The 142056-nt window shown below is 44.9% G+C and overlaps 7 protein-coding genes and 1 long non-coding RNA gene across 11 annotated transcripts in view; 5 read left to right on the top strand and 3 right to left on the bottom strand.

The window, feature by feature from the left end:
• Positions 1–20869, top strand: part of mgat5 (alpha-1,6-mannosylglycoprotein 6-beta-N-acetylglucosaminyltransferase) — a 45171-nt gene extending 24302 nt beyond the window's left edge. For all 3 annotated transcript variants that reach the window (XM_028400103.1, XM_028400101.1, XM_028400102.1), the window contains 10 exons: positions 106–275; positions 549–683; positions 3056–3189; positions 6854–6987; positions 14244–14393; positions 16645–16791; positions 16875–16991; positions 17707–17781; positions 17873–18030; positions 18193–20869. In XM_028400103.1, coding sequence (XP_028255904.1) covers positions 106–275; positions 549–683; positions 3056–3189; positions 6854–6987; positions 14244–14393; positions 16645–16791; positions 16875–16991; positions 17707–17781; positions 17873–18030; positions 18193–18391 — 1419 coding nt within the window. In that variant the 3' untranslated portion in view covers positions 18392–20869. The remainder of the gene's footprint in view (positions 1–105; positions 276–548; positions 684–3055; positions 3190–6853; positions 6988–14243; positions 14394–16644; positions 16792–16874; positions 16992–17706; positions 17782–17872; positions 18031–18192) is intronic.
• Positions 20870–21888: 1019 nt separating this feature from the next.
• Positions 21889–30595, bottom strand: LOC114431736 (transmembrane protein 163-like). Its single transcript, XM_028399343.1, has 8 exons — positions 30306–30595; positions 29630–29749; positions 27319–27362; positions 27147–27238; positions 25625–25721; positions 23618–23729; positions 23198–23339; positions 21889–23124 (listed from the first exon to the last, which is right to left on the bottom strand). The coding sequence occupies exons 1-8, from the start codon at positions 30523–30525 to the stop codon at positions 23064–23066; spliced, it is 888 nt and encodes a 295-aa protein (XP_028255144.1). The 5' UTR covers positions 30526–30595; the 3' UTR covers positions 21889–23063.
• Positions 30596–31582: 987 nt separating this feature from the next.
• Positions 31583–37420, top strand: ccnt2b (cyclin T2b). Its single transcript, XM_028399662.1, has 9 exons — positions 31583–31802; positions 32361–32442; positions 32522–32650; positions 33200–33260; positions 33414–33476; positions 33597–33642; positions 35137–35300; positions 35383–35453; positions 35531–37420. Exons 1-9 carry the CDS (start codon positions 31645–31647, stop codon positions 36572–36574), a joined length of 1818 nt encoding a protein of 605 aa, XP_028255463.1. The 5' UTR covers positions 31583–31644; the 3' UTR covers positions 36575–37420.
• An 8552-nt stretch (positions 37421–45972) lies between these two features.
• zranb3 (zinc finger, RAN-binding domain containing 3) lies at positions 45973–86718 on the bottom strand. Of its 2 annotated transcripts, none has more exons than XM_028430406.1 (22): positions 86623–86718; positions 84948–85124; positions 81474–81492; positions 81027–81205; positions 78720–78951; positions 76485–76570; positions 75214–75385; positions 72759–72893; positions 70078–70197; positions 68849–68968; positions 68219–68398; positions 67894–68061; positions 67246–67687; positions 63055–63312; positions 59003–59154; positions 55374–55478; positions 53833–53975; positions 50402–50536; positions 48605–48730; positions 48205–48397; positions 46867–46998; positions 45973–46272 (listed from the first exon to the last, which is right to left on the bottom strand). In XM_028430406.1, the coding sequence occupies exons 2-22, from the start codon at positions 85091–85093 to the stop codon at positions 46174–46176; spliced, it is 3342 nt and encodes a 1113-aa protein (XP_028286207.1). In that variant the 5' UTR covers positions 85094–85124; positions 86623–86718; the 3' UTR covers positions 45973–46173. The 2 variants fall into 2 exon arrangements, with proteins under 2 accessions (XP_028286207.1, XP_028286198.1); XM_028430397.1 differs by lacking the exon at positions 86623–86718 and adding an exon at positions 86277–86385.
• LOC114451618 (R3H domain-containing protein 1-like) lies at positions 86415–118801 on the top strand. Its single transcript, XM_028430385.1, is given in 28 exon segments — positions 86415–86742; positions 93863–94022; positions 96159–96357; positions 99052–99069; positions 99555–99641; positions 102361–102481; positions 103544–103622; positions 104014–104073; positions 104363–104503; positions 104690–104798; positions 104944–105039; positions 105297–105322; positions 105443–105496; positions 106212–106444; positions 108358–108600; positions 108997–109151; positions 109488–109616; positions 110235–110588; positions 110708–110849; positions 112855–113012; positions 113119–113252; positions 114543–114646; positions 116159–116340; positions 116681–116837; positions 117018–117115; positions 117202–117286; positions 117877–117993; positions 117996–118801. Coding segments are annotated over 26 exon segments (3387 nt in total). The 5' UTR covers positions 86415–86742; positions 93863–94022; positions 96159–96198; the 3' UTR covers positions 118142–118801.
• Positions 106439–111217, bottom strand: LOC114451643 (uncharacterized). Its single transcript, XR_003672210.1, has 3 exons — positions 110987–111217; positions 108335–108623; positions 106439–107430 (listed from the first exon to the last, which is right to left on the bottom strand). It is a non-coding gene; the product is annotated as an uncharacterized LOC114451643 (long non-coding RNA).
• Positions 118802–119036: 235 nt separating the features above from the next.
• LOC114431816 (uncharacterized) lies at positions 119037–121613 on the top strand. The gene is made up of 3 exons (XM_028399461.1): positions 119037–119317; positions 120224–120318; positions 120391–121613. The coding sequence occupies exons 1-3, from the start codon at positions 119116–119118 to the stop codon at positions 121423–121425; spliced, it is 1332 nt and encodes a 443-aa protein (XP_028255262.1). The 5' UTR covers positions 119037–119115; the 3' UTR covers positions 121426–121613.
• Positions 121614–131075: 9462 nt separating this feature from the next.
• On the top strand, positions 131076–139756 carry rnd3a (Rho family GTPase 3a). Its single transcript, XM_028396050.1, has 5 exons — positions 131076–131378; positions 131508–131595; positions 136485–136594; positions 137601–137735; positions 137968–139756. The coding sequence occupies exons 1-5, from the start codon at positions 131229–131231 to the stop codon at positions 138214–138216; spliced, it is 732 nt and encodes a 243-aa protein (XP_028251851.1). The 5' UTR covers positions 131076–131228; the 3' UTR covers positions 138217–139756.
• The last annotated feature ends 2300 nt before the right edge of the window (positions 139757–142056 follow it).

The following is a 142056-nucleotide window of genomic DNA, read 5'->3' as shown; positions in this document are numbered from 1 at the left end:
AGGTGCACTCTTCACCTAAGAGAAAAAGTAGAACTGCTTTAAGGAAGTCCCAGTTTTTTTACAACTAAACTCTTTATCTGTCTGTATAAATATTCCTTCCATCAGATCCTGGTTCACTTGGGCCTGCTGACCAAGGAGTCTGGCTTCAAGATAGCAGAGAACGCCTTCAGCGGCGGCCCGCTAGGCGAGTTGGTCCAGTGGAGTGATCTCATTACTACGCTGTACCTGCTGGGCCATGACGTCCGCATCTCTGCATCCCTGGCTGAGCTCAAAGAGTCAGTAGCAAAGAGGCTGAGTATTGGCACAAGTGCATTCTGAATCAAGGTTTAACCTAGTGGTAAATGTTTAAAAAATGTGCACCTAAACGCTATAAATTGCAAAGGAACAGTCAGTTGTTATGCTCAGACTAAACCCATTTATCTGTCCTTGTGGTCGGCTTATGCTGTTCTCAGGGTCTGTTTTGAATAAAAACACAAATTCCTGCAAAAAAAAAAAAAAGATAGCGACAGACATTTTGACTGGTTTTAAATCCAGACTTTTCTCCACAGGATCATGCGCAAGGTCATGGGGAACAAATCCAGCTGCCCCACCCAGGGTGATAAGGTGGTGGAGCTCATATACATCGACATTGTGGGCCTCACCCAGTTTAAGAAGACGCTGGGACCTTCCTGGGTCCACTACCAGTGAGTGCATTTATGTTTTGCATGCATTTGAATATTCCATCAGCTCACAGTCACTGTTAAGCCTTTGTGCTAGGTACACACCAAGTTTTGTGTACTCGTGTTCATCTTGCTGACAGTTGTAGAGGCTGCTTTTCCAACTGGTGGCTACTGGTATTTAGTAACCTGCTGAGCATGCACCATGTCTTTGAAACCTCTGCCCACGCATCTTTGATCACTTCCTGCTTTAAGCAAAGTTTGAAGTCTGTTTGCAAGTTATTGATTGAACAAGGCGCCTCATATGGTCATGTTATCTGCTAGAGAAGCCAGCAGTGTGTTTCACATGGGCACAGGGGCATTGAGGTTTGTTGGGCACTTGTTGGAACAATGAGTCTATTTTCTACTCATACATTACCACCATTTCCCAAAAGGCCCCAGGAGCGACTGCTGTTCACGATGTTGTCACCGACTGAGTCCATTTTGTGTCCGAGTGCTCCGCTGAGGACTGTAGATTAGGCCTCCTGGTTTGTTTTGAAAAAGCTCCCATCAACTGCGACTGACAGGAAAAGAGAAGGAACAATAAGTCTGGAAGCACTAATGGCCCCGCGGTTCCTCCTGCTTGTCACCAGGTTTTGTTTGTCTGCGGCATAACACTTTAAACCACATCCGCTGTCTTTGTATCCCAAGGAACTTGAATCAGCCTCAGGTTAATGTGATGTACAGATGCTGTTTTCAGCATTATTTCTCTCACCATTATATTGAACTCTTATGTTGAAGCACTTAAAGTCCTTGTACACTTTATAAAAGATGACCCGTAGTGCTAGTTGGAGACATTTTTCAAGTCCTTCAGTAAGAGTAACCCAATCATTTTCCCTGTGTACCTTCTGCCACTGTCTTTTACTTTATCCTGTCTTCTATTGAATGTGATTTTTTTACTGTGTGGCCCTTACGAAACCACTTCAGTCTTCCCCTGACATACACAAAGACACACTCTGGACTAACATGCCAGATTTGTGGTGACAATAAAGCAGAAATGAAAATTTGTTGAAAGTTTAATTTCGTCATTTTGCCTCTTCATTTTCCTGTCCTCTGTTTTTCATTTGTCACTTCCTAATTTGCCCCGATTGTTGCTCCGACACAAATGCAAATACCACAGTATCTCAATTACAGAGGTATGTGTGTGGCACTGCTCGTTTCTCCGGTTCTATGATGACGAATACTTCGGCTGGCAGAACAGCGTGTGTTAGTGTGTTTGCATGTACTTTACAGAGTTAAATGCGGAAGCTGGTGTTCATGCTTACACTTTTTCTGGTAGTTCCAGCTGTTGTGTTTAGCTTCAGGTAAACCAGACATGTAACAGGAATATTCATATAAGATCATTCCTGTGTGATATCACTGCTTCCTGTGGTGGCCACATTACTTATTCATATTTTTAAATAGGAGATCATCGCAGCTATTGTTATATATTATACAACTGGGACCACTCTGGGAGAATTACTGATATTGTACTATTTATAAAAAAAAAAAAAAAACACTCCCCACTCAGCCCAGCTTCATCCAAATAACGCAGCAAGTGTCACCAAGTGCGTACTTCTTGAGTTCGTGCCACATTACGACGCCCACAACTCACAGGCTTTAGTGCAGCCATATTTACATCATATTATGGTTTCCCCATCTGTTTAGGATGCATCTACCAGGGACAGATGAGGCTTGTTTTTCTCTAGAGCGACATGTGGGCAAGTGCTGTTGTTGCCGTTTTTGTTGTTGTGTTGCTGCTTTCAGTTGAAAGTTTCCTCATGGTGAGTGTGTTTCCGAGCTCCTCTCGCTCTCCCAGGGCCTTTCACAGTTCACACAGCCAGCTGCGCAGCGTTTGGGAAGGCGGGGAGACGATCACTGAAAGAGAAGGTGCAGATGTCGGAGTGTGTACGCCTGGCTCCCAGGCCTGCTTACACCTGGCTGCTTCTCATCACAGTGATAATTTACCCCAAATAAAAACAGCACAGAAGAGCCAATAAAGCTGGCAGCAGAGCCTTTGCCTTCTTAACAAAAAGTTAGGCTAGCAGAGGAGGAGGCAGAGTCAAACTTGTGTCTAGAAAACAGGGCTGAGTAACAATATGGGTTAGCAAATGCGGAGTGTTGTGTTAAAGGTCAGCAGTTTATGATTCCCTCCCCTGGTTGTGGTCTAATTAAATCGGTGTTGTGTTGTGACCTTTGAGACAGCCATGATGTTGTCTCACACCTCCAAAGGGTAGACCCTTCTTATCTCTGAGGATTTATTCCTGAGGTTTTAAGGAAAATGTCTTTTGTTTGGTGTATTTCCTGCAAGCAAAGCAAATGACTCTATTATTATCTTTATTTATCATTATTTATTTACCTTACTTTGTCTTTCGGTGCAGGTGCATGTTGCGGGTGCTGGACTCCTTTGGGACAGAACCAGAGTTCAACCACGCCCACTACGCCCAGTCCAAAGGTCACAAGACACCATGGGGGAAGTGGAACCTCAACCCACAGCAATTCAACACCATGTTCCGTAAGTCACCATCACGATGCAAGCTGACATGCCATCACTTGCCATTTTATGCAATTATGGCCTAAAAAATGTTTGTTTTAGCTTATCTAAAACAAACATCATGCCTGATTTACCAAACACTGATGAAGCACTGCTTCAGCTTTACCACTCTAGGCTCCCTGCTCTATTTAAATAAATTTGCCAAACTGCTATTTGCAAAGTAAATGTTCAGCACCTTTGGCTGCTTGTGGTTCCGGTTAAACTATAAATGCGATGTTTTTGTTGGAAAGAGGCCTAAAAGATACTCTGGAAAATCCACCGTGGTGGTTGCTAATGGAATATCATCAGGCATATCATCGAGCAGATTAGTAAGTAAGAGGTCAAGCAGATCTCCATTTCTCTGTGATTACGCATGTGGGACGTAGAGGTTTTATGGCTGCATCGTTCCTACAGGTAGTGAATGAGCGATGGCAGCCCAGCAGACGAGCGCTCTCTGGGAAGGAGAAGGAGAGCCAACCCTCCGGGGTACTGACCTTTTCCCCATAGCTAAGAGAAAGTGAAATGTTAGCCCTACAATCCCCGTCCGCGAGGTGAAGCCCGGGGCTATCCAGAATGCCACCGTACGTGAATAGCCCCTTTGTCCGCTGAATAGGGGATGTCTTTCTCATAACACACTGTGGCTTTTGCACTAAATCCAGTTAGTAGTCGCTGGGTTAGATGATATCGCGGTTGAAACAAGTGCACGGCGAGTGTTAAAACCACAGAACGGCATCACTTCCAGGCACAAGAGACAAGAATGACATGGGGTTATTTTTCCACTCTGCATTGTGCTGCGCAACACCTTACCTACACACTGCAGAATAGTATGTGAACCCTGCTACACTAATGGGGTATTAGGTGAACGCCTCAGAGAACGCTGAACTATATCATGTTTCTTCTTTGCATATTGCAGTGTGTGTGATGTCCACATGTTCTCTTGGTATATTAGTCCACCTCCCCTATCAAATTTAGATGTAACAACAGACAGGTAATGTATTCTAGGTTTAGATTGGTCCATTTGTTACGATTAGGCCGTGCCCCATAAATCATTGGTTGGGGGAATTGGGAGTGTGTGTGTGGCCTCTGGTCAATAAGACAAGTCTGAGCCAAATTGACCTCATTAATCTATTTCACAGTCGGGATAGCAGGGAGTGTTTTCTAGTGTACACTTTGAACCGGGATGGGCTGCGTGTTTCAGTTAAGTTGGCACTGCGTCCTGGCATGAGTCATTCGTAATCAGCAGAGGTGTACACGTTCTTGTGTGCATGTTCAAGTTCTTTCAGCTGTGATTGTATTTATGAAGGGCTTCGTTGAGTCCTTCATATTCACGTTCATATAACATTGGCTGGTGTTTCACTTCTTTCAGTGAGATGCGTAGTGAATATGGAGGAAGGGCCAGATCAACAGCCAACTGCATGTTCTGCAGTTAGATCAATAGCCTGAGGGAGATTCCAGAGTGTGTGCCATGACTTAAATTTAGCTCAATTGCATTTCGAAAAAAAGCTCGATTTAATTAATAATTTAACACTAAGAGAGAAGAGACCAGGAGCAGGAAGTTTGGCGGTGTGGTCCGGCACTTTTTCCCCCTTAGTGTATCTCTCCTTCTGAATGCTCAGGACCATCACAGAAACAATGATTAATGCTGGTCAGAGGTCGAACGTAGCAGCAGATTGTATTTATCTTTGAACATTGGCCAGCTATGTAATTGACCCTGAGATGTGCCGGGCTGATGGTGCCTTTAAAGATGTGATTGATATCGCTGGCACACCCACTCAATGGAGTGTCCCTTTTTATCTTAGTGGGATCAATAGACCGGTATTATGACTTTTTCTAGTAGTTTCTAAGAAAAAAAATGAATCAAATGAGCAGGTTTTGCTCAGATTTCAGGTGTTGTAAGTTGTAAAATAAATAGTAGATAGTCATCTTTAAAGAAACAAGACTATTTATACACCGTTTTGATGAGAGAAGACACTGTCACTCTTTAAGAGTCTTACCGACACGTCTTCACCTTTGGGTTGTACAAATATTGACTTATCAACCGAACAGTGAGAGTCCAGGCTTCCTTACAAAGTAAATTTGTCCGCACACTGTTCAGTTCACTATTCAAGTTTGTCAGGAGCGACAAAGCTGCTGCTTCTCCGGCAACGCTGTCCTCCCAGACTGTTTGTTAGCTAACAGCGAATGACGCTGTGGCAAGCCGAGTGACATTTTGAGTGGCGGCTCTAGTGGGAGAAGAGGCATCTGTTGCCAAAAGCATCAAGAGGGCTGAACACTAATTAACAACCTGTCATGTTTACATAGTTAGTTTGGTACATGAGTGTTGGGGCTGGCTGTTTTTAGTGCCCTGGACCCCCCCTCTACCTCTTAGTTTCTTACAGTCACAGACACTTTATCCATCAGAGCTATATTGTTCTTGTTAGTGTTATCAGCTAGCAGGTATGTTATGGGAACAGTTGCCCACACACAGACGCCTCACACTGTTCTGCTGTTATCTTCATAACAGCTACTCCCACATTCCTGTCCTCTAACTAACAGTACTCAGGGGGTAAATATTCCTCTGTGTGAGTGTGTTTTCAGAGGTAGTGCAATGACAATGTGTCTGTTGTGACATGAATTATGTTATAAAAGCATGCATATTTTTGTTATTGTTCAGTTATTGCTGAGGCTTGTTTGCACTGCACAACACATTTCCTGACCTGTGTTTCTTCTTTATATTTGCCTGAAGGTATTACACCAAAGCCAATATGTGAGCTGTCTGCAGAGATGCAAGCGAACACTGGCTTTTTGTTTAAAACAAATGCCACATTCAGGCCAACACCCTGACAAAAACAGTTCTACCTCATTTATGAAACTGCTAAATTTTGACACCCTGTCATCTCTCTGTGATTCATCCCTTCACATTACATAACATGTTGTCGGTCCACTTGTCTGTGTGCTGGTAGGTGGCTTCATTTGCAGCTGGTGATCTCACTCAGCCCTTCCCTTATTTACTGGAGTGAATTCCATCTCCCCTGACTGACTGACCTCAATTTGCCTCTGTAGTAATAAGGTTGTGGTAAAAACCGAGGTTCATGACCACAGCAGCTCCCCGGGGCTCCAGTACAAACCACAGCTCTGTTTCATTCTCTTCCAGAAGTGCTGGCAAACTGCGCTTTCCTCTCATCTCCTCCCTTTATTCTAAATCCTATCATTTCATTTTTGACAGAATTCTTTCTGTCCTCGTACTTGTCTTCACATTTGTTTTACAAGGCAGATGGCAGTGAGGTAAAGCGCTGCCAGCTCCGGGTTCCACACTTGACCTGCTCGTCTCCCGGTTCCCATAGTAACGAGACATCTCTGGACAGCAAGGAACAGAGGGAGCAAAAAAAAAAAAAAAAAAAAAAAAAAAACCTTATTGTGCAACTGTTTTTGTCTCTCTCTGGAGACAGATTATGATCTGTGCAGAAAAAGGGATTTTAAGGGGAATTTTATTAACTCGGAAAAGCAGACGTGTGTGAGATTTATTTCAGGCATTTTAGTGTTGGCCTCAGTGATGCATAAATGGAGGTCAAACATGGCTATCAATGCTTGAAGCCATTTATCATTGTACTGCAAAAGAAGTGATCGCCGACCTGTAAAAGCTGTTTTTCTTTTCTTTCTGTTGCAGCTCACACCCCAGACAACAGTTTCTTGGGCTTTGTGGTGGAGCAGCACCTCAACGCCAGCGACATCAAGCACATTGATGACATCAAGAGGCAGAACCAGTCACTGGTCTACGGCAAGGTTGACAACTTCTGGAAGGTAAGGCGACCCTAAACGTCCTCGCGCTCACTTACAATTCCCAGTAGATCATTGCAGTAAAACCCAGAAACTCTTTCTGATCGGGGCCGGTTCTAGGCAGGTGCAAGAGCGGGCAGCGCCCCCTGAAATAAATGTCTTTTAGAAGTTGAGAAAGCACATGTTCATATACACATCACAAAATTAATATATTACGAGCTGACAAAATCCGACAAGAAGGGGCGCTTTTGATTAGCTTTCCCTCGCGTCTGCCTGACCGCTCATACATACACACACCCTGAGCCCTCGGTAAACATCCAATCACTGTCCGTATGCAAATGAGCCAAGACGTATCCAAACAGCGTAGTGTCAGATTTCAGTGTGGTTCCGGAGTGGGAAGACTCTGAAGAAGCTTCAGTGTTACAACAAGCACAGAGATGTGTCCACGTCCGCTGAATGTGACAGACTGAAGACAAATGGCCGCTGTCTGACAGACCCCTACGTAAAGCCCCACCCCAGACTGCAGTTCTACACTGTTCATATCATCACAGCAGTTTTTACTTACTTTCCACTCCAGCTTTCAGCAGGACACAGACACTGCAATGTCTCCATTTTCAGAGCTTTTAGAAAGTGTAGTGCTGCTACTACCTGTACTAACAGTAGTAGCAATGATACTGTTGCTAGTAGGCCGACATCAGAGACAGCTACTATTACTACTACTAGTCTTACTTTAGATGAAACTTGTTTGAGGATTAGACCATCCAGTTAAATGTTATGTTGTTGATTGAAATAAATCTGGATTAAGGATATTTTATTTTATTCTGTTTTATTTATTTGTTTTTTATTTTTCAGTTTCCCCCCTTACCACCTTATAGTAGTCAGTGGTGCCCCAGTACATGTGTACACATGATGCCCCTATTTCTGACTGCCCCCTCATACGTGCCTGACAGAATTAACTAGACATGCCAAATATAACCTGTTGTCAGACCTCTTAGAGCCCTGCAGGGAAACTCTTTGAACAACCTTGGTTGAAACTTTGACAGAAAACTTCATAACAGTCTGGTTTAAAAGCTCAAATTCAGCTTATCACCCTCTCTGTGGAGTTTTTAATATATTCAAATGCATGCTCATGCTGCTGCACAGAGACCATGGGATTACTGTATCCTAGACAAAAAAAAAAGACTTGGAGAGATTTGCACATTGTTTGGCTTGCCTTGGATGGCTGGATTACTGCCCGCGCCTTGATGAGTTTTCAGTCACCACGTATGTCGCTGAGTGGGTCGCTCTAGATCCATCTGACTCTTCAGATTCAGACTCTGACGGAATAATACTACGAGAGAGAGAGAGAGAAAGAATTGTATTCATGTAACAGCCTGTGGCACTGCTTCATTGACACATCACAAGGCTGAACTAAAGTCTGCAAATGTCAAGCTATCTGTGACTTTTACCTACAATGGAGCTTTTCATCCAGACATTTGAAGCATTCAGAGACAATAAAGACAGGCAATGTTAAATGAAAAGTGAAAGCAGTGACAAAAACACACAGTACAAACCTGTTCCTCAACACATTCTGAAATTTAGGTTACGTTATAATGCGCTAATCCCAAGGTGTTATGGTTCTTAATCCAGAGGGGTGCCGCTGTGGTTTGTGGCTTCTCTTACAGAGTCAGGGTACACACAGTTATGTGCCATTCAGTCTTCTAGCTTTTAAAGGGCAGACGGTGGTGGTGGGGAGGGACACCAGCTCACAGCAAGGGGGCATTAGCTGCTAATCAGACTCCCGAGCGTGTTCATTACTTCCTGCTTTTAATTAAAGGGCCGTTTTGGGGCTGACTGATAGCGAGCTGACGAGCTTACTCACTTTCCTTTCCTTCGCTATTTAAATTGCGGCCTTTCTCTCTCCTGCACTAGAGAGGTTTGTTGGTCAAAATTATACTGTACATCCACTACTACTACAAGAGTAAAGCAGAACCAAGAGAGTTCACAATGAAATGAATGGGCTAGTTAAATCCACAGGTGTCCTCTAAAATCATCCACTTTAAGCCACTGTTACTGTGCAGACCTCTTTGTTCATTCGGGGATATTTTACGTGAGCATTTAAATGATTTCTTTCCAAACACAAAAACCCACACTAGTGCAAGGTCTGAGGCTGTCCCTAAAAGCCCATTTTAAAAAGCACTAAGCTTCTTATACAACATCCTAAGAGCAATGGCTATAATTGCACTCATAGAGCTTTCTGTGTTAGATAAGTCTTATCACATGAGCTATAAAAGATAAATATTGTTCAGGCGTTCTGGACATTGAAGCAGGAAATGTGCAGACTAAATGGGGATGCATTACACCTCAACCAGCGGTGTTTCATACACAGTCTGTAGCCAGTAACCGTGTCCTGCCTGTGTGGCGAGGTTAATGACAGGCTGCATCTGAAATACAGCCTGTTCTGATCTCTATGACAGCTGCATTTGTCACATTTATCCCACCTGAACAATCGCCCAAAAACACACACACACATGAATATTTTCAGTAACTTTGTTTTACTGGTCTGCCTGTTCTGCTGGCACACAGTCATTCTCTTATCACAAGAAGTCACCGTTTTGACATCCAGGAAGTTAAGTATTAGGTTCAGAGCATTGAGGATTATTCCTTTAGCCAGTGAACTTTAAACCTTGAGCGGAATCCAAGAGCAGTCTTTTGTTAATTATAGTCTGATATAAAAAAAATAGGTTTTTGTGTTGCTTTTATAAAGTCACTGATAGCAGCACAGGATTTAATGAACCCAAAATCAGACATACAGGCCAGAGTCTGACACGCATTGGGACACTGGTGTCTGCATGATGAAAAATTCATGTCTGACTGAAATGTTGCAATTATCTTTTTCTATAAAATTTTAATTATTTAAAATAAAAAAGGCCACAGATTTTATTACTTGGACTCCTGATTTAGCCCTTTGTATCCTCCAGTTGCAGCACAAAGAGTAGGACTATTAGTGAGGAATTTATTTTGTAGTCTGTATGAGAGAGAGAGAGAGAGAGAGAGGGGAGAGGAAAAGAAATCCAGGGGGATTGAAGTATCACTATGTTAAGCACTTATTTTGTTGTTTAAGAGGCTGTGTTGATGGTCGAGACCTGAAATAAAACCGCCAGACCACCTCTGAGAGAGCCGTTTCCATGGCAACCCAGCCAGAGGAGTAGAAATGCAGAGCAGAGTCTTTTTTGTCTTTCCCCTTATCTGTTTTCCATTCACACACACACACACACACACACACACACACACATGCACAATACAGCCATGCTGATGTGTCTTTGTCTTTGTCAGCATCTTTTTTTTTTTTTTTTTGTTTACCCCATCAGTGGCTTGGTTGCGTATGACGGCATTTTGATGAGGCAGAAAGGGGAACACAGGGCAAGGTGAGAATGAGTAGGATGCACAGACAGGCAGAGCTGCAGGCCCTTGGCAGCATATCAGAGGACATGGTGAAGAAAGACAAATCACACCGAGCTGACAGAGCACACACACACACACAAGGAGCTGGCATATGCAGAGCAGTAAGGGCAGCAGTCCTATACTCTCAGCTTTGTAGGCTCATAAACAGATAGCGGTGTGTTTCATCTCTTTTTTATGAATGTGATGTTTGAAGAAAGAGCGGTTGAGAGTGAGTAGTGTTATTAAATGTTTGATTGTTATTCAGATGGTGCAGTTTGTTAGCTCAGATCTGCATATTCTGTTGTCCATTTTTACTATATTGAAAGAAATGGAAGGTGGGAAAGCCAGAAAATGATTCAGAAAGGTTTAGCTTCATTGAATCAAAGTGGAAATTCACTTCAAGGGAAAATATTCAGCTAGTCGGGTCATCTGTCACTGTGAGTCTCCATTTTATTGAGCAAAAGGAGGAAAAGATATTGAGCACTAGCCTCACAGAAGCAGTAATTGATTTATTTAAGTTATTTATGAGAAGAATAAAAAGGATACAAGGTACAGCTACGGCATCACACAGCATTAGCATGTGACAATTAGACTTGAAAAACACGGACTCTTCCCAGTGGCACCTGGTCTGTGCTTGGCTGTAATATATGAAAATGATGCAAAGATGCCCCCTGGTGCCATTTGTTTCTAGTGTACAAGCTCCAACAAAGCATGAGACAGTTACAGGTGTTTCCATCATGCAGCACCAGCACGTGTGTGTGTGTTTTAACTCTTCCATTGGATGATTAATGCAGCCCACATAGTGTACGCGCAGCAGGGACCAACTTGTGAGCACCTCCTCTGCTGTCTCGCAATCAAAAACATGCTCTGGCCAGCCACCAATAGATTACAGACTGTTTTGTGTAATGGGGCATGGCAGGACACCGAAGTGAAGTAATGTTTCCTGACTGCATGTGTAAGTGCCTGCTTGGTTTTACAGTGCATATGTTAAGCTAATTCTTTATGTCCGCTACGCATTTATCTCTTAGCCTGGCTAAAGTGCCTTTGTGACTGGTGACTGGTGCAACATTATGACATCACCTTATGTGATGTGTGTCTAATGGACCGTGTGTGTGTGATGTGGGGAAAAATGATGTTTCAAGTGCATTTTTTGTTCCGACCGACGAGCTTCCACTTTTTCGGCCCCGGAGTCTGTCAGTTCAGATCTGAGGACGATCTGAGGTGCGTTTGATGTCGGAGGCAGAGTTTGAGGGTTGTGTAAGCCCAACCAAGCGCTCCTGTCTGCATCCTGATGAGGCAAGAGATCCGAGAACACTCAAAAACTTGCTCTTAAGATTTTTTTTTCTATTCCTGACCTGGGAATAAAATCAAGAAAGGCACCATGCAGTCGTGTTCAAAACACAATGAAATTCAGGGGCTTAATGATAAATGTGTTCCTTGCTGATTTCCTAACATCGTGATAGCTTTGTCCGTGCCTGGTGGGATGCCTTCATGCCACAGTTGTCGGCTCATGTTCAAACGACACGTCCGCGGTGCTTCCTTGTCCTCTTCTTTTGAATATAACTTGCATGCAGCATAGCAGAGTACAGTGACCGTGTCAGTCTCTCTTTGCTTTCTTCCCCCTGGACGCTCATCCTTCTCTGCAGCCGCTCCTGTTTCCTCTCTGAGCCAAGGTTTACAAATTCCCTCTGATTTACAAGGTCATAAAACTCACCGCCGCCTTCTCTACTGCTTCAATCAACCTCGCCAGCTAAAGCAGTTATTTTATAACTCCCAAGCATGTGCTCCTGTACAAGGCTCCTGCTATCGATCTGCCTCCTGCTTCCACACTGCATATTGCATGCATACCTCCGTGTACAGTAAAACTGGGTACCTCTCCAGAGCGTCTTTCTGCTGACAGCGGAGACAGAATAATGAATAGAAGCTGACTTAATATCACTATAATGGATCTAAACATGGCATACTACCCCTCCATGTGTGTTTCTGTGTGTGAGAGAGAATTCAGCCACGCTCCACAGAGCATCTGGCAAGTGACCGTGAAGCTCTGTGTGGACTGCCCTGAAGGGTAAGAGCCATCTACTGTATGTTCTTCTTCCAAACACTGGAGTGGCCCACAATAAAAGCACATTACACACATCCTGCTGCCTTTAGAGGCACTCTGATGTCTTCCTTTCTGCCCTGTGCAGACAGTCACCACCCCATCAGGACAATCCGAAACCTAGAGGTGTGTTTGTAAATCCACCCCCATCACATACAGACACACTCACACACACATACAAATCCTCACTCAGCTCTCCTGAGTAAAAAGATTACAGGATAGTGATTTTACCTTCTAATTAGGGCTTCATCTCTCTCTGTCTCTCTCTCTCTCTCTCTCTCTCTCCTCACACACACTCCCACCAGCCTGCTTTAGTTACAGCAGGCTGGCTGGAGGCATCTGATAGCCATGCCTCCAGGGATCCTGACGAGCGGCTACCTGAAATTTAAGCCCCAAAGGAAGCACTGAGGTAGACACACATACACACTTAAACAGGCAGGGAAATGTCCTGGAGGCAGAGCACTCTCCAAAGGCAGGCTCATGTGCAGGAGGTGTGTGTGTAAAACACTAATGAGGCCTTAAGTGTAAAAACTACTGCAATCAATTGATTTCAAGTCTCTGTGTGTGTGTGTGTGTGTGTCTGTGTGGTGAATGCACCTCAGAGGCTTCCTGCCATGATGAGAAAATGGTCAGCGTTCATCTATACTGCTTCTCCGAAGGGCTCAGCCTGAAGAGCACTCAGCTGCACTGTATGTAGCTCCCATATGGCGCTGTGTTCAGAAGGCACGGAACAAGTGGAAAAGCATTTTTATCAGTTCCGCTGGAGCCTCAGGAGAATATTTTTTTGTACAAATGTGCCACTTATGTCCTTGTTTTTTTAAAAATCAAACACCTGCTGTAATGGTCTCAGTGAGGAGACTATCAAAGGCTCTTTATCATGGAGCAGTGTTTCTATCCAGAATGATTAATATGACTCAAATCTTAGGGGAAATCTGTGAGAAGCATAGCAGAAACTACAAAGTCATCTCATAGGCAGACTCGCTGTTTTTAATGTTCAGCATTTAGAGCATATTTTGATTCGTTTATAATCCTGCTTCACTGCATTCTGGACTGTTGGCTCACAAACAGAAAAGAATCAAAACAGACTTTCCAGCAGTCTCTGAATGCATCATGTATGACAGGGTCTTGTAAAAAAAAATGAAAAATGATGCAATCCCCAGTGCAACTAGGACGGCATCATTGGCTCACATGTGACCAGCAATCACATGACAAAAATCCAGTGGATGTAATATATTGCTAAACAGCAAAAATGCTAACAGTTAAATATCTATGAAGCCATAAAAAACTAACTCTGACCCTTTAAATATGTTTTACTGTCCTTCTTTCTTTGTCTCTCTTTTGACCTTAAAATCAGATTGACCTTGTTGGACTCAGGTTTTTGTTGGCACTCTTTATATTGTTTGTGATCACGGACATCACTGTAATAACAATAGGTATCATGTGCATTAATGCTCTTTGTATAGTGCTATTTTTAGCTCTCCCTGTCGTTGTGGCCAGATGGCCGGTCAGGTAGCTCGAACAGAAGTTCACCAGGCCATGTAACAGAGTGATGATACTGATGATCCGCTCTCTCAACCAAATGTACTTTATTCCAGGATATTTTTTTTTCTGGATTATACCAGTTTAGCCTAAATGTTTTTCACTAAATTAATTTCAAACTTTTTGCAGGAGCAGGTGGTGTATTTATAAAAGCTGACCTTTAGAGGTGGAGGATTTTAGGGGGGAAAACTGAATGCACCTGTTTTTTCTTTCCCGTCAGGACAAGAAGAAGTACCTCGATATCATCCACAGCTACATGGAGGTTCACGGCACAGTGCACGGTACCAGTACCGTGCACCTACCGAGCTACGTGAAGAACCACGGCATTCTGAGCGGCCGGGACCTGCAGTTTCTCTTGCGGGAAACAAAGGTGAGAGCTGCCTGTAAATGGTGTCACGTGGCAGAAGAAGCCTTCAGGGGAATAAAGAAGAATGTGAGGCTGCAGTTCTTATTAGATGGCGATGAAAGCCACAAACAACTCCCACACTTTTAAAAAGACGGATAAAATTGTGGCTCGGCTGACCTGCAGAATATTGAGGCCGTGCTGAACCTTTTTTTTTTCTCCCTTTTTTATGTGCTGAGGTAATGAAATCTCCGACAGTCTTAGTCAGTGTGAGGCACAGAAACATTTAAAGCACATTTCAGCCTACGGACGTCAAAGTCAGGGTGAATATTTGATTCTGAAGTGATATATTTGGGTTACTTTATGTGCACAGAGGGCCTCCGCTCTCAGAGGAAGCACGTCTACATTCACGTCATGACTTGTTTCTTCCTCTCATTGCTCAAGTCACTCTCATTCACCAAGAAAAAGACACACAGCCACAGAGACACAGCAGGGACTACGTTATTCTGTACTGTGTGGAGCAGAGGCAGTGACGTATGAGCGTGTCACAGACACACTTCGTTTTGAGGGCGACATGTCGCAGGAAACAAGATATACTAACCTAATGTAGTTACAGATAATACTTGACATTTGATTTTTTAACATCTGAAACTAGATATGTTCCTGTCAGAACAAGAGAGATGGAGGAGACACCAGACAAGCAGGAGCAGAGAGAAAAAAGACACTCAGAGGAAACGGATTCAGAGCCTTCTGCTGAAAGACTCCGTCATGTTTGAGGCTGAGACAGAATAGGTGCATATGAACCTCTGTATCCTCTCATTACATGCATTTCTGAGCAGAGGCTCAGAGGGGAATGACCAATTAAACCCCACAGATCCTGCTGCATTGTTGTTGCATAGGAGTTTACAGTGGGAGCAATCGTAGCCCTCGTGCTGCTTAAACAACACATTTACTGTTACCTGCTGGAGCTAATTGGCCTCATGGGGTTTATCTATGGAACACAGTGCAGTTTAATAATCCTCTGTGAAGACAAGCTGCTGTTGACGTTCAATTTACCTTTTAAACTGAGATTTCCTGAAATAAGTTGTGACATGTCGGAGGAATATTATCAATGATCAAATTGCTAACATGTAGCAGAGCTTTACTGCATCGTGCAGCAGACTGACAGTGTCACAGTTTCCATTTATCTCTGACTGCCTGTGTAATGACCTCCTGCTGACAACAACTGGCTCTGGATGTTGTGTTGGAGCATCAGACAATTATTTGCATCATCCAGGCTGTCTGTTAAGCTTACGTATACGTGTGAGTCAAAGACAGAAGATTCTCCTCCTGATGTCATTAAGCCCAGTATTTGCAGGCAGCTCTGTCTGTGCCCGCCCCTCAGCGCTCCTTATAAATAGTAGTTGACTGTTTCTCAGCTTTCAGGATTCTTTTCCTCCACACACACAATAAAAGAATGAGTGTAGTCTGCTGCCACCTGTTGGCAAAAGTCTCTTATTGACACATTTCACCTATAGGTCAGACTGTTCACGTGCACATGCAGACATGCTTCACGGTACAGTGCTGCATTGTGTGTTGCTGGCCAGCACAAACGCACACAGACTAGCCATTGTAGCCATGCCTGCTGTGAACTAGCTGCTTACCCTAGACTCCCTCCTCCACCTCCACCTCCACCTCCTTCCCTGCCCCTCCCCTCTCTCATGCTTATGTGGACAAGCCGCTTCTGGTTGTGGCATGTGGCAAATATTTGCTCTTCCCATCATAGATGTAGAGAAGCTGTTATTAGAGACCCCCACTCCTAACTGTCAGTATGCACAGTGTTTATTTTAATAGGTGAGCTGGCTGGCTGTGTAACAAATCTCCAAAGAGATCAAACTTGTCCCGACTTCAGTTGCATATAAAATAAAGGTTCAGTGGTGTTTATGGCTTCATTGCAACTAGTGAAATATAGCTTCTACTGGCCTGTGGGAGGGTAAACATAACAGCAACAGTTTCTTATCGTTCTGTTTTTCCTCCCGTGTTTCATAAACTAAATGTGCTGCCTCAACCCTATTTTCTGCTGATAACGTGGGAGATTTGTTTCAACAAAGGCCTAACTGCTGCTATCAGCAAACAGAAACTCCTCAACTGAGCCAGTGGACTTTTTCCTGCCCCCCCACCCCCACACTGGTGTCTGGTTATTTCAGTCGCTGCAGACTCAGATGTCACCTCCTCCTTTGATCACCTTCTGTTATATTGAAGGAAACAACAGGCAGTAAATGTTTTCTCTACTCTGCAGCTGTTTGTGGGTCTGTCTTTCCCCTACGAGGGTCCTGCCCCATTGGAGGCCATCGCCAACGGCTGCGCCTTCCTCAACCCTAAATTCAACCCTCCAAAAAGCAGCAAGAACACCGACTTCTTCAAGGGCAAACCCACTCTGCGAGAGGTGAGACGAGGAAGAGACAGTCTCATGATGTGACTCTGAAAATGTGTTTTACTCACCTCTGCCCTCCTGTTTCTTCTCTGCAGCTGACCTCCCAGCATCCATACGCAGAGGTGTACATCGGTCAGCCACACGTGTGGACGGTGGATATCGAAAACTCAGCCGAGGTGGAGAGGGCCATCCGCTCCATCCTCAGCCAGAAGGTAACACACCTCATCAGCTGCTGCATGAGGTTTTCTATGAATAAATGTATTTATATGTACAACAGAATACTGTTAAAGGAAGGAATCAATGTCTGATGATTTTAGAGGTTTAGTCAAATAAATTACTGAAAACTCTTTTTATAAGCTTGAAAATCCCATAAGTGGAGATTGAATATCAGGTCTGGATCCTAACATAAAACGCTTGAAGGCAAAGCCTGCCAGAGGCAGAGGATGAATGAAAGCTCAGGCTAAAGACTCAGAGATCCGATTCCGTCTTCTGGTCCAGGCCCATGCATATTTAAAGCCCGGGCTCAGGACCTCGTGTATTGTTGTGCTCTGCCGAGTGGGTCGGAACAATGGCTTTGTTCACTGGACAAGCCTGCGGAGCCTCATATGCTTTGTGATCCGTGGCGAGCTACAGCCTACCAGGCTCCAGCTTGGCTCGCACTCCGCTCCCCTCTCCTCCTCCTCATCTTCAGCCTTTCCACACAAAAGACTCTTGACTACAACAACAAAGGCTGCAGTTGTTGTTCCTCCCTGTTTGAAGTTTTCTTCTGACATTCAGGGGGGTCCACCGAGACTCTAAACACAGCAAAGAGCAGACAGCAGGCCCTCATGTAGAGACGCACAGAGCTGTACCTCTGTTTTCACACACACACACACACACACACAGTGACTTCCCCACCTGACACTTGTCTGTGTTTTGTGTGGTCAGATTGAGCCCTACCTGCCCTACGAGTTCACTTGTGAGGGGATGCTGCAGAGAGTCAACGCCTTCATTGAGAACCAGGTAGACATATTCACTTTCACTTTCATGTTATATCATGTCATGTTAGCCTTGCACCTTTTTCCTGACTTGTGACACCATGCTGTGTCATTAGGACTTCTGTCACGGGCAGGTCATGTGGCCTCCTCTCAGCGCGCTGCAGGTCAAACTGGCCGAGCCCGGCCGGTCCTGCAAGCAGGTGTGTCAGGAGGAGCAGCTTATCTGCGAGCCCTCCTTCTTCCAGCACCTCAACAAGGACAAGGACCTGGCCAGGTGAGACACACACACTTAAGACACTTGTACTTTGTCAAGTGGCCGTCAGGTGGCAGCAAAACACAGGTTTGAAGTCATGTATGCAGTTTGTGATTCAGGTGTCATTCTGCCTTGTATTTGTTGACTGGGAACTTGCTGAAGATGTGTGTGTGTTTGTTTCAGGTTCAGTGTGGACTGTCAGACAGTGGAGTCGAGCGCTGACACTGTGGTCCCAGCTTACAGCGACAGCCGCCACCACTGCATCTTCCAGTCCGACCTGCTGCTGTTCAGCTGCGCAGGCGCCCACCCGTCACTGCGGCGTGTTTGCCCCTGCCGCGACTACATGAAGGGCCAGGTGGCGCTGTGCAAAGACTGCCTATAGCACACACACACAGGCTGATAAAGAGCAGGGAAAGGGGGGGCGGACAGAGGACTCGATAAAGTGTGTGTATGTGTGTGTGGATCTGGTGCAGCTTGAGTGTGTTTGACGGACACACTTCTGGGCCATTCAGCCATCAAACACACACACACACACACAAGTCTTCGTTGGACTTGGGTTCTTCATATTTATTGTGATCGCTCAGCGGCTGGAGATAAGCTGAGCATCCATCTACCCTCAGATCCACCAGAGGGGGCGCCGTGAGTGAAATTACTTGAATTTACAAAGGGAGTCAGACTTTGAAAGGACAGCAGATGAGCCTGCACATATCAGTGACTGCCTGCCTGTTTGTGTCCAGGTTGTCATGGAGACTAAGACACCTCCTCCTGACAGCTGCCCCCCTCCATCCACCCATCCATCCATCTCCCCTGCTCACATTTAAAAATCTGACTCTTATACTTTAGGTAGGTTTGCACTGGACTAGCATGCCTGAAGGCCCCCCCCCACACACACACACACACACACACAGGAGGGTGTTCGGGCCAACATATGGCGGCTAAAGAAGAATCCAGTTTTACACTGTAACCAACTCGCTCTTCTGCTCTGGACTAAAGAAACGGGAGCGGTTTCGTAGATATCTAGATTTTCATTCTGGGAGTTTTATCATTTCTGGACACAAATCTCAGACTTCCAAGCAGTCTTCATTCCCCCTCAGTCCACATCTGGATCGGCACCCTCGGTCATGATTTTCTTGAGTTGCACAATCAGATACTTTCCCTTAAAGAGGGTTCTGCAAAAGGCCAGTAGAAAATTGTAATACCGGTTTTCAGCACACACACACACACACGCACAGAAGAGGAGGAGTCATTCTCCGTGGTTCCTGCGCGCCGCTGCGTCATTAGGATGTCGTGATGTTGTAGATGATAGGCCGTCGTCAGTAACAGTGGTAACACCAAGATGCTATTCAAGACTCCTCCACAGCCTGCAGAAAAATCTTCACCCAGATGTTCGTCTGTGTCTTTATGTAAAAAAACAAAAATACACACTCGTCTCCCATCGGGCCACGCGACAGCTGTCAGTCATTTTCAAAAACATGCCAACAACAAACAAGAAGAAGAAGAAGCGTTCCTGCAGAGCAGAAACCTCTCATCTATTTGTTTCCTTTGGATAATTGTTAGGATCTTAATTTGCCTGCAGATTTGCAAAAAATCATAAAAAAATCAGATGATAAAACAATTTGTAGTTCTTGTGGTGAATAAAAAAAATGCACTAAGTTAATCTATTTGCAAAGGTTTAACAAGATATTAGTAACACTGTATATTGTTCATATGGGTTTGAAAGTTTTTCTTTTGTATTTATTTTGTATACAGATCTTTATCGCTGTGTTTTGCTGGAATCTTTGTTTTTTTATTTATAGGAGGGGTGTCATTTCTCTTTTCTTTTTTTTGTTATATTTTTATTTATGGAGGGTAATTTAAGAGAAACTGAGTACTTATCGTGGAGTTTGTAACTGAGACGAGGAGGCTTTGTCTGCTGCTGTTCAGCTACCAGCAGGACTGATGTGTTCCTTGAAGGAGGGGGGTGTTTTCTTTCTTCCTCTCATTGTCTCTTTAACTGTCAGCAGCAGACAAACAGCTGCATTTTATTGTAAAAGGCACCTCATACACTTTCTATTTCCACTCTTCTGTTTGCACATGTGTAAGTTCAGACTGAACGGCACCGCTGCTGCGCCGGCTCAGACTGTTCTTACATTTTATTTTTTATTTATTTTTTTTTAAACAGGTCAGTGATCTGCCGCCAAGTTTCAAAGAACATAATGTGCCTTTTCACGGTTTTAAGTTTCCTGCGATCTGTTTCACATACAGCCAGCTGTGATGTGTCAGGATTGACAAACACACTGGTGACAGCCTCAAAGCTCAACAGTCCTTTTAAACTTTATTCTTTTATAAATTTAATAAATCAACCCAGACTGTAATACTTGTAAAATTCAAAAGTGTAAAATTACACTGATTGGTTCTTTGTTGTTAATAAAAAATTTGCCATCCATTAGAAAGCAGTGGACTTGCATGCTAAACAGTAATTAGATTACCCTAATGAATAATCAGATTACTGCAGCTCATGTGAATAATGTTTTTTTTTTTATTGCCTTAAAGTGATTTCTCAGAGACATACAGGCTGTGTTGGCCTTCCCCTGTCGCATCAGGAGCCTTATTTACTTTGTAATTCATATGTTTGGTTTCCAGACAGCACCAAGCCGAGCAAGTTCAAATCACCATATCTGTCTTTGTTGGCATCGAATGTCTCCATTTACAGTCACACAAACATGTGTTGATGTTATTTTAACATCCAGTGTCTGAAACACCAGAGCGGGGGTGACAAGTGAATAACGCAGTGACAACGTTTTGTTTTTGTTTTCACAGTCTTTGACGAGTAAGAGGGATACAACTTTATTTTTAAATAAACCTTTTTTCTGTGACAAAAGGCGCAGTCCCTGGTTTCACATTTCTTTGTACATCACAGCAATACAGACTGAGTATTTACACGGCACAGCTGAGCTGGCTGTGCGCCACCTTCAGAGCAGGTTTGTGCACATTTACGCATTTGGCACAGCGGAGTCAAACATGCTGACATTCATGTACAGTTTAGGTGCAGTCCTGTCTAATCATCACTGAAGCGTAGAATATATGTCACAGTACCACCTGCTGTTACATCCTGATCGGTTATTTCTCTATGTCTCGATAATTTAATGAGATGGTTGTGCCACATGCGTAATTACGCAAACCTCGCTGCTTAAGTGGCCATTGTAGTTAAACAATGCAGGAAAAGCAGGGGGCGCTGCAGCACCCATACTTCCTGTTTCCATGGCTCAACATGTGACATAAAGATAATAATATAAATGTACCCTATTTGTATTCAAATAACATGTCATAAAACCAAAACAACACAGTCACATGTGCCACACTGACATATCAGTGTGTACATTCACAGTTATATTCACTGCAGCAAGCACAGGCTGTAATGTAGCTGGTAATTACATTCACGATCCTCAGCTGCAGATGAGCAGAATTAAGGCTTTGGAGGGGCGGAAACAAGCTGCGTAACGGTAGGTGATATTTTTCTCTACATTATTTTAGTTTAATGATGAACTTTCATGAATTGGATTTTTTTTATATTTAATCTGAACGTGATAATCAGATTGGGTTGCATTTTATCTTTATTATTGCACGTGGAGATGCTTAATTGAGCATAAAAATGGAGCCGCCAAAGCAAACAGCAGCTAAATCATTAAGACCAATATTTACTTATACTGTATAATCTCTACCATCACTGTAGTGTTTTTTTAGCCTGTGCTAATTAGATTAGCCAATTAATCCACTTTAACAGCGCCAAACCCAAAGCCAAAAAGGTTTTAAATAGTTCTGTGCTTTTAAACGTTTTTTTTATTGGAGTAATTTCTTAAATAATTCCATTATTTGTTAAAAAAAAACGGGATGGCAGTGTATTTCTTATTTTCCTTCCGTTTTCGGTACGTATGACGTCAACACGTCTGCGCAGATGTCCCCGACTGACCAGGAAGTGGGCCTTATGTCGATAAAAAGGACTATTTTGACGGCAAAATGACAACAAAAAAATGTAGAACGCTTTTCAAAATGTAATAGCGCCGAAACTATTAAAATATGCACTTATCACGATGTTTTTATGTGCTATTTTATGTACTGTACAAATAACAGCTAACGTTAGCGGTTATGCTAACAGAGCGTCTGCGCAGAGGATTAAAAAATGATGCAATTATGTTGCACTTTAAAACACCTTCAATTAATCGTTTGGGTATTTGTATAACCTGCTAACTTTATCCTGTTAAATTCCATGTTGACTTCTGTGTTGGTCGTCTCCTGGTCTCATGTTGTAAGTCCCTCTTTCTGTCAGCAGAGGGCGTCATTTGTCAGAGTGTGAATGGTTTTCTCTGGTGGCAGAGGGACCAGCAGTGAGGCAGATTTGCAGTGAAAATGAGGTGGCATCCGGCCATGAGAGTGTGTTGTGAGAGTGATTTTTTTTTTTTTATCCTCCAGAACTGCGAGCCGCTGCTGGCATTGCACATCTGAAGCCTGCTCAAGGTTTCTGCCCCCTAAAATATTGTAAACAGCACATCGAGTCACTGTGCTTCTTAGTGTGTGTGCTTATGTGTTTGCTTCTGATGCCAAATGGGCTTATATTGATATATCCTCTTTCTAGTCATAAAACACAGTTAATACTCCACTGCTACATCAGCTACATCAATCAGTTTGACCTGCAGCGCAGCCGAGCAAAGGCCTCTGGGAAACATAAAGCCTTGTGTTGTGACAGGACAATGAGCTGCAACTGAGGTATTGTACATCAACTTGCTGAGCAAAAATCCGTTCTATCCATGTGTCTCAGGTCCAAGTCCACAGTTCCCCGTGTCCCTGTAATCCTTTCCTTTAAATGTGGAGACAGGTGAAGATAATAATATGTACACTAAACACACTGTGCCACGAGTTTTATCCACGGACTGTGTCCTCATCCACCTCAGGTCCTCAGAAATATACAGACTCCTCCCCTGGCAGCTCAAGGACGGAGTGTGGAGAGACAGCTGGGAGTGACTCTCCAGTCCCTGTCCTGTCAGTCTGTCCCTCCTCCTTTTCCTCTCCATGGTCCGTCACTCAAAACGCTCGTAGTTCCTGGTCTGTCGGACTCGGGGGACCATGTCCAGCAGCAGCCTGCAGGCCAAGAATGACAATCAGTGACATCAAATCAAGCCGCTGTGGTGGAAACATTGTGTAAATGACTCACTTGACTCCATAGGCGAAGATGATGAGGCCGATGAGGACGCCTATTGTTCCATCTAGGTACCACACTTTGGGTTCATGCTTGAACACTTCAGCACTGATGAGGATGGAGAACCCCATGATGCCTCCGACCAGGGAGTTAAACCCTGAACACACACACAAAGGCAAACACACCCAGCTCAGAGCTGTGATGGAGGCTCCTGCTCGGCGGTCACGTGATGTCCATCGCTGTGGTCTGAGAGGCTAAGTGATCTACGGATGCTTGAAATGCCTCTGATGTGTGAGAGGTCAACCGTTTGCACTGCAGCACGTGTTCCTCAGAGTGATACCGACATTTGAAAACGTGTCACACTGGAATGTCACACTCTGATTCCATTACTGGGAAAGTTAATTAAAAGGAAGGAAACGAGCTACAACAACCTACCATCGGTGACGAGAGCTCGGCTTGTGAGCACTTTGCCGAGCATGAACTTCATCACGGCCAGGATGATGCACACCACGCCGCTGACGGTGGACACGCTGAACAGGAAGCCGTCCTGACAGAGACAGCACGGAGACATTTTATGGTTTTCATTACTCTCCCTGCACAAAGAGTGTGTCAGCTAAATACCTGAAATGTAAATGCACAAAGGACGGATGGAGGAGCAGAGCAGAGACAGGGAGCTGCAGAGTGCTTCTGCGGCAACATTAATATTGCACTATGGCCTTGGAGCCATGAAAAGCTACTTTGGCAAACTCACAGACATCAAAGAGGAGCGCAAAACCTGAGTCTCAGTGCTGTGAATCCACAGAAAAATCTGTCCTATCATTCTTCATTGTTACACCTAAAATGAACCTCGCAGACATCCATGCTGCACCGTGACTGTTATATCACCGGGAATCCCCCAGTGACACTCTGATCAGGATTCAGAGTGGGCTGCCTGACATTTGACCGGCAGCAGAGGGAGGGAAACACACTCAGAGAGAGACAAACGGTCCCTGCACAGAATATAAATGTAGCACTTGACATTTATATTTGACAGCCAGAGATCCCTGTGCACAATCAGCCACCCAGCACCTCCAAAAACGCATTTCTGTTGATTTGTCAAGAAGCTTGATAACTTCACTGCTCCTGTTTTAAAGCGTTTGCTTCGGCCTTTATGTGAGTTTTATGTCTCTGTCCTCAGGGGCCACTGCTGCCCTGAGAGTTGAAAGGGTTTCAGGTGAAGAGGACAGTTTGGTTTCCCTGGCACTAACTGACATTAATTGGGCAAAGAGGAGCAGTGGAACAGTCAGGTGTCAAACCAAACATCCTCCTCCTCCTCTGTCGAACCACTGCATACCTAAGCAGCTCAACATTTCATAGAGAGGAGGAGGGCGGCGAGAGTAAACCTGATTTTCAACAAGGGCTTACACAAGATGTATTTATATATAACTGCTGCACCAGAAGCCGGCTGTCTGCTGTGACAGAGGAAAACACAGTCTGTCTGATGATCGGATGATTTTCTGACTCTCCTTTTACTCATCCTCAGGATCCTTAGCAGCGTTTCTACGGTGATGACTATCACCTGGCAACCGGGTGATAAAGCTATTTGAAGAAGTGCAAAACCTCTCCTTCACACACACATTCTCACACACACGCACACTGTTAATGAATAAAGTGTCCCTTAATTGGATGTTGAGATGTTTTTGTGAAAACAAATTAAAGCTGCAGAACAAATGTTCTCTAAATTTCTCCTGAGGTTTCATCAAAGCAAAACATCTCACATGCAGGCACATTTTATGAAGACAGGAGATTATCTGATGACGCCGATGATGAGGAAATTACCGTACACATAGTGCTGCAATAGTGCAGCCAGGCAGCTTCCAGTATTAGTACTATGTTTCTGCTTCTGCTTTAAGATGGATGTTTCCATAACATCCTCTGGCAAAAACCACTTAAAGGCTCACGTTGAATCTCACCAGATGCTCTGCCAGAATCAGCCGCAGCTTCATGAAAATCACATAAATAACTGACATTTGTCCATCAGGCTTTTTTCTTTTTTTTTTTTTTTTTAGATCCCAGATGAAATCCTCCAGCAGGAATTACAGCGGCGTCCTGCTCCTGGCCAGACAAAGTGGTCCTCACTATCTCTCAAAGCTTTAAAAATCAGATTATACACCAAACTATGGCTGGAGTGAAGCACAGCGTGAAGTGACCCTGTGTGACCGTCTGACGGCCACACAGCTGTCACAGGGACGTCGCATTTTTCAGCTGTTTTTTCCCCCTCAGAGTTAAATGGATCTGAGCCATATGGTGGATGTTTTAATCCAGAACCCTCATGTTTAACCTCTGCACCACCCTGCCATACACATGTCAACTCTAATCTACTCGTATCGAGTGATTTGATGGGTAATAAATGTGTATCATCTCAGATATTAGCAGTGTGTGTATATGTGTGTGTGTCCTTACCACTTCAGGTAGCAGCTTGGTGGCCAGGTCGTGGATGGCTTTACCCACAATGCACATAGAGGACAGGATGAAGATCACACCGAGGATGACACAGGCTCTGCAGAGGAGCAACACATCAATGCAATGAGCCTGCAAAGCTGCAGCTGTATTTTAGTCATACACGTCATTGTTAGCATGTTAGCATGCACTGAAGGAAACTACATTTCCCAAAATGATCCAGACTGACAGGAAAAAACTCCCACCGAGCAGCAGATGCTCTTTTTAAACACCGCCTGCCAATTAAAAACCTCCAGAGGGACACACAGACCAGTGGAAGCATATGTCCTGGTCATGCCTGGTTACCACTGTGCGTGTGCTCCTGGGTTTTGACCGGATGAGGTAACCACGGCAACCCACAGCATCTCTCTCTGGGAAGTCCTTGGCAGAACGCACACACACACACACACACACATTAACAAGCCCCCTGCTGTTTCCTGCACAGTGTGCATGTAAAAACACACACCACCTTTGTGCTGCTGTTTTCTACACAACAAAACAACACAAAACACAGCCTCTGCATCACCGCGCTCCAACAATAATGATGTGAACGAAGGTGTTTCTGCCCCACAAAAACAAGCCCCCCACCCCCACCCCCCAGTTCATCTCATTTTGACACCTCCAGCTTGCACGTTACCCTGGCAACCAGTCAGCACTCGGGCATCACTATTCAACCACGTCTCTGCTGTCGGCAGACAGAGCGGAGCAATGAAGAAGAACAACAAACAAACACAGACACAACAGCAGCAGAGTAACATTCACTCATATCCATGAGGAGCATTTATGCATGATTACACATCTGTGTGTGTTTGTGAAGCGCCGGACTCTCAGTGAAGCCAATTACCGGCTGAACCCCTTCCTGAACTTTGTCCAATTATCTGCTGAGCTGGAGTAATGAGTGGAGCGAGCTTGTCTAACACTTCTTATTGTAGTCGGATGCTTGTATTTGTGTGTGTTTGTGTGTGTTTGTGTGTGTGGTACAATAGCTGAATGAATATCTGTGTCTGTCTCCAGAGGACATGAGCTCATCTGCCGTCTCTGCTGCAATTAGCTGTCGTTCCTCTGAGACCAGGACAGGTCTCCGCTGTGGAGTGAGTGTGTTGGGGCTGACGGATGAGTCCACCGGCTGCTCCGACAGAGGACACGCTCAGACTTCTCTGACTCACTAACAGGTCTTTTTTGTGCTGATCAGCTGATTATTGATGTATATCTTTCAAATGCCTCCCTGACCATTCAGCAGCCTCTGAAAAGCTCACACACACACACACACATTGCACTGTTCTCAGCCTGGTGGAGATAAGAATGAGGCACTCGTCTGTGATCGGTCCCAGAGGGCCGAGGCTGACAGAGCTGAAGAGGCCTGCTGTCTGAGACTCCTCTACAGGACAAAACACACCTCACACACACACACACACTCTGCTCTGTGGGGGTATTCTGCTCATTTGGGAGCTTCACAGTGATGCTCAGTGTTTGTGAATGTACTCACATGTATTCTCGGTGTGCTGAGTGGACGGCGGCGGCGTTACTGTACCGCCACAAAACGATGACAGAGGACAGCACGTCCAGCGTGGCGTCAAACTGCAACATGAAAACACGTGAATGGTCTGTGTGTCTGCTGTAATGCACAGTGAATGAAGAGGAAGGTGAGGGTCACTTACAGCAAATCCAAACGCTGAAGCACTGTGGCGCATGATGGAAACAGCTGCAAAGAAACACATTCTGCGGTAATTCAGTTATCTGCAGATGTGTTCAAAACAAACCTGCAGTGGAGGAGAGGACAGGCAGAGGGGAGGAATCCCCTCCTCCTCCTCCTCCTCCTACATTTATTTTTAGCCAGACTCACAGAGGGCCGTTAAAGCTGCCTCAGCTCTGCACGCTGAAAAACGCTTGTTTACTTTCTGCTGCAACTAAATCATCTCTTTCACCTCTCCTGTGCCTCTGGCCTACTGTTTCCCCTCTCCTCTTATTGTTTCAGCATCATCATCCCCAGAGGCAGAGAGTTACACCTCCTGAATACAGATGATACCTGCAGCTGATGTGTGAGATGTGCACACCGCCTCATTAGCACCAAAAGTGCAGAAACAGGAGTCAAAAAGGTCAAATCCTGAGCGCTGTCTTCTCTCCAGGCTTCAGATGTGTCTCATGTGTTCAATATTAGAGCCAGACTGAAGAGATCGTTCACACGAAAGTAAGAATTCTGGGTGTTCGGGGTGGAGGTATCCTTCTAGTCTCTCTCTGCCTCTCACTGACAAACGATCCAGCAAACAGAACCTGACAGCTGCTGAAATAAAAGCAAATAAAGCAGGAGGGACTGTGTGCTAACACCAGAGTGTCATCTGCCAGCACTGACAGGAGGCAAACAAAGCATTGCATGCAAACGTGTGACATGGAGTCATCCAGAGCTCAGATCATCTCGATCCAAAATATTCTGCCTTCAGACGTTTTTCTTCCTCACAGATCGGACCACCTCCTCCTCCTCCTCCTCCTCCTCCTCCTCCTGTGAGCGCCTTCATTAGCAGCAGAATGAAGAACTGGTGTATAAATGAATCTGCGGGTGTCAAGCCGAGCCCGGCCTCGGTTAATTGGTTCCTAGGAAAGCTGGGTGGCGCATGTGCACAGTTGGGGTCTGTCTCCTCTTCCTCATATATTTACAAGGAGATAAAGCACCCTCTGAGGTCTGCAGGTTTACTGATACTGAGGCTACATTCTGGCTGATGGATGCTGTGAATTCACCCTCATTTTTTTACGTTGTTTCCTTCTTGACTCCTTCTTGCTCTGTCTAGTCGGCCCGAGGATGATCCTTAGCTTCCACACTTCAGGTGTTAACTGTCCCATATAGGTGCCATACTCCCCCACTGTGAAACCTATAGCTGCACCTGTCTGCCCAACGTAAAACTCACACACACTTGTGCATACATTACTGCCATGTTTGAGAACAGCTAATATTTTACAGGCTGCCGCCTTGACAGGGGAATGCAGCAGGTGCCAGCTGGCCTGGATTCTTGTTTGCAGGAAGTTTCTTTATGAAAAACACACACAGGTAGGTAACAAAGCAGCATTCTTAAAATGTTCCTATTTACACTGAGCCTCCCTCCTGCTGTGACAGGTGTACAGAAGACATGTGCATGGGATTATTTGCTAATACGTGTCTGTTTGTTCTACAGAAACAGGTTGTGCTGCAATTAGACTGAACTCATATCATGTAATCTAAGATTTAAATGGAGGCTGCTTTCTCTGATTTCCAGTGAATACACCTCTGTCATAGAGGAGTGTATCAGACACACACAAAACAAAGAAGAAGGCAGTGAACGCCTGCCAGTGTCCCTTCATCAGAACAGGAAGTGGGTTAAATGTCGAATACAAACAGGCTCACATCACTGATTCTGACCCACAACCAAGATGATCCAGTCAAAAAAAAAACAGTTGTGCTGTTCCTGAGGGAGTCAGGCCACTGCTGCTCATTTCATCATGTTTCAAGTGCGAGCATGTGGAGGACTGCAGTAATGTGGTGGACGCTACAGGAAGCGTTCATATCTCTGCTGCACGCCTGCAAGAAAACCTGAGCTGCCACTGCACTGATCTGCATACACTGCAGAGGAGGAAGTCAGCTGATCATCTCTCAATCAAGGAATGTGATCAAACTTAGATACGAAGTTTACAAAACGTTTAACACAGAGAGAGGTCTGAGACACAAGGTTGAATGACTCACTCAATTCAGCAAGACGTCAAAAGAAAAGAAGAGTGAGAGTGAAGGTCCACTTCTCTTGAAAATGTTTCCTGTTGCTTTTCTAATTAAGAGACGTGGAGGCAGTGGGGGTGAAGGGATGTTGGCATGAAGTGTATCCATGGGTTTCAGAGAATTCGTTTAATCAAGCCGCTGGATGTCATAGTCATTAAAACCGTCCTTCTGTCCAAACATTAAACAACCACATGTCACATGCTTGTGATTAAAGGAAAGGTGTCACTCACTGAAAGCGGTGATGGCCAGGACGATGGTGACCACAATGGACACCAAGGACACCCACAGGGCCTTCTTGCGGTAACTCTGTGCTTCATGAGGCTTCAGGCGCATGCTGCTCTCCAGAAGGCCTGCAGACAGAATCACAGGGCACAGTGGCCCATTTGCTTCAAAGGTGACCCAGAGGGCGCAGGTGGGGACGCAGGATGTGCGCTTTTACGCATGTGGCACAACAGCGATAAACTCATTACTCATCCTATAATGGAGACAGGATGTAGCTGTGTGGGCTTGTTCTTCATTTTCATACAGATGAGCTGTCAGAAATGAAGAAGACACGCATGGAAACGTGTTTAACGCTGCTGTGCCAAATGCGTAAATGCGCGCATCTCCTCTGCTCCTATGGATCCCGCTTCAGGCTGTTTTTGTTTTAATTAAAAAGTACATTTATAATATGTCCAAGCCTGCATGTGGCAACAAAGACAAGTTTTACCAAGCAAACATGTTTGCTTTCTATGGAACAAAATATACTAAAATATTGACATTTGACAGTTAAATATAGTCTAAATGTCTGAATCACACGCAGCATTTTGAGTATGATATTATACTGATTTTCAGTCAGCACCTCTTGCACCACACTCAGTGTGCGTCCTGGCATCTTAAACTTTGAACATATTCCTCCCCACTCACCTCTGTCCTCTATGCTGTCTGTTATCTTCATCTCTTGGTCCATCCGGAAGCCCTCTCCCTGACTTTCTGTGTTGTTGCTGTCTTGTTGTTGCTGCTGCTGCTGCTGCTGCTGCTCTGGGGAGTCCGCCTGCTGTTCGCACTGCCCGTTTACCACGGTGGAATCCACAGCTACAACCGGGCCCGGGACGGCGGTAGAGTCTGGGGGTGTGGAGTCTGTCATCTTCTCGGCTCCGCTTTCAGTAGGCACTCCAAAAAATGTCACACCTGAGTGAGAGGTGCGGGCTTTCAAACAGGCGGAGACCCGGAGACAGAGAGGAAAGGGAGGGAGGGAGACTTATTGCAGCGCCGCAAGTCCAGTTGCGCCAAATTACAAAGTGTGAGGTGAAATATTACCGGAAATGATAACAAATGGACTTCAATACTTCGTCTATATGTCACCTGAAAGAAGGGAAATGTATTCAGATGGACACAACTGGATGTTTTTGGTTGTTTACATTGTTTAATATTTTTGGTAAGTACATTCAGGTGGAAAACACCAGCTTAGCACAAACATAGACATCAGGTGGTCTTTTATTTTGAAAGTCTTCACCGGAAGTGGTGAAGACTCACCGTCTACATGATCAAAAACCTGACAGAAGATGTTGCGCACAGTCTGGAGAGAACACACACACACACACACACAAACACACAATATTCACATCGTGTTTCCATTCGCGACGTCGTGAAACAGCCACACCAGTACTCTAATTACTAATCCCTGTGTACTTCACGAGACCTGAGCTCGCGCTGGAGGAGAAAGAATCTGCGGCTGCTGTGCGCGCGCTCTGCGCTCCGCTATGGAAACATCTGGTCCCATGTGGGTTGAAGGAGCCTGCAGACAGGACTGGACCAGTTTCTCAGCTGTACACTGCTTCAAAGAGATAATCAAACTCCACAGATAAATAATGTAATTTTATTCACTGCTGACAACATGTCTGATGATCATTAAGTGAGTTCCTGTGGTGAAATACATCAGACTGTCTGAAGTGGAAATATCAGGATATTAGAATATGATATCAAGTTTTATTACACTAAAATCTGAAGATAAAGCTAAAAAAAACGTTTCACAATAAAAACTAAATACGTGCACTGAATAAAAAGTACATTCGTGACATCTAGTGGCTGCTAACCGGAGCTTGTATTTACATCATGATGGCGTGCTGTTTACACCACCATCCGCTAGGAAGCGCTGTGTCTATCCTAAATGACCGGTTTTAGCTTTTCGTTTCGTCCTTCCGGTGCCCCCGTCGCCCCGCTCCCTCCCGATGCTAGCACCGTCGGGCTTGGCTGTGGGAGCGTAATGGCGGTGCACCGGGGACCCTCTACGAAATGGCTCTTCACCCGGGAGCAGCTCGAAAACACGCCGTCTCGCCGCTGCGGAATAGAGGCCGACAGGGAGCTCTCTTACAGGCAGCAAGCCGCCAACTTAATCCAAGATATGGGCCAGAGACTCAACGTGTATCCTTTCTGAAAGGCATAGGCTAGCCGGCCGACAGACGGGTTAGCTGCGAGTTAGCATTAGCTTACATGGGGTAGGGACGAGGAGGCTTGTTATAAATCACATTTTAACTATTTAAAACAAGTTTTAAATGTTTCATTTTTACGCAGACACTTTTCTTTATCAGGGCGGACATTCTAACTGTGCTAACCAGGCCTTTATATCATGCTGGAGTCACAGAGGCCTGCTTGCTAGCTTAGCTATTGTTTTGTCTTTTATTCTATTGTTAGCTTCGTGTCTGGTGGTTACATGCAGAAATCAGCAGTAACATTGGCTCCACGCGTGTTTTAATCTAATACTGTATTAAAAAATTAACACGTAGCTCACCGGACAAGCTAAAAGCTAACCTGATGATTCCGGCGTTGGCTTTAACGCGGTTTTAGTGGCTCACGTTGTGCTAGCTCTCAGCGTTAGCGTCAGCGTTAGTGAAAATGAGCAAAGGGTTTCAATTTGTTGCACTAACTGTCTGTATTAATTACTACATATTATCCGTGTACTGTCCTTAACTGGGTTTCCAGGTCTCAACTAATTATTAACACAGCCATAGTTTATATGCACAGGTTTTATATGATCCACTCCTTCACCAAATTCCATAGAAATGTAAGTATCCCAGCAGTGGTGGCTAATACTATAATTCCAGGTGGTACAGGCTGTAAACACTGTTTGTTGTCTTCTGTAGATCATTTCCCAGACTACGTTATTCCTGGCAGCTAAAGTCGAGGAGCAGCCCAGGAAGCTGGAGCATGTCATTAAAATAGCCCATGTCTGCATTAATCCACAGGAGCCGGCTCAAGACACTAAAAGCAACGTAAGTAACTATGGCTGTCCTCAGGCATACACCTGACCTCTCTTCGAGATCTGTGTTGCAGAGGTGATGTTAATATTTTTGTTGTCTTCTTTTCTTACTGCACTATATTGAGATACAGGGAAAATCAACATCAGGTGTAGCCTTACAGTGGAGTTCACTTCACATGAAATACCATCATCTGTCCTCCAATCCAGCTGTCTGCCAGGGGGACAGCTGGACAAACAGTCCTCACCGAGCTTGCAGCCTGGTTAAATCTTCTTAGGGTTAGAAGAAGAAAACGAGGATTGTTTTTTGAGTACTGATTCGCTGGTCTATTGATTTTATATGCCCTGCTGCAGAGGGAGGAAAGTGAAAACCAGAAAGCTCAGTGACACTGAGCGAGCCTGATCGATTATTCTAGACGCCATTTTACAAAGTCCTCTATTCCTCTAGCAGGAGATTCATGTTATTTTTTTTTTAAACCTTTAAGTACAGTTTTGTCCATTAAAAAATGCTTTTATTTTGTAGGAATGTTTATTACATTGAAATGATTTGCTTGATCTCTTTCAGGCATTCCAGCAGCAGGCACAAGAGCTTGTAGCTCTGGAAACAGTAGTGCTGCAAACGCTGGGTGAGTCCTACATATTCATCCTTACTGTCACCCATTGCAGCAGCATTATGACCACAAGAGGAACATGTGCAAATAACATGAGTACATGAGTTGTTTGTTGACACTGTGCTCACACATGTGGCTGATTAGCTTCATTCCGCTTCTTGACTGCAGGTTTTGAAATAACAGTTGATCATCCACACACAGATGTTGTGAGATGTTCCCAGCTAGTGCGAGGTATTTTCTCTTTTCTCGTCTTTTTTTTTTAAGTTTGGAATTGTGTTGTGATTAAAGGACACTTTCCATCCTCACATGTTAATGCTGAGCTCTAAAACAACATTTCTTCTTCTCTTACAGCAAGCAAGGATTTGGCACAGACTTCCTATTTCATGGCTACCAACAGGTTATTATCCTGTTCCCATTATTGCACTGTAATGGCACCCTATAGCTTCCTGTCCTGCAGGGTCCCCCTTCCTGTGTCCAACGCCCTGTTTGCGCCTGGATCCCGGGAACCCCCAACGTGGGGATGTACCGGCCGGGCTGCTGTGTGCGGTGTATTGTACAAGGGCTCTGTGTTGGCACATAGGGGTTGAATGCACAATGTGGAGTGTAGTGGTGCTGTTTACCTCTCCAGGTTGTTTGGTACGGAGTGCACATGTCTAAAAAACAAATCTCAAATGGTAGCCTGAATATAGATTGCCACTAAAGAGTCTTAAACTTATAGAGGTTCTTGGTAAGTAAAGCTCACAATTCTTTACATTTTTTTTTTGCATTTTTTCACCCAGAGGAGCTAACAGTGAAACACCAAACTATACTGCAAACTGAGTTTTACAGATGTAGCAGAAAAGGCTCACAAAAGGCTTTACATTCACTGAGCCGACAGTTTTATGATTCATGATGTTCATGTTTTTTTTGACTAGGAGTTCAGACAGTTTTCATAGGTTTTTTTTTTCTAGGAACACTCCAGCAATGTTCTAACATTGAGAAGGTCTTTCTTAACTGTGGTATGAAGTGCTGCACCTCTAAGGGAACAGCACAAACAAGGCTGGAAGTAGAGAGAGCTCAAATGTGTCTGCAGTGCAGAATAACACATTTGTAAAGATTTAGATCAGAAAAAAGAATAGAAGTTGAATTTTCTTTGACTGAAACAGTGCATACAGGTATTAAGAATTCTTGGGGATGACAAGGAGCTCTACAAGCGATTTTGTCACATGGTGGTTCATTGGCTTCTTGCTTAGGAGTGCAGAAATTGTTTCTTTTTTAGATCTTGTTGGTGTAAATGCTTTATTTTGAGCAATTATTATAATTGAGACATGTAAAGTGAAGTGCTGAGGCTTTACTTTCAGTGTGATTTTATTAAAAATTTCTTCATTTTATTTGAGTCTTTTTGTTGTTTGAATACTCGAGAGCCAGTTTGCAGTTCAGTTTGTGGTTCAGGGGACATTAATGGTAGAAAACATGAACTCTAATCGTCTGTCTTGGCTACCAGCTGTCAGTGTTTCTCACTCTCAATGCTCCTCAATGATTTTTACTCACATGTGGTGTTTAATTATTATTTAATCGGAGTCTGATTTTTCTTCCTAAGAGACTGAGAAACACTGCTTTGTGTTTTATAATTTTTCCCTTTTCACATAGAAATCAAAAACAATGGGCTCATACTGGTTCAGTATATTTTATACTGCCATATGAAACTGTATGTGTGTCTCACTCAGACATTTAGGAACATGTCGTAACAAACATAGGTTTACTTACTTGTTCCATAGCTGTAAGGTAAGGCTGTGTGTATGTGATGTGGGCGTACCTAATGGGTCTGTGTTGCTTTAAACTGTATGTTACTGTGAAAGCCCTTCAGCTGACGGTCGGATCTGTCTCTTGTGTTTCTTGTCTCCTCCTGCAGTTTGCACCTCACCACATTCTGCCTGCAGTACCGGCCCACGGTCGTCGCTTGTGTCTGCATCCACCTGGCCTGTAAGTGGTCCAACTGGGAGATTCCTGTGTCCACAGACAGCAAGCACTGGTGGGAGTATGTGGACCGCACCGTAACGTTACAGCTGCTGGACGGTAAGAGTGTAAACAGACTTCCATCAGAGTCATGTGGAGTTGGCTGGAATCAGGGATAACTGGTGGTCTTTACTGCTTTCAGAGCTCACACATGAGTTCCTACAGATCCTGGAGAAGACGCCCAGCAGGCTGAAGAGGATACGAAACTGGAGGGTATGTCGTAAAAAGCATGAAGCACAGGACGTGTAACTGAGTGTCCGTATTTAATGTTTAACTCTGTTTGTTTTTAGGCCATCCAAGCAGCAAAGAAGCCAAAGACGGAAGGTCAATCCATGGACAGTGCCTTCCAGGGAACGTCTTTAGATGGCCTTCCTGGTGTCACCAACTCCTTCTTCCCTTCCACCCCATTAGACTCTGCAGACATGTCCACCGAGAACGCCATCGCCGCTTCCTACGCCTCCTACCAGCCCCTGAGTGACCAGTCTAAGCCCCTAGGCTTTGACCAGTTCCCCCAGCCTTCCAATTCGGACTTCACTCCGATCAAACACAAACACAAATCTGCAGGCGGGTCCAGCAGTGAGCAGCAGCAGCAGCTCGGTGTCAACGCTGCTGCTTTTGCACGGCCTCAGAAAATCTTGACTCTGGAAAAGTACAGAGAGAAACACGCTGTAGAGCTGGCCTTGCAGAACGGCGTGAAGGAGGAGAGCGCTGATATGTACGCGCCTCCTCCTGCTCTTACCTCCCACCACCACAAGAAACGCTCTCAGCTGCAGCAGGCCGGCCAGACGGGCGACGGCAGGAGAGAGAAGTCCAGTTCTAAAAAGCCTCGGCTCCCTGCTTCCTATACTGAGAACGGCTCTGCCACAAGCGAGGAGCTCAAGATGCGAATCAAAGTTTCCTCTGAGCGTCACAGCGGCTCAGAGCAAAGCAAAGACAAGCACAAAGAGCACGGCAGCCATCGTCACTCGAAACACGGCCACTCACACTCGTACTCCCTCAGCGGGAACAGCAGAGGGACAATAGACAGCGCCTCCTTGTCCGCACGAGCTCCCGGCAGCCACTGCGGGGACGGGAGCTCCTCGGGCTCGTCTCGTAAAAGGCCTCACTCTGACGCCGGCAACCACAACCACCACCACCACTCATCCAAGAGCGGCAGGACCTCCAAAGGAGGCCTGAGCTCATCTCACTACTCGGACAGCAGCCAGAGGATGATGGAGCACCACGGCCACGACGGCACCAACGGCCTGCTGACTTCCAACGGCCAACACACCGACTACAAAGACACTTTTGACATGCTGGACTCTTTACTAAGTGCCCAAGGAATGAACTTGTAACCCGAAGGGTCTCCAGTGTTGTCTAGAATTAAGGTATTACCATGTTTATTAGAATTTTAAAAAATGAATTTATTTGTCTTAAGTTATCTGAATTCCTCATCGCCCTCAGTCGTGTCTGCACACTGATTATTGATGAAACTGTCAAATGTAAAATTATATGCATAGAGCAGTGTACTACTAGCTTGCAACAAAAACAATCTCAGAAAGAATGCGGCTGGAAAAATGAAAGTGAGCTGATTATGATTTTAACGTGCATGTTTTCAGTCACTAAAGGGAAGACATAGCTAGTGTTCGCAGCCTTCGTGACAGTTTACAGACAGTTCTTTTTTCTTTTTTTTTGTATGTTAAGACATTTTGTTCCACGAAAAAATCTCAGGTCTTAAACGTTTTTGATAAAAGAAGGAATCTTCCTCTGTTTGGGTTTTATTACCTGTATCTGTGGAGATGTGTCACCTCTGCCTGTTTTTTCAGTGCGTTCCAAACGAGGACAAAACAATGTGAGGCCGACTCCATTTGCTGCTTGTTTTGGGACTTCCAGGGCCTGAACCTTTTAAATGTGCAGAGCTACAAATTGACGTTTTATCCTACACCTGCTGTGAAAGTGCATTTGAGACATAGCGGCTAAAAATTTGCAGAAAGGCCTTGTGATCGTCAATCGCTCTTCAGTATGATAAATGTAATTAACTCGGAGAACATACAGATCTCTGTGTACATAGGTCTGTAGATCAGAAGTGTTCTTGCATCAGTCCGAACCTTCCTCCATTCAATGTATCGCAAAAATCTGACACACTCTGTATTGATGAACATATCCTCGATTACGAGCCCAAATAAAGGTGTAAAAGTGCATTTTTTTGATTGCATCAGATTGTTTTTGCTCTCCAAAAAAATTCCCAAACATAAATATGGTTAAAAAATTGTGCTTAAGTCCCTAATTTTGGCCTCTGAAGCACATATAGCAAAAACAACTGCCAAATCATGCAGATGGTTTAATCCCAGCCTCATAACATTGGATTTATTCCCCATTGAATATAAGCCCTTGCTGTGTTCAAAGATAAAACAGCCATTTGTCAAACGCCGCCAAAGGAAATTCTCATCAAAGACGGACTCTGTAAAACCTGCTTTCTTCCTGCCTGCCTGTTTATATGTAGCATATTGATTATTGATGTGACCACATCTTCAGAGTTTTCTCGTGTGTCTCTCCTGCAGCAGCTAAAGGGGAGTTCTAAGGTTCATTTGTGGGTGGAACATAAATCCAGTTCCTGATAATTAAGCAGCACCCATGGAGCAGACGCAGCGTTTCCACCAACTATTACCTTCTAATTTTAGCATGGAAGACAATGGGGAAATTCAGCAGGAGGACGTCAGTGAAAACTCAACCATCTGGACATTTCTCGCAGCACTGGTGGGAGGGTGATGATTTATTTTCAGCGAGCTCTCGGGCTGAATAAGAGACGCCTACTGCTCGAAAATCCGCAGAGGGGAAGAGATATGAGAAGCGGCTTTTGTGTGAGGCGACAAATCCCAGAATTAAGAGCCATCTGAAAGGAAAACACCATCCAAGCTGCTAATTACAAGTCAAAGAACAGGAGCATACTGTATATAGCAGCACAGTTATTATCAGGGCTGTTTCAGCAGGTAGAAGATTAAAAGTTAACTGATGAGTGGAGGTCATTTACACAGATGGAAAAAAGAATCTGCCTTTTTTAATAGAATTTCAAAATCCCCCTTTATGTCATTATCTCTCTGCTGCTGTACTCCTCCTTCTCTCCACTAGATGGCAGTATTACCTTTGATGCCAGCAGCAGCAGCACAAACATCCAGCATCCTTTTTTCTGTGTGTGTGTGTGTGTGTGTGTTTTTTTAAGGAAATCTAAGAAAAAAAAGCAAACAAGACGCAGTGTTGAATAACCTTGGAGAAAAAAAAGCAAAAAAAGAAAAAGGGGGACGCAGGTCGCCACACGTGTCGCCTCCACAAACTTTGGACTTGATCCATCTAATTAACAGATTCAGATAACTGTCGGACGGCGGGGGCTCACAGATATTCCAGGAAATGTCAGAGCACTTGGTAATTTCAGTGGATGCAGTTGATCAAAAGGCCTTTGCAGAGCAGCATGTGGTGCACTTACACCCATATGAGTATCAATGCAAATGATGCCCAGGAAATTGTGCAGGAAAGTGGCATAATTATAAGCCATTGAACGTCCATTGTCATTTCTGTCTGAGAGGTCTCTCTTGAAAAATCAGGAGCTGATGGAAACCCCTCTAAGTACCTGAGATGGAGCTGGAGGGGGAAAATGGCTGGGCCCGGGCTGCCATTATACCATGCTAGTGCAATTATATCCAATGATTGGCAGCAGCATAAATTAGCCTCTGTCTTGGTGGCGTGGCTTAGTTTTTGTTTCCATCCACTGCCAAGGTATTTCACATGGTAACGCCGCATCTTCAGCCAGCTGTTCCCTCAAAAAAACTCATTTCTCTGTAATTATTCCTTTTACCACCCCAGTTTATCTCATCCAGAGATTCATGTTGGCGACGGTGGAAACCCGCACAGCACCAGCTGTCCTTTAAAAAGAGACGGCTAAAAAAACACACACACACACATACAGATGATGTGAAATGTCTTCCTCCCTACTCGTCCCCAATCATCAATAATTCACCAACTTCGACATTTGAACTAATTATGGTGCACCAATGGCCTATTTGAGCAGGGTCCTGTCACATGAAAGTGGCTAGGCCCTTCCTGTCAGCAGTGCAGGCAGCAGAATGAAGGCTGGAGCCATTAAAATGAATGGAGAGCTCCTCTAACAATCACACACACACACACACACACACACACAAAACCATGCACTGCTGCCTCACATACAGACATGCATAAACATGATGCTGCAGCAGCTCACACACACACACACATGTATGAGTGTGTGTGTGTGTGTGTGTGTGTGTGTGCCCGCCACCTGTGTGGGTTGTTTGGCCTCCTCATCCAGACCTCTCTGGTTTTAATTAGCCTGCAGCTGAAGTGTTTTCCTTTTTATATTCTCTGAAGGGCGATGATAACGGCTGCAGTCGAGATGGAGGCTCTCCGCTGGTTTGTTTCATTAGGGAGAGCATAATGACCCCACAATCACAACAGCAAGGAAATTCCTACCCTAATAATTATTTTCCTCCTAATGCTTCAGTTTAGACTGTTTAGACTTAGCCACTGAAAGAATTATTGATAATATCAACAACAATCACACACATGGTTTTTGATAAAACACAACTGTAACGCTGGTTTTTTTTAGTAAATCTGGTCATATTTAACTTCTGTTTTTAAAATCTGTAAACCTCATGTAAACAAGCAGTCCTCTGAGATGCTAAGCTAAGCTAGCATCCTAGTTTGAATGAGCCCTTCATATAAGACAAACAAATGTTAGCTAAAATAGGCTTGAATGTAGCTTTATGCATCAAGAGTTAGCTTCCTTAGCCCCGTTTCCATGGCAACGCATAACTGATGGCTAAAAAAAAAGTAAATATTCATTGATATTTATTAAGACAAAAAAAAGATTAGTTGAAAATATACAGACCGATGAATAGAGCTTCAATGTGTATTTAAAAAAAAAGGTTTATTATACTTTTTATCTGATTTTCTTGACATCAGTTTGATTGGAGGTCCGGGTGGATGGTCAGGTGATGGAGCTGCTGGTGGAGGAGGGATGTCCTGTATAACCTGTAACCCAGCAGAGCCGAAGGTCTGTTTGGATCGTTGGGTTCTGTGGGAGCTGCAGTCGGGTGTCATCAGTGTAACAGCGAAACAAAACGTTATGGATTATGAAGCCGAGTAGGAGTGTGAGGAGGAGGAGGAAGAGGAAGAGGAAGAGGAGGATGAGTCCAGGCTTTCCAAAGCTGGATTTGGGTTGTCAGAGCATAAAAATGTGTTCTGTGTGTTCTCACTGAGCTGCCAAGGCTTTATTGATATATGAAGGTGGCTCTGATAACAGCAGAATAAATGTTGTTACACAATGACAGCCTCCAATGAAGACTCATTCAGCACAACAACAGCAGCTTTACTGCACAGTGTGAAGGGGGGCGGCCTTCCTTCTGGTCTGCCACGCCCCCCCAAATCCTCCACCCTCTCTGCCTGCATGACACACACCTGCACCGCGTCAGGTCCTGATGGAGATGCTGCTGTCTGATTCAGTGGGTGTTGTGTAATTTAGTGTTTTTAGAAGATTTTTTTTTTATTTAGCTGTGATGATGTAACATGTTTTGATGAGGGGCTGCGTGTGTGCAGGTGTGCAGCCTGAACCATGAGCTAATCAGTAGCAGAGCAGCAAGACGGAAGAAACAGGTGAAGGTAGGCACGTCGTTGAATGTTTGAGGAAGAGTAATCATGATTTTAAGGAGACTCTACCCTTCCTGTCCTCTAGGGGGCGCCCTTGAGACGGTTGAGGGGGGCGTATGTGCAGCCTATAGCGATAGGAGTGCTGCTATACGTTAGCTAGCTTAAATGCTAGCTTGTTTTGCAGAACATTATTGCGGCTTTAAGAAAGAAAAATAATATTTGCTTTTCTTGTAATCAATTTCGAATATATAATCAATACTGCACTAGCCAAAAATAAAATAAGCAGGTATAAATAATATTAGCTCCATTCACCCCTCTAGGTAAACACTGAAATAAACGTTTTTAAATGACTAGTACTGCCCCCTGCTGGAATGGAGGACTAGATTTATTTTAAAGTACAGATTAGTGCCAGCTGATTTGAGGTATTAGGTGTGTGGTGGTGCTTTTTGTTTGCTCTTGACTCTCCCTTTTCTTTTTTTGACACTTTTGCAGGTTTCCACTCTCAGAAGCCAAAAAGAGGTCAAAACGTCGTCCCATCCAGCAGACGTCCGGTGAGTTATTTATTTGATGTTAACTGTGCCTGAATCTAGGACACCCTGCACTCCAAAAAAAAAAAAAAAAAGTTGAGCTATCTGATGCTTATATAAACACTGGCACACGTTCTGACTCTCAGGATTAGCAGCGCATGTTAAACTTCCACCAGGTGTACCTGAACGCTCCTTTTATCCCGGCTGGCAAACCTGCAGCACTATCACATAATTAAATAAGATTTATATCATCACATAGAATGAATCTGTGTGGGCGGATGATGATGGTGGTGGTGGTGGTCGTGAGGGTTGCTATGGCCAACTACCCCCCCCCCCTCCCTTTTTTTTTGCACCATCCCACTCACACAATAATTGAGAAACTGGCATTAACTGAACATACAAAAATGTGGTGGTGTGGGTGTGAAGATGTCCACGGATGAGTGGCCAAATGCAGCCCACTCAAAGAGGCGATTGTGAGAGTACTTATCAATACATTTCAGGTGCATGGAGCCAGATTTACATACATGATGAAAGGTTGATGACAGGCTTGTATTTTTAGCGCTAGCAGGTTCATTTGTCCATTAATGTCAGTGCATGTGGTTCAGTGGTTACATCAGTGTGGCTGTGAATAATTGCTGCTGAGAAAAGACGCCTCACACACTTCAAACTTTCAAAATGTTTGGACGCATCATTTGATAATTATGGCTACATGATGATCATCGAGGGGTAGGAAACCCCAGATCTGGATCTCTTGAGATGGAGACCTAAGGCTGAGCTAACTAACCTGAAGCTTTGGTGCACTTGGAGACATTTGTGCAGGGGACTCAGAGGCGGACAGGCCTCCCTCCTCCACACAAGTGCACATGAATCGCAGTGTTTTCAGCGGCGAGGACAGTTCTGGCAGCATTGATGTGTAACAAGATATCCGCCGCCGCTCTGCTGCTCACACCGTGTGTTCCAGGTATTATGGGATGTTGTACCAGCGGAGCAGAGGGCTGATGGAAGACAGTCGCAATCGCCCTCTCCTCATTAGATGCAGGGCTGAGTGTGCTCATTAGGCCGACGGCGGCGCAGCGGGGATCTATTCTCCTGAGGTGACCAAAGGTGCTTACACAGACCTTCCAAGTCTCAGTAATGATGCCCTGGACCTGTCACTCTGTCACCACACTGACATGACCTTTTTCTGGCTAGTGTGCTGAACTAGAAATCCTAATTTTTACAGGATGAGGCAAGAAGAGGTCCTGTTTGGCCCCTGAATCTGCTCGGCCTTGCATCAGCGTCTAAGCTGTTGATTCAGATGTCAATAAAGGCTGTTTCCTGTGAATGTATCGGCGCTTTAAGTGATTGCAATTCAGGTTTTAATCTCAGCACAATAGGCAGACCTTGCCATTAGGACCTATGAAATAGAGGCATGCTGAGCGGCTGAATAGATGTCTGGAAGCAATCTGTGAAAGATGGCTGATCAATGGTCGCTAAATGAAATGGGAGATGAAAAGATGTCTTTTAAAGCTCATGAAAAGGGAACTTGTTGGAGGGCGTTTTGTTCGGCTTTCCATTTTTAACCTCAATCATCTGAGCCCATGAAAGGAGGAACGGCAGCACAGTCGCCTACTGCGGCATTCTTCCCCCGATGTCAAGTGTCGCCAGGACGGCGTGTAACTTTTTAATGTTTACGTGCTGACTGATAATAAAACACAGATGAGGTTACATCAGTGCTGAACGTGGTCACATCCAAACAAAGCCTGATTGTAATGGGCCACATGAAGCGCCAATTTAGCCCCACACGAGCTCCCACATACAAATGAGAGCGAACCGCAGCCAAGACATACATTAATCCTGGCCAGATTGGGGGACTGTATGAATTATGCTAAGAACCTTATCTGTTATTTCCCCTGATCTCCTGCTGGGTGAATTGATTGCGTTTTTGGTCTTAATCCGCAGCTTGCCATGCATCTTGGGAGACAACCAGGGAGCCATCTTGAATAAATAGAATTTGGACTTGACAAAAGCCACCTCCAGCTGAGCAATGAGAAAGCATCCTTTCACCGCTGCACCACACTGAGTGACATTTGCAAATAGCCAGCCGAGGTTTACATGCTATTGTTGCATTGATTTTGCGTTGTGCGTCTATGACACTCATCAGGATGGATAAAGGAGCGTTGCGGAAAATCGCCTTCTGCTGCGGAGCTCCTCTAGAAGCAACCAGAGAGAGGCTGTTTTAATGAGATTAATTACATCGCTTATGAGCGATGGTCCTCCACCAATTACCTGGGCCTTAATACCGTTTTCCTCCACCCAGGGCGTCGTGCTCTGCCGGGCGGTGCCAGCCTTCTGCGAGCATGAAGCTGCAGCAGGAAGTGATTAATCATCTCATCACCATCCCAGGAGATAATATGACAATAAAGACAAAAGCCCCTCATCGGCTGTGGCCGTTTAAAGCCAAGAACTGACTCCGGTGTTCAATCACTACATGCAGAATACTTCCTCCACCGAGGTCTGACTGGAGGCCCGATCTTTTACTATAATGAGGTTCTGCACAGAATATCAGAGGTGCTCTGAGAAGACAGAGACGCTGCCGTGGCTGTTTTTCATTCCTGAAGGAGCGCAGCGGGGTGCAGGCCTCCCTCACGTCTGTTTCCTTTTCCTCGCTGAAGGGCAGGGAGGGTCACAGACACAGAGGGATCACAGCGGAGAGCATGGCAGCCAGGAATCAAACCACAGCAGGACTCGGCCACGGATTGGAGAGCCGGCGGCGGCACGCAGCGCGCTGTGCAGGCTTTTATTGGCCCTTCTCCATCACACCTGTCACACAAGATTGGGTTTGTAGAAGCACTTCCTTCAGCTGAAAAGGCCAAAGTAGATTACGGGGGCAGGCGAGTTTGAAATGGAATAACCAATGGAACGGGGCCAAATATAATGCCGCGCGCCTGAATGCAAATCCTGATTGAATTATGGATGATTTGTGTAGTTTACTGCCTGCTTCGTTTTCAGACGTTTTCCTGAAATCACAGTAATCACTCCTGTAACTGAGGAAGCTCCTGTGGCACACAGCCGTGTTCATCTATTTCTCCGTTTGCTGCAGGGGCCTCGTCCGGTCCCCTGGAGGTCCTCTGACTGAACACTGCACAAACTCAGAAGTCAATATTGGATTTCTTGGGAACTATTTCCAGCAGCGGATGAATCCGTGAAGCATGCTAGGGAAAATAAGCATCACCTTTCTGCAGATTTTAGTTTCAGAGGTGTTTTAAAGAATCCTTTTCCTTCCTTCTCGATAATATGTGATTATTTCTGTCACATATCCGCCTGGCTAATTCTGTCCATGCCTGCTTTGTTGCTATGTAACCTGCAGAAAGCGAGTTTATCCTACTTTAAAAATAGAGGCGGAGGGAGGAGTTCGATGGAGAACAAACATGCAAACCCCTCCACTGGTGTTTGAGTCCGTCTTTATTACTGTCATCATCTGTGGAGGTAACTTTCCTCCTCTGGGCCTGATGGGTTGTCCAGCACAAACAGTGTCACACGGCTGCAGCGCCGCCATTTACCCAGCAGCCCCTCTGGGAGGAACATGAGACGTCTTCATCTGGATGCTGCCTCATTACGGCTTTGCCTGACAAACACACACCACTTCCAATGTACACTCTTCTTTTGCCAAACACACACTCGGCTACACTCCTTACACACACACATACACACCTTTTGGGTGTAATAAAACAGCAGATCAGAGTCATTGGCTGCTGACAGGGACTGACACTGAAACCTGCTGTTGTTGGAAGGCTGCCTGGGAGATGTTCATTACTCACAAAGCTTGTCGGTTTGGACAGGAGAGGAACAACGGTCTTATTAAGTGGAGACCTGGAGCAGCCGTAGGGGAAATACACACACACCCACGCGTGCACCCACATGGGCACCGAGAAAGTTTGAAGCCTCGGCTTCTGATTGGCTGCGAGAAGTTGGGGCTGCCAGAAAAATGTAAAACTTTCCGGCGATGGCGGAATCTGCTGAGCTGGGAGTTTGACACGGCTGACAGACAGGCAAATCGTGACATGACGATGGCCGCGACGTCAGCGGTGGAGCTGAGAGTGGAGGTAAAAATATGCTGTGGAGGAATGTGGTGGGTTTTTTTTTCCTCCAGGTGATATTGATTGGAGTTTCTGAGGTCTGTCTGGCTCATTGTATAACTCTCACAAGAACAGATTCAATATTCCCGACATGGCTGAACCTGAAGCCTTGTTTCCATAGTAACTCTGCTCCTCGTCTCTCTAAACATAGCCCTCCTGACTGACTTTAGCTCCGCTCAGATCATCAAGCACAGCTGAAGAGGAGGTAGATGCGTGGACATGGACAATAATGTTCCTGACTTGAGGCGATGAAACGATTTGCCAGCTTGTCAGAACAACCAGCGTCTCGGTGTATTTACAGTCCGAAGCAGAGGAACACAGAACACACACAAAAAAAAAACAGTTTTTAGTTCAGCATCCATCCTTCATTACACTTGTTGAAGGCACCAATGAGGACACCTGGTAGTGTTTTTAATCACAGAGCCCCCAATTCATCTCTCAGCTGCTACTTTTCACCAAGTTTGCACAATCTGAAAATAGCAGCATCTTTCTAAACAACCTGCTCTAAAAGAAAAAAAAAAGGGGGGCGTCATAAATCATAGCTAGCTCCCCGGTGACGGTTCGGGGACGAGAGGGGAGCTGGCTGAATCTGCATCTGATGCTCCGTTTCTGAAATCTTCCCTGTGTGCTCTTTCACTTCCTGCTGAAGAACTTGGTGATGTCTGACGCAACCTTGGAGGCTGCAACCTGCTTCCTGCTCTGGCTGCGTTCTTTGGCTTGCTGCGCCGTCCTCTGCGGAGGAAAAAAAACAGAACATGATGTAAAATCTGCAGAGAAAAGTGAGATCAATATATCGAGCATTTCTAGATTAAAGCGTCATAAACAGTGAGAGGATGCCCTTATCTGAAGGCACAGTTCTCCACATCAGTTTATACACGTCAACACACCAAGCGCTTCCTTCCAAATTGACACCCACTCGGACAAAAACGCTTTCTGGCGTGGAGGCAAAGCACATTTTAGGCTACAATGAAACCTCGGCTGTGTTTTTAAGAAGCGATTGTCTGCAATTATGAAATATTGACTGGAGGTGGAAAATGTTTCCCACAGCCTTTTCCAACAACCGCTATACATCACTGTGTCATCCAGCCACATCATGTGATGTTATTACAGGCAATATAAAGCTGTGTGAGGGATGGTCTGACTGCTGATCAATGTGTTTGACCATGTATCACATTACTGCCAGCCTGTGTGCTCCTCAACATGACCGATGAGACCTTCTTTTTACACGGGGATAAAGCCAAGGTGCAACTTAAATCTTGGACAAATTGCTGTCGCCCCCTGAGGCCCTCTGTTACCGGTGTGGTGGTGTGAAAAGAGAGCACGTACGGCTTTGTGGCAGACGGTGCAGAGCGTCTGCAGGTTATCCAGGGAGCACTGTCCTCCTCCGCTGTACACCGGCCGGATGTGGTCCACCTGCCAGAAATCCCCTTCCACAGGCGCCCGGATCATCTCGTTCAGCTGGAAGAACACCCAGAATGCAACAGGTAGCATCAGCGGCCGGTCGTATCAAACAGACAGAAGTGTTTCTGGCCTACATGAAGGACAGCTGTAGGGAAACCTGAAAGTCTGACTGACACAGAAACGAGGATAAAAACCCAGCTGGGAGGACAGGATGAAGATATTGGGAGGAAAAATACATTTTAGTTGGAGAGCTGAGTGCACAAACAGAATACCGATCATTTCTGGGCACGCTAACATGCTAAGATAAAAGAGGAAACCTTTCCATTGCTTTTTTAAGAGCCTTTTAAAATGAAGAAAAGTTCACAAGATTAAAAGAGAACTAAAGAGATGAGGATGCAGAGATGATTGAGAGAAGCACAGAGAGGAGCCTGGTGGGAAGAGTTCAGGGATAAAAATCCATTTTCCTGCTTTGAGAGCTACTCTGCCGACATTAAGGCAGTGAGCTGGAATTGATCCCAACAGATTTAAAGAACAGGCATGCTCACAGGGGCAGAGTTCACATGACACACACACAAACATGCACATTTCAGTCAATGGAACCTGCTTTTGTGCCAGCAGACCCTACTGCTGCACCCAAAGGCCTGAACGCATCCTGAAAATCCATACACACCAGAATACCAGCACACACACACACACACACACACACACACATGCCTCTAAACTCTCTCTTTCTCTCTCTCTCTCACACACACACATGCAGAACCCCCAGTTTGAAGCACAGAATGAGCCTATAATCTTGAGGCTCCTCCACCACCACGCTGTCTTATCATGTGGCTGAGTTTGCTTCCTCTAAAGCTCGGTGCATCGATCGCTGCTGCCGGCAGCACTGGGAAGGGTTGTGTGTTGGTGGGAGCAAGTGTGTTGTTGTGTGTGTGTGTGTGTGTAAGGTGGAGGGAGGGGGGGGGGGCACTGGCTTTGCAGGATAACAGCCAACCAAATCAAACAGGCTTACTGGTCGAGGCCTGGCACTGGGAGGAAAAAATCAATGGGCCCAGCAATCCATTTACTGGGAGCTGGCCCCTTAGAGTGCAGATCAACCTCTGTATGTCTGTGTGTGTGAGTGTGTGTGTGTGTGTGAGTGGGTGGGTGGGATAAGAGCACAGGGTGCTTTTATTTTTACACTTAGACAACACAACAAAGACGTCGGCTTTTCCTGTCGGTTTCTTAGCTCACATCTGGAGACTGTGTGTGTGGTTGTCCCACCTCTTTGAGTGACAGCTGGGCCAGCCACGTGTTCTCCAGCATCTCCTTGCGCTGGGAGGGCGGGGCGTCACGGACCTTTAGGAACAGGTCGTGGGCGTGGAGGCCGCAGTGCTGACAGACTCCCTGCTCCACCTCCAGCACCCGCGAGCGCATGTACGTCCCGCTGGAGCGCAGCTGGAACTCCTCCTGGCACCTACGGGCGGAGCACATGGAAAGTCGACGATGTGTTCCTATAAGTTTGTTTTGATTGAATGTTTGGGTGCCAGATGGATGAGCTTTGGCACAAAGGAAGTTAAAAAAAAAACAAATTCTTTGACAGATATCTTTCCAAAGATAAACCCGACCCATCTGCTGCACCAGGCGAGAAGATCCTAACTACAGCTCTGCTCTCTGTGTTTACCTGTGGCTGCAGAATCGAGTGTCCCACGCCCCACCTGTGGTCGGACAGGCCTGCTGGCAGGACAGACACAGAGGGACACCCTGACTGTCCACAGCCTGCACGAAGCCAGTCTGTCCAGTGTCAGGGCTGTAGAGAGAGAAGAGTGTTTTAACACAGACTCACTTTCAGCCACGTAAGGAACTTAAAATGCTGCTGGATCAGTTCTTCTAAATTCAATATAAATATTCACTTCATAAAAACAGTCTCTGCAGCTGTGTGACACACGGCTGCTGTGTTCAACAGATGATGGTGATGTATCTGCAGAGCATTTCCAGTATGTGTGCGCCCGTCCTTTTGGCAGGAGATGGCGAGTTTGGGTGTGTGCCATGTTGTCCCAGCAGGGTGCTCGAGCCACGTATGAGGGGGACAGATGGACTAAAGTCTCTTTCCCCGCGGTTTACAATTCGGAGAGACAGAGAGAGGAACAAAGAGCTGGAGAGACGCAGCCCTACAGAGGGAAATGTAATCATTGAAATGGAGAAGAAAACCCGCTATAAAAAGGAACCTTGCTGCTTCAAAGTTGAGATGATACCAAAAATTGGAAGTACCAAGAGACGAATGCTGTGCCAGCATCGCCTGGTGGATGAAAGGGAGACAGAAATAGATTTCTGCTGGTGTGCCCAGGCTGAAAATGGTGAAAAGATAACCCAGAAACACAGCCATCCCTGTGCTGAATGAATTAAAGAACATATCTTTAAGGCAACATGATTTCAAATGAATCTACACATACTTTACATTTAGCTTCAAAGTAATCTAAATGTTGGCAGGCCTGCGTCGCAGCATGAGGAAACTTCAAACCCCAGAAATCACGCAACATGCCTTCAGCAAACGGCACGCCGCCTGCTAATGTTTACTCATCTCTGAAGCTCCATCGCAGAGAAGGAAGATCTGACGCTCCCAGTCCAGCTGTCAATAGACGGAGTGCTGATTCTCTTTTTAAACATTCTCATTTCCTGCTTTAATATTAGTAACATCAAGTAAACACAGCAGTGTGTTTAGGCCACATGGGTCGATGAAATCTGAGGCAAAGTATCACTTCTTTCCTGAATTCACATCATTTTATGGAAGAAAATGAGACTTCTGCTATGTGCCAGACTGTGAGTGTTTTACTTTAAGGGCCTTCACACACCAGGAGGGCATTTTTTTTGTCCAAATGCTGCACATCTACACACCGACAGGCTGATTTTCTGCATCCCTCAAAGATTTTCCACCTCTCAGAGCCACCATACATCATCCAAAATCACTGGCTGATATTGTCCTGCGTACTAATTTCAGCGCTGTAAACTGCATATTGTTGTGTTTTGTGTTATTTCCTGGCTTGCCGTTGTTGTGTTAAATGGTTTAGCTTCTTGTTTGCAGCACAGAGCTGCATGTTGAATCCTGAACGGTAACACTAGTTGCTGTGAATAAATGTGTGTGTTGTTGCCATAGCGACGCTGCCTCCCGGGGTGAGCTGGCCGTTGCATCTCGCCCAGTAGATTGCATTATGGTCCATATTTACTGTACTAACACACTCAGCGGGTCTCTGCTCCTCTCCCGAAAGGCACATACAGATCTCCATGGAGACAGCTGAGGATGAAAATACTGACTCCCAAAGAGGAAAGTGTGCACAAACCTTGAAACCTCAGAGGATGAATCCATAGCTACCAGCTAGAAGAGTGTGTTAAAGCATCCTCTGTGCAAAGCTTTAAAGTGCTATTTCTAACTTGACCTTTCCTGCCCTGAACATCCGCCCACACCTGTCCCTGTTTAACCAACCTGTCTGCAGCAGGCAGCGAAGCCGCAGACCTCCTCTTGGTGAAGAAGTTTTCCTTGGTGACCACGCGGACGCTGCCTCCCTCCTGCTGGGCTTTACTCAGAGAGGTCTGGGCCACCTCGTCTCTGCTGAGGTACCTGTGGACAAACAGGGGCGTTTCACACACAGGCAACCTGAGAGCTGTTGTAGATGGATTCAGAAAACCTCTCTGCACCAGCTATGAGATTTGAGGGCGCTGAAGCATATCAGTAATCTTAGTCATCTCCTCTGGACTCCTGTAACACACAGCACCAGCCTCCCACAGAACTGGCAAACTCTCCAAACGTCCTGAGTGTAGAGCCAGATGCACTTTTATTTTTGTCTTGGCACCACACTGTGCTTAAACGCGCAGATTCTTCCTTTCCTATTCTGTTTGTGTGCTTATATTCTGTTTGTCTTCTTCCCCTGCTGAATCCCATTACTACTGCTGCAGCAGCAATCTAATTTCCCCACAGGGATCGTCAATCATCTAATCTAATCCATCTGCTTTTTATGGCCCTGTACGCTGATGGAGACACTAGGTGTGCACCGGCTTCTTCCTGCCAAACTGGACGGGTTTAAAATGACCCCCAGAGTTGACATCAAGCCTCCTCCTCTTCTGAAGGAAGATTTGTACGTGCAGTACCACTAATGACCTCTAGAGGCTCAAACAAAAACAATCAATGCCATGTTTAAAGATCAATCTCTGTGCTGATGTCCCTGCTGCAAGGTACAAGAAAAAATGGACGGTGACTTTCACAGACAATCAACCCTCCTGATGACCACTAATTGTTTTGCAGACCAATAATTAATGTTGCGTCTTCCTAGCATTCGGTCTGACATAAACGTCAATGGAAAGTTGGATGAAAGTTTGCTGCTGGCAGACAAACAGCGGCCCTGCCACCCTTTGAAATAAAAATCAATAACTGGAGCGGCTCCTAGAATGATAAGTCACGTAGAAAAATACATTTAACACTGCTTAACTACGAAGAAACATTTACTACGCAGATAAAAAACATGTCCAGACGTATAAAAATATATTAGGGTTCTCTCTCTTCTCGACCCTGCAGGCAGACATTTTCATGCGTTTTCGCCTCCTCCATCTGGACTTTCTTTAAGGGGGGGGAAAAAAGATGGATGACAGAAAGTGGAGGAGAGGCACATCAAAGAGTAGTTTCTCTGGAAGCTGAAGGGAGATGAGGAAGAAGGTAAGTCTCCATCAAACACAAGAGCTTCCTTTGCTTCAAACAGTCCCAGCACAGAGGCTGCATGAAACGAGATACCTCGCACTAAACTGAGTCCAGCCGCGCTCCTGGGAAGATGGAGGTGTGAGTTTGCATGTTTTTATGCAGGCTGCACGGTGATGCTCGGCACTAAAGGCGACGTTTTTATAAATCCAATCTACTTTATATTTCCTGTAGTGCACAGCCCAGTTTCCTGGACGTTCTGCAGGAGTAGCTTCAACCTTTTCTGCTCAATCTCAGCAGGAAAACAAATAAATGCATTTCCCCAAATGTCAGCTGATCCCTCACTCATCTTCCTTTGTAAGTTTTGACAGACCTGCAGCAGCAGCACCTGCCTGTGATTTGATCTGTGTTATTTGGACACGGCAGACATTTGATGCTCAGCTGCAGGGGGTGTTGTTGCCGGCTCAGGCTGGCGGCGTGCACCTGCAGAGCCGCAGACTCCGCCCTGCTCGGGCCCAGAATCAAACTAACAAGCTGCTGCTGTGACTGAGAGACAGTGCAGGAATTTATTGCGTTTATTGACAATAAAACTGATGTTTTTCAGGTCAAAAGCAGCAGCAGGAAGTAAAAGAGTCTGGTGTCACTCCTTCTCCTGCATCAGCAGTGGTGAGTCTCCCTTTTAATCCTCTTATTGATGAGTTTAAAGTCAGGGGGGCGGGGCCACTCCACCTGACTTTAAAGTTCACTTGTTCTGAGAAGTGCTGCCCCAGAGTGTGGAAACATCTCATGTGTCTGTGGAGGAGGTGTGCCAGCTTTCAGATAATGGCCCCATCCTCCCGCAGCTTCAGCCGGAGAATTCAAATTTAACTGGAGGAGTGCAGTTTGAAAAGATGAGGGCATTTATCAAAGAGGGGGAAGCTCTCCAGTTGCATAATGTAGTGTAGTGTAGGATTGTTGCAGTGAGTCTTTTTGTAACAAAGACTTTGACAGTGGACTAATGTCTTATGGATGAAGCTGTTAGCATGCACAAACACAGATTATCACAGTGATTACAGGAGGCAATGAACCATTTATAGCCAATGTTGTGCTAATTCTAATGACGAAGCCGCTCAGCCGGGACACAAACCGGATTATAATCCTCTAAACTCCCCTAAAATCGCTGTAAATCACCACGAGTGGCTCATGACTGGAACATCCACAGCGCTGGAAAGTGCATTAAGTTTGAAGTAGCGGAAAGGCGAGCGCCTCAGTACAGGGAAGGTGAGCCTCCATCGCCCCGCTGAGCCGGAGCTGGAGCTTGATTGGTTCTGATTAGTGAATAAATCAAACAGGTATCAAATCAAGGCGAGCCAATTGCCTCCTACTCACACCTTGATTAGGTTCATGCACCCAAACGTGTTCCCCCGGTTCAGAAACACTCTCTCTCTCTCTCTCTCACACACACTCACACACACCCTGTAATTGGCAAACTCTCCCTGCTTCTATCCACGCCAGCTGTAATTAGTGTGCCAGCAACAATGCTTGTTTGTCAAAAACACACATGTACACATGCACAGTGCTCATCCCATCTTCTCTTATGCCTCAGCTGACACCCTTTGATACGCCCACACACACACACACACACACACACACCCTTCCCTGACGCCTGGGGCAGTCCGTGTGTACAAATCTGCTGGTTTCTCTGTGAAATCTCACACACTGCTCGCTGCTTTCCGACAGAATGTTGGGAACTAATTCATCTCACCTTTTCCACCAATAACAAGTCAAATTATATCCTTCTGATTGCAGACATTTTTTTTGTTCCCTTGTTACCTTGTTACACCTGACTGAGTGATGATGAGGCAGGATTCACAATATTTAGCAGCTTTTTTCTTTGATGTCAGACAGCAGGCTCCCTGTTTCGAGATGATTTTGTTGTCTTACAGATGTTGCTAAATAGGCTCCACAAATTGGACAAAACATCCAGATTCAGATAAGGAGCAGCTTTATTATTGAAACTGATGGGTCAGAGCTGCTATTATCAGCCATGGCTGGTCAATGAGGTCTGGACTTCTGTATTTTTCCTCTTCCTAAAGATGTTATCATTGCAACTCTTTGGACCTAAAATCCTGCGACGGTGTTAAGTAACATGCTACTTTCCCAGCTAGTGTAACTTCTTGATTCTTGAACTCTCCTCTTGAACACACTCACCAGGCTTGAGCAGGGATTAGTGAGAGAAAGAGTCTGACCTCTTGGTGCTGCAGTGCGGGCGCTGGGCGGCAGCCAGCTGCTGCAGGCCCAGGGTCGGGCTGTGGAAAAGGAGGCCGCTGCGCCGAAGCAGCTTCTGCTTCATGGCTGCCAGGCTGCTCCAATCCTGAACAAACCTCAGCACCTGCAGGGAGGAAGTGGGAGGAGGGTGGGGGAGGGAGAGAGAGAGAGAGAGAGAGAGAGAGAGGAGGCCACACTTTATATTCAATTTCACAGTGCAACTGCTGGAGCCTTCATCTTCAACACAAATTGATAGTTTGGACATTGGAACCTCTTTAAAAGCAAAACATTTTTTTTTAGCTTTTCAATTCTGAAAAATACACTTACAGCTGAAAACAAATAATTCAAAGGAGACCGTCTTCTAGAAGACAGTTTTATAGCTTCACAAAATCCATCAGACCAAAAGAGAGTCGCACGCTCTCGGCGACATCAAGCATTCAAAGAAAATAACAAAGAGCACACCAGGCAACCAGGCCTAATGGGCAATTTACCTACTCATATACTGAGAAATGTGCTTTTTTTTATCTGCAGCACTGTCACAAAAAGATGACTTATAAAAAAATCTATCTGCATTATACACACACCTTCTCACATTCAGTGAGTTTTTGTTGGTGTTTTAGCGCCAAAGATCCTCACTAAAATACATTAATAAATATACACACACATATAGCAGCTAAAAGCTCAACAGCCACAGGGGTGGATGGATCTGTGTGTGTGTGTGTGGGTGGACACTGGTAGTGATTCATCCCAGAAGCTGTATGTTAATCTCTTGGAAGGCAGTAAATTCTATCAAATGTGTATTAATCCGCAGCAGGAAATAGATCCCAAATATGCACTTTTATTTCACCTACTTGTGTTAAGTGTCATTTTTGCTCAGTCTTCAGGCATTGTGTTGATGTTGTGTTGTTTGTGTGGGAGGGTGTGCGTGCCCACAAACCGAAGCTGCTGGCTCCGTATTGATTGTGATGGACAATTGGGGTGTAACAGGGTGTAAATGATGGGTCAGGGGGATGGATGCGACTCACGCCTCGCTTTTACAAACCCACATAAACAACGTGACAGGTGGGGTGTCTGTCAGCGCCTCTGTTACCGCCACGGCAGATTGCAGGATTTAATATTAGACGGTTGGTGTGCGGGGGTCGTTTGAGGCGATGATCCGTCTCCTTTAACGACCCTCATAAAACGCCACTTTCTCTCCCCCCACCCTCTCTCCATCATCCCTCCTTCCTCCTCCTCAGTGGGCGTCCATGCTCCACGTCTATCTGTCAGGCTGCAGCACTGCACTGCTGCTCTTCCTGCTTCTGATCAGTGATGTCATTAGTTTCACACATATATCTGTGCCTGTGTGTCTTCACAGGGTCAGTTAATGGGTGTAAATGTTTCTGTCACCTTAGAAATTCAAAAGAAGACTTTTACTGTAACGGCAAATTAAGTCGGCACTTCTCCCTCGTGTAAACACTCACACACCCACACACATTCATTAATATCAAAGCACACACTTCGCCTGGCGGGAAGGGCAGACCTGTATTCGATTTTCCCGGCGCTGGCTGAAGGCCTCGGGCAGGTCGTCCCAGTTGGTTAGTCTGATGTCCAGAGGGACGAAGCTCAAGTTCAACGGCTCCCCGTCCTAAAAGAAGAGGAGACGATGAAGACAGCCTGAAGCAGAGACAGCACCGTTAGCAGAGCTGTTACTCATCTTTAGCCTGGCTCATGTGCCCTCTGTGAAATCTGCGCTTTGATTTTTCTTTCATATTTTAAGATTTGTGTCCGAAATTTCACTATTAAGGCACTCAGCGGCTCTCTGAAGCTGCTTCTTCTGCCCAAACAGTCGGTGAGATAAGGGATTCAGCTGCTGAGTCATTGGTGTAACCAAAGCAAACAGAAATACAACCAACGCACGTTTACTCCGCTGCCTGAGCAGCCCTCTGAGTGAATGAGCGGTTATTGTTTCACTCGGCTTTGACGAGCAGAAATGTCAGCTAATATTGTAGTTATGTAACTCAGAGGAGGGACAGATTGCAAACAATGCCTTTATGATGATATTAAATAAATGTTAGAAGGTGGGCGTCAGGGGGGCAACGCTCTGTTTTCTTTTAGTGTTAAGTCAAACACTGAGAGTTTAAAGGGACAGTTCACTCAAAAACAGAAACTGTGTTACAGCCATGCAGCAAGCATCAAACACTGCAGTTCCACCTGTGGCCTCCAGGAGGGGAGTCTCACAGTTTTCAGCACCACCTTTGTCTTTTGCATGTTAATTACCGCCTGACCATCATGGTCATTAAAATGGAACTCAAAAATTTTGGTGGATCACTTTGTGGCGGTGATAGGCAGCCATTTGGTGCCGAGCAGAGCACGGATAACAACCTCGCCTGTCACTCTGTAATTAACCAGCAAACATCCAGTTTTGCAGGGTTCACATGCAATTAGTTTCATTGTGTACTGTTGCGCTGAAACTTTGGGTATCTTTAGCCAAGCAATCAGATTTTTAATTACTAACTTGCAGAACTTGAATCCAATTACATTCAAGTTCTGTAATCTGGCTGCACTTTATTCTTTTATTGGTTGCCATGGTGATTCCCGTGGTAACCTAGGAGCTCGTTAGTGATCTCTCTTGTTTTGACTAATATATGTTTGAAGATGTGCTCCTCTTGTGACAGCGTGCATGCATTTGTAACAGAAATAATGAGGAAAATGCAAAGTATATATAAAAAACACACACATATACACATAGGATTGTGTCTCACTGTAATTATAGGTAATCATCCAGCAGCGGCTTGGAGGTAACTGCATAATCACTGTAAAAATAACTACAATAAAGAACATTTTCACAGTTATTACTTCTTCATTAACACTAACTACTGCCAATTTGGAGCCTGAGCAGCCACTTACCCTCAATGTTAGCTTCAATCAAACAACAGTGGCTGTGCCAAACATTTCACAGGCTGACCAGCTAGAAGCTACAGTCAGGATTTCAGCCGGTGGACGGAGAGGACAGGCAGGATAAAGTCTAAAGGTTAATACCTGCCAGCCGCCGACACATGGATTTGGAGATACAAATCAACATTAGGAGTTTTTTTTTTCTGTCTCCTGTGCTGCACCCTCAGCCAGCAGAGGCCCGCGTGTTTATTTGGATTATGGTAAAATAAATATCATGGAGAGTCAGGGGAACGGCAGAGCCGGTTGTGCTGTAACAGCATGGAGCAGGATTAGAGTCCTGCTAGATGTGATTGAAAAGAGGCACAATATCCTCCATGCTAACAAGCTGTAGCAACACCAAAAACACCTACAGAAAATAGGGTCTTCGATCCAAAAATAATCGTCACTTTGTCCATTTATGCCCACACAAAAGCTCCACCAAATAATGTTTCGTTTTAAATGTCTTATTAATGCATTTTCATAGAATCTCAGTTAGCCATTTGTTAGCACCTGTCTTTGTTGGACGCATAAACACTTCTTAGCAAGGTATGTAGCGACGTATTTTATATTACAGAATAAAAATCTTTAGTGGTACAAACCAACACATTTAAGGCATCTAATGACTTCTGGATGATTAAACAGGAAGTTCTAAAAGTGCTACTCGGGTTTTAGGACGACACACTACACTATACAAACAGCAGGGGGCGCTGCAACGCATCCTGCATCCATGCAGTGTGCTTTAAATTGTATTATATATGCACAGGTACACAATCCAGGCTTGTGCAGACACAACTATGAACTATTGTCTCTATATGTGTAAACCACACCTGGGGACAGTGAATCCTTGAATAAAACAGCAGAAAATGGACATAAAATTCATAATTCTCTCAATATTTCTCTTCAAACCCTACTGACAAATCTTCCTGTGATTGTGCTCTGAGCGCTCAGTCCAGGATTATCCCGATGTGACAGCTTTCCAGCCAGAATTCTTCCAGTTTATCATTTAAACGACAGCGGGGGACATTTATCTCTGCAGCTTATCGTCTCAGCCACGCGTGCATGACACTTGTCTATTGCCATCAGGGTAATATTCCGTTGGTGATTCAGCTCGGTGTTTTGGTCCCCTCCCTGTAAAAAGCCCCTCTTGTCTCTTATCAGCTTTAGCGTGGAGGGAATCTGATCCCTCATGAATGAAACAAAAGGCCGTTAAGTATCACAGTGCGATCAATACAGAGGTCTGCTGGCAAGTGGCACTTTAAGACGAGTGCCAAGAATGCACAGGAGTGTAATCAGAGTCACATGGTTCGGGTTCAGTGATGAAACACAGCAGTTCATTTGAAGTACAACACGTCTACTTGTTTATGACTGACCTGGCATGGCCACCTGGGTTGTTGTGAGCAGCTAAAACACTGGATGACAGCAAGAAAAGGGGGGAAGTTGGCAGCTCTTTGGTAAATCTTATTTGTAATCCTGCTCATTTCTGAACCTTTAATTTGTATTGAACAGAAGAATATGAATGGATTTGAGGAGCTTTTCTTTCACCTTTTACCGCACAGCCTCAATCAATCTCAGAACAAAAACATGTGGAGCGACTCCTGCAGGTCCTTGATCCTCTTTTAATGGGAGCGCACTATAGTGAGCTACATTATTGCACTTGTTTGGCTTAAAATAGCTGCTTTCAATCACCATTAGTTCATTCTTAAACTTGGACTTTCTTAATGCTGCTGGAAACTCTTTTCTCACATAGTAAAAAAAATAGTTTGCTAATTGGCAACGTGTGAAGGAACCGCATGCCTTCACAAGCTGCTAAAGAAGAAAACAATAAGTAGAGGCAGCCTTCCTCTGGATGCCCTTTTGATTTTTACAGATGCTTACTGCCTCCAGACCTGAAATAAACATCATTACATCAGACACGGTGACATTCATTTAGAAATGTTTCCTGCAGGTAAAGCTGCACAAAAAAAGACTTTTTTGTGCAGCTCACAACAGTGTGTGAATTTTTCAGAGGTTAGCATACGTCCACACACTGTACATAGCTAATAGAGCTAGTATACCTCCATAATTTTGGCAAAAGTAGCTTCTCACAGCACCAACTAGTGTGTTGGAGGTGTAATTACAAAGAACTCCACTGTAAACACATGTATTAATTAAATCCAAGATGGAGTTATTGCTTCATCACTGACCAGCAGAAGATGTGCTCTAAAGACAATGATCAGATCATGGCGGCAGCGGTACCTTGGTGTACAGATATATTCGGTCTGTGTACTGGCTGGCGGAGAACTGGAGGCCCGCGTAGACGGGATGGGCTGCGCCATCTTCTCCTCCATCCTCATCCTCGTCATTAGCATCAGCAGCAGGAGAAGACAAACACGGCGTGGCGCAGCGGTCTGCAGGGAGAGAGGAAGAGGCTGACTAATATCTCACTGAGCATTTATTATTGGCTCATTATTGGCTTTCTGGGTTTTATTGGTACTCCGTTTGCTCCTCTGGTGATGCAACGACTGGCTGAGACATTAAACTCCACCAGCTTTTAGCATTTATTACCCCGAGTACAATATTCAGAAGGCAGGACGATCACGGCGGATCATTGAGATGTGTTTGCTTATATTTATGCTTATTGCTTTCAAACACTTGATTATAGAATGTGAAATGAAAAGTAATTATCTCTGACATTTTCATACAAATACAATCCACGTCCTGCTCTCAGCAGGTCGGAGCGCTCCCTCTGTTTATGTTTTAAATGCAGCAGGATGCATTGGAGGGACAGAAGGACAGACTTTGTGTGTGGTTTGTTTCATGAGCGACATTGCGGGACGTTTGGTGAAGGGGATTGTGGGTCATTTGCTTTTCGCAGGCAGCATTGTTGGTTTGTTTGGTGGCTGAGGTTGTGAGTTTTTTTACTGAATATGGTAAATGCAGATGATATTCAATGGAAATTGCATCATAAATGTTTAAAGGTTCAAAAGTGTATCATTTTTTTCACTCATAAAAAATGAATTTCTTTTGACACTGATGTTAAATCAGGCAGACGGCAGTCTTTAAGCTGAGCATTACATTTCTTTTTTCCCTCTTTTCAGCTTCTTTTTCACGAGTTTCTTCAAGAAATTTGCTGAACAACAGAACCAGAGGAGAGAGAGAGAGAACGAGAGAGTGATAAAATGACAGTCACAGATGGAGAGAAACACAGAGAGAGAGAGAGAGAGAGCAGGTCATTAATGTCAGCTATGTAGCTCGCTCATCCTGCCAGCATCTAGCAAGAAAAGGTCAGGCGGTGGAAATGAGACCGCCGCTGTTCGACCACGCTTCATTTAGACAATGACCTATAACACTCTGATAATACTTGCCTTAAATCACTTCGCGTGGCCAGTTGTCTGCCTCACCACTGTGTGTGTCTGTGTGTCTGTGTGTGTGTGTGTCCATCTGGCTTGTTAATAGGAGGGAAAATACTGACAAGAGAGTTTCCAATGAACAGTGCTGCCCTGTCCCTGCACTGGATCTCTGGGACAGAATCAGATTTTCTCAATCAGCTTCTGGGTGATAAGCACCTGAAGACACACACAAACACACACAGGCCTGTCTGGCCCCGTTCACACTGGGGAAAAAAATGTGGCTTAAGCAGGATTTGGCCGCATCCAGATCAATCCAGATGTGTTTTTTTCCGAGTGTGAACACCTCCAATCCGGCTGAATCCAGTTTGATTTCAAGCCGGCTAGATCCACCCTCGAGAGGTGGATCTAGCCGGATTGGCTCAAATGTGGCTCAGGTGTGAACGCAAATGTGGCTAGCGAAATGAGGCGCCACCTAGTGGTTTGGAGAACAGCAAACACGCTGGATGAAGCCTGATTGAGTGCGGACACAACTGTGTGCTAGCCAGATTTGAAAATAGGTCTGAACGCATCCAGCTTAAAGGCTGTCTGGGCTCAATCCTACTCTAGCTGGAATGACTTTCTCCAGTGTGAACGGGGCCTCTGAGACCACTGAAATGACTTGTGCACACTCATACTGAAGGATGTGAGGTCTCTAATGTGGACTTTCTGCATTTCTGGTGAAACTGGTGATGTAGAAATCTGGTTATTTGTCTGCAAACTCCAGCTTGTGGCTTGTGGTTTTTTGTTAAGTTTCTATATAGAAGGACTTTTGGTGGTTTGATTGTCACTATTGTGACACGCTCTGTGGATCCATGTTAATTAGCCTGCACTTTTCTTTATGCTTTTCACCAGCTACTAAATCCTGGCTGTGTAGCGGTGAAATGGTGACGTTTCCATCAGCAGCAGAGGGTTATTTGAACCTTCTCTCGCTGCTCTGACTAACGATGGTGATGCAATTTGACATTTGGTGAAGTCATTTCCTCTCCTTGACCCGTCCCTGCACCAAAACCATATCTTTCATTTTTATGTTTGCCGTCCCCGCAGGCGTAATTCTCCTGCACACATTGTTCTGATCTCAGCTGCACTTAGTGTCTGAAAACACAGACGACAGAGCTGCAAAAAACACCTGGAACCAAAACATTTTTTTGGACGCCAGAACAAAACCCCATCTATCCTTCTGTCCTGCTACATCTGTAATGAAACCTAGCAGCTCTGCAATGTGCACCCTACATTTGTTGTAAGCAGTTTTTTTTTTACTCCCTTGTTTGCAGTGGCGGAACGCGCCAGCTGCATTAACTGGGCCATTTATACGATGGGGGCAATTCATCTTACAAAGCCGTCTTATTAGACTGTCACTTACACAGTATGAACAGTGCCTTCAAAACACCCCGGGGGATTTATCTGTTATTTTACTGCAAGAGAGAGAAAACAACGCCTAATTGGACTGAGTCATCTCATCTTCCGCAGGATCGAAACAAAAGATAGATACAAAAAAAAAAGAAGAAGAATGGGCAGCCATCTTTAAACATGCAGACAGACAGACGGACAGTGAGCAGAGAGGAGGAGGAGGAGGAGGAGGAGGAGGAGGAGGAGTGATTGCCTGTCTGTGCTGTGAGGAAAGTAATCTCAGAGCAATCAAGAAGTGGGGGCGGCCGACAGCTCTGTGGTTTGCCTTCTAAAACCACAGGAAGGTGGAGGAAAATCATTAGGCACCGCTCCTGACCCCATAGGTCACTTTTATTGGACAACCACTGTGTTTGGTAATGGAGCCACGCTGCCGGAGACAAACTGGCACGTAGCTAACAAACTGACCGACCAACACAGCGAATATAAAATGTATATGTAAGTCAGCATGCTTATGTGGATGGATGTTCTCCAGAGAAAAATGGATGCAGGGGGCCAAGCTGGCACCCAGCGGCACCTCTTTAGTGCTGCCATTTCTGATCGACAGCGAGGCTTTTATCTCTCACCTAGAGTCACTTTAAAAAAGCAGGCTGGTTAGATTTTTTTTTTGGCCTGAGAATAGTGGGCAGGCTCAGAGTGCAGGCGGCTCTGCAGGGGGAGCTGTGCTGGGATTCAGCCCGCACCGCTGGAGGGAACAGGTAGCTGCAGGAATAGGAAATTAACCAGTGGACAATCTGGGCACTAATAGATGTCTGTGTGTGTATGTGTGTGTGTGTGTGCTGCACACTGATCTGAGGGTAATAGAGGCTGCCCAAGAAAACCCTCCTAGGTTAAGTTTCATCCTTTAAAGCCTGAACCAAAATGTCTGACCGGGGCGCCACCTGGGTCGCAGGCTTTTCTTAGACTCTGCTAGTCTGGCAATTTTTTTTTAAAGCTCTTCATATTGCTCGCAGTGTAATTAGTTCTTTGTAATTAGTGCAATTTATTGCTTTGCGTATCCCTTCGAGACAGGAGCACTTGAACATAGAGGTCTTAATTTGCAATATTACACAGTGTGTAATTGGGAATTTGTTTCTTGGAGTCCCTCGGAGACTCTCAGACGTGTACACACGTAACCAGAGTGGACGAGGGGGGGGGGGGTGGCAATCAGGTTGTGTTTCAAGGATGAGCTGGTGCAGTGAGAGAACTTTGTGTCTTTTATGTAATTAGGCCTGGGTCCACTTTATTAAAAAACAGCTAATGTGAGGCTCATCAGGTGCCTGCTGGACTGTGATAGAACCTGAAGCCAATCAGTGGAATTTAGTAAAGTTTGGCTTCTGCTGAGAAAAACAGGTAATATCCTAACCAGATGCTAATAAGCAGTAGGAATAATACTGGCCTGCCCCATATGGAAGGAGATATAGTGCCTTATTGGTTTGGAGTGATGATATGAAACAGCATTATATGGGCAGGTGACAATGCGCCACCAGCCAATTTCCCTAGATATGAAAAGGAGAAGATTGCAGGTGGGATTACCCTGTGTGTGGTCAGGGGGGAGGCAGCCGCCGCCACCACCGGCGATGATGTCGCTTCTCCCTCCCGCTGATTGTTTGCCTTTGAGCCAGCGCTTGTCCTCTTCCTCTGCTTCTCCTAGTTTCTGTTTGTCTTTGGGAGGCTCAGCCATCTCCTCCTCCTCCTCCCCCCCTTCGCTCTGTTTGTCTTTCTGAGGCCGGGCTTCTTCCCGGCTGAGCTCGGGCTCGTCGGTGGCAGGGGGCTGCTGAGGCCTGGGTGGCTCTGAGCCAGAAAGAGGAAGAGAAAGATGAAGATTACTCTATTGGCTAAGCTGCACAGTGTAATCAGACTTTGAAGAGTTTCATTCCCAAGCGAGATATCCATCATCTGAGGAGTGTGACAGTGTGACAAAATGACTGCTGACATGAAAGTAAAACTCAATATGGCTCATTAGTGATGTTATTAGCTTCCATAAGTCCTTCACTGACAAGTTTAGAGGATGTGATGATGTAAAATGAGCAGATATAAGCAGGGATGGAAGGCGAACTCTGCAGTCAGCTGCACACAGAAACACCTGCCGCCCCCCTCCTGGATCAAATATCATCTGAATTATGTTTGTGTCACATTGTTCTGTTAATTGCTCGCCTGCATCATGTGCAATCAAACCTAAACGAAATAATTGTTAGCGATTGCTGCATCTGCACCGGGCGGCTGCGTTCAAACAGCTGACGGTGGCTGGATGCCATCTTCCTTTAAAAAGCAGACTCCTCTGTTAAACCACTCATGTGATTCTCATTCATGCAGAATGCTGTAATTCTGTGAAGGTCAAGCAGAAATCTGAGCCACAAAAATGTTAATGAATGCAGGGATTATGGCGTCACCATTCACAGGCTTTATTTCAAACTCTACTTTGTGCACTGATGTTTATTATCAAGGTAGAATTAACCGAAGAATTATTTATAGCCCAATGTAAATGTCACGGAACTTCTTGAAAAAAGTACAATTTCCTTTCCTGACTTTCCTTCCTGGTTAAATTTAAATCACATCCTTTCACAATATTTGCTGAACTTGAGGTGTGAAATGTAACAAGACAGTAAGTTGTGAGACTCGGGGACGCAGCGGGCTAATTAGTGATCCTGCCTCTCTGTGGCTTGTTTCTTCAAAAGGCCAGCCTCTAGTCGGCTTCCTCAAATGTCACATGAGTCTCCGGGCTCCTGGCCCCGCCACTGCAACCCCCTCCTTCACTAACAAGCAGAGGGAGGCTACCGAGAGACGGCTCAATTTGTGTTAAGCTGTCCCCACCGAGGAAGATGTTAACGGGGGGAAATCCTACAGGGCCGTGCCTCGACTTTACCAGCCGTCCCCCTTGTTTTCCCACCCATCAGGGGCCCATTATGTCTGCAGTGTCTTGATAAGGTTCCAAAATCGACACACATTGAAGAAGCATGTGATCCTGTGTGAGCTAATTAGCATTCACGTAGAAACAACACACTCCAGTCGCTGTGTAAAACAGGAAATCCTTTCTTATTGCAGTCTGCAGGGAGCCAAGCAGCAGATGCATCAAAAAAAAGCAACGTCTGCCCTCATGTATTGAATAATAATAAACTGCCTTAACACCTAACAAACCAGGATAGGGTGAGCTGAGAGAGCAACTGCCCCTCCCTCTGTGCAGAGTGCTGGTTCCACAAAAACCAACCTGAGGTGTCACACACCAAGGAGGTAACAATGTGTGACAGTTTGATTAAAAACAGAGCGGGATTAGTGACGATGGAGCCACTACAGTGATTCAATTTGTGTGAAATTAATACGAGCTGTTATTGTTTAACACCTGCAATTAGTTGAGTACCGTTCCTCACTGCGGAGGTAAACAGACAACCGAAAAACTTTTTTATTAACCATTTAAACCTAAAAACATAAAAGCAACACGTACGTTTTCAGCAGCTTAGACTTACCTCCTCTATTACATGTTAGCATACCTGGCTAATTATCTCAAAGTTTCAAACTTAATCTGCTTTCACAACCTAATGAAATCCTTGTGTCCTGCTTGGTGATGTCTGGCGCCCCCAAGGAAGGACTTGGACCACAGGTTGGGACCCATGGTCTTAATGTATGAGAACAAGATGTCTCTTTTTAGAAATCACAACCTGATCAAAAAAATCTGATCGGTTACTCATAGGAACTACTTTGTGCCGAACCACACCCATGCATGATGACTAGTGACTCAATGGCCTCAAAACAATCTATGCGGATGAATATCACTGCTGCAATGTAACATCGGAACAATAAAAGTGTGAAATTTTGAAGAAAAATCTCCCGGTGTACAGCATGAGTGCTGTAGCTGAAGCAGAGCAGGGCTTAGCGGGTGGTAACCGGCTTCTGAAATCTTATTTCTGCTGTTTCCTGCATCAGGCATCAATGCTGGAAATAATAAGAAGCTCGCCTGGCGGTGAAACACACGGTATCCTCCTGTGTGCTGACTGCAGACATGCAGCTCCTGCTGCAGCTGTGGAGCCCTGCTGTCCTCCTGTGATTCATACACAGCGTCCCTGCTTTCTTTCTTTCTTTGCAGTCATTGTGAAAAATTGTTGCTTTTGAAGGGATAACACTTTATCATGTCACACCATAGGCTCCGACCTGATTATTTTCTTACATTTTCACGAGCTGAGGATGGCGGTGCCAAGTTGAGAGATATCTCCATAAATACAGTTGTTATTTTTCAGCACAGTGTGTCATTTACAAATTTAGCAGGTTGTTAAATTCCCTGTCTAGCGAGCTGACACAGCCCGCTGCTGTGAATGCAGAGTGGCGCTTGTGACAAAGAAGAGAGTGTGATTGCTGAATAGTTATCAAGCATCTGCTGCAGCTGAGCTGAGCATGAAATGGGGGGTGAATTGTGTTAAAAAAAGGTGTAGGTGTGTGTGTGTGTTCTATGCTGATGTGCTGCTTGTTTGTTCTGTGTGTGTTTTAAGTGCAGCAGCTTCACTTGCAATGGATTGAGCTGCAAACAGACCTTCAGCACAGCCAATATTTACTGTACACTCATACATCCAGCATTAGCATACAGTTAATGCAGTGTCAACCAGGTGAGACACTGGAAGTGTTATGAATAAATATTCCTGTGAAAATGTAACTGATCTCATGCTGCATATGTAGGATGCTTTTTATAGAAAATAATCACCTGATCCATGCCTGTTGTTAGGCAGCCCACTCATTCTGACTTATTGTGTTGCAGCAAGGTTTTTCCACCTTTGTATCATCTTGCTCGCTATTTTAGCTGTTTTTTTTTGGTGGCATATGGTGCCAAAGATACACACATTGTCATGTATGAAAAGGAAACATTGCTGTCTGTGAGCAACAGCTTGACAGGGTTTTGACTCCAGGACTCTTTGTCTGCACTTAAAAGCCATCTCAGACTTGTTAGTACTGTTTAGAGGACTGAACAGTATACAGAGGAGGTGCAGGGACGGCTGAGGTTTGTTCAAACACATGCACCACAATTTATGACCTGCGATACAAAGCAAACACATCCTTAATCATCCAGAATTAGGCCTTAATGTAGTGTAGCTGTAAATAATCGAATCACTGATGAAGCCTTCGTGTGTGAACTCATTTCAGTGCACAGTTATTGACTCAGGCCTCATCATTCGTCCCTGCGGCTGCCTGAACATCACCTCCAGTGAACCAGATCCCAGTTTCTGATGCATCTTAGACATTTAGAGAGCGTGGACCTGCTGCCTGCCAGGTCATAACGACTTCCCTCCTCTCTCTTTTGCAAGATACAATCATAGGCTGTCAGAGATATCAGCTAGAGCCAGCTCAACTTTCCCAACTTTGTGTGAGACGTTTGCAGCAATAGCAGACGCCTGCTCTCTATCTCTCTCTCTCAGCTTGACAGGTGAGAATTATACTGTGTCCTTGTCATCTGCAGAGAGAGAGAGAGAGAGCAAGACAGTATTCTCAGAGCAGCTATTTCAGACTCTGGCAAGCCTGCCTCCATCTTTTGCTATCACGAGTCTCCATCTGGTGAAATCTGTAATGCTGTTCAGAAGTATTATGTCAACAGACCGCTACGATTGATATTGACAGGAAGGAAAATAAAGCAATGAATGGATTTCAGTTTCAGGTGCTTCATTTCAAGCAAGAGACAGTGCTTTTTTCTTAATGAAACCCATTCAAATAAAATGAAGTTTGTGTATTACAAAAAAAGAATCCTACCTGATCTGACAGCTGAGGAGGAGGAGGAGGAGGAGGAGGAGGAGCGCGGGAACTCACACATCTCACAGTAAGGCAGCAGGCCGCTGTTGGAGTATGTGCAGGACCCACAGCTCCACATCAGACCAGGATCAGGCTCTGACAGCTTCCGCGGTGTCATGAGCGGGAAGCTGGAGCTCAACCTCCCCGTCGTTGACCTCCTCGCCTTCCCTAAACTAGACACAGGGCTCGGGCCGGGCTGCGGGGTCCTCAGCCTCTTCAGCTGCGGGGAGAAGTCCAGGTCAGGCGTGTCAGGGGACGGTTCTCTCCTCTCCTCCTTGTTTTCAGTAGTCTCTAAGGAGATGGAAGGTGGTGTTTCCACAACTTCTGTCCTCTTCCTCTTCTTCTCCTTGCTGGCAGGTGGGGAAAAGAAGGAGCGGATGTCGTGCTGCTTGTCTTTTTGAAACTAATCAAGAAGAAATTACACAAAATCACATCATGTTTGGCTCAATCATTGTCTAACTTTTATACATTTCTCTTTGTCACAGCCACAGACACACATCTTTTTCATTTGCATGTAATGCTGCCCCCCATTCAAAGGCCTTTATTCTTTATAAGAGCATCAGAACATTCAACTTGTTTTATCTCTTATTTTTCTTCTAGCCGACTCACATGAGTGAAGAACAGGTCGTCTTTTCCTGCACTTCGCTCCAGAGGCGATGGCATCTCGCTTGGTGTCCATGCGCTGGCAAAGTTGAGGAACTCCCACTTGTCCTTGTCGCCCTCGTCGGCCTTCAGGTACTCCTTCCTGCCGTTCAGCGTGCTGCCAGTCACAGTTTCCTGAAGGACAAGTCGGTTCATTTTTTATGTTCAGAACTTGTGTGATGGGGGTTTAAGCAGCCTGCGTTTGCATATGTCAGAGCGTACTCCAATAAAAAAAAAAACATCAGTGAGCGATTAAGCAGCTTTGCATAAATTTCTGCTGCCGTCACGTCACCTTCCTGTTGAGCATGGACCACATGACGGTGTCAAAGGTGCCCTTGGCGATGAGGTAGTGCACATTGACAGAGGACGTCTGCCCGATGCGGTGGGCCCGGTCTTCAGCCTGCTTGATGTGACCCGGGTTCCAGTAGAGCTCGGCGAACACCACGTGGCTGGCAGCGGTGAAGGTCAAACCCTAGAGAGGACACACACACACACACTCACTTAGCACCACAAATACCTCTCAAATAGCCCACATGCAACAATATGATGAAATCCTTGTTAATGACAGAACATTATCAGCTAATTGCCACACAAGAGCTTCAAGCACCCACTTCTTCTGATTGGAATACATGGATTTTTTGTACTTATTCAGTCACTCTGAATAATTAACGTCCAAGAGTTTATTATGCATATTATTAACAGTACAACACATTTCAACATTTATTCTGACGAACCATGATTGTGCTTCAGCCAACCACTCTCATCAGTAATGCTGACTATTTCAGCTACTTATTGTGGAAATAGAGCAGCACTTTTTATTTTCCTTATTCTTATCAGAGATATATGCCTCAGTGATGGCTGTGTTTTGGTACTCTCTAAGAAGTTGTGTTACAGTCTGTGTTTTTATGTGTATCTGCAGTACCTGTCCGGCCGCCTGGATGCTGAGGATGGCCACCCGGGTGTCTGGGTCACTCTGAAACTTGTGCACCAGCTGGATCCGCTCTGATGATGGCACGCTACCGTCGATTCGGATGTAACCAGCCTGTCAGGAGAGACGAGGTAATTTCACCATACTGAAAGCTGCACTCGTCACAGATACATACATGCATACATGGATATGTAATTAAGACGTGAGCAATAACGACATGTGACTGATGGTCATGCCTTCCTAGTGGTACTAGTTGTACAAACAATGTTTAAATAAAGCATGCCTCCTGTAGATATGTGTATATATACACCAAACAAAGAGAGGCTGAACTTGAGCCTGACATTCACTGAGGTGCTAACATGCTGTGGCAACTGCACTCTTTTGATTCAGGTCCATCAGTCCTGCAGAGCTGCCGACTGTGCTGCTCCCACATGTTGATGTAACAGTGCCTGCATGAACATGAAGGAGAAACTCACTGAGACACAACTCAGAGGTTTGTCTGACTTTTTCTAAAACAGCATTAATCACTTACCTCATGATGTAAATGCAGCAAATTTACAAGTTTAAAACAAGTCACAATTGTATTATATCAAGCAAACTCTCCAACCAGTTCGACACCAGGTGAGAAAAAAAACAGTGATAACGTTGTTGTTGGAGCTCAGCCGCTCGTCTCCACCAGGTTCCTCATCACAGTGTCGTTCCTTTTTTTAGCTCATCTCTGTTAATTGGTGAGTGCGAACGCACCGAGAGTGAGCGTCTCAAAGAGGAATGTGCTATCACACGTTGCACCGCTACATTACAGTCAACTAACACCTTCTCGACCCCTGCGACACACGCGTCATGCCTGAGCTCTTTCACAGGTTGCCGGCGTCGAACAACCAGATAACATTTGCTCGTGATGATTTGGGGGAAAAAAAAAAACTTGGGAGATTAGTTGTGAAACAAAGTTTACTTTTCTTACTTTTTCTCCGGTGTAATCTTATAAACTGTTTTATTGTGTTTCAGCATATAATCTAAGTATTAAAATGTTGCACCTGCATTAAACTGTACACTTAAATTTACCTTTAAATAAAAGTGGAATAATTTACAGCTAGCCATGCGCTTCGCATCGAAGTCAGATTGCAGCATCCAGCATGCAGCAGTACATTTATATAGAAAAACGAAAGAATCGGTTTTGTCCTTTCTGGGTTTCTACTGTAGAAACATAATGGCAGCAGGTTTACCTTGGACTCAATGGCGGCCTCAGTGCAGGCCTGCAGCATAGTGAGGTGGTGGGCGAACACCAGGAACTTCAGCTGCTCTGCCTCCAGCATCATCTTAATGTAGTCCTTCACAGCTCCCGCCTGACCACACACACACACACACATACAGAAGTAGACACAGATGAAAGAGAACCACTGAATCCATCACTTCACTGGTCGACCACACACAGAGGAACCGGCTAGATCAGTGAAGAAGTCAATTAATCACCGCGGCATCCTTTCTGTGTGATCGATTCTCTATTGAGTGCAGAGGATCCAGACCTTAAAAGGGGAGAGCACAGAGAGTGACTGGGGCGCATTTGTCAGCTCGCAGATAGTGAGAGCAAATCTATAACTCACAACTTGGTGATATGATTGGTGTGTGAGCACGCTTTCTTTTTTTTTTTTTTTTTATTCTGGTGACAAAGACACATTAACATCAGAGAACAGCTAAATGTACAGTCCAGCCACATCAGGCTGTCACATTTATTTCTGTTTATCTAACTTTTTGTGAAGTCAACGCCTTAAAAAAATCACAGTGCACATTTAAGAGTCCAACCCTGATTGACAGTGTGGAAAAAAAGGCAGTGTGACGGAGGTAACTGCGCCCTCCAGGTATCTATCTGCTGCCCAGCGATCACACTGAGATGTACCACGGCCGCTACCTTCTGCAAACTTGGAGTGGATGTGCTGTATGAGCGTGTCATTGAGTATCCGGCTCATTTCAGAGCCTGGGGCCAAGAAAAAAAAGAGAGACAGAGGAGCAGACCAGAATAGCACCAACTAGTGAGAAATACTGAGGTTTGATTTGAGTCAAACAGAGCCCTTACTAGACGGTTTTGGAGACAGGCCGCTCTCTGAGGTGTGAATCCCTCCCCTGTAATCTCCACACCTCCTGCAACCTGACAACCTCTCCAGCCATCACACCTGCTCTGGTGGGAGAACCTCTGCTTTGCCTTACTGATAATTAGCCGATGCGCCTGATAATGAATCTCTCCGCCAGGCCTGCCGACCCCGTTCTGATCTGGGGGGTCCTCATTACTGACGGCTTGGCTTTGCCGGCTTCCTTCCGCTGAGTTTAATTAGTGCACAAACTTCTCGGCTGTCTGAAGCGGCCCGTTAGCTTGCTTTAAAGTCCAGCATCAGAGCTGTCCTCTCTGGGTAATTGGGAGCAGATGCTTGGCGGGTAAAGCAACAAAAATACCCCAAAGGCGTTTGGCAGCTCCGTCACCAGGCGGACTGGCAGGCGGGCAGGCAGGGGCCACGATGCTCGTCAGAGTGACATACATGTGTGAAAATATCACAACATTCTGACCCAAAAAAAGAAGCTTTTTTTTTTTTCCTAAAGTGTGTCTGAGAGCCGATAGGAGAGGAAATGAGACTGGGCAGTATCGGCTTTGAGGTGGGTGAGTGGGTGTGGGGGGCTTTGTAATGAAAGGAGGTCCAGTGTTAGGCTAAACTGAGCAGAAATCCAATCAGCAAACAACGCCAAGCGCAGAAAAGATCCAAGCTGGGAGGCAGGCTGAGCGAGTGGCGTGTCGATGATTGCATTCTCTGGTTATCTCCGGTCTTCGTTAACCCCGGGACCGCGCTCCTCATGGCTGAGGGCGCTGGGCTAATTGAGAGAAATGCCGGGAGATGGTTGGACAAGGATACTATATTTGGAGGGACTGTTTACTTAACTACTGAAACAAGTTACTTCCTGTTGTCTCAGCATCAGGATTGGTGAGGAAGTTCCTCTGACCCCGGACTCCTTCATCACCTTCCCTCACTGCTTATTTTTCTCATTAAAAGAAAAAACATCACTTCAAGCTGAGAGCCCGGCCGAGTTTCCATGGCAACAACATCACAGAGATGCTATTTTAGTGCAGTGTGTAACTTTGATATAAGATGTAATCATGCCAGGCTGGACGCAACTAAATAATACCTCAGTTATAACTCCCTACTTTGTCTAAGTGCCTTTCACTGGCAACTATTAGGCTCCGTTACCATGGCGATGCTTTCCCATGAGATCTCACCGAGTGTTTGGCCAAGCGCTCGGAGAATGATGCCGTACCATCAATTCACCATTTCTTGAACCATGAAAGTGAATAAAAAAATGTCATTATTCAGACATCGAGACTGTTCTAAAGAATATATTACAGTCACAGAACACATCTGTGTTTATTTTTCTGGGAAACTATCAGTTACAAATCTTGACTGTATGTGCAATATAGTGTGCACAATGTTTGTGCAATGTAAACATTGTAGGCTAATTTATTTTAAGGATTAGTAACAACATAAGTTGAAAGATTTCTGTTTAAAACTTTGTAGAGCTCTCTAATTAAATGTGTCATATTGTGTTTGTCCACAGGGGGCGCTTTTACAGTTTCCAACCACTCTATCTGCTAGGCTACACTGGGCAAACTGGCTTTTAGCTTACTAACTTTAACTCTTAACTATTATTATCCTTACTGCCTAAATCAAATTGCAGGGGTAAAAACCATTACCGTAAATTTCCTATTAAAAAAATAACCTATTAATGCATAGTTTCATTTACTGTAACAACAGAAGGGACTATTTTCTGCTGTGGATGCAGCATCAGGGACAGCAGAGGAGTCCTACTGTACGTAGCTTCAAAGGTGCACTGTACTGTCCAATGACACCACCTACTCTTCTGTTACCTTGGCGATAGCTGTTTGCTTGTACATCTGTGTGACCAGGCTCATGACCTCAGTGAAGGGGTTCTCCATGGCGACGACCCCTGACCCCTGTCCTTTCATCAGCCTCTCCCACTGGGCGAAGCTGGCGGAGGCCTCCTGCAAGCAAGGAGAGCGCAAAGACAGCGTTGAGGTGGCTGTGTCCTTTATTCCTCTCTCTTGTACTCCTCTGTTTTTGAGATATAAAGGGCAAAACAATTAATGGTGCTGCTGGGTGTCCTACTTTCTCTGGAAGGGAAAGAAAGAAAGAAAGAAAAAAAACACTAGAGAGAGAGAGAGAGAGACAGAGGGAGATAGAGATGGAGAATTCCCAAGGATGCCACCCCCTCCGACTGGGCTGCTATGTTAGGTGGGTCATGAGCGTCTCCCAATTATAGCCGCCTTGTGACAAGCTGGGGTCGAAGATGGAGAAGCAGCCCGGCCGGTACAATAAATCAAAGACGCCTCGCGTGCTCTCAAGGTGATTGGCGAGAAGTATTTAAGGCGGAGAGAGGAGAGCGGTGGGAAAGGAGCAGCATATGCTCATAAACAAGACACACAGGGAGGCCGTGGGTTTGCCGTGGACATGTAGGTTATGATAAAAACAGCACTCGGAGCATTTTATGGAGAGATCTGAGCTAAAAAAAAAAAAAAAAAAGCATTTAAAATGACCAGACGTGTGAAGCATATGGCACGCTGAGGGAAGGTGGAGGCGGGCCCTGCCTGATTAAGCACATACATACACATAAGTGAAGTGGAGGGAGCTCAGGGAAGCCTCATTAATGCATATACTGTGTATGTATATATGTGTGTATATATGCATACAGAATGGAAGCTTCTTTTTGTTCTACAAGCAAGTTTCATGGCTGCATCTGTGTTTTCTTGGTGAAACATGAAAGCTTTGCACCATTTAGTGAAATAATTAGCATTTCAGTGGCTTCAAACCTCGTCAAAGTCAAGGACGGCTGAATGAATAAATAGGATCATATTGCAGGAGCACAAAGCGGAGCTTCCTTCATGTTTTTCCTCAGATGTTTCCCTCAGCAGCACCTGCATAAACACAGTTACGGCTGTCCGCGTTTGGTTGTTTTTTTTTTTTTATTCTAATTAAAAATTGTACATTTCTTTATTATCTGCAGAGGGAAGAAGTGGCTCAACACTCCACCCTGCATGATATCCACGCTGACAAAAGGCCAGGCCTGAAAACGTAAAGGGCAGGAGGGGCATAAAAAGTGTCTGGCTGTGGAAGATAAAAGCCGTCATTAGGGAGTAAAATGAGATAGGAGGAATGAACTGCTGTACAGTACATATCGTCAGTTAGCAAAATACACTTTGTTTGGAGTAAAATAATGCCCACCCAGTCTTTTATGTTTGATATTTCCCTGCCTGTGGGAGGTACAATGGCTGCAGTTTCGGGTGACTGGCCACTTCACACCTCCCTTTCTCATCTCTTAAAAAACCCAGTCCATTTAGCTGCATCTATTCTTCTCATTCCTATTTAAACAAAAAAACAAAAAAACACTCAGATTCACTTCATGAAAAGCAGAAAGTACAAAGCCGAACACTTTTTTTTTTTTTTTTTTTTGGTTTTCAACAAAGACAAATGATCTGCGGTGCGTTCCTCTGAGGAGCTGCTGTTTCAGCCAGCTTCAGATAAGAGAGCAGCAGCAGAGCTACCAGATGTGACATGAACTTTTCCAACTTGTGGCCTAATTGGCGCCGCTATGTAGGAACACTGACCATATTTAGCCCCCAATTAAAGCGTCCCTTAACATTTAGGGAGAACTGGCTAAAACCCTGCATCATCACTTTTCTCTGCATCTTCTTATTGTTGTGTCATTTCTCGGGATGGCAGCTCCGTGCGTAATTAGCACTGCAAGAGCTCCTCCAGTGTTTCTCCACTTCTGCTGATATGATATAAAATATAACAAAAGCTTCTTGTTGTTGCTCCCAGTGGAAAAGTAAGCGAGTGTAACCTTAAGACCTGTGACCGGGCAGGCCGAGTTGATGCCGACATTAGCATTAACATGTACGTCAGCGCGGCGTAGGAGGCAGAAGCGGCAACTATTTGGAGGCTATAAGAGAAACAAACGCCTACACACAGCACACATGACATTTACACTACAAATACTCGGGTATTCTGGTGGAGCAGAAGCAAACACACACATTCATCAGTGCATCTTGTGTTAAAAGAGAGTTTTCACCTGCTGCTCTGTGAGAACAAACTATTGGTTAAAACTGCCTTTATTTCCTTCTTGTTGTGGTTCACAAAACCCTGCAGCTGTCTGTGTGAATCAGAGGATGCTGCAGCACTTTAAAAACTGACAAAATAAATGATTTGACCATATGAACACAGCTGCTGGAACAAGGAGGGCTGACATAAGCTGTGGTCTGTGATTTAAGATTGGACAGAGGTGTGTCTGACAGCATGTGTCTGTACCTTTGCAGCGTCTTTGGGCAGGTCGAAGGGGATCCGCTGGCGGACTTTGGGGGGCAGCTGGCTGAGCACCTCGGCCTTCAGACGGCGGATCATGATCTGGCTCAGGCGCTGGTGCAGCTCCTCCAGGTTGGAGGCGCCGCGACAGTCCCACTGCCTGCGAGGCCCGAAATACCTGCAAGAGATTGAATGAGAGGTGCCTGCTGATGCACACACACACACACACACTTCTAAACACACTTATTTACAGCACTGCCCTGAAGGAATAGTTAAACACATTTAAACAGTCCCACCTGGGAGCTGCCCGGTGCTGCAGCAGCCTTCCTTGGTTTAGCAGCTCTGCTGGAGCAGTCGGGGGATCCAGGTTTTGCTTAAGGGCACTTTGCAAAGCAGACAAACTATTTTGTCTAATGGCCATAGCAGCAGGTTCATCCCAGAACTTACCAGCAACTTTCACAATATATCAGCCAAATGGATTTTTAGAATAGAACTGGCCCTCCACACAAAGGCTGGGTATCTGCCATATTGGCTAGAAGTGTGGACAAACTTAACAAGGCACTGCCAAAATCTGCTGTTTCACACTTTAAAGTTGGAGCTGCTAAAGCAAGAAACTGACTCACTCCTTCTAAAATAAGGGATTGAAACCACCGACTCTCTGTCCCCTGAAAGGTGGGAAGCTGACACGGCCTTCCCCAGCCACTCTAAGTGCTATTATATATTCAAAGTGTTATCATTAATGGCACCGAGCCCATCCCCTGACTCTGATGGACATCCAAAACAATGCATTTGATGTGTTTGTTCACACATGTAACTGATCGTCGCCGGCAACCGGCAGCCAGTTGGCATTTAACGCTTGGCTTCAGCTGCGGTCTGGCTCTGACAACAAACCCTCATCTCAGCAGTGTGGCTGCTCCAGTCTCAGGTACAGTCCACCTCATCCCAGCAGACACAATTAAACCATGTGGTGCTGAAAGTGGGCTAATTCCACCAGAAAAAGAGAGGAGGTGAACAAGAAGAGGCACGCGGAGGAGTGAACTGATATTTTGAGGAAATGCTTACAGTATATATGAATTTGCAACAGGGTGCTTAGCATTAGCTTAGCAGCAAAACTCTATGCACTATGCATAGTTTCAGTGAAGCTATGCTAAGCTAAGCTAACAGTCTGCCATCTCCAGCTCTATTTACTGAACCATCTTTTTAGGCCAACACAAAATGTCAACTTCCTGACAATCTAAACCACAAAATTGATCCAAAAATTGTTTTGAAAGTGTCACCTGTAGTGGGCATTGCAGTATTTTTTGGCGTAGTCAGTCCAGGTTCTGAAACTCTTGGGATAGAGGGCATCGATCTGCATGAACAGCTGTGAAGTACCCAGACAGGAAGGGAATTAATAACCACACAGAGTGCAACTTTTCTTTCTGAGACTTGCACAGCTTCTTTTTGTCTTTAAATAGAGACCTCAGCACTGCTCACAATTACTCTGCTGTCATGCAGTGTGTGTGTGTGTGTCTTGTGTGCAGTTTATTCAAGGTCCTGTTGTCCTTCGCCTAGTTTACCAGTCCTGTGTTGTGCAGCTGAGAAGTAATTTGTGTCAGCATCAATTAAACAGGTCAAACCGCTGCACACAAAGAAGAACTAACAAATATCACTCCTGTGCAAATAACGAGCTGGTGCTTTATGTCGTTTTAGAAGGTAAAGTGTGTTTACATCACAAGCTCCCAGGGAATGTGTGTGTGTGTGTGAACGCATCCCTGTCCTGTCAATTTTCTGTATTTGCAGCAATTTCCAAAGTAATGACAGGTAATCATCAGCGCAGCGATCTGAGCAGCCACATTGAGCTCCACTATTCTAAATTCAGCTTGTTCAACAGGAGCTTTGCATTTCCCCCCCTCATACTGTTGATATAATAGGTGGGAGGAATGAGGGCACATCATGAACGGTGCAGCATGCCCTGAGCTGTGTGCTAACTCGATGTCAGAGCCACAGTGAGTAATGATGGCAGTGAGGAGACTGGCACAGAGGCAGGGACAGGGCTTATCAGGTTTATACTGCGGATGATAAAATGTTATATTCAGTTTCAGATTCTAGTGGCAGAGAGAGGGAGAGGAAGATGATATCTAAAACCTCACCACTGCAGGCAGGAACACACACACACACACACGTGTGCCAAAGATATAACACACACTTTCTCCATGACACACCTACTCGAAATTTCTTACAACTTCACATTTTTGGAATTAATTAGCTGCCTGAATTTCATCAGTTAATTATTATGATCAGGTCGAGGCAATAATTAAGTTTTCCTCACAGCAGCGTGGCAGATAGATGACAGCACGATCTGAGTCCTGTCCCACATAAATAATTTAACATAGCCAACCGAAAGCTATGATGTCACTCCTGGATAATCACTGTTTTAAACCAGCTGCCATATTGTCAACAAAGCGACCCACAAGTACTGCTGTGTGTGTGTAACCGATCCAATAAATGATTAAAAACACATCAATAAGCTGACATCTTCCTTCATTAGGACTGTCAATCCCTTATGGATAGAGCCAAAGGTGCATGTTAATCCACTGCAGGAAACTGTGGACCCCAAACACAATTAATTATAAATGGGGGATACAAACTTTGGTTGACTATATTTTTCACACGTTCATTTTCTGCATCTTTTACATGTAGTTGCATTAATTTTGGTATGCAACACAGACCTTCAGGTGAAAACCCCTAATGAGGTAATGATTCTGCAAGGTATGTATTGTAACTGCTGCAGAAAATAAGAGAAGTAAGGCTACAGTTTTACAGATGATCATGAGAAAATGTCTTCAAATCAGCTGCATAATGTGAATAAATATAGTTAATTATTTAGGAAGCTTTCATTATGATTATTTAGGCAACAGAAAAAAAAACATGGCTGCTCATCTGGCTGGAGAAGAAATGGTACAATACTTGTTATTGATACTGTACTGTGTAAGATGTTCTATTCACAGCTGCAGTGATGGAATACGGCTGTAATCTACAGCCTCAATATAACATATATAAAAATGATATAATAAATCATTATGGAAAGGGCTCAGCCGCTCTCCAAACACCGCTGTCCTGTGAACAGCCCTTCTTATTGTCTCTAAATTCAATAGTCCTCCCCCCCCGTCCCCACTCCTGTGCTCCTTTTTATTACTTGTCTCATTTATTGCAGTGCAGTGTCTGTTCATATCGGCCTTTGTAAATGAAGTTTTTGCAACAAAGGTTATTGAAATAAGACCACAGGATCCAGGAGGATAAGTGACGCCGGAGAGAGTTAATTGGCTTTTTCGAATGTTGGATCTGAGCATAACCTGCTCTGGAGGAAGTTACCATGGCGATCTACCTGCACTGCAGTCTGGAACACCTTTGTGAGGCAGCTGCTAATCTCAGAGCCCCTTTAGAAGCATATGAATCATTACAATCTGCTCATGTTTGGTTTGAACCTGCAGAATACACAAACAGTTTGCACTTTAATCTGATTTCATCACCTCCTCAGGTCGACCCAGTGCCGGGGTGCCGGTGAGCAGGACAGCCCTCTTAGCGCCCTGAATGAGCGGGACCAGAATCTTGGTCCGGGCTGCGTTTCTGGATTTCAGGTAATGGGACTCGTCCACGACGACCACGGAGAAGTGCTGCCTACTCAGAGCTTCCACTAGGGGGCGTGCATCTGTGGTGAGTAGGCCGTAACCCAGCACTGTCACCTTACTGCTGCTGATGCCCCTGAAAGAACACACACAGAAAGCACAATGAGCAGCTAAACCTGTCCTGCTAAATGCTAAAGAGCCTTGCTAGCTCAGCTTCTATTTATTATTAATATGATCTATTTGTCACAGCTTTTCTGCTCTCAGCTCAAAGGCCACTGGTTCCTAATGTAAATGTAAATCTTTAATAGGAGCGCACAGATTTTCAGTTTGATTTACGTAAATGAATATTCAGCAGTTTTAGTTGCAGGTTGTCAACAAATGCCATGAATACACTAACGAGTATCCATTGTTTGTATGTCTATACATTTTGTTCAGTTTTCTAACTACAGTTATTTTTGTACATATCTAATATCGATTTGTTAGGACCTATTTTTAAGGCGGATTAATACACATACTTTAGAAGCAAGTTGTTGTCTTTAGAATGAATCAAATTGCAGCTTTTGCACAAAACAATTAAACAATTGGTGCATCTACTATCAATGTATTATTTGGAACGAGTCGACAGCAGATACGTCACCTTTAACACGGACAGATGTCTCAACATCTGTTCCAGTGTTTGTCGCCTTGGCAACTGAGCCCTCTACTTGACTACTTTTTAAAGGAAAAAACCTATATGTTAAACTCCTCATACATCATCCTCCCTCTTCATTGAAGCGCGTATAAAATCCATTCCTGCGCTGTATTGCATTTTCTATATTTTTCAGCACAAACACACAAATAAACAAACAAACACAGAGGCGACATTCAGCTGCATGAAACTCAATAAGCATCTCTGAGAAATCAAAAACATTTCCAGCTTCTGTGAGGCCGTCACCACACACACACACATTCACACACAGAAATAAACCTAAGGTGCCATTCATGTTCTACAAAAGCACAAGCGAGTCAAAATACTGAGAGGAGGTGCTGCATAATTTTCTCCTGCTTCCCCGTTCAGTCATTAACACATCCAGTTCAAGGACACGTTTTCCCCAGAAGGCTTTCACAACCTCTTTGCACCTCATCTGTGATGTGGAGGGGGGGGCAACACCGCCCCACTACCACCACCACCTCCCCCCTCCAACAAGTCACCAATATAGAAAGTTTGTTTCATTCAAAAAGACAGAAAAAAAAGAGGACTGGGAAAGAGTTGAGAAGATAATAAAAGTAGTTTTTTCAAGGCTTATACACCACATTAGTCCTGAAATGCTGCGAAAATGAGCCACATTTCTCTGGGACAGCATTTTCTTCACTTCCTACGACTAAAAAAACCAGCTCTTGTTCAATATTGCAGACGTCGCCTTGACATGATTTGTCTGTCAGCTCTGTCAAACATCGGCCCCTGCTGGCTCCTGACACCGAGGGACACTTTGAGATTAATTTATCAGCTCAAACTTTGCTGCCTGTCACGCTGCCTCCGTTTCACACTGTGCCTGCGTTTTTATTGCATCGCTTTAGGTAAATTATTATCACTTGTAAGAGTAGTAGAGGGCTGAAGAGATTGGCTTGTAAAAGGAAATATAAGAGGTTGTTACACATTTAAATAATGGATGTCAGAAGTTGGTGTTTGCACAATATTTAAATTTGCCTTAATTAAATTAAAACTTAATATATTGATGGTTTCCTAAATGTTTATATTCGCTGGTTTTAAAGGCATTTATAGGTTATTTAAAAGTGTCAAGATACATTAAGTGTCATTAGTTAGTTCACTGTGTCTTTTGTCTGTTTAAATCAAAAGACATTTATAACTATAAAATGTTTCTTATTTCTTTCAGACTGCAGTTTTAATTAGCTGTCAGGCGTTATCATTTTGCCAATATTAGCCTTCCATTAAGAAAGCAGATATTTGGTCAGTCAGAGCCGACCACAACCGATATGAAGAATAAAATGACTTATTTATTGTGGATTTAAAGCACAAAGTTAAACATCAAATCGCTGCTCAGTGATGAAGACCAAACTAAGAAGAGTAAATATGTAAATACTGCAGCTAAACAAGCAACTGATGGCCAATAAACTTCTGATTAAGTCACTGTAAAACATGTGCTGTATGTGGAGCCTGGCAGAGGTGGTGTGTGGGTAAAGAGGGGGGTGCACCGCAGTGAGGTGACCTACATGGTGTGGCTCTTGTTCTCCACCAAATTGATGTCTCCAGGCTGCAGCTCGGGGATCCACCTCTCCAGCTCCTCGATCCAGGGGTATTTGAGGGACGAGGGCACCACCACTAGGAGAGGCCACTCCCGTCTGTAGGCGTACGCCACGGCGATGGCCTGCACCGTCTTGCCGAGACCCATCTGGCCGACCAAATCAACACATGGCGAAAGAGGGGGCAGAAAAACAAGTCAATCGTGCGCCGACTCTGCGGCAAATTGCATATGACGGCCGAGCTGATGTGAGGCCCAAGAGTAATAAGGTCTCAGAATGATTCCAGTGTCAAAACCGATTAGGCACGTGGGAGTGCAGCCCAGGGATGACAAATTAATTTGGAAGGCATGCAGCGAAGTCTCAGGTTCATTTTTTTGGGAAAATTGATTTTCAAGAGCTGGCGTTGTGTGTGCTTACCTCATCAGCAATCATACATCTGTAAAGCAAAAGAGAAAACTTTATCAGTGAGGGATCTGATGCTTCAAACTGGACTTTATGTGTGTTTCAGAAGCTCAAAGCTCTCCCTGTATGTTAAGGCTGAAGTGGTCCCTGTGGACAGTGCAGCTGGCCCACTGGGTTTGGGCCATTTTTGTCATGACCCTGCTTATTCATAAACGCTTCCAACATCATGTCAGAGCAAACAGTGCAAGTGAGCAGCTCTGAATACCTCAGACACAGCCTCTCATTATTCTTTTTCCTCCTCCTTCTCCTCTTCCTCCCCCCATCTCCGCCCCATTTCTCTCTTTCAGCTGAGGAACATGATTAATGTGCACCTTGCCACTGGTGGTTTTTCTAATTGCCAGCACACCGGCCCAGTCAGCGCAATACACACACACACACACACACAGACGGTCACACTGGGCCAGCATGTGTGTCAAAAATGCACACAAAAGACATGCAAAAATTCATGGCACACACAGGAACAAAAGGAAGCACAAACACATGTAAGAGTACACACACACACACACACACTTACTGTATAAGTGCCTGCACACACACAAAGTGGGGAGAGAGTGCGGCTGGGGCAGGTGCTTGCCATTTCTCAACACATTAATCATCCTCCTTTAAATAACCTGAGTGTCGTTTTGACGGTTTGAGACTGCGAGCATGCTGCAGTGCTGTTGCCTGACGACAGCACGCTCCCCGTCGCCGCATCTTTCTAATGTTATCTCTGAAACCCACAAGCCCCAAAGTGTCAGGAAATGGGCTCCGCTACCTCCCAAGCTGGCTGAGATGATTTGATGGCTTTGACCTCTGCACACTGATGTGTTGTGCGGCCCCACGTCTAACCCCAATCTTCTAGGCTCTCGTCTGAGGACTGGACCTGCGGTGCTCCGTAGTCAGTGTAAGAAAACTGCTCAGAGGTTGGATGCTGGACAAAAGGCTGACTGGGTGCTCAGATGGCACACACGGTCGTGGGTTCAAAGGGCAGTTTTGCTCTATTTTGTGAATTGACTTAAAGCAAAATATATAAGGTTTGGTCTTGTTTCTACTTATAGTAAAGTGAGAGGGATGTTTCAACAGCGTGTGTGTAACTTTGAAAGGAAGAGTTAAGTTAAATGGGGCATTCAACTTTCGCTTACAGGGCTTTTTGTGAAACTATCAAGAAGCTTTTTTATTTAGTCTAAAAATAAATAAAGACAAAACTTAGCTGTACCCCTCAGTCCTCTTTGTGGTTTCACACCAAGATGCTATCCCTAAAACCAGCGACTGATTTATATGTTTAACAACACTTTGCCTTTAGTTTGATGCTCATACTAACGATTATTGTCCAACTAATCACATTAAAACAGGAGGAGGTTGTAAATATGCAGCTGAGAGTGCAGATTTGCAGATGCACTTCTTCACGCGGCCACAGGAGGGTGCACGGTTAGTGGCCTTTAAAACTGCGATCACTGCTGTTGTTTTTCTGAGTGCGCATGTCGATTAAGTTCTGCACTTTGTTTAATCCTCACCTTTGCTCTCCTGTGCCTGTTACAGTTCATAAAGATGTATGAATATACTTAAAATTCTCCAAATGATTAAGTAAACATAGTGTTAATGCTGCAATAGTTTCTCAACAAGACAATTTTTCCTTCTAACTCACAAAACAAACCCAGCAGGCTGTAAGGTTTATTTATGAGGTGCATTCTCCTCGCTTTGTTTCTATAAAAACCTCTTCTTTACATCCCAGATGGATACTGTCCAAACAATGGAAAGTTGCCCATTAAGCCAACGGGTTACTAATAGCAATTGAGATTTTTCACGCTGCTTAATAGAATGCATCTCCTGCTGACTTCACAATGAACAAAATATCCTATTATAACATTTGTGACAAATTTCTTGCCTTATAGAGAGGAAATGGGATTTAGAGTGCCCTAAGAAGGCACCTTTAAAATGTAGGTGAGACAAAAACAGTTACAATATCTTTCGTTTTAATCTGTCTGTCTAGTATCGGCAGTAATACTGAATACATTCAGTTGTATTCACTCAAAAAGAAAAAGAAAATCTGGACTATTACATGCAGAGACAACGCAGCGCTGCCCTCGTCTCACACCTTATTTAATAAAAGCACAGGCAGTCACTGACAATAATGAGTGGTTGAAAAAAGAGCAGGCAGGACGTGCGCTGTGTCACATAGCTGCCTGAAGAGTGACTGTTACTTCAAATTAATGTTTTTTTTAGGTCCACTCAAAGCTGAATTTTACAGATGTACACGGCTCTCAAACTTGTGCCCAACTTTATAAACAGTACAATCAGCCACATCTCATGGGTTTTTTAATGTCATACTGTACTGCAAGTTTCTCACATTATCCCCCATAAAACTCACTCACACTCCCACACAGGCGGATGCAGCGGAATTTGAATTGCACCAACATTTGATGTTTTTTGGTTCGCTACTCTTGATGCTCTGGATGTTAAAAAAAAAACAATGACTCTGAGATTTAAAGGGAAAATACGCCCACAGACCCTCCCACACTGTCATCAATCTGTGATATTCAGGACTTATTTTATAATGAAGGGCTGCCATTTATTTATTTTTTTTGGTTCCATTTCCTACATTTTCCTGAGCTGTTACAGCCCTTTCTAAAAAGCCAGCACACCTCCACCTGCAGGAATACAGTTATTTCTGCCTTTTCAAACTAACTAGCTTAAACCTCAGACATCATGTCGAGGCGCATTGTGTCCGACCTACCTCTACCTATAACATCTTCTGCCTGTCTCCAGAGAGAAGCAGCGCCCGCGCTGCTCTTCCTGTCACATTGATGCCAATTGACTGAGGTAGCTGTCCACACAGTGCAGCGAGAGCCAATTGACTCCTGACCCACCCATGCAACAAAGCACTGCCTCCCAGTGTTCCCAGAATCAATATGGCCGCTCCGCATCACAGCAGTGCCCCCCCCCCCTCAGTTCGGCTCCCCCTGCGCTGACCTTCCCAAGAACCTGAGCGCACATCGACTGAGCCCTGGTCTGTTCCTACAGTTAATGCACAATTTAAAGGCGACTGAAAAACTTCCCCACTTTTTTGTTTTTATAGCTGACTGTCTGAATATATGATACTTTTTTGAATTTTTTACTTGCTTCTCCAGCCACCATGACATATTACAGCCACTACAGAAGTGGAGTGGAACTGCTTGCTTTAAAGCTCCATTAGGCAAATTATCTGTGTAACAATGGCTTCCTTTTTGACTAAATCACACAGTGATGCTGCACTGCAGAATGTGTTTCACTGCAGGTCTGCTTTGTGTGCTCAAATGAAGTGAAAAATCAAAGCATCATTTCTGGCATTTTTAGCTTCAGTTTGTATAAAATGAGAGAACTGCATGTACTTAATTTCTGCGATAAGAGAACATGTTATTACTGATGTGCAATGTGTGTAGGTTTAAAATCACAACATTTTTGACATCTTACCGTCCATTCTTGGATAAAGCAAACTCCACTCCCTCCCTTTGGAAAGGCATCAGGCGCTGCAGGAGCTTGTGAGGAAGGCCTGACAGTTGCTGTGACCATCTTGTATCACAGTCAGAGGTCTGTAGGCCATTATCATCCATTTCCATTTAGAAAATCCTCATCACTTTTCCGGTGTCACTGGAGGAAAAATATAATTCTGGGTGTAAGCATCTAGCTTCTCTTAGTGTGTCCGTTGTTTTTAAAATGATTTGCTGTTAGTAGCACTTCTCTGCTGTGCCATGACTACCATCATTAGAAACCGGATGACTACAGCACAACAACAACAACAGCTTAACAAAACTGTTACAGTGGCCAAAAAGTAAAAGTACTCCAATTAGGTGTCATAGGCATGGATGTTATTGACGTTTATTATTATGTAACGCAGCTGAAGCATTGCTTTGAACGCTGATGTGAAGGATTGCTCTGAATTGCTGGAGAATCAGAGCAATTCAGAGCTTTGTATGCCTCTGTGTGTCAGCCTGTCACCATGGTAACAGCAGAGGAGACCTCAAAAACCACTCCTCCAACTTTGAGAGCCTGGCGTGCGGAAACGATTCGGAATTAGAAAATTCTAAATCGGAGTTTGATAGAGCAGCATCGAATGAGCGTTTTAAGATTAAAATGGAGTCTGCAGCTTGAAATTTGTAGGAGGAGATACATTTGGCAGATGACCCTCGTTGAAGGGCTCTCTCATAGATTCCCATGTTAAAAATGACACCGAAATTGCTTAATATTTGAAAAATAATAATTTTTTTGAAAATGTCCTCCTTGGCTGAAATCGGTCAATGTATGCTGAAGATACGCTGCGCCAGACAACGTACGGAAGAAGAAGATAGAAGAAGAAAGAGGGCGAAGAACAAGAGTTTGATTGCCTAGCAACGGCAATCAAACTAATAATAAGAAGAAGAAGATGAAAGAGGGTGAAGAACAATAGATTGATTGCCTAGTTATTACAGTTATTACAGACCCCTAAATCAGGCAGCTGTAGAAGTAGCATCCCTAGCTAGGGCTAGCAACAAAAACCGGAAGTAAATAAACTTTCCTTTAGAAATAAAAGCACAATTATGCTATTTATCATGAAACCAGCGCACAGAAACAAACATGGTACTTCTTATGTGTTAATATATCATATATATGGCTGTCTCTCTTCTTTGTAGCAAATGCAGTCGCTCAAACAGCATTTCTCTGTCATTATGACTCAGTCAGGAGCCACTCGAACATAAGCTACTATCGTTTTAGCAAAGCAAGATGGTATGGTTGTCTCTGTTTGTGTATGCATTGTGTGCCTACCTGCTGAAAGAGCGCAGTGAAGCCCTGCGATCAAAATGAGTTCAAACTGCGGACTGAACTCTGGTTCTATAATAGTTTCCCGGCAAATTAAGGGTACACTCGTTTTACATCACCGTAGCTCCCGCTGCACTCATGTAACACTGAGGAATCATAAGCAGCTTCCTGTTTATGGGAGCTTATTTAGTCCGAACACAACAAATAGTGTAAATAATGACATTATAGTTTAGAGATGTGGTGGGATGAGGTGACACCATTCGCGCAGCTGTAACGCAAAAACTGCGACAACACGACGTGACATATTTTCAACAGCCTGCGTGTGGAGCGTGCGGAGCTGACGCACTCTCACCCTGCCCGACTGCTGCTGCTGCCGCCGCCGCCGTCGTCGCCGCCGCCGCCGCTGCTGCTGCTACAAACACGGGCTACTTCACCGAGACTACGGCCGTGCACCAACTGTAAACCCAAAGCGGTAAGACAACACCACATATCTGGAGTGTCCTGCCCAGCAGCGAAATATAATAGTTATAATCATGTAACACAGGCTAGTTAGCAGCAAACAGCGCTATTTGCTAGCGTGTGACAGCTCAGGGCGCCGGTGTTTGGCTGCGTTCAGGAGCTAGCTAGCCAGGGTGCCAGGTAAGAGTGGTTAGCTTAGCCACGACACGACACGGTTACACGCAGCTTCTTATTCTCTCTTTACACACCTCGAGCTGAATGACTGTGTCAAAATTGTAAGCACACACACTTTAATTCGGCATTCGTCCTTAAAACCAAACTGTAGTTATTAAATGATACACGTTAATTCAATAACTTTTAGGCCTGGTTCGTCTGTGTGCCGCAAAGGACAGGGTGCACCAATGTTAGCCTGGACACAAGGTGAGCTTTTAGTCGCATTGTTGCGTACTTTAGCTAATGATTTTATTAGCCGAATTGTAGTTACACATACATAGTGTAATTTAAAGAAGGTGTATGATGTGTTAGGGTTGAAGGTTTAGCGGTACACAAGGAATATAAAATCGACAAGTTTCTAATGGACTTTGGTGCTACGGGTTTGCTATGGAGTTAGTTACGCTCCTCTTAAGGAATAATAACCACAACCATGTTTTCCCAAGCTATATAAGGAAAAAACATCCTTTGAAATATTATGAAAAAAGAATCGCCTCAGATTTATGTCAAATTAATTGTAAATATGAAGTGCAGCTTGTATTTTTCAATATTTAACATATAGTATTGTAGTCCTGCTCTGTTGCTGTTGTCAGATGATAAACGAGGGCATTAAAGCCTGACTTGAGCTGGATTTATCCTGGTTAAAGGTCATAAATCTTCCATCCAATAACTCAATTTGGAGCTTGCTTAATAGGGTGCCATAACCACCATAATTCAGATCCACCAACCCAGACAATTATCGCCTCATTGACTTGGTAGAAACGGGACAGAAATGGCAGCAAAAGCCCTGCGAGTTGCCACCAATGAGGCTGAGAATCATGATAGTATCATTTTCATTACGGTACCAGCAGAACCTGGTGGGTGGAGAGCGGATGCTGGTTAAATCCCTGCGGCTGCTGTGTGTTTTTATTATATTCTTTTTAATAGAGAGTGCAGATGATGTGTTAATCTTACAGGCTGCCATCTCTGCTGTGCAGCAACACACTCTTGATTTGTATGTTGCTGAATTATTACCATAATTAAGTGTAAACGTATGCATGAGGTTGTGCATGTGCTTAAGTGATATATTTAGCATGTTTTTCAGCAAAAAGTATTTCTCCTATGCTCTCTTATGATTGCCTGCATTCAGTAGCACGCCCCTCCAAGGCCTAAAATAAATGCTAATAATTGTTTCCTAAAACAGTTTAACCCAGTGGCTGCTCGGGCCACTGCAGCCTCTGCTCTGTTGACCATTCATTGCACGGGTTAGAGCGTATGTGGAGCTGATGACATTATCAAGATATTGAGGTTGAGGTTGCTGTGTAATAGCTTTCACCAAAGATGTGGCCCGATGACTAAATAATTCATCGCCTTCCAGGGGGAAAAAATCTCTCATTCTGATAATATTTGGTCTGGGCCATTAAATAATTCATCTACCTATCCATAAATTGTTTGTTCAATTGGTGACCTTTTCATGGGATTAAGAAAGCACAATAATAAATTCTTCAGAGACATGGCATAACGAATGGCACAATTATGAGGCAGGATCGGATCGTTTGTCGCAGCCTGGTGTTGGTTGCTAAGTGACAGCAGGAACTTTTCCGCCCACTGTGTTGGCTGTTAAAGTCTGTTTTTGTCCTTTCAGTCACTCAATCACATTATGGCAGTCTAGACTCGGGCTGCGCATAGGACCTGTTTGTGACTTCCTCTGTCTTTGACAGCCTGTCAGTCTCTTGATGATTAAAGTGCTTCATGAAGTAGATTTTTTTACGTCACTCGTGTGCAAGGAGACACAATTCATTGTCTTTAATGACATAAACAGGCAGAGTAACTACAGGAGGAGGCTCTCATTTCTGATTGTTTTTTTAATAATGGCAGATTTCTATGAGATGGAGGAGGTTAGGGGTGTGGTTTATGCATTTAAACTTTTGTTTTCTAAGCTTATTATAGATTTGCCTAAAGCGAAGCCTCTTCATGCAGTATTTTTCTTTCAGTAAAAGGTGGTGTTTCAGGTGGTGTCTTTCTCTCTGAATCAGTGGGATTAGCTGTAGCCTTGTCTTCTTGTGTGAAAAGCAGGGTGCCAGCTTTAATGGGAAGGTAGCCCGGTGAACAGCTCGGCCTCTCAGCAGCCAGCGCCTCCCCACCGACTCTCCACCTGGTCTTTGAGCACCTAGCTGGCTGCAGACATGTCGCTCCTGTCCCCTATTTTTTCCTCCTCCCTGTTTGTTGCCTTTCTTTCTCCTTCGTTTTCCTTTCACCTCCTCTGTGCTCCTGTCTTTGCCGCTCTGCCTCCCACCCTTCTGTTTTCTCCTCTTCCTCTCCTTCCATCCATCCCATGTCCCTGGCTGCCCTTTCTTCTCTCTCCTACCCCCTCCTCCATCCTAAAGCAGAGTAGCTAATGAAGAGCCCCATTTAGCCGGTGACTTTGGTTCAGTCAGCGCTCCGTAGTGCCGGCCGGCCTCGGCTGCAGTGACTGGCTGTTGAGGCTCTGACATCACACAGGGGCCAGCTGTTGATTTGGCGCTGTCTCCAAGGCTGGCTGGCTTGATGGGTTGTGGCAGGTAGACTTGTGCTCACACAGTGCTCTCCCTCCCTCCGTCCTGTACTCTCTCTCCGTCTCTCTCTCTCTCTCTCTCTTTGTGACACCCACTCCCCCTCGCCCTCTCCCTTTACACTCTCCTCTCCCCGTCTTACACTCTCACTCAGTCAAGCGAGTGTACAGGAGGCAGCAGGCAGCTGCCGAGGAGCGAGCTGGACTCCAGCCTCCTCTCCAGCAAATTGTGCCTCCTGTACAATGGAAACTAAACGGTCGCGTAGCAGAAGGGATGGAGGGCAGAGCTGCCGGGCAGGTACGTCCTGCTTCTTCCATTTAAACAGTCACTGAATATACTGTTATTTATTTTGATAATTCCCTGCATTTTTGTTTGTTATGTTATTTTTGTTGTTTTGCATTTAAGGTTTTTCTGAAGTTTCTGTCAGATTAGGTGAATGCATGTTCTTTTCAAGATCCCCTCAGCGTCAGCTTCTCTGTCTCTGTCTTTTATCATTGCATGCGCATCAAGTCAGTGAGCAAGTGTGCCGTCTTTTTTCTCCAGCTTGTTAAACTAAGCGCAACATGAGATTTGGTGTGTGCTGTCAGAGGCGTGCTGCTCACTGAGCTGAGCCAGGGCTTTCCAAATCTCCTGGCTGGTTTGCTGGGGCTGCTTCTGCTTTTCATTAGGAGGATAATTAACCAAGATCAGCCAATAAGAGGCTTCGCTCCACATTGTTCTCCAGCCAAAGCTCGTGTTGCATATCCCCTGCTTCCTCTGTTTGTTCTGCAGGTGTTGTCTGCAAATGGACTTTTAATGACTCTCACAGACTTTTCCAGTTATTTCTCGTAAGGTTTCACAGGTTAAAACTGCTGGACTTGCATGTTAGTTTTTGGTGTTTATTGTTTCTCCTCTAATTGCCTAGATTTATATTCCGTGGAAGCTCTCCTGTGGGATAGGTAATGGATTACCTACATGCTCTGCTGTGGATTTAATTTATTAATGCTGGCTGGCTGCGCCTCTGCTGCGCTGCACCACCTTATATGACCTGGAGGCAAAGCGAACAGCGCAATTAGAGCTTCATTTGTGCCTGTTTTTGTTTTTTCTGTTAATTTAGTCTGAGCTATTACAAGCTGTTCCTTAAACTGACACTGCCTTGGTCACCCTGAAATTGAGGCGAGCAGTGTATGAAAGTGATATAATTTCATAGGCTTTACCCTAATCGTTTCTGGTCCAATTATATAGCTCCCCTGCCAGAGCTTTTCTTGCTTTGCAATTAGCAGAAATGACTAGAAAATGGAAGATTAGTTACTCAGTTAAGCAAAACACTGAAATCAATTTTATTGCTGCACCATGAATTTAAGCCAGTATTAGTAACCTAATTAACTGTTTATTTGATGCCTGATTTTATTAGTCAACGTGCATGTCCGGCAGTCTTCAGAAGCTGAGTCTCTTTTTTTGTTTTTAATCTGTTTTCTAAGTCGGCAATTCATCCCACAGCCAGGGAGCATCAGGCTGCTTCTCCTCTGGTTGAGAAATCAGCCAAACATAAGGAGCAATTTTTTATCCAGATATAGCAGGCAGGTGACATAAAGCAGACATGGCATTACCTTTGTAGCCATGTCTCTGCTTTTGTCTCACAATGCTTCACTGAATAGAGCTCTGTTTAGTATTCTACATCGCTGCAGACAATATCCCAGCTGTTTGGCACTACTCCTACAGTTGTCCCTTTTATGTGACACTTGCGAAAGCTCGTCAGCAGCAATAAAGCCTGAATAATTTTTTGTCAATGCGTAATCTGCGCCTGCATGCAGAACAGTGCTACAAATCATCTGAAGATTTTCTTTGTGCTCACACAGAAACTTTGACTCCTCTCCCCATCATCTACTGAGAATAGTGCTGGGGATAGAGTAGCAGATAGAAGGAGGGATTGAGGGTCCTTCAACCCCAGTTGAGCTGGTTATATCCCAGACAAGAGCCCAGATCCACACAGAACAGAACAGAATAGAGCAGAGCGGAGGTGTGGGAGGAAAAGGTCAGCCTATACAAGAGAGAGGCAGGTGAGTGTGTGTGTGAAAGGGAAAGAAAATAAGTACGCTGGAGTGTGCTTGCTCGCCTGTTCCTGTGTGTGCGTGCCATCACTGGCAGGCTCTTATACGCCTCACAGTGATTGAGAAATTTCTCATTAGCTTGCCATCGAACATAATTGTCCGTGAGAGTGGTCCGTTAAGAGCCCGGTGTGTGATTAACTCGGCTCAGTTGATGGCCACCCCTGTGACCCCACTGTAGGTTTTTCAAGATTTAATTTTCATCAAGAATATATGTGCAGAGGAGAGTGTGTACGTGTTGTGCTCCAGGCTGTATTTGGAATAATCAGATTTTACATACATTTCGTATTTGTGACTACAATCAATTCCATGTTGCTTGTATTCCGAGCCTTCTAATTGAGCGTAACTGCATTTTAATACATTCATGAGTTTGTGTGCAGATGGGAAGATTTGATGCATCTGTGCTTTGTGTGTGAGAGAGAGAGAGAGAGAGACTGCCGATATGCCGTCAGCCGTGGCGATAAAGGCAGTGTGAAGAGGCGGTGTGACACTGAATGATGCCTGAGGGAGCCTCTTTAAGGTTGCTGCACTCTGCGGCGACTGTAATACCAATGAACCACTCCCTGCCAGCGACAGCACAAAACTGGAGGACGCAAAGGCAGGCGGAGCGCCTCTGCAAGTTCACCGCTGTGCCAGAATAATGTGTGTGTGTGTGAGCGCTTTGCAAAGCAAAGCACCTGTCAAATAGGGATGCTTCTCGGTTTGTGTGTCAAAACAGTTTTAAGGGGAGGTATGTGCATTGTGTGCACCATTAGTATTCTGTGTGTACTACATATACACACACACGTCTCGGAGTGAAGACCTGCAGCCAGCCAGCTAAGCCACGGCTGCACTGTTTCTCTAGACATAAAAACCTGGAGCGACCACTATCAGAGCAACTTTGTGTGTGTGTGTGTGAGCTCCAGGACTGAGTTACAGAGCAGGCTCCACATTTTTCCATTTCAGACATTTAGCTGGCACTCTTATTTGCAGCGGCTTGAATTGGCACCACTTTTGCTTTCATCCTGGAGCAAAGAGGGCAAAATTTAGATCCACAGCTCGAGGTGGTTCTCCTGTCACACATGAACAACCATGGAAAAAAGTGCTGGGCGCGTTAAGAAGAGATAAGCAGCGAGAAAAACAGCAAAAGGGTTCAGATAAGAGCATCTCGCAGGGAAGATACAGGTTATTCAGAGGGTAGAGGTGATTCTGTTGTGCACTCTTCTGAAGAAACAGAAATGATGATCTTTTATTATAAATCTCAGATTGTAAAAACAAATATAAAGTAGCCTTTACAGGCAGATGTGATCAAAAGCTCCACGGCATGTGTCTCCCAGGTCGTATATCATGTCAGACTGTGCCTCTGGCTCTGGGCAAAGGTGTCATGAGAGGAAAGATTATGAAGTGAGCGGGGAATCCACTTGACCTTTTTTTTTGGCTGGCATTGAGGTCACACCGAGAGCATATTGGGTGCAGCAGCCACACCTTGGCACCGTGTGGCTCAGCCACTCACTGAGATGGAGATTAGTAGCAGGGAGATGAGGAGGATGCAGAATCAGATGCTATAGAATATACAGCATTAAGTGATCTGATGGAGACCTGAGCTGGTTTATTGATTAGTTGTGGACATAAAATTAATTGGTGTCTATGTTGTTCTTTGTTGTTTGGGTGGTAGACATTTAAAGACGCAATCTTAGGCTTTAGGAAACTATAATGGCCATTCAATGCCATTCTATGACATTTATATCAGTTGAGTAATAGTGCAAACATAAATAATCATTAGCTGTAGCCCTGAGCTGATGTTTAACAGCCTCATTTGGCATCCACACCCAACTGCAGCCGTTCTAATCCAATATTGTCGAGATTTGTTGTTGTTGCTGTTTTCAGATGTCTGCCCTGTCCAGCTAGTGTTGCCCTGTACTCCAGCCAGACAGGGAATTTGCTGGAAAATACAGATTGTATGATCAGATATTTATGTGGCACCAAATGGCAGAGGATTTTGAGTGGAGAAATGCTATCTTCCCCCGCTGCTCTCTGAATTCCTAATGCTTGGTTTTTACGAGCTGGCAGGGGTGCCTTCTCCTGTTGCCTTCGCCGCACTCCCAATCTTTGTGCTCATCCATTATTTATGGCGCACAGGCACGCACAGGCTCAGAAATACACACTCAACACGCTTTTTACTTTTTGCTCCGACACACAAATATTTCAGAGTTGCTGACATCCTGACTGTTGTCAATCCACATGACCTCAGTGACAGCACTGCTCCTGACCTCTGCCCTCTCCTTCTCTCTCCAATGCACTAACCCTGTGCCTCCCTCGATTGCAGGTCAGCAGGGGTCATGAGGGTGTCGGAGGCCCCGCTCGCTGTTCAGAGAAGCTGAAGCAGACATGGCCAAAGAAGTCTCGGATGGCATCGGTAGGCTCAGCCTCAGCGACTTCACCAGCCACATCCTCCTTTGCCACAACCACCACTGGCTACGCAACAAGTACGTCCCACAGTTTTATATCTCAGAGAATGTGTTTTTTAGTCTTTGACAGAAAGTGGTGCCATTTGTCCAATCCGATGGTCTTAATGTAATGATGTAACTAAATTGGTGAAGAAGATGATAGAAATATGAGGAGTATGTGTTTATTTGAGGTAATTTATGACGTCAGATTAGATTATTTTATAGGACAAGCTAAGATTTATGACAATTTATACTCTTGTCCCTTAACTGTGTCACTCTGTAATTACAAAGCCCAAACGCTAGTTGCCGCTAGTGATGTCACCTTTTTTTCCATTTACATTATGTCCTTCAGACTGCAGTGACTTAAACTGATAGTAGTAGTAACTTTTACAGATTTCAGATTATATGCAGAGCCGTTGAGGGAGTTTTTTTTTCCAGAATTCCTTAACAGAAATGGCTTTAAAAGGCATTATAGGGAGTTGTATATATTTCAAAATGTTACATATATATGAGGAGAAATATGATGTGTGCCCATTAGAGACCAATTTGCTACTCCCTGAATTCCATAATGTAACACTGAGGACTGAATGATGATCCATATTACTTATTCAGTTGAGACATCAGGGATTTTAAACAGACACACAGTGCAATTACCTCAACCATGAGAGACTCAAAGGCATCAAAGTCTGAAGCCAAATTTAGCCCAACACTTGAGTCCCATGATAAAATGTGTGTGGGAGAATGAAGAATTCGGTGAGGGACAAAATGGCTATCCATCACAACCCCAGCTCTTGAAAATATCTGTCCAATATTGCAAATCTCAAAGAGACTTCACTCATCAAAATGTCAGGAACAGACACTAAATATTCAAAGGCGTGCACGGCACTCTAGAGTATTACGCTGTTTTTCTTCAGAATGTAAAAATAATGTAAAGCAGCAGCCGGCGTTGCTTTTGTCAAACCTCTGACAGGTCATTGAAATTCAGCTTATTCAACTCTCCAGTGCCCAGCTAAATTTTAGCTAACCTTTTAGCATTGGGTTAGCGATACATTAACCCAGCAGAGAATCTCTGCAGACCTCACTAGAAGTCAATTACTCTGTCATAGAGGAATTGGATGCCACCTTTTTTTAAAAATGTATTTTATTTATTTATTTTTTAAGTGAGCGGCTCCTGCTCGCTGTCTCAGCTCTTCTGGGATGGAGCTAAACAATCAAGTCTCAGGCAGCCACTTTGCTGCTCGGCGATCAGATAGGAAAATGACTCACTGCCGGGCAAATAGGTTGAGGCCCCCGCTGATTGGTTGAAGGCTAGAACACACACGCAGCCAGTCACGTACACACCCAAGCTAAGTGCTGTCATGTGTGGATCCAGTTTTGACGTACAAAGTGAATTTGATGAGCCCGTTTCTAATTAACCTATTAATCATAGCTCTCATGTACCAGATGTCTGCCCTCCCTTCTTTTACGGATGCGTGTATGTTACGCTGCATGGGGCCTGGCTGCATAATTAGGCCATATCAGCAGGATGAACTCACACCATGAGTTTAACACAGGGAGGTCATGGCATAACACAGATATATCCTACCTCGGACCATAGGTGCAAGGCAATTTAGGTCCCAGGATGGGCAAACGTGGGCTTCTTCAATTTTGAACATCTTCTTTTGACAGTATTTCTTCAATTTTTTCAATAAATCAAATGTAAATCGATGCCTCTTATACAGTAAGTAGGTTTCTCCACTGGATCTAAAATGTCCTGTTTTCCTCACAGGAGCAAACAATGCTCCTGCTGCGTTCGGTCCAATCATGTCCACCATGTGAAGCTGAACAGCTGCAGAGTTGTGAGGCAGCGCAGACAGGAAGCAGTGACTGATGACCACACACTGTGCTGGTGACACCGGCTGCCTCCTTTCCTCTTTTTCCTGCCTGCTACTGCATAAACCTTTGTTATTACACAGCTGTCAAACGCAGGGGTCCCTAACAACATAATTATGGCTAAATGCAACTCAGACATGCCATGTTTAACATTCTGGATTCATATTTCTGGGCAGATAAATCTGATTCAATTAAAGTGCACAAAATAAAAAGCTCAAGAACTAAATTCCAGCCTTGAATCTGTGTGTTACCTTAATATACTATCATAAAACCACCACTTACAGTCACATTCCTGTCTTTCAGGTTTTCTGTATTTGCCAGCATCTCCCTGTAAGACTTGGCAATGAGAATGTCCGATACCGTCGACACTGAAACAATGAAGGTTTCCGAGGCTGCTGACACAGTGTCACCCACAAAAGACAACGCTGCCAAATCTGAGGCCTCCGAGCAGAGCCAGAGCAACAGAGAGGAACACGGCAGCAACAATAAGAGGGACATGCAGGTAAAGACTGGAATACATGTCCACCCTCCAGCAGCAGGTCATCCAATACATACCAGCTGAACTTATAGATTGAATGATTGAGCCTTATAATGAAAGGAAGTGTCAGTTGCCGACAGTCTCATAGCAGCCTGACCAGTCCAGGAAGAAACTGAGGACACCTGACAGCCTCACCAAACATTTTCACTCTTTTATTGCACTCATTTCCATGAGAATTCACTAACAGTCAGCGTCAAAACACCATCTGCCCCGGGGATCTCCTGTCACCTGCGGCATTCAACATAAATTTCTCAGCTGCTTCAGCAAGAAAAGAATTCTTCCTGAATCCAGAAGAGTGTTATCTGCACAGACAATGCAATAATAATAATAATGCAGTTTTTTTTTCTTCTGCCTCACCACTGCTGTACCAAGTAGAAAGTAGTCCTGTCTCTTCCATGGGAGACATTAAAGCAGTGATCTACCGGGGATTCAGGACTGCTGAGATCTCTTTCAGATAAACTGCTAATTAATTAGGTCTCTGTGTCATCGCAGCATTGTGCTGTGGGACTGCAGAAAAAGTACATTTTTAAAAAAGAAAAACTGGCGCTGACTGGTTTGTACTCATAGAAAAATGGGCAGTAAAAAGTGAAATCTCCTTGAGTGTGGTCAAAAAACAAAATCCAAGAAAGGAAAATGATTGTCTCTTTGGCTGCAACCTAAAAATAGGATTCAGGCCAATCTGGCCTTGTGGTTGGAGCCAGGGAGAGCGAGGGAGTCAGGCAGGCAGATAATCGGAGCTCAAATCCTGGCTTATCTACCAACTTCCTGCGTCGATGTTACCCTGAGGAACAGAATGACACCAGCGTGGTGGGAGCCGCAGGACGAGGAGAGGTTGAGAGGGTGTAAGGAGGAGGGATTATAGCAAGGCGGAAAGGCCAGGCTGATTTTTGCGTCTCTCTCCGGCCATTTAAGACACAATGTCCACGTGTTTCCACTCAAGTAGCACTCAAGCATTGTTAGTTTAGCGCTGACTGAAGTAAAAGTTACGATAAAGTAACCATAGAAACACAGCCTCCGAATCTACAAATGTGCATGAAGGTTCTTCTGCTACCAATGAGAAAAGTATCAGGTTCTTTTTTTTAGCATGTTTACATGACACGAAAAGTTCGTTTATCTTGTAGTTACCAAAAGTGGCCACAGAGGCCGCTGTTATCTTCTTCTGAGTTTTTGTTGCCCTCCTTTCATGCTTTACCTTAAATTGACTTTGCATGTTTGCAAATGTAGGTTACGCCTCATACTACTCCTTTTTCTCTCTTAAAATAACCAAAGTTTATTTATCATTGATGGCCATGGGAAGGCCAAGACACGCTGACGGCGCTGTCACCTTTCCGCTCCTGATTTCCAGCAGTGGAAGAGGTGAAGCTAATTCTGTCGCTCTGTGTAAGGGCATTGGTTAAAGGCCTGAAATGTTAAAATAGAGGAGGTGGAGAATGGGCATAAGAAACAAGGGAGGGGGTGGTAACTTAAACAAGGGAGGAGGAGTGGTGGGGTGCAGAAAAGCATTCCAACAGAGGTAAAAGTGGGGGGAGGAAAGACCGGGTGACATTGCCACCATCTGCCTCCAGCTCTCCCGCTCCGTCCTCTGCGGCAGGACAGGTGGCTGGTGGCCGCCCTACTTCTGCTGACTTCAGCCCTTTCCCTCTCCCCCTTTCTCATTCCTTTATCTCCTGCCGGCATTGTTCATTCCCCACCGGCCCCACGCTGCTCAATTAGCTGGTGTAGCGGTGCGCTCACAGTCCCAGCTCTCTCCTCCCCCCTTCCCTCCATCACCCCTCCTCCACATCCATATTACCTGATATAGAAAAGGGGCGCGGCAGGTCACAGGCATTGGAGATGGGCGAACAGTAGCCCATTTCAATTTTTTAAAGGTGTTATTTGGCCCTGAAGCTCAATGAGGAAAAGGAGGGGTTGTCCTTTTGATTTTTAGAGGACAGGTGGAAAGGACAGAGCTGTGTGTGTGTCTGTCCGTGTGTGTGGATGCATGTTGGGATTAGGAAGCAGGTCTCCCCCCTCCTTGCCCTCCTCCGCTCCCCTATGCGTGCTACTGAGAGACCTTCTGTTTATACATACACACACAAACGCACACACAGCCACTAGCGCGTGAAGCGCAGAGGCACCGAGCTGTCTCACACACTGTTGGGTGGCCGGCCTCTCTCTGCTTTCTGCACCTCACTTCCAGCGCCTGCTTCACATGACAGCTAAATGGAGCTGGGAGCAACGCATAAAACTGACCCGAATCCCTCGCAGCCAAATGTCTGCCTTTTGTTTTTTTTTTGCAGCGTATGTGTGTGTCTATGTGAGAAGTAAAGTATGCTCTGCATAAATTAATTTCTGCTCCCAGGAAATGGTAAATGTTCATATTGTAGGTAGACGTCAATTTTACTTTTGCAGATCAATGCTGCTGATTTTTATTATTTTTTTCCCCGTGCTCTTAAATATTTCAGTTTTGCAAGAGAGAAGAGGTTGTTGGTATGAATTGTTTTGCTCCTTTGCTGAGCTTTGAGCTCACGTTAGCACAAAATGTAGGCCAGTCATATTTAATTCAAAATTCTTCACGTTGTTTTAAAGTCACAATCCTCTTCAAACGTGTGTGTGGTTTGTTTGATTTTTCTTCCCTGTGCACTTTTTTTCCTGCACCCTTCCTTTACCTATGGACAGCCTGTGAAGTACTCTAAGGTAGGGTACGCTTGACATGCATGTTGTACACAGACCTCTGTCATGTGCACTTGGATTACATTGTTTGCTTGGATGGAGTTGGTACCTGTGTCTGTCTCTATACAGTTACTCCAGTGTGTTGGGATGTGAATTATGTGAATGATGATGGAGGCTATGATGGGAATATACAGCTGGTTTGGACGTTTCTGTTGTGCTTGCTGCATTGATGTTCCCTCAGGAAACATATGAGAGTTTGGATTTTTTTTTAGTTTTATCAAGTTATTTGAGAATTTACTGCAATCACGTTAGCAGTGAAGCTCGGGCAGAGAAAGCTACGTAAGCTGAAATGTGAATTATTGAAACTCTATGATTGTGCTTGCAGGAATTGATTGTGCTCGCTGGCTGTTGTACTGTTTTTTTGGCTTGTCACTGTGATGATATTGATGCAGTTATGTGTGTGCATGGTTTTAACTGTGCCCACCTACCTCCCTCCCCACCCGTCTTAGTCCAACACCAGGCTAAAGCTTGTGCGGAGCCTGGCGGTGTGTGAAGAGTCCTTTTGCCCTATTCCTGAGCCTTCAGCTGCACCTCAGGTAAAAAACAAAAAAACAAAAAAAAAAACAGACTCTCGGAGTGTTTTTACATTAGAGATGTGCCGGTAATGAACTTGAGTGACGTCACCTTTTACCAGTCAATCAGAGACACAGGCTTTTTTTCTGTATAGCTTCTCCACCTAGCTTCCAACTTGCTATGCAAACTTCAGCTTAAACACAGTAAGGCTATAAGAGTAATGTCTACTTTACTATTTTATCTGCATTCTAGTCTTATTCCCAGAGAATTATTTTACTTATTATAAGAAATATTTGGATGTGTTTAGATCCATTGAAGGATGCAGTCTAAGAAGGCTTAGAAATTGGGGGAAAAAAAAAAAAGAACGTCTCTGAAATTGACCTGCAGTGGATTTCCTAGCTGTCGCCTAGCAACCATGACTGCTGCCGTTGATATAATTAGTCAAAATTCAGTTTTTGTTAACAAAAGGCTACATTTTCTCAGTCCTAAGCTTTTATTGAAGGGTGAATATGATTCAATAAAGCAGCAGTAGAAGTTTAAGGATCCAAATAGTATGGTGATATCACTGATACCAGCACATCCCTAATTACAACCACACTCATGAAGTGTTCTTTTTAAAGACTGCCAAATTCATCTCAGTCATCCCATCAGTGTTATGCAGGCTGTCCTCTGATGCCACAGCCCAGTGTGTAAAACCCATAAACTGCTGAAAGTGCTGACCTGGGATCAGCTCATTTACAACTGAACAGAGACCTCTGATGCATGATTAGTGGCCTTCATATGACAGCTATGATTAAATACCTGGACGTGGCCGCCTGATGAAAACATCACATCATCAAAACACAAAGTGTCAAGCTCCAGCAGGGAGGTGGCTGTTGGTTTGCTAAATCGACGCCGTATCTCCGGGCAAAGCCCCCCCCATGATCAAACTTTCTCCATTACATGCCGCTCTGCACAGCTCCTGGCATCTTTCCACACACACACACAGGTGTATCTGTCCCAGGCATTTCAGCCAGTCAGCACTGAGCTCCATAACCAGAGGGCGGTGTTATTCCCACAACAGTCTCGCATCGTCTGCACTCACACGACGTCGTGTATTACTGCCATCAATCATGTCGGGGAAATTACAATTTCCACACGTCAGCTACAGAGAGCTGTGGAGCGATCTAATTGAATACTCCTGATATTTCCCCCGCTCCTGTTATTTGCCCCGGAGTCAAGACTCCTTCTGCGGCAAACTAACCCTTGAGGGGCGAGCTAAAGCAATAAAGGAACACATTAGTGGAACAGCACCCTTATGATCATCATTGTTCACCATTTTACTGTCACATGATAAGCATTAACAAAGGGGCTATATGGATGTATAGACTGTCCGAGGCTTCCCGAAACACTACCGTCGCCCTCACATTGTCAGCTCCAATCAAAGGACGACAGTCAGGGGCCTCTGAATGCACGCCGCAGTTTTTGTTTTAGACTGACAGCACATTCATTACATATTCACAAGACCATCATTTTCACGCTGTTTTTCTTTTATCTGGAGGTAAATGGATGTCAGGAAACAAATGAGGCAGCTCGCAACAGCTGCACATCAACCAGGCTGCTTCCATGTGATGCTGAGGGTGGCATTAAGTAGCAAACATCAGCGCTCCTTGCCAGGAAAAGAAAAAAAAAAATCCCTTGGCTTTGACGCACACATACACACATGAACTCGCTGTCACTTATACAACGCACAATCCGAGACTCATTTTCGCTTTCTCCAGTCTCGCTCTGGCAATTAGTCAGTCACGTTTTTCATTAGCATATTACATTTTCACATATATTCAGAGCGACTTAAAACGCAGGAGGACGCGGCATCTCATTATCATGCTCTGCAGCTGTTACAAGGATCAAACTCGTGACCTTTCTCAGGTTATGAGCTGCTCTCCCAACGCTCTCTCATTCATTCAATTCTCTCTCACACCGACTCTCTGATGTTAGTTTTCCAGAGTTGTGTTTAATCCATTTACGATGCACTGGCAGCCTCTCTGCACTGTTCAGCGTTCCCTTTCAACCTTTGTAGAATTGCCTGAAAAGCAAATCAGATACTCCGGAGTGTGAGTGTGGATGTGTGTGGGTGGGTGAGTGAGGAAGAATGAGGTAAAGAAAGGACAGTTTTAATAGATTTCACAATAAAAAGCCACACCGGACTTCCAGCCAGATTGCAACATGTCGATTTTTGAGATTTTTTTTTAAATTTTATTTTATTACAGTTGGCAGGGGATTACAGCTAACCCCTCATTCTGTTGAATTTTTAAGCAAAGAAATGTGCTGTGTTGTTTAATTTCAGGCTCAAATTCATGTTTTATTCAGGTGGCTTAATAAAAACAAGCTAATCTGGTAGATTAATTGCCATAGTGATTTGGAATTCATGGACGCAGGCGCATTATTACTGGCGAGCAAACGGGTTTCAATGATGAGAGTTTGAGTGGGGTACAGTGGCCTCTGTTGCCTGTGCTATTCTCTAATTAACCCAGAACCTCGGGGAAGATCAGAGAATTAAATACCTAAATTAAGATCGTCATTCAGAAGAGACCGAGGTCACATTTAGTGTCATAAAATGTTGACACCATCACACTTTTGTGTGTGTGTGTCTATACTTTGGGTTAATGGTTAAACTGAAGCCAACACACACGCTAAAATGATTACACGCACAAACCTCCTGGATGAGTTTTTCAGTTATATTTTTTCTCCCTCTCTAAACAGGATGGATTCCTTCTCCAGACCTTTGAAAAGGAAGAACGATCCACACAGGACCAAGCTGAGAAAGAAGACAGCTGCAAGGTGGACAAACCTGAGAAAACGCAGAGAAAAATGCTGTCAAGAGGTGGGAGATGCAATTAAATCTAAGAAGCTTCTTTTAAATTGAAATGAACTCTGCACAGGATGTTCTTTATATCATATTTAATGTAAAGTTTTACTTATAAACCTGCGTGATATGAAAGAAATCTGCCCGTCACAGCAGCTGAAATATTTCTATTAACACCTGTGGCCTCATTTATAAACATTGCTTACCTCCGTTAAAAAAAGGAGCTGGAAATATGTGCTTGCTTTTTTTTCCATCAAAACTTAGAATTTAAATTTAGAAACCAACCAACCAAAGAAAACACATACATGTGTGTGTCTGTGTGTGAGTGGTGGCAGCGTGTCAGTGGCGGTGTTGAAATGAAGCCAAATGCGTTAATGATACTTATCACACAATCCATGTCACTCAGCCAAATTACGGCCTTCTAATAATTATATCCTTTACCGTGTCACAGCAGTCCTAAACATTTTTTTTCTGCCTCGTCGTCCTCCAGTTTGTCCAAAAGCTCTTCTCCATTTTCAATGATATCTCATTATGGACCGATAATTGGCGTGATTCAGTTAATTGCGACAAGCTCAAGGTGTGAAGCAATTATATGGATTCCCACAGGCGTATAAAGGTGTCTGCTTCCCTCTGGAGCAACACCATTGATGAGGCAGGCTCCAATTATAGAAACCAGACACCCACCGAGGGGAACAAGCTCCGGTGTCCCCCCTGCCTCCCTCTGATGGGTTCTATCCTTTTGTTAGTGCACAGGAACAGGTTCTTCATTGTCAGCTGTGTTGTCTGACCACTTCATTTCTTAGAGGTGCTTCACAGCTGCTGATACATGTGAAGGATTTTTCTTTCCCCTTCATTTTGACTTTTCCCTCACTGAGAGCTGAATGACAAGATGATTGATTTGCATATCAATGTGTTTGTCATTAATTGGGGAGAGTTAACGTAGCAGAACAGTTAATGTTGCTTTGTTATAAATTATATTAAGAAAAGACATGCAGGTGGGCTTAAGGACTATAAATGGTGTTTTTAAAGTCTCAGTTTTAACACGATCTCTGAGTGGACGTGTGTTTTTGTTTTGATCAGATTCCAGTCAAGACTACACAGACTCAACTGGTATAGATCTCCATGAGTTCCTGGTCAACACATTGAAGGGAAACCCTAGGTAAGCTCAGCACACACACACACACACAAGGAGATTATCTCACCCTAACATCATTAGCATTCGTGCTAAATTTGCCAGCTGAAGGGAGGTATTTGACACACCAGCAGGTTCATCAGCTACTTGCACAGTCAGAAAAAAAGTCACATGACAGACAGACCGGTGCATCCCTAATATTATTGAAGGAAAATGAATGTCTCATAAGCAAACAGGCTTCCTAGTTTGAGCTAACTAGCTTAAAATGTGCAACTTCCTTTTTCCAGCATGTGAACTACAGTATTTACCCTGTAAGCTGCTTCATCATTAAGCTTCCTTTGAAAATGCTCTGATGATGACAATTTGATTTGATTTGAGTATACAGGACCAAAGATAATTTTTTATTCGTCTTCTTTAGGGATCGAATCATGCTGCTGAAGTTGGAACAAGACATCTTGGATTTCATCAGCAATAATGAGTAAGATATTCTTAGGATTTTTTTGCTAAGCAAACATCGAAACACATTTAACCAGAGATCTTAATTAGCTTACCCAGCTGCTACAAGCTTTCACGTAGTTGAAATATTCTTCCAGTTGTCTTCTCCGAGTTGTGCTTGATGTCACACAATTAAGATGAGCAGCTGTTTGTCAGCTGTTTGTGTGTGTGTGTGTGTGGTCTGTAGCTCTGTTTGCACCAGCTTACCAGTCAGAGTCAGCGTCAGTTTTTGGGGAATTGTCCACATTGAAATCTTCTTTGTTTACCTGCAGAAGCCAAAAGAGAAAGTTCCCGCCCATGTCCTCCTACCACAGGATGCTGTTACACCGAGTGGCAGCCTACTTCGGCATGGACCACAATGTGGACCCAAGTGGGAAGTCAGTGGTGATCAACAAAACCACCAACACTAGAATGTGAGCTGCCCTCTTACTGCTCTATATAGACACTCAGTGCTTTTTAATTGGTGGTGATTTTTTTTTTCTGCAACCGTAAGCTGTTGAAATCAATCGACAGATACTTTGGTTAACATATGTTGCTGTCAGCATCTGCCTGAAATTAAGCTGCCACTAAAACTCTTGTGAATTTCCCCCCACCGACAGACCCGATCAGAAATTCTCAGAGCACATCAAGGATGACAGGGCGGACGATTTTCAGAAACGCTACATTCTCAAACGAGACAACTCCAGCTTTGATCGCGAAGACAGCACGGTAGGTGTTTTTTTTTTCTTCTTCACCAAGCTGTCACTTTCATTTCTGACATGTTGGTAAGAGTGGGACAATCTGGCGTCCCTGACATAGCAGCTAAAGAAGCGTGTTTGTGTGTGTGTGTGTGTGGTTGGTGTGTCCTTGCCAGATTCGAATGCGTTTGAAAGCTGACAAGAGGAGCAAATCGATGGAGGAGAGGGAGGAGGAGTACCAGCGAGCCAGAGAAAGGATATTTGCACATGATGTGAGAGAGCTGTTTGTGTAGGCGGAGTGGGGGGGCGGGATGGAAAGGGGGGGGTGAGGAGGAGGAGGGGGGCATGTTGCACAAATCTTTGTGTCATTTCTATTCATGTGCAAATTCAGTAGAATCCTTGCTACCAATTGCATCTGTAGGATTTATGAATTTAAGGACAGATTTGGAGCCCTGACTCAAATGCATCATGATGTTTACTGATAAATTAAATATTTGTAATTGATTGTAACTTTTCTTTTCACCCACAGGGAGATCACTTCCTGCTAGATAGAAGGTATGTAGTGAAATTGAAATAATCACACAATGACAGTCAGCTCTACCATGTTTTAAAATATCTCATTTTGTCAGTGCCTCTCCTGTAATGCCTCCCTCTCTCCCTCTCTCGTCTCTCCAGTGCGCAGGATGAAGACGCATGCATGAGCACCCAACAGAGGCGGCAAATGTTCAGGTGGGTCCACCCCCGTCACACATCATTCAGCTCCTTTCAGAGGCTGAACCGCAGGCAGAGAGAAAACCTTTTGAATCGCCGTCTGTCTTAATCGGCTCGCTCAGGAACAGGACTGCTGATCTGAGGATTTGTTTTTGCTGCTTCTCTTAAATAGGATTTTCTGCCCAGGCTTCCTCATGTGGGACGGCCTATTCAGACCAAAGCTTACCAATTAAACCGTGAAAAAAGAAATCATATCTTTTATTGATCACACACTGAGGAACACATGAAGGCAGTGTTTGTAGGGAGAAGATGCAGTCTTGTTTTATGGACTCACAAAATGACTTCAGGCTGTAACATGTCAACCACAGTAATAATAAACAAATGCATATTTTTTTACTTGCTGTTCAACAAGTAAATTGTTGTTTTGTGCAGAAAAACACAGTTTTAAAGTCACAAATCTTCTCAGTCTCTCTTATCACTTCCTTTCTGCTCTGTGTAAACAGTCTGTAAATCACAGAAATAATGTGACATGACTGCAGTACAGAGTGCAATTAATTATAGCTCCATGATTGCACCAATTTTTGTAATTTCAAAAAATTGAGACAGAATAAATATAATGATTTTTAGCTTAAATTTGGTATGTGATTCAGTTTAACAGATGTTTTTTTCAGATTATTTCAGAATAAAAGATGATAACACATTATAGAGTGTTGATGACTCTCTTGCTGTCCAGGTTACGGGCCGGCCAGTCCGGCGCCAGCCGGCAGAGCAGCTCAGAGACGGAGACGCTCCCACGGCACGGTGAGCCTCGGCCATGGAGCAGCACCGACAGCTCAGACAGCTCCAACCGGCTCGCCACACGGCCCGCCATCACAAAGGCCAGCAGCTTCAGCGGCATCTCCCCTGGCCTCATCCGAGGGGACAGCACGGCCAGCAGTAAGAGCACCGGGAGGCTCTCCAAAACAGGCAAGGACAGACAGAGAGGAGAATTAAAGTTGTAAGAAACAATGTTTAGGACGGTGTCTTCAGTACATCCTTAAATCAAACCTGCACAGCACACAGTGTTGATTTTGTGATTCAGTCATTTCTGTGATTGACAGCTTTTGTTCTGATTGCATTGTCCTAAACATGCAGGTAAATTCTGAATATAGATTAGGATTTGTCTCATTAGCAAGTGGGGATGTAATTTATTCATTCAGTCACACAGACAAGAAAGAAGAAACTGTCACAGCATGAGCAGGAAAAATCCTCTAATTAGATGGCAAACGTGTGATGGAAATAAAATTTAGCATATTGAGCTTCAAGCAAAAATCCTCCAGCGTTTTGGGCACCTGAGGTCTTATCAGAACAAATGTTTGTTGTCCCAGTGTGGTCGATAAAAGTCTGTGAGCCGCCCCATAGCCGGACAGCTGTCAAAACTAATTACCAGGCAGCAGCATGGTGATGGAGGAGGCTCTTAAAAAGTGTTGTAGCTGCAGCAGTATAAAACTAACAGTAAGGAGTTACTGCATAATGTATAAGTGTAAGCACTGGGAAGTGCCACACATTTCACTGAGATGAAGTTAGGGCTGCTCCACAACTAAGTGCTTACTCCACAAAATGATACCTTTGTAAGTTGATTGGCTGAGATTTGATGTTCAGCATTATGATGCTGTCTTTTATACATCACTCCGACGCAGCGTAGAAATCCTCAGCTCTCTCTTTTGTTGCTGCCACTGTTGCTGTCGGCATTTTATTTCTATTTTTGCCAAATCCCCTGTGTGTGAATGTGTGTGTGAGCTTCTTGCCTGAACATTTTTGTAAGTTGTTTACACGGCAGCTGGCTGCCCTCACTTTGAGGCCGGCATAAGTCGAGGAGACATCTTGTCTGTGCTGCCATGTTGTTTTGTGTTTGTCCTTCTCCTCAGCTGGTAAACAAGTGTTTGTTGCAGAAGCCCACACTCCACCTTTACCTAAAAACAAGAGCTGATTAATGATCCCTTTCAAAATAAAAGATTTTTTAGTATAATAATGGCATAATTAAAGTCATATTTACAACCTTATTTAATAATGACTTAATTTTTGGTCAAAGTAATGAGCACGATTTATTATTAATGATTCATTTTTTGACTCAAGTGGTGACAAAACTGACTCATGTAGTGCACATATTAGAGGCACTTCACCTCTAATATGTAGAGTAGTCTGGTGGTTTTTCACATTTTTAATCACTGTAGCCTCATTTTTCAGAGGGGTCCAAAGTCTTTCCCCACTGCTGGAATCATGATTAGAAGTTTTCACACTTCTTTGCCAACAAGTGGCTGCAGGTCAAAATCCTGTCAGCGATGGCTCCTGGAGTTCAGAGGTTTTGCTTTATAGCAAATCTAGTCAGTGTAAAAGGTAGATTTTAACTGAGGTTATGGATGAAATATGGTCACATTTTACTGGAGGGGACACACAAGATGCATTCAAGTGCAGAAAGTTCAGAGTTGAAATTGCAGGGTAATTGTATTCTCAATGTTCTACTTCGCTGGAAAGTTCTCTTAACAACTATTAAACTCAGAAGCCATCTGAAATCCTAAACACCAGATTGCCATGTCCGTCCCTCCCCCAAAGAACGAGGACTTCTTTGCCCGCTCGCCATTTTGCTTGACATTCGTTAATTATACAGGGAGATATCCATCACAGACGGTGCAGAGATACCAATTTCTTCATCAACAGTTGCCTCAAGAGACCAGAATGCAATGCAGCAACAGGAGAGCTGTGAATATCTTCTCCTGCTTCATTATCACCATCAACTCTCTCCACCCCCGTGAATAACTAACAGACCGAAAGCAATGAGTTAATGCCATGCTCAGTGTCTGTCTTCAGGTCACTCACGCTTTGTTCTGTTTCTCCTGCAGGTTCAGAGTCCTGCAGTAGCGTCGGCTCCTCATCCAGCTCGCTGTCCCGCCCACAGCTGCCTCTTCCGGTTTCAGCCTCCTCCCGATCCACCATCCCCGACACGAGAGGCCCCGGACACTCTGAGATGACCAAGAGTGTCCCCTCACAGCCACCACCAGCCACAGACGCAGCTAACTACTATGTGTTGCCGCTGGATGCCTCAGGGATGCCACCTGGCAGCGTTCTGGTCCATCCACACACAGGTGGGTGAAATGGTCCCAGTCTGCTGCAACAAATCAAAGAGAAAAAATACATTTCCTCATCTTGTAAAATCCTGATGAATATTTATGAATTTGGGACGGACTCACAGGTTGGCATGGAGCTGCACTCGGTTTGTCTGTCAAATTAGCAGTCAGACTAAAGCATGCTGATCAAAATGCAGCGAACAGATGGGAGAAATCTGTAAATATGCATCATGGGCCTGTAGCACACAGTTGTGTACTTTTGGGCTGCAAACGCTGCCAAGGTTGTTAATTTCTGTCCTCTCATGGACCACGTCTCTGGGTGTGTCCTTCGCTGTCGTTCAAGTGTTTCCTTTTGTATGAAGCTGTGACATCAATGTGTGTGTGTTTGTGTCTCTTATGAATCCAATCTGACAGGCAAGCCTTTCATCCATCCCGATGGCAGCGCTGTAGTTTATAACCCAGCCAGCATCGCCCCCGCCGCTGGCAGGATCCCACAGCAGGGGAAAACCCTGCAGCAGCCAATCCCTGCTGCTTCCCAGCAACCGCCAGCCAATCACATTCACTCTCAGGTCAGTGAGCGAAGCCCCCCCCCCTCATCCAGATTAACCTAGTGTAAAGACTACAGTGTGTTTTTCCAACTTTTTCTTAACCTCAGTAACTTTTTTAATTGTGGGATGGTTGGAGCGTCTCTGAGCCTGCTAAGCCCCGCCCACAATCAGTGATGCTCCAATCGTAGTGTAGAATTTCCCCACATCTCCATGTCAGCATGTTCACTAAGTGCAGAAATAGTTTCTGTGATCAATCAAAGTATGAAATGACCTGCTACATGCTAAGAAAGAGGAGCTCAGTTAGCAGCTCATTGTACTAGTCCTCCAGTCTCACCACATGTCCCTTTGCTTTCCCAGCCGATCTGTCCTCCTCTCCAGTCGTCCTCTGAGCTTCTTCACAACTCAACGATCTCCTATCCTCTCCCTCCTCCTCCTCTTCCTCCTTCTCAGTTCCTGCCCATCTGTCCTAACCAACAGTACACTGTGGTACAGAACCTCTTTTCTTCCATTTTTATTAATCTTCTCCACCTTTACGCTTCATCTCCTGTCAGACCTGCATCGAATTTTCAGTTGGATCGTTCCAGAAAGTCACAAAAACCTACTGACTTACGTTTCTATATGTAGTTAAAATGTAGTTTAAAAGCATTATTTGACCTTTCAGCATATCAAAACAGACCTTATTAGCCTCCCAGTTAGCTGCTCTGTTTAATGAATAGGTGTGTCTAAATCTAGCTGGAGCCATTACCCACATATGTAGATCATGCATTTATTTAACCTCATTTTTGACCTGGTTTTAGTGAAAGACATGCCTCTGTGACTAATTATGCCTGTGGAAAGTTCCATTAATATTTAATTCATCACCAGATGTTAGCGCTGAATAATCCATGACTAAAAACACTACTTTTCCAACAACATGTCAGAAGTGACCTGGACTGGTGATAGAGATGAATGGCTGACTTTTAGGTCCCTGCAGACCTGAGATTCTCTGCATGATCTAAAAGTCATGTTAGCTTGAGATGCAGGTTCTCTCAGCTTCTTGCTGCAAATAAACATGTCTGATTCATTTCTTTTATTGCTTGGTAACATATACGAATGTCTCTGCAGCCTGATGCCCTTAATGCCCAGTTCAGTCACATGACTCTGGCACAGCAGCCACCCAATGACAGTGGACCTCCTGCTCCAGATGGCCGCCACTATTCCTCTGTATACCACCACCACCACTCATCCCCCATGATGTTGCAGGGAGCTCCTCCACAGCAGGTGGCTAGTTATGTGGTGGCCGGGCCATCGGGAGGACACCCAGGGATGCTGCAGGGTCAGCATGTCCAGCTCCCGAACCCAGGCTCCACCCACACATACCCGAGCTCCAGTCAAGGCCCTGCCGCCGCTGCTGCATACCCAGGAATGAACCAACCGCTCCTTCAGCAACACACCTACGTCCAGCAGGCGGTCCAGCAGGTGGGGCTTCACAGTTTGGTTATCATGAGTCACTTCTGCAGCTTTATGACTAATCCCTATTTTCTCCGCCTGATATAAATGTGTGAATGCGTCACTCTGGTGTTATGTGTCTCTTGCAGATGTCTACATGTTACTGCTCCTCAGCCCACCACCCACACTGCTCCAGCCAGCAGCATCAGCAGCCGCAGCAGCACTACCGACCTCCTGTCAGTGCGCTGCCCTATAACTGCCCTCAGAGCCAAAACCTGCCCCAGCAGCAAGGTACAAACATTTTTTCTTCTGATTCTCCTTCAAAGCAGCAGGTCCCTCTTGTGAGGTTAATCAAATAAAGCTTTGATAAAGCTGCTCAGTACATCTAAAGTCAAATCAAAGGATGTTTTAACAGGTTTCAAACTCACAAGTCTTTGTCAACTTCCCGCTTTGAGCTCTTCTGTTGTTTGTTTTTCCTTTTGTTTCTCCGCCCGCCGCAGTCCGACGGCTCTGGCGAAGGACAAATATTCCTCCCTTCCTTTTCTCTCGGTTTGTTTCTACGAGTTCAAATGTCTCCCCAGGAGTCATTCACTAGATTATTCTGTTTTTTTCCCCTTCACCACAGGAGTTGAGATTGTTAGCTCCTGCTCAGCCTCTCCCTCACAACACACACACACACACACACACACACACACTATTACTTAACTGGATTTAATGTTGGTGAATTGCGCAGACACACTCGCACACACATATCTCTGTAAGTGGCTGCGGCACTGTTCTGTCATCTGTAGGCTGCAAATGTGGCTTCCCTGCTGGGGAACCGGGGAATAGACGGCGGACAAATGAAGCTGACCTACAAAGGCAAAGGACAGCAATTATTTCTCATGGAAAAGGTGAAAAAAAAAATGACTACGACGCCTCGCTTCCCTTCAGTTTTTGCATTAATTAAAAAAAAATACACATAGAAAGGGGAGGATGCTGCAGCCGGGCTTGCACACATAATAAATAAGCCATCCCTGGAAATTCTCGGATGGCCCAGTCAGTGTCCACGGAGAAACCTGTCAGCGTTTCCACATGCTTGCATCAGACAGTCACCACAGGGCTTCAGCTTCAGACAGGGTCATTGTGTAGGAAAATATGTGAAGGGACGTAAACATTTGTTTTGTTTCTTCTGTAAAGTCTGACAGTGGCACAGCTTATTAAAAGGGGGAATTCAATAGTGTACCTTCTTTTTCAGTGAAATTAATGTTCACCCTCTGAACTCTGAGCACATGGGCTCATTTTCCACTGCAAGTAAAGACTCGTGGCTAGCAGAATTAAGAATTTAAACATGTTTTTGAGCAGTATTACAAAAAAATTATTGGATTAGTAATTTAAATAATTAAATATTTTAGAATTACATTTTTCCAACGTGTTACCTGAGAGGCGGGATGCGGGGCCGGGACGCTGTCTGAGAGGCCTCTATGAATCTCACAGTGAACCGGTCTCTTTTTCAGCCCCTCACCTGCAGCTACACCGTCAACATGAGTGCGTCAGGTCCTGTGGCTTCTCCTTACTGCTGCCTTTTAATCCCTCAGACCTGCACCGCATCAGGACAGTCGGTCATTATCTGATGGAAGTCAGAATCATCTGCTGCCCACTGGAATGGAATAAAAAGCGTTTGATATTATGGTCATTTCATGCTTGGTTTGTAAGTGAAGGTGGGAGGCGAGGGTGGATAAAAATAGTCCTTCCCTGCTCTGTTCCTCACGGAGTGCTTTCATTGTCTAGCTGTACTTTTCTCCCGGGGTGGCAGACTGTAAAGACACCTTCACAAAAGGACGTCCTCTCCTTTGTCACCTGGATTACTGTGCCTGTGTGTGTGTCACGAGGGACAGTATTTTCAAATGTCTCTTTTTGTCACCTTGACATTTAAGCGTCCGCCATTTTAGGCCGTCGAGGAAAATAGTCGGATTCGTGTGACTTTGCATCGTCCACTCTTAATGGGTTTTTTAACAAGTACCATAGAAATGAGACGTCTCTGTGAAGTGTTTTTTTGCAGGTTGCAGGTTCAGGCCACCGCAGGCTAAATCCGATATATTGACTTTCTCATTTATTCCAAACCTGCTTAGCTGTAACAGCTCAACTCCCCGAGCCTCTTCTATTGTTCTCTGCTGTATGTCCGCTCTCCTTTGTTGTGTTTGTTGTTACAAATATTTCAGTCTGACAATTGTTATGTGAAATCTTTGACGGCGTCATAAATATTAAATTCTTTTCATTCGGTCACAGCACTGTGCTTTTTCTCATTTTGCCTCAGTGCACCAAGCCGTGATGCCAAACCCAGCGTCCAGCTACCAGACCGTAGTGGGCGTGCAGCCAACACCCAACCTCGCTCTCACTGGCAACCAGCAAAGCAATATGGGCAACCAGATGCAAGGCATGATGGTCCAGTACCCTCCAATGCAGTCTTATCAGGTACTCGGAGAGCTGAGAGTAATATCAAGCAGCATTCAGTTTGTGTTATGAATGAAACTTATGAGCACCACATATTACAACATTTTTTTGTCCTTTTGTCCTGCAGCAGGTTTCTGTTCCTCAGCAGACATACCAGCAGCCAGTGTTTGTGTCCTGCCAGCCGGGACAGGGAGCCATGGCCGTCACTGGCATGCAGCCCTGCTACAGCCTGCTCCCTCCTAACCAGCACACCACCATGAGGTACAGTTTCACTCCATTTGTTCTTTAAAAAATGTTCTTTAGATGAGAGCAGAGGAAGGAATGGTCTCATGGGATCCGACCAAACAAACATCCATGTTTGTTATTTAATTTACGGCATGGCATGCTGTTAGCATTTGTCTGGATTGTGGAGCAGCCAGTTGAGCTCAAAGTGTGGAGCCAACCTCAAGTGGCCACTCATGGAACTGCCTTGTGCTTCATCTTCATTTTTCACAATGTCACATTAACTCATCAGTGGCCTTTGCTGGACGAACCTTCTGCATCTGATGGCCTAAAGCCAGAAGTGTGCATGGATATCTTTACTGATAATTGGGTGTAATCACTCTCAGTTAATTTTTAATAGCGTTGTATGTAATAACTCAGTTTCCATTGATCTGTTAATCTGCTAATTGTATTTTCAAAGTGCTGCATTTTGCTCCTAAATTAACTAAAGTCATGTTCACACTCAGAATAAACTCTTGATTTATGATCCTGCTTTTGCTAATAACATATTCTAATACTTTAATCTGGTTTAGATGAAATAATTAGGTGTCTGTCCCTGAAACCAGTTTGCAGGTACTGGAAGCTGTTTCTCACTCCTCCTATTTATATCCCCAATGCGCCTCTGAGCCAAGGTCATCTTTGTTCACTGTGGGGCGGGAAAAAATGAAGCAATCGCCACCATTCTTTTGTAGAACTGTGTCCGCGCATGGCTGATGAATGTCGACTCTGACGCCCCCTCAAAGAGCTTCAGCCGGTTTTCCGCCGCTCGCTCTGCTGGTGTGGAGCGTCTCTCATTATAGCTGATTGATAGAACTAGTTCACAGAAAGCAAAACATGTAATTAGTTTCTACCTCCACGGACCCAATCAATCTGGATACTGGTGAGAGGAGCACTACTGGGACCAGTGTGCGCGCGCTCGTATACATAACAAACACCAGACATGTACGCAGTCATCACCTGCAGGAGAACAATGCAAAGACACACGCACACAATGAGAGGTCACTTTCTCATTGTCCCAGCTGTAAAATGAGGCTGCGTTAGTAGGGCAGTCAGCGCGGAAATGATTTATGCGGCAGCGTTGGAATGGCTCCGTCGTCTCCCACGAGGGCCGACTGTCCACCTGCAGCCTGCTTTTTCACCAGCTGGAGACGAGTCCCTGCAGGCAAGCTGCTTACAGACCAGAGCGCCCACTTTCCTTAGACTTGCAGCTTTAAAACCTTTTTTTACTGAAAGTGATTCATGTATCAGAATGTCAAGCATTGATTTTTGTGTGTCTGTCTTCCTCCACAGTTCAACAGTGAGTTTCCTGCCCGCCCCGATGATGGAGCAGCTCCAGTTCCCCCAGACACCGTCGCCCTGCATCTCCCAGCAGCACCCAGGCCAGCAGTATGCAGGTAAATTGTCCAATCAGAGTCTGGATTCACACATGGCGTCATTTGCACAGAAAATATTCTCTTTTTTTTTCCCCCGCCGAGATTATCCGCCCTGGAGATTCCCCATCACTGCCAGCACTCCGACTTTCTATATTTTTCCCATCTCTCGGTGTCAATAACTGCAGAATAGATTCCTCCACCGGCCGCGACCCGCTCCTCATAACGAAATAATCTTCCCACATTTTACTTTACCATTGTATGTGTGTCGGCCACATGATTAAATTTAAACTCCAGATTTTTTTTTAAATAAAAGAACAAGGCATGACAGACTCTCTGGAATTTGGATAAGTAAAAATGATGCACGCACAGGCCTTCCTTCTGCAGGCCGGCCAGAGAATAAACGGTGATTAGGTCGAGGGCTGCAGATGTTACATTTAGTCAAAATGCTGTGCGAGGAAGTATTCAAGTAAGAAATCACAAATTGTTGCTTTGCTCCAGTGGTGGCACTGGAGGATATCTAACATTAAAACTAATAATCCTGCTTATTTCCCAGCAGTCGTAATGTTAAGTGTAAATTTTCTGCTTAATTTGTCTTTTGCATCTATTGTTTGCTTTATTGGAAATGAAGAAAATCTGTATATGCATAGATTGATATGTCAATTTACCTTTAAGTATCTGCTCACCATCAGTCCTGCTTGTATAAATGTAAATATTGATGTTAGTCTCTTGTCATGTTTAATTTATGTATTGTTCAAAAATGAACTGCAGTTCCTCAAACAGCCACTCGAGGCAGCCTCAATAGCGAGTTTAAATGTCCGTATTTATTTTAACATAAGGCTGACATGGCCACACTGAGCTCTACTGGAAACCTATTGTAGCTTTAGCAATAAACTAACATCAGTCTGTAAAAATATAGAAATTAAAGTAGACTTCTGCATGTATATATCCTGTCCTGAATGGCCGTCCACAGGCCCAGGTGTGACGCTCTCCTTACTAATGACCTTTATTTTTCAACGGAGGGAGCCATCATTTCCAGCTCATGTCAGTAATGAGGTCAGATGAAGGTCTGGCTGCGGCGGCGTTACCTGCAGCGTGACCAGTAAACACTTTTAATTGGCCTGGAATAATCTGCAGATTAAGCCCTAACATGCATCGTCCTTGCTTCTGTCGATAATTCATAAATCATCTGTGCAAAGTTTGATTTCCATTAATGTAAACAAAACATTAATTGTATGTTTTTTTTTCATAATGGGATAATTGGGTCTGGTGGATCATTGCAGAGGATTTAGCAAGGAATGGGGATGGACTGTGTTATTGTCAACGTGCCCTCACAATCCAGGCACTTAAGACGTAATTGCTCAGTGTGAGCCTGGTGTTTGCACTGAGGTGTGTAGCTGCACACAAGTGCAGAAAAAGAGCTTTAGGGCAAAACACGCTGCATAAATGATGAGCTGATGTGATGATTTCAGGTCGACCTGATTCGCCTCTCGTCAACATTTTGGGTTTTGTGTGTCTGTGTGTGTTCTTGTGCAGGGTTGTTACCCCCGGCTCCCGGCGGCAGCATGGTGATGCTGCAAATGACAGCGCCCCCCTGCCAGCAGCCCCGGGCCCCCTCCCCTTGCCAGAGGAAGCAGCCCAGCCACAAACAGTTGGGCCCTGAGCACCAGCGCAGCCGCAGGCCCGCAGAGCTGCCTCCGCCTCCAGACGGCATCCAGGTACAAACGGAGGAGATGATTATTTTCTGCATTTGCCACCTTGTAAAATACGAGTTTGTCTTGTAGCTTTAATTAGCTGAGAGCGTTGAGGAGTGTCGCCCTGAACCAGCCTTAAATGTCGGAGTAAACAGGCTCTGCAAATGAAGTCAGAGTGGCTATAAGCTGAAAATGAGGAGAAAATAGTCCTTAGCATCAGGGCGTGATGCTACATTAGTGGGACTAATGTCGATGGAACGCTACATTAAAGCAGCTACTTGGCTACTTTTTTTTTTTGAATGAAAGTGTTTTGTGTTCCTCTTCCTCCTCCTCTTCCTTTGCACCGCCGGCATGTTGTGTGTAGAGCAGCCTGCCTTCGTCTCCGGCGCTCACTCCCTCGCCAGGGCAGCCGCACAGCATCAAGGGCCTCTCATCAGGCATCTCGGCCATCCCTGTCATGGCCCACCCCCACCACCACCACCACCCACAGCTCCCTACAGCCTTCTGCCACAGTGGACAAGGTCAGAGTATAGACTGTGTTTTCTGCTAAATAAATGTGTTCACTGTTCATGCTAATTTTTCTAGCTGCCTTATGTTATGCTAGCTGGCTAACAAGAGACTCAATTAACTAATTAAAATGATTCAAAACATAATTTCTTTAACTAAACCTGTTATTGATTTAGTAACTGTTCTTGTTGCAGGTGAAGCACACTACTCTCTACTGGGCCAGCCTCTGCAGTACAAACCCTCCATCAGACCTCCACTGATCCACACTGCACACATGATGGCCAAGCACCAGGTGAGACACATACAGCACGTTTTTCTAAGCCAATTTCTCTCTTATGTCCAGCCTCAAAACAAAGCTGCGGTTCTCTGTCTCCTCAGGGTCCACTCGGGGTTTGGCGTAGCGGTCACGGGAGGAAGGCAAGCAGGAAGTCGCTCTCTTCAGATTTCAGTGTAGGTACAGCAGGTAATAGGAAGTCCAGAGGGAGGCTGACCTACAGAGAGGAACACCAAATTTAAATCTGCTGACTGAAACGTCAATCAGAAATTCATCACATGATAAATCCAGCTGCTGTGTCGTCTATTTAGCAGATTAGGCGAAATAACACGGGCGTTTTTATTGTGTCAGAATGTGCTTCCGTAGCTGTGGAAGAAGTGTCTGTTTGTGAATGTAAGCAGAATAAATCACAGACGGGGCAGAATTCACACCTGGCAGTGGAACCCTCAGCCCCGGCACACAGAAATGTGCTGATTATCTCAAATATCGCGCTCGCCCAGATATTTTATTTTGCATTATTCAGGTGCTCTTGTCAACAATCCCATGAGGACAATGTGCAAGGAGGGGGCTTGTACGCAGCACCGTCTGCAGCCCTTTTCTCAGAGAAATTAAGATTGACAATTGTGCAAATTTAAAGCGCGATACTTCTGACCGTCCTCCAGCTCCGAGCTTTCCCGCTGACAGCAGCAGTTTACTGAAGCCTCTCGATGGTCTGATTTTTCTCCCTAATTTACTGGCTCCACCACTTACAGAGCTGTTATGTGTGTGTGTGTGTGCAGTGAGCAGTCCGATCCTGGATGTGGCACCTCCTCCAGAGGGGATCAGCTGTACAGAGTCCCACCACCTCCTGGCAGATCTCGGCAGAGGGAGCGGACTGATCCAGCAGCAGTCGGACCATTAGCCCGGCTGTGCAACACTCCCGGTACAGACTCTGTTTCTGCCACGCTCACCTTCAGACACACCGCCCCGAGCACCACCTTCAAACTCCCAACTAGCACCAGACACAAAGGGGAGCTGCGTGACTCGGACAGGGCTGGCTCATAGCTGCTACGACCTCCAACGCACATCCAACCACCTGCCTCTGCTGCCTCAGTCCAAAAACTGTATCTAACGTTTGAAGAATGAATGTTCACTTTTGTTTCTTATTTTTTCAGGCCATGCAGGGCAGAATCTCTGTCCTAGAGATCTATATTGTTCGAAGTTGGGATCTACTCGTTTTTTTTTTTTACGTTTAAATTGAACGTTCATATCAAACCTCCTGTTTTAGTTGGATCGATAATTCTGTAAATCAGAGCAGCATTTATCTCATGTTCCTGAGTGGGTTCTCCTCCATAAACAACACACAGCAGCAGCAGACGTGTGTGTGTGTGGGTGTGTGTGTGTGCGCGCACGTGAGTGTCTGTACAGTAAGGAACACTGAATAACAGACGTGTACTACCTGAGTTATTTAATGTCACCATTGAACACAGTGAATGTTGCATTTGCACTGAAGTGAAGATCATGATGGAGAGAGCCTGGATTTTCTTTTATTATAACCCCTCCTAATAACCCCCCGTTTGTTGCACTCAGCCAGGCCACTTTGTTTTATATATTAAATTAAAATGTTTATATGCACAAGAAAATGCAATCTTCATTTCTGTTTGAGTGAATCATAAGAGGTGTGGCTCTTTTTTTTTTCTTTTGTTTGACTCTAATAAATGTTTGCACCACACGTGTTGACAGAGCTTTTTCCCCCTACTAGCTGAAATATGATTATATTTTTTCTTAGATTAATACTTTTAACACCTATAATGCTATTTATTATTTATTTATTTATTTAGCAGCAATAAATGAGCTATTTCTAATGAGCCATCCTTTGAGTTAAATGTAGTGAAATAGCGACCTCTTGTGGACAAATATTAGGACTGCAGCCCCCCTCACTTCCAGGCTGAAAGTGAAACTTAGACGCTGTCAGGGTGACTGTGTAGCAACGGCGCGGTGGTTTGTCTTCAGGAGACTCGGTAACGATTAGCTGAGATATGGAGGCCGAATCCGAAGAAAACCACCGCAGGACGGTGGTTGTCTCCGGTGTGCCCTCCGTGTTGCCCTGCAGCAGGATGGCTGATAAGCTGACTATTCACTTCCAAAGCAGCCGGAGGAGTCACGGAGGGGACGTGAAGATGGTCAAGTACCCCACGAACATGGAGGGAGTCGCGTTCATCACTTTTGTTAACCAGGAAGGTAAATTAGCACTTTAGGTCAGCTAAACTCATGCTAGCTGCTACCGTGTAGCTGCTGTCTGTGTGTTAAGGTTGTCTTTGAAAAGTCAAAACAGAAAAATATATATATATATAAAAAAAAAAAAATACCTTCCCAAGATGCACCACTTTTGGCCAATCCAAACGAAGATGGTGGCCGGAAGTGACATATTTGTACGATCTAAACAAAAACCGAACAGCATTTTGTTATTATTATTATTTGTTTATTTATGTTTTGCTTTACCTAAATTTGTGTCTAAATCAAATCATATTTAGGAATTCTCCATTGACTTTTAAAACTGTGTTATTCTAGTTAGCTTGCTGCTTTTGTTACTAGCTTATAATGGGTGATGGGTCAAAAATCACAACAGTGTTCATTTGTGACACGTTTTGCATAAAAAAAAAATACATTTTCTTTGTATTTTTGGGCTTTAATACAGCAAAAATAACTTATTTGTTTTATTAAAACACTATTTAAATGAATTAGGTGTTACTGTTGTTACTGTAGCTCTGAGTATAACAATAATACATGACCACTTGATGTGAAAACATTTCAGGTACCGTCATTATGCCAAATGTTCCAGTACTCTCACACAACATATCTCCTATTTCACACCATAATTGGTCCCCATGGGAACCGGTTTCAGTTCCCCAGGGAACCACCTAGGCTCTGCTTTGTGGAGAGGATGACATATAAATGAAACATTTTACATTTACATGAAGAGCAGCTTGGATGTATGCTGACTGATGAATGGTTCAATTTGTCATATTATCATGTCTGAGTGTCAGTGTCAGGCTCGGGGGGGGGGGTGGTGACACTGTGTGGGGTTATGAAGCTTCATTATAATGTCGACCTGAGCAGAGACCAAACTGTTCCAACTGTTGGCAGATGCAGAGAGGGTGCTGATGAAGGAGCAGCAGGTCATGACGGACAGTGAGTTCCCTGAGGACTACAGGCTGACTGTGTTTCCCTTCAGCAGAGATGTAAGTACCTGTAACAAACTGTAAAGGTGCACATGAATGAGATCCTGACTCAGGTGTGTTTGTGTGCTGCAGGTGTTTCTGTACGTGCGCAGTGCCACAGTCGATCTCTTCGTATTTGGCAACAAGCAGGCATCTCTGGTTGAGAGTCTGCGGTCTGCTCACAGATCGCTACGTTTCCAAACTATTCCAGAGCAGAGGAAAGCCTTCATTGAGGGACCGTTATCCGCCGTCCTCGCCCTGAGAGAGGACCTCATGCTCAGAGCCAGCCAGCTTAAATCCACCGTCAAACTGAGTGAAACTACTCTTAATCCAAGGGTAATATCTCATCAGAGGTCTGTCAGCTCTGTAAGCTGCAGCAGCAGTGAAGCTGAGCAGGAACCAGTGGGCTCCAGCAGCTTATCACTGCACAGCACAGGTGAGCCCACTGAAGTCCAGAGCCTGCACTCAAATGCGATAAACACTTCCTCGAAGCAGAAAGCTTTCTGTGAGGATGTGGGGAACTCTGACAAGAAGAAAGAAGTGAGAGCTGAGGAGGTCAGGTTCTCAGCCCGGGACCTCCCTGCAGGGAAAGATGGGCACGTTTCACTGAAACCCTCCACCAGAGGAGAGAGAGAGAACCATTCAGGCTGTCGGACGGATCTGACGTTCCTCCAGGCTGGGCTGGAAGCTGTCTGTACGCAGGATCAGGAGGACATGTGGGTCGACTTGTACACATTCAGATATGTCAAACACTGTGAAAAGAAGGAGTTGGACAGATGTCTGCGGGGCGTTGACTTGTCAGTCGAGTGTGTTGACGGAAGGGACCTTGTGCGTTTATCCTTCTCCAAGAAACAAAAGTCTGAGGCTTCCAGGAGGATCCAGAAGGCCTCAGAAAACCTCCAGACTCTGATGGAGTATTGGCAGTCCATGTTGAGAGTTCATGAGATTTGCTATGACAAAGCAGAACACCCTGATGAGCAGAAGGTGACGCAGGTCTGCGAGGACGTGGGGCTCCTGTTCAAGGACGTCCTCTACATGTTTGAAGGTTCTTGTATTAAAGTCATCGGTCCCCCAGCCTCCAGCTTCCTGTTCTATAAGTGGGTGGAGGAGCGGATTCAAAGACTTTGAGACAGTCCTTTAAAGCTATGAAGGAATGTGGGTGCAGTTCCATCAGGGGCCACCAGGTGGAGCTGCTGCACCTTCACAAAACCTCCACTGAAACTCTCATTGTACCAGTGTTTAGGTACTTTAATATTTAAAATAAACACTATACACATCATTCATTGAACAGCAGGCCTTAATCTACATGATGCTGTCAAAGCAGCAGGCATTAGTCTTATTGTAATTAACCCCTTGTGTCTTAATTACCAAATTAAAATGAGAACAATGCCAAAAGATGTCTAGTAACATTAAATTCCTTTTATTATTTAAAACACATGTCAACAGAGACAAACAAGTAGCAGTGAGGCTTTAAAAACTATTTTTTCTTGTTTTCTGGTAAAAAATCAAACATTTTCTACCGTTCTGTGTGCTGGTAGACTTTAATGTAGCCTTTGATATCTGTTTTTAACCCTTTTCTGTGTTTGTGTGCCTGCCTATGCCATCTACGTTCAGCAGGGGGTGCTGTATCACTTCCCACCACTTGGTGAACCTTTTAAAAATAGAGACGCTGTAGCTGCCATGACTCGCCTCAGTGAAGCATATATGGAGGCCAGGTTTGGCAAGCAGGGTGCAGATTGGCAAAAAAATGATGTCAGTAGGATGTCCCATTATACACCCTCCCCTCTACACACACACACACACACACTGTTTCGGTCCATGTGCTGTGTGAGGATGCTCTCAGTGCATTTTTTTTTGTCCGATTATTGAAATGAACTCGCTCACAGCCCCAGTAATTGATTCATTATGTAAAAAATAAGCCACACTACACAAACACAGACGCTCAGTCGTCTCCCAGACACCCTCACCCTGACTTGTTACCATAGGAACGTAGTGGGAGAGGTGGCAGCGCGGGGCGTCGTTAGGGGAAGCTCTCCAACACAATGAAAACATCCAGGAGGACGGAGGAGAAGACGAACACCTCAGCGCTCTGATCAGCCATTATCAGGGTGGAGTCAGTGCACCCCTTCATTATGCAGAGAGCATAATTAGGCAGCAGCATTTTTGAATATATTACATGTATGACTTTGATGATGGAGGTCAGAAACAGCAGCAGGATGCTCTCTCAAGGACACTTTCATCGTCTGCAGGGGATCAGACCTGTAATTGGGCGGCGGATGGATGGATTACTGAAGCTGGAGGACCGCAGGCCTCTGCCTGAGTCTCATGTTCGTGTCCATGCTCCTGCGTACGACCACAACAAACAAACAACAGCAACAAATCTACACAAAACATATGCTTGTTGCCCTGGTAACCAGGAAAGTAGAGGAGAAGCTTCTTCTGGCTGTGTCTGTCTGTCTGTCTATGTGACGTACCAGGTCGTTGGTGTTGTCGTCATAGCAACCCACACTCCCTGAGCACACATGCAAACGCTACACATGCTGTAAAGACACACAAAGAGACATAGAACAATTACACACAGGCAAAATGGCAGCAGAGAGATTCATAAGGATTATAATAACACACAAAATGAGACAAACCAACGACAAAGTGACACAGGCTGGATGGTATGTATCTGTTGTTTTAATGCAGAGATCCTGAAGGTCAAAGGTCAGACACACAAGCTTCCGCATCGATCATCCTCTCAGTGCATTCTGGTGATGGATAGCCGTTTCCAGGCAGCATGTGTGTCACAAATTGTGTCTTAATGATTCTTTTTACAGATCATCACCCCGCCCGGGAGAAGGGGTGGATGTGACATGTAGCCCCACCCACCCGATCAGAGCGCTGTGATGGAGGAGGCCTATTGGAGCAACTGAAAGCAAGAGGCCATGGTGTGTGTGTGTGGGTGTGTGTGTGTGTGTGCAGCTGTCCCTAATGTCAATCAAACATACCTGCCGCTGATTACCTCATCAGCCTCACACACACTCACACAGTCAGTGTGTCCACAGCAGTGTTTTTTTAAATGAAGGCGGTTTGTGGTGCGCTCGCTCAGACCTCCTTGGCGTCCCTGCAGGTATTGATCTTTCTTTCAAGTCCAGATAATTTGATGATGGTGTCGTTTAATTAGATTTTGTTCAGTTTGAGTCTGTGTTATGTCATCAAGTCTCAGTACCGTCTACAGTGCACGCTGTATGTTGATCTGCACATCATCTCCCTCCTCTCCACTCCCAGCGATGCAGGAAGTGTGTTTATCAGTCTGACCGCTTCAAATAGCTTGCAGTAGGCCGGGTGTGAAGAAGAAACGTGATTGCCTGTTAAAGCTCGCCGCCGCAGGCCCGCAGCACCACAGCGCTCCACACACGGGCGCCACATGTGGGATCCTCTCAATTTAGAACCACTAAGACAGACTGCCTGATTTTAAACGACACGTTTTCATTCACACAACCCATTTATATTCTACATGTGTGTGTTCTGTGAAACAGTTCATTATAGGCTGCTGACAAAAGTCCCAGAATCCTTTGTGAAGGATCCTGCAGTCAAGGCTGCAGCATTGTTACACTGTAAGGACCCAGGAGGACACATTATAGATGCTAAAGAGCAGGATGCATGTGGAAAGGAGCTTTGATCATCCCCATAAGACAGTAAAGATTACTAATGATGAAACCATGTATGCACAAAATAAATGAGGAACCTCAGAGGCATCTGTTGGCTGTTGTTGCAAATAATGTAAATAAAAAGATGTCACTCCACCAGGCTTTTAGCTACCTATCCTAGTTTAATAACCATGCCGCACTTGAAGAATAATATGTAGAAATGAACTGTCCGAGCTGTCACATAATATGTGAGTCTTCTTTTAAAGTTTTGTGTTTGAATTGGTGACCTGTACATATTTGTAATTGAAGTCTCCACTGAAACAGACGCGTCTGCCATTAAACACCGATAAATTCAGCGACACTGTGAAGGCAAGAAATCCTCCTTGATAATTAATAATGCTCAGAAAATTGAATTTCTGCGTCCTTCTTTGTCTAGACTGAAAGGTGAGAGGAGCGGGGACGGATGCAGAGCGGAGAGGTGACAGCGTCCATGAAGAGGAAGAGCCAGCAGTGTGGGTGTGTGTGCACATGCAGGTGAGTGCGATTTGTGGATGGATGGATGGAAAATGCAAACATGTTTCCATGCATCCATCAAGGACACAACATCCCCTCATCTCAGACACAGAGGCTGACCGCGTACATGCCACCTAACCTCACACACACACAGGGAGCACACTGATTTAATTAGCCCCACTCCAGTCTTTAAAGGCTCCTGGAAATGTCAGCAGAATCATCAAAGTGGCCGTCTCCTTCATAAAGCCCTGATCAAAGGCATTCTCAGCATACTGCTCCTGTAGTTAGCTAACGGGCACAACGTCTGCATCTGCACCGCATTATTGGTTTTATGGGAGTTTTATAAGTGGAGACAGACCGAAAGCAGCAGAGATAAGTGACACTTCCCCCTCCGAGCGACACCGCCGGCCCACCAGGACCAGCTCCCTGCTGCATTTGCTAATATGTCACATGTAGTCTGTGTGTTATCATCCCTGTTTGTACCAGCAGCCCCGCCCTGCTCACGTTACATGTTTGTATAGAATAGAATAAATTAGGTGTGGTGCTTTGGTGTGCACTAACAGAAGCACAGAGGAAGTGATGTCGTCTGGCTGTGTATTTTGTTGTGGTAGTGAGTCTTCTCAGCCATCGTACATTTGTTACAAAAATATCAATTAATAATATCAATATTTAATATAGTAAATAAAATCATATTTTTGGGGAATTCCTTTACATGGAGATGATGGTGTGGCTCATCATCAGCACATAAGGCGGTCATTGTGTAGTGTGTAGTCAGGAAACTGTATTTTTTTTTTTGACATCCTCTTCATCTCACTTGCATCATAACTGTGGTCACACACACACACACACACACTGCTCCTCTGCCTCTCATATTTGTCTCCTTTAAACAATGTGGTGCCATGCACTGCACCCCCCTCTGCCTCACAGCAGGCTGCTCAGACCTCAGGCCACTTCAGCACATCAAAGAAGCATTGGTATGGACCCCTGCCTCCTTCAAAACCCACCAACATCACTCCGCTGGCTCAGAGCGGCACACCTCTTTCTAACTCTCACTATCAGGGGAGAGCCCAAAGGGCCTCACCTTTGGCTGGCTGCACACCCCCCGCTGCTGCTTCTTTCATTCCTGTCTGGGATGTCCAGAGACTCGTATCTGTGAGGGAGAGACGGATAAACGAGCAGCACTGGCAGATGCTGACACAGTCGCACCTCCCATCCCCCTCCTGTTAGCTCCCCTCCCATCAGTTTTGGGCAGCACTCGCCGCGCAGCATCCTCGCCATCTCTGCTGCTTATTTCCAGGCCACAGTGCAGAAGCTTGCCAGGACGGGGGAGGGAAAAAAGAGAAGGGGGGAGGGAAAGGGAGGGGGATCTCCAGAGATCGAATGAACATCACCACGGTGATGCTGACAGTAAAGGCTCTAATCTGAGAGCTGAAACTGTGAGTTAAAGAACTGATTCCTGTGTAAAGCCTGACACCATCCATGCCTCTGAACCTGAGGTGTGACTCTGCTCATGTGATGCATCATCATCATCATCATCACCAGAAACGCGTTAACACGACAGTGGGTGCTTTTGCACATCTCTGCCCTGTGGAGACTCTCAGAGCTCCCGGCAGCCATGTTTCATATAGGTCTGCTGGTACAGTATATGGGCCAGAGAGGTGGCCTGGTTGTTAGCTATATTTAGCAAGATGGAGGATGGAGAGTTCCTATTTAGAGAATCAGGGTCCTTTCAATGTGTCAGTGATACGTTTTATTAACAGTTGGCGAGCATGCTTCTAATAATGCTAAAAAATGTTAGCACTTGGTGCTACAAGAGGGTGGAAAAACACGACATTGTAGCACACTGGGGTGGTGTCTATGCTAAGCTAATCTTACAGGCTTCTGTGTGACAGTAGCAGCTGTATTATCTAGTTCTTGTGTGAGGGCAGATTTCAGGCCTGACATTAAAATCCCTGCCACACATATGGAGCTCCTCATTTATCGTTACATCCATAAAGACTTGGACGACACCAGCGGCTGTTTCATAGCTGTCAACCTCATCTCCACCTCACACATCACACACATCCACACACACACACGCCGCGTCAGATCTGCACGGCCCTGTGATGTGATGGGAGTCATCGAAGTGGCTGTGGTGGGTCTCACACACAATAAAATAGAACCCACATCCTCGCAAAGCAGCCGCACGTTTCCGAGGGAGTGTTTGGATCTAAGACTGGATGGCTGCAGGACACAGTCCCAGCTGAAAACAACAATAACAAATATTTGTTTGGTTCATTCAGAATGAACAAAGGTGAACATAAAATAACCACAGCTTGATCAGGACAATGATCAGTGCGCATCCCTGCTGATGTTAGCTCCTCATAGGAGGAAAAAAGTCAATATTTTCTATGAAAAGACAACAACCAAAACAGCACATCGGCACACGTCAGTATTATGTGTACTCAAAACAATACAGGTGTGATTAAAAACCAATATGTGACATCATAACAGTATTTTCACTGTAATAATTTAATGACAAACTCGCGTATCTGTTGTTCATCTCATGTAACAGACAGACAGGATTATTTTCCCGTCATTTGGCTTATGCTAATGAAGACATCATTTCACACACCATTAACCCTTACAACACACACACACACACTTCCCTGAAGAATCGGGTCATCCCTGGAATGATTCATGCTTCAATCTATTAAACATGGGTTGAACACACACACACATTACATCAGTGTGTGTATCCATGCCTGAACAGACCTAATGACTGACATGACTGGATAGACTTACTGTATTCTGTGTGTGTGTGTGTGTGTGTGTGTGTCCTTGCCCGACTCTGCAGAAGATATTAAGCTAATGATTTATTAAACTGAAGATGTCCTGTGTTTGTAAGCCTAATGGGAGCAGAGGCCTGTTCGGATTCATCAGGCGGTTCCAGTCAGTTACACTGTTCACGCACTAAAACCTCTCAGACTGCAGGAATGTGACTGTTTTGTCATTCTGTGGATTTTCATGCAGTGTTCCGGCAGGTTAGCGGTGTGTGTGTGTGTGTGTGTGAGGCTCCGTGCTGGTGTGTTAGATGATGTAATGTTGAGTGGTAGCAGGTGACTCACAGTATTTGTTAAATATGTGCACTCCCTGTGGATTCAACAGGCTGATCCTAGAAAAGTTATCCCTTAAGGAAAAGGACACAGAGCAGTTACTGTTATATATTTCATTATCATGCATCAGCACTTCAGACGAAACTTATAAAAACAGGAGGTGGAGGATGAGGAGGAGGCATTTTTAGAAGAGAAGAGGAATTTTGGAAGATTTCCCAGCGGTCTTCAGTGATGTTCTCCATGTTCCAGTACAGTGAATTCACCAAACAGCCATGTTATCTTCTAAATATAGAAATGTCTCACTCTGTGTGATGTCACACGGTCATAGCAACAGTTTGTTCAAAGCAGAATGGATTTATTTGTTGATACATTAGGTGCACGGCCCCTCTTTTGTCTTGTTAGCTCATAAGGTAACGAGTATTTCCAGCTTTAATAAAGGCTGACAGTGATTAAACTACTTTGTAATTTTAGACTTGGACGTCTGTGCCGCTGAAGCTATAAACATTAGCTAATTCACATCAAATCTGCTGCATAACCTCAGCTACAAACCAATGAATAACAACCCCTTTCCTTCTTGATACTTATCTCCTCTAGGAAAATAAATATGTGTGTGTGAACCCACACACACACTCACATGTCATTAAGGGTCACTCACCCGCACAGCTGGTGTGAAATAACATCCCTCCTCGTGCTGAAACTGGAGCACTTTGGGCACGAGGCCCCCCGCTGCTGTCAGCCAAAGATCAAGGCTGTTACACTGGAGACTGTGGGAGAGGTCAGCCCAGCCATGTTGGACTGAGTGTATTTTATTTTACAGAGGCGCTTTGAAGATTTTTATTCAGGCCTTAAGCATAAAAGTTGATGTAAAGGTGATGTCAGTGCTGATGTAAAGTTATCTTTATTTATTATTCACTGCACCACAGTCGTCCGCCCCTGTTTCTCCTTTTCTGCCCCTGATTTCCCATCACGGTGACTAACCATGGAGGAAACCCCTCTCTGCCTGAAACCAGTGCATGTGTTAGGCCCCACAGTAAATGTCAGTGCCCCTCTGATTGAATGCACGTGGACAGAGATAACTGTGGGGCAGAGGGAGGCAGGCCCACTGACCCAGACTCGCCACACACCTCCAGCGCCGCCGCTCAGACCTGGCTCACAGCCTCTTCATCATTCTGTTTTCATCCTTTATTTTCCGACCTGTGGTTGCTCCATGTTTCTGGAAGTGTTTGCAGCAGTACGGTAAATCCCTCCCAGAGCTAACAGGAAGAGCGATGGAGCGCGTCCCAGACCTGACCTCTGTTCTATCAGTGGAAACTACAGACTTGCTGCTTTCAGGGATTTTTTTTTAATCCAACATTATTTATTACTATGAAAATAGAATGTTAGCAGGACTGTGAGGCAGGCATGTGCTGACCTGGTTGTGCAATAAAGCATTAAGGTCATCATATTTATCCAGGATGTATTAATTAGCCTTCTCAGTAGATCATTATTTTGTGAGGTATTCCAGCTCATTGATCGCCGTCCCCGAAACAACTCTGCTGCTTTCTTTTCCCTCTTAATTGTCTTTAATAGAAGTTTACCAGGTCTGCAGGATGTTGACGGCACCATGTGTCCACAGACAGGTGGTACCCTCATTTCTATTCTTGGAAGCCATGTACAGTATTTAGGCAACTGTAGCCGCCTGCTTTCCTCTGTGCTGCTTTCCTTTAAGGCGCTCCTGTGTGATGTCATTCTGCTCACTGTGGCCTGAATGTGTGGATGCAGCCGAGCGACACTGGCAACGCCGCAGGCTATAGCAGCACACACACACATACAGGCAGCCTGATTAAAAAAACTGTGGAGGGCACAGGGACGCGGTGTGTAGTGGTTCTGTCCACCGTCTGCTCTGCTGTGGCTGCTTCAGTCTCTGCAGGCTGCTTTTATTTAGACTTATAGAGCTGAGAAAGACCACAGGAAGGAACACAGAATATCTAAAAAGCAGCCATGTAATCTACTGATTCCCACAGAATCTGAATGAGGTCAAATGCATATGGTAGAGAGACAGCAGCCAAGCAGGAGACTGTGTAAAACAGCCCCCCCGCCATCCCCTCTCTCCTGGCAGAGCTGCGTCCTGGAGGCAGAGCTCCCACACAACAGACGGGACTCCCCAGCACACAGCCTGCAGGGTGGAGCTGTCTCACTGCTAAAGTGCTGCCAGCAACTCCAGTCACTCTGTTGCAGAGGGGAGAGCTGATGCAGAACGCTGCTGTGTTCCCCATTTTTGTGAAAATTAGCCACGTTGGGGAGCTGGTAGCCTGAAGGCAGAGAGACGAGGCCAGAAGGGGTCCTGTTCTGAAAAAGAATATGAAGGTGCTGCATTGTTGATCCCGTTGGGAGGTGTAGTCTCTATTTTGCTATTTCTCTCTGAGTTCTTGTAATGATGTCGATTTTTCTCTGCCTGTGTTTGCATCATGTATCACTCACAGATAATGAGAGGAATCCTCACTGGAAATGAGCTGCACCTCAGCTGCTACTGGTAATAATAATAATAATAATAATAATAATAATAATAATAATAATAATAATAATGATGATGATGATGATGATGATAATAATGATAATAATAAAGATTATGTCTGTTGTGGCATTATATAGACCTACACAGCATTTCAGTAGCCTATTACAAAGTCATCATTTGTTATATAAAATTGGAAGAATATAACAATTTATTACATTTACAAAATTAAATGAAAAGCCTAATTACAAGGCTAAACTGCTAAGCTAGACTATTTGACAGTGTACACTATATAAAGTTTTAAAGGTAAAATCTGTTTATGTTCTTAGCTTGGTGCTAGCTGCAGTTACTAACATGGTTTAATTAAGTAAGCCATTACTAATAACTTAGCATTTTGTTTGTTTTCTTTTGAGATTTGAGCAAGCTAGCTGCTAACAAGGTAGATCGGGTCCAAACTTAAGATAACTGATTTTTTTCTGCTTAATGCTAACTAGCTTGGCTTGGCTTAAATTGCTAAGCTAAGCTAATAGAAGAAATGATGCTTCTCGAAATCTTCTTTATCAAGTCAGCTTGTGATATATATTTTACTACATTCGACATCTGGTCAAAAACATAATATTACGCTGGTAAGCTAAATGATTTAAGATTTTAGCTTGATGCTAAATGCAGCTAGTAGTTTAGCTGAGCCTGCTAAGCTAAGCTATGCTAAAAAACTAGCTAAGTAGACCAGGGATTCTGACAAGTATTTTTTAAACCTTTAGGTAAGTGTTTGAGACAATTAGCTAATTAATTATGATTCATGTTTTTGTGTTTTTAATTACACCGCGCCATCTTGCAGCATTACAGTGTAGTGACACTTTTATTGATTCGTTTGTCACATTTTATTATTTATTGCAAAGTGCTGTTGCGCCTGCGGTCCAGCGGGGGGCGCCATGCTGGCAGGCTTCTGTGTGTGGAGGCTCGCTGAGGGGGAGGGACGTGTCTGTTCCGGACAGGAGGAGAGCCGCTGCCATTCGCTCCTCCGACGTTATATATACAGCCAAATGGCATTTACCGGCTCAGAGCAGGCGGAGACACCGGGGAGACATAGCAGGCAGGCGGGCTTCAGGCTGCGTAGACACCGCCACTGCATCTTTCCATCCCGACGCCTCTTTCGCTCGCAGGAATTGGATCTATTTTTGAATCTATATTTAATCAATGAAGGAGAGACGGTCGTGTCAGAAGTTATCTCTGAAATCCAGCATGGATCCCAGTCAGAGTGTGAAGTGTAAGATAGTGGTGGTGGGGGACAGCCAGTGCGGGAAGACTGCGCTGCTTCACGTGTTCGCCAAGGACTGTTTCCCCGAGGTGAGACCCTGCACCGTGCTGGATAACACTGATAATAACATTTATGGTGAAACTGATGCAGTGTGATGTGTGATGATGAAGGACGTGCATTGTGATGAGTGCCTCACGCTGTGTCCTCTGTCCCCGCAGAGCTACGTCCCCACAGTCTTTGAAAACTACACGGCCAGTTTTGAAATAGACACGCAGAGGATCGAGCTGAGTCTGTGGGACACCTCAGGTAAGACCTGACCTCCACCAACCCTCACATGTCCCAGCATGCACAGGGACCACATGTTAGCTGTATGTGTGTGGGTTTTTTTTTTTAATGAAATGAATCTGTGACCTGATTTTAATCAGTTGGGTTAATCCTGTTCACCTCTTACCCAGAGAATGCCTCAGAGGAGCAGGTCTGATTTATGAGGAAAGGAAATGTAACGCAACTCATACTCCAACATCTGGCCTGCACACTCACAGTCATCCTGCTGACTCTGTTTTTAAGAAAAGTTGTGCAACACTTCAGCTTTTTATCAGTTTTTGGTTGGACTTTGTGTTCAGGGTTCAAACCAGCTGCTGCATCCTGTGTGTGTGTGTGTGTGTGTGTGTAAACAAACCCACTCTTCCCATCCATCAATGCCCGAGCACTGAATAGCACAGCAGTGAGGCGTGAGTGAGGCGTATGTTGCATGTGTGAGCATGTGGTGTGTGTGTGTGTCAGTGGGAGCGCAGGGTGGGGACAAGCCGACAGACAGCTGTTGCGGGTCCCTGGCCTGGCATTCCTGAGTGATGTTTGAGTAACCTTCAGGACAAAACTTGTGTTAAAAGTTAGATTTTTGTTAATTTTACAGGCTGTGGAAGAAGCAGAGCTCACATTTAAAATTCCTCTAAGCACCCCTGGTGTGTGTGTGTGTGTGGAGGAGAAATGAAAGCCAGCCACAGTGAGAATTTAGTTTTATTGCTATGTGTTGGCCGGACGCCTGGAGCCATTTTTCTTTTTCTCTCTCCGCTTCATAAAACACAGAAAGGAGGAGGTTGGGGTACGGTTCCTATTAGATCAGTGGATCAGAGATGGAGCCAGATACCCCAACCCCCCTTCCCCCTTTCCTTCAATCATAACCCCCACCCAACATACACACACACACACACACACACACACACCACACACCCTCAGTGACCGATTGATAGAGCTTTCGGCTTGACCGGTCTCTTTGTAGAGGCCCCCACTGGCCACAGCCAATCCAATCGATTCCTTATCTCCTGAGGTGTGTGTGTGTGTGTGTGTGTGTGTGAGAGAGACCCATGCACGCCCTCGGACAAAGACCAGCCGGCAGAGCTGGAAACAAACACACCTCCTCCTTTACCACAAACACACACCTCCACTCACTGAGGTGGTCTTTGTTCTGCAGTGATGAGTGGTCTAATGAGCAGCCTGCTGTGTGTTTGTGTGACTCTTAAAAGGGAGCGTGATGGAAGTAATTCAGGTCATTAAGGTAAATGCCTGACTGTTCTACAGCCCTCCATTTGTTCCCCACACACACACACACCCTGCCTGTCTGAGCCTCACGGCTCAGGGTGAGGTCCGCCGGGCGCAGCCTTTGATGCCTCTCACTCCTTTCAGCAGCAGAGGAAGTGGTTTACGTTGTCTGCCAAGGTGTTAAGAGTCAGACAGGAAGATAGGAAGGTAAACAGTACCTGCAGGCAGGGCTGAGACCTCAAACGCAACGCTAAACCTGCATGCGGGTAATCTCAGGCAGGGCTGTAAGATTCATTAATGACAGCAATGTTTGCACTTTAATCAGTAAATAAACTGTCATCACATCATCACAGAGTTTGTCAGCTTATATTGACATTATTAGCATAGTTTCTTTGATGTACTTGTCATTTTTTGGGGTCCACAAGCTCAAGATGCTCCACAAGTGATTCTAATGTATTGTAGACTTATAAATTGTGCGTCACATGACTCTGTCACAAGTGAATCAGTCATGACCTCCTAGTTGCAGTGAGGACTGAAGAAGAGTTTTGTTTGTGCGAGCAGTTAATTTTAAATTGAGATGTTTTAGGTTGATGCAAAACAAAGAGCGAAAGAAGGAGGTAAAGTGCTCAGCAGATGTGAGGGGAGCTGCAGACTTTGGTCATTTTAAGAGCTATTGTTTCAATTAAACTATGGATGAAAGCAGCTTTAAAATAATCCCACGCAGCCTTATGAGAAACACTGTTGTAATGGAAGACACACAGAGCGTGCTGCATGTGCCACCTCCCCCTGTAATGCTGGACGGCTTAGCTGTGGAACTTTTCATGCATTCAGTAAGCTCACACAGTGAACGCACCCCCCCCCCCCCCTTCTCCATTCTCCTGTCGGCGGCCATTGTTGCACTGGATCACATTTCTGGGCTGAGCGAATTGAAGCCGCATGTCTGGCATTCCTCAGACTAAAGGTTCCTACTTCCTCCTCCACAAAGAGCCCCATTGTACCCAGCAGGCCCAGATCCTCAGCCAGTGAGAGAGGCCCGGTGTGGATCACTACCTCGTTTCCAAAGTTCTGAGGGCGGGGTGGGGTGGGGTGGGGTGGGGGTTGAATCTGAGAGGAATTTGCAGAGTGGGACTGATACAGTGTGAAGGACAGTGTGATCCTGGCAGGCATTAATGGACTTCCTGTCTGCTGGAGTCATGGAAGGACTTTGTGGTGTTAAAATGTCTTTGAGCTGCGCTTCCAGCTCATCACCGAGGAACATGAGCCTGCTGCACAGCTTTAGCATGATACCTGTTCACATTTCACACTGCAGTGTTTACGCTGGGATATCTTGGTAACCACAGCAACAACAGCAGCTAGCGCCTGCTTCATTTTCTCTTTGTCCTCAGGTCTGTTTGTGTTTAGTGTGCCGAGCTGAGGAGATGTGATATATATATATTTAAGCTGCCTGACACTGTGTGTTGTTTCCACAGGTGTCCCCAAAGGCTTAGCTCCTCTCCACACACACACACACACCACCCATCAGCTCAGCTATGTGAGCTATGCAGTAAATGGGCAGACTGTCGGTCACAGCTGGCTCACCTCACAGATGAAGTTACGTTCCCATGTAAAAATGTGGGATGTTTTTTGTCTTCTCTTGGTCAGGAAACATCTGGAAATTAGAATTTCCATGTATATTCATGCATTAAGTGGTGCCTTTCATCCCAGCTGCTGTGGTAAAGTCTTGTTAAACCTTTTCATGATGCATCCTCTGGTGTCTTTCTGTGATAGAGGGAGCACAGGGTGCACGTCTTCTCCTAGATTTAGAGATCCTGTGGGAGAACAATGACAGGAGCTAATTAGATGACAGTCACCAGGTCTCTGTGTGTGTGTGTGTGTGTGTGGAGCTTCCTCTTATCTTTCCGCTTGGCAGAGAGATGACCTGGAAGCAGAGGTTGGTCTCAGACGATGCAGCTGCTATAAATACTTTAATCTGTAGGTAACCTAACAGGAGACCTCACACACTGCACCCCGGTGTGTGTGTGTGTGTGTTTCCTTTCATTGCGTTGATGGTGACAATTCTGAATCCACAGCTTACCCTCTCAGTCGCAGGCTGATTTGTTCCAGGCGGTGAGGGCTGTGATTGATCGTGGGACAGCCATGAAAAATGGGGAATAAATTCTCCCATGTTCCCCCCCTCACCTCAGACTTCCTGTATTGTGTTGGCCTTTTGTTTGGGTGGTGTCACCTTTCAGACGGCAGATTCTCAGGGAGCGAGATGAGAAAGAAACTGAAACACATTTTGTTTAGCCATCAAAATAACCGATTCTTTGTAGTTCCTGGAATTCATGCAGCTTTTGAAACCATTAAGACACACACACATGAGCCTGTGGACATGAACATTTGGAAAAGTGATACTGTGGAATGTGGAGTCTGAGCCAAGCACGCCATTGAGACCTAAAATGTTCCGAAACATCGGCTGTCACTGTCGCCTTTGAGGGAAAAACAACATAGAGAAGTATTTTATTTGCTAACTTTAGCTTAGCCTGTGAAGTTTGAGCTCAGCTCAGCTGCCTCATGTCATTTTAAAGCTACTATTTTGCTTTTGAATTTGTTAATATGACAGTAAATGTAAGTAAGTTTTTTGTAAGTCCAGTCCTGCAGTGATGTGTGTGTAACATGATTACCTGTGTAACTTTCATATTGTTGCTTTCACAGAGAGCGTAGTAACACTTCAGATTTCTCTCTGTGTTGTGCTTTTGGCGAATGAGGCCCCGGCTCAGGAGCGTTGTTTAAAATGTTGTCGTCTCACATCCAGACTGTTTAGATTAGCTGTGTGTGTGTGTGTGTGTGTGTGTGTGTGTGTTTATGTGCACGTGACTGTGCATTCCTGGCTTTTCTCTACAGCAGTGTTTAGAGAAGACCTCCCAGAGGAGCCTTCAGTTACCAAAAACAACATTCTGCAGATTCTTGGCAGCTGCTTGTGTGTGGTCACCTCTTGCTTGTCATGTGATCTTGACTTACCTTGACATGACGCCACCCTCTTCCTCCTCCCTTCTCCTCCTCCTCCTCCTCCTTCCTCTCCGGAGATGTTGGAGTCTGGCAGAGCGATGGGCGTCTCCCTCGCACATGGTTTCAATTTGAGGAGGGAGTCATTTCCTCACTCTGAAGTTCTCCATTCCTCCACAGAGGAGTTTTTTTTTCACTCACTGATCTTTGTTGTAGTCAGCACATTTTTTCTACTGATGCAGCGATATTTGTTTTTCTCGCCTGGTTGCTATGGATTATGGCAGAGCTGCAATCATGTCATATGAGAATACCTGTCAGAAATGCTTAAGAGTGTAAAGTGATGATTGGTTTGGACTTATTCGTGTTAGAGGCCTTTCTGTAGATGTGCTCACTGCCCTCCCCGTCAGTATTGGTATTTCCTTTGCTGCAAAACCACAAATGTTTCATGAATGTTGAGGTCTCTCTTGATCAGACAGGAAGCCTGTGCTAACCAGATTTGCGATCTAATTTTCTGTGCCTGCAGCTACATCAATCCCAAAATAGCAAAACTGCAAACTGAATCAGGAAAAGTTCTCAGCCTCAGCTGCTCACCTCTCCTCTGGCTGCACTGGTTGTGTAGATGTTTTTTGTGTAACAGCTTGTAAATACATATTTTTCTCCTTTTGTTTCAGGATCTCCATACTATGACAACGTGAGACCCCTCTCCTATCCAGACTCCGACGCCGTCCTTATCTGTTTCGACATCAGCCGCCCTGAAACCCTGGACAGCGTGCTGAAAAAGGTTTGTCGCTGCTCAGCCTTCTGCTTTAAAGGCCATGTTAGGTTTTACTGGATCAAAAGTTAAAGGGACTTCTGCCGTCTGTGTCACGTCGGGTCTTGTGATGTGAGGTTGTAAAGCCGTAATGTGACTGCGAGGTCATTGGGTTAAATCCCTGCAACGGGCGGAAGAAGGAAGTGTGGCTGAACCGCCAGCCGCTCACATGAAGCAGCTCGGTGGTTAACACTGGATGACTTTGGTCGCGTTGGCTGAATCACATGTGTCTTATTGTGTACAGTAGGCAGCCTTTGATGTAAAGAACATTGTTTTATGAGTCTACATCACACCTGACATGAGCTCACTTCCTGTTTTTATTTGTTTAGCTGTCCTGCTCACATCTGTCACGAGTTAGACCCAAAAACCAGCCATGATGGAGTTAAATAAAATACGACACAGACAGATGTAGGTTTTATCTCAATTGTGAAGATGACTTCAGTAGTAGTTCTTAAAAAGTGCAGTGGAGAAACTGTCACAGGAAGAGACCTTCTGCATCTTTTTGCTCATTCAGCAGTAATTTCTGTTGTATTCATGTCTAACTGCTGCAGAAGTTGGCTCCATGTATTTGGGGTCAGTGTTGTGTCTGCTGTGCTCCAGACAATGATCATTAGGTTAAGCGCTGGTCTCCAGGCTCCTGGTCTGGTGATGTTTGTGCAGACACTTTGTGCAAAACAACTTCCTCTTCAGTGGTCTACGAACTTGATCCCCTTAGCAGCCAACCAGCCACCCAGCCAGCCCTGAGGCACATTAGCCTCAGATTAAAGCCCCGAGGGAAATGCCATTGATCACAGAGCATTTATTGTTGTCAGGGAGGAAACATGGGGATTATTTGTAGTTCCCTTCCAGGGTTCAAAGCATGAGGGGGTTCCAGGAAGTGCCAGCTTTAACCTTTGTGCTTAAAGGGTAGGTGAGGGGGTGTCAGGTCGTTGCACCATGCACTTTAACATTTTAACATTTTTGTGTTTTTCTGCAGTGGAAAGGGGAGATCCAGGAGTTCTGTCCTAACACCAAGATGCTTCTGGTCGGCTGTAAATCAGACCTGCGCACTGATCTCAGCACACTTGTGGAGCTTTCCAACCATCGACAGACGCCGGTTTCTTACGACCAGGTATGCAGATTAGACGTGACAAATGCTGGATATGTGAGTTTTATGGCCGTAATCTGTCATGAACAACTGCTCATTGTACTCAACCTAAAGCCATGTTTAACTGATCCCTTCCAGAGGAAATCCTTTTGTCATTGTTGACGCGAGTGCTTAAAACTTTGCGTTAACCTCCCTCAATCTCCCGCTTCCTGCTGATGACCATATTTGACCTTGTCTTCCTCCTCCTCCTTCTCAGGGCTCCAGCATGGCCAAGCAGATCTCGGCGCCCTACATCGAGTGTTCAGCTCAGCAGTCTGAGAACAGCGTCAGAGACATTTTCCACGTGGCCACGCTGGCCTGCATCAACAAAAACAACAAAAACATGAAGCGCAGCAAGGCCACCCGCGCCAACAAGAGGATTTCACACATGCCCGGTAGGCCCGACCTCGCCGCCGTGGCCTCGGACCTGCGGAAGGACAAAGCCAAAAGCTGCTCGGTCATGTGACTGACCAGTCTGAGGAGTCTGAGGAGAATGAGGACAGAGCACCATGCAGGCAGGAAGCTAAGGGGCAGCGCTCTCTCCTGCATGCTACAGGCCCCTTATTTGTCTGGAAGGGGGGTTTATAAGCATCAGTTTATGTTCATGTTACTGGAATATTCTGCACCAATGAAAACTCAATGCGTCCCAATCAGTGTGGCCCCCCCTCAACCACCGCCCCACCAGACCAGGAAGCTATCTGTCAGCTGACTACCTGCCCGGGGAAGTGATCTGCTTCCTGCAGGAGGACAGAGCGGATGCAGCCGAGGCTTTCTACACCAACAGGAAATGAGAAGGAGGAGTGATGTCATTAGGAGTCGCTCATCATACGATATTCTGAATGAGAGCCAAAGCCGGTGATGATGGGGGGGGGGGGGGCGGCGGAGGGCCACTTGTCACTGTGGTTTGGAACGGATCCTCCCTCAGCCCTGTTAGTGTGTGTGCAGAGGAGACCTGATGCTGTGTGTCCCCGTGTCAGATTTGTTGTCGGTATAATGTGAAGTCATTGGTGTGTAGTTGCGTCAATGTTTTGTTTTAGCCTCATCCTGATGAGATACGGCTGATCCGAGGAGCACGTAGTGACTCCCTGAATGCAGATCATAGCAACTGTATGGACTCCATACAAACATATTCAGCTTCTGTGCTTCCTGCAGTCCATTTGAGGAAGAACACATTTTTGTCTGGATGGGCCACACACCAGTTTAACATGTGAAAAAGTTGCTAATTGTGTGAAATAAGGACAACTTGACAGGCTGCTGGAGCCTGAATCCCTTTTCCAGACTTGTTTATTAGGCTCAGAGCTCCCTGCTTTGTTGCACTGACTCTAAAATAGTCCTCAGAATGTGGAGCTGGTGGAAATTCTGAAAAAAACGCACGATTAACAAACAGAAATAACCCAGAATAGAGGACGCTATGTGTGGCTTATCACAGTTGCACCACCTCATTTATCCTTCTCCGAGTGTAAAAGGCCCCCAAAAAAGGAGTGATGGCCCCTACACTAATACGCTAGTCTAGCTAACTGGCACTAGCTCATCTTCAATAACTGTTTAATGCAACAAAATTGTCCTCTGCAGCTGTAATATCAAGTTACATCAGCAGATACTTCACTAACCTGCGCTGATAAAGCTCACTGTGCCGTTTCCTAACTCAAATCGGATGATTGTGTTTTTCTTACATGATTAAGGACGTCGGCCTCAGAAATTAGCAGTGTTTTTTTTTTTTCCTGGAACAACGGTGCAATTAAAGAAGCTGTTTAAATATCAAAGACATTGATGCACTTTTAATGTAAACTGTGGATCGTACCAATTAGCCTGTTCAAATGTCATAGCTGTCAGGTTTGACAGTCTTATCTCCATTTTCTAATCTGTCGTCTCTCCCCTGTGTGTACACTATTATGTTTTCTTGAATGTTGATGTCACCTTCAAAAATGTCCTTGCCAATGTTGTTGCCACGATATTTATTGAATTATATATTTTCCCTTTAGAATAAATGCAAATGGAGTTGAAAAGAAGTGTTTTTGTTGTTTATTTATGAGGTTAAAATAAAGCTTTGTTGCATTCATTTGTAACAAACCTTATATTATTCTAGTTAGGATGCTTCCCCAGCTGTAAATAACTTCGCAATATATTAACAATGAAATTCTCTTCTAGCCACAATAGCCAGTTTTATGGCTGTGGTGGATTTATAACCACAACAAGTGTGTAAATAACAAAATACTGGAGAGGCTTTAATGGGTTAAAATAGTTCAGTATTTACTCAGCCATGTTAGCAAAAAGCTTTGCAGCTCTTCTTTCAGGAAAACAAGTTGGACTCGAGTCCTTGACTGCCTCGACATCTCAGTGGAAAGCAACAAAAAGCTCTCTGTGAGTCAGACAGCTACAGTATCACTGTGTGAGCAGACAGCATTGTGCAGGCCGTGCTCAATTCCCTCCCCCAGGGGCCGCCAAGCATGCAAACTGCTCTGCTTCACACAGCCAGCACATATATCACACAGTGACTTCATCACGGACATGAGGGACGGAGATGTATGAGGCTGAAAACAGGCCTGTCCCTGAAAAAAAACATGCCAGAGCTGCAAAGAGTTTTCCAGCTAACGTGCGATAGCGCTCCATTTGAGGCTCATTCGGAAAGTTTTGTGTTTCAGACTTTGTGCCTCAAAAGAGCCACCGTAGCTTCACTAAACCTGCTTTAGTATGTGGACACCATGTGTGTCTGCTGGCCTCCATGGGTCCCTATACAGTCTATTAAGCATTCGTAATGTATGATGAAGGGTTTTAGTCACATAAGGGAGTAGTCTGGCTCTACAGCCTCGGCACTGAATGTGTCCAGACTTTTGGAACGCTTGCAAAATCTTTGCAGGATAAATGGAGCATCTTTTCATGTATGTTTTATTTGATTAATGGACCATAAATCCTCCCATAGCTTTGATAGATTAACATAGAATGGATGCAGAGTCATTGAAAAAACAACTATCACTAACGCTCGTAAATCTCTTAAACGGTACAGGAGAAGTAATGTCAGGGCCCAACAAAACACAGGAATGCATTGTGGGTAGAATAAGTCAGGGTGGAGAAAAACCGCAGGCGGTGTTTCAGCACTTTGACCCATTATTTCTGTAAGAAATGGAGGTGTGTTTTCTTTTAAATCACAAACAAAGGAGCACAACTGTTTACACCTATGGCAGACTGACCCTCACGGTGTTTAACCCTAATTCTGCAGCCAGGCCCCGATTGTCCCGGCTTCTAGTCTGGTCTGACCCAGATACTGTAATAAGTGTGGAATCCGTCTGATGGCCTGCTCGCTCTCCTGATGGGTGGACTGAGCTGGCAGAAAATGAGTCTGTCCTGAGCCGCGTGCGTCCCACAGCGGCTCATTTTACACAGACATGTTGTATAAGGACAGGAGGAGAGGTGAGCTAATCCTCAGAACTCCCCCTATCCTCCACAGCTGGCTCCAAAAGAACATGTCTACATTTATTGGAAGGTGCAGGCGAGCGTGGCGTCCGTGACATCATCCGCGGGGATCCAGACAGGGCAGCTTCGAAGCACACCCTGATTCATGTTTGATTTTAAGCCTTAAAATAATAATAATAGCTTGGAGCGTAAAGATTTGTGGAGGCAGCATCTAGTGGCCATTTGTGGAACTGCAGTTTTTGGGACTTGAATAATGATTCGTTTTTTTTAATGATGATGAATAAAAAGTTAGTTTGTGTGTAAGGGATAACAGAGAGGATAATATAGCTCTATATTAACAAGCTAATGCACGATGAGCCATTATACCTGTAAGGCTCACACTGACACAGCCATGTCTCTCTCTCTCACACACACATATATAAACACACACAATGGTGGCATTTAACTGTGAGAAATGTGACAATTGAACTGCTCCTATCTGGCACATGTGAAAAGGTCGAGTCTGTCCCAAAAGACAGAAAGAAGAGATTCTTTGTCGTGGTTTTTTTTTATTTTATTTTTTGCTAATCTGTTAATCTGACAGGTGACAAACTGAGCGATTCTTTATCAGGCATTTGTCTTACTTTTTAGCAGTTTGATTGTAGAATATAGGATCCAAAGAGTGTTTGTAAAGCAGCGCTCTGGCTTTGCTGTGCCTTTGATGAATAGTTTTAATATGATCCTCTTCCCGACTCTCCCCTGCAAAACAGAATGCATGTCTTAATCTGTCAGCAGTAACAGGGTTCCTGAGCGAAGGACACAGTTCATCTCTATCTTTCTTAGGGCAGGGAAGCTTCTTTTTTCATCTTGATGAAGAAATAAAACGCCAAAAGCAGCGACTGGATGGAGCTGGTGC

The sequence above is a fragment of the Parambassis ranga genome, chromosome 2, assembly GCF_900634625.1.
Source record: "Parambassis ranga chromosome 2, fParRan2.1, whole genome shotgun sequence".
NCBI lineage: Eukaryota > Metazoa > Chordata > Actinopteri > Ambassidae > Parambassis > Parambassis ranga.
The sequence above is the reverse complement of the archived record's forward strand: the minus strand, read 5'-3'. Positions and strand labels throughout refer to the sequence as shown.

Coding starts and splice junctions, on each gene's coding strand:
- rnd3a (XM_028396050.1), top strand. CDS start 131,229: ATGAAGGAGAGACGGTCGTGTCAGAAGTTATCTCTGAAATCCAGCATG. Junction 131,379..131,507: donor CCAAGGACTGTTTCCCCGAG/GTGAGACCCTGC, acceptor CTGTCCCCGCAG/AGCTACGTCCCCACAGTCTT. Junction 136,595..137,600: donor TGGACAGCGTGCTGAAAAAG/GTTTGTCGCTGC, acceptor GTTTTTCTGCAG/TGGAAAGGGGAGATCCAGGA.
- ccnt2b (XM_028399662.1), top strand. CDS start 31,645: ATGGCGGTGCACCGGGGACCCTCTACGAAATGGCTCTTCACCCGGGAG. Junction 32,443..32,521: donor TCACCAAATTCCATAGAAAT/GTAAGTATCCCA, acceptor TGTCTTCTGTAG/ATCATTTCCCAGACTACGTT. Junction 33,643..35,136: donor TATTTCATGGCTACCAACAG/GTTATTATCCTG, acceptor CTCCTCCTGCAG/TTTGCACCTCACCACATTCT.
- LOC114431816 (XM_028399461.1), top strand. CDS start 119,116: ATGGAGGCCGAATCCGAAGAAAACCACCGCAGGACGGTGGTTGTCTCC. Junction 119,318..120,223: donor CACTTTTGTTAACCAGGAAG/GTAAATTAGCAC, acceptor AACTGTTGGCAG/ATGCAGAGAGGGTGCTGATG. Junction 120,319..120,390: donor TGTTTCCCTTCAGCAGAGAT/GTAAGTACCTGT, acceptor TGTGTGCTGCAG/GTGTTTCTGTACGTGCGCAG.
- LOC114431736 (XM_028399343.1), bottom strand. CDS start 30,525: ATGACAGACTCCACACCCCCAGACTCTACCGCCGTCCCGGGCCCGGTT. Junction 23,730..25,624: donor CCAAGCTGCTACCTGAAGTG/GTAAGGACACAC, acceptor TGTCTCTGTCAG/GACGGCTTCCTGTTCAGCGT. Junction 23,340..23,617: donor CCGAGCTCTCGTCACCGATG/GTAGGTTGTTGT, acceptor GTGTGTGTTCAG/GGTTTAACTCCCTGGTCGGA.
- zranb3 (XM_028430406.1), bottom strand. CDS start 85,093: ATGGAAATGGATGATAATGGCCTACAGACCTCTGACTGTGATACAAGA. Junction 68,062..68,218: donor GGTCCATGCTCAACAGGAAG/GTGACGTGACGG, acceptor CTTGTCCTTCAG/GAAACTGTGACTGGCAGCAC. Junction 55,479..59,002: donor GAATATATCTGTACACCAAG/GTACCGCTGCCG, acceptor CTCTTCTTTTAG/GACGGGGAGCCGTTGAACTT.